Raw genomic sequence first — 117,482 nt, 5'->3', positions numbered from 1 at the left:
ACAAATATGATGCTTACTGTCACAACAAACCACAGGTTTTGCTTAACCACATATGTTTACTGCCTGACACTGTGTAATAAGAACAGTTTCACAAATGTTCTTATATTGTTAGAGGTGCATCAGGCTTTGCAGCATCCAGCAAACACTCACACAAGTATTGGTCTTAATTTTGCTGAGATGTTTTAAGAATATAGAATTGTGTTTTCCCTGATCTTCATTCTTCATGATCTCTCAGCACTCTGGACAACACTGATTCTAGTGCAATCTACACTGTGTCCACAATCTAAAATGGGAGTCTCCCTGATGAGCAGGGCATCAGTTTCATGGAGAGAGAGGCTTAGATAGAGTGAGCCTGTGATAAATCATTCTGGCTGTGCCCTACTTGTGCTGACACAGAGAAGCCGTTATGGCTGGGTTTGGGGCGTATAATGGTACATTTAGGCACATCCATGGTGGCGCATTCTATAAGGACGAGGTTTGATAAGGTGGTAACAATGGTCAAATTTCAAAGCTTCAAGGGAGGGTGGTAGATTTACACACTACTGAGAGGTTATGAATTGTTGTAAGGGGTAAAGAATGCTTTTTTGTTGTTTAGCATCAAATACAGATCATTCAGATAAAAAAAAAAATTAAAACATTTATTTTTGAAAATACATATTGCAGTTGTACATAGATTCGCTTGACTAATTTGATATGCTGAATAAATAAATAGCATAATGCTATTAATTTACAATTTTACATTTTACAATTTTCAAATCAGGCCCTGATGTCGGTTATAATGTGGGGTTGGGGAAAGTCAGGTCAAGGTTATATACGTAGAGCTTTTAACAATGGATGTTGTCACAAAGCAGCTTCACAGAAATCCAAGGCTGAACCCAAAGTGAGTAAGCCAGTGGTGACAGTGGCAAGTTTAAAAAACAAACAAACAAACAAAAAAAATGCCCAAGACTGAGAAGAAGGAACCATGACTCAAAATGGGAACCCATCCTCATCTGATTGACACTGGATAGAACAACAATAACAACAAAACACACAAAGTCATGGTTAAGGATTATAGAGTAATACAACACTAATAAATAGGTGAGTCTAATATTACACAGGCGTTCTCAGATTAAAATGCTTAAAGCCAGAGATTAATGCACAGGTGTCATCAGGACGAACAGAGATCAGACCTAAGTATAATTATTATTATTATTATAACAACAACAATAATAATTAGTAATTATGGTTTTAGTAAGAGTCTGTGCAAGAGTAAGAGTAGTAAGAGTAAGAGTCTGTGCTCAGTCTTAACAGGAATGAGTGGAGAATGCATGTGAGGCTTTTTGGTCAGTTAAGTCAGTTAAGTTGTTCTTAATCCAGTATCAAATCAGACAGTAATGCAACAGAAACAGAGAGCCAGAGACATGCGACTGTAGCACCAGCATCTCTTCTCCTTTTTTGTTATTTTTAAACTGTAAAAGATACAAATGAAAATATAATCTTGCTTAAAATATCAAAAACATGTGTTTTTTGGAAAATCAGGTCATATTTTACCTACGTAGCTATTCACTGTAACAGAAATGTAAAATAAAATAAAATAAAAAATAAATAAATAAAATGTAATCTCTATGCCTATATACTCCCAGATCGATCTGCACCTTTTATCTAATTGGAAAACTAATTACCAAAATCTTGACTAAACAAGTAAATTTTCAGCGAAGACCTGAACAATGGCTGGAAGATTATTCCAAATTTGTTTTCATAATTCTAAATATACTAATAAGACTCCATCTTGTGTTCAACAGGAAATGAGGGGTACAACAATTTAGAGCTTTATATGTCAACAGCAGAATTTTGTATTTACTACAGAATTTGAGTGGCACTCAATGCATTGATGATACTAGACTGATATGGTAAACTTCTCTAGGGTTTTGTATGGACTTTAGGGGCTGATGTGTTTAGCTTGTTAACTGAAGCTTGTTTAGGCTGAGCATAGGCAGCCAGACAAGGCATTATAAAGGTGTTAACTGTACTGGTCAATATAGTGCTGCATGTATGCGGCACAAACAGTTAAATAATAAAAAGTGTAAAGAAAGTAGCCATCTTGCATTTTGCGTTTCGCTTCCTGCTTACGTCAGAATCATTTGTTCATTTTCATTATTTTTTTTTAGTTTTAAAACCAATGGTGTGCTTAGTATTCATGTTTTCTGATTCTATTCAGGTGTTACTTACTTCTGAAAGATTTTTTCATGACTATAGATGTGAGAACTTTATGCTTTGGTGAGAATTGCCACTTTTTATTATGATGTTTGAAAGATACCATGAGACTGATATAATGATATCAAATTTCATTATTATACACTGAATTAAAACCAGTTTCCCATTTGTTTTGGGGAACAAACACATTTAACTAAATAAGCAACATTTGTAATGTACAAATTTGTCAAAACATTATTTTCAGAACAGACAGTACAAATACACAGCACCATCTCTGCCCCTTTCACAAAGGGTCATCAGTCCATAATGTAACAAAAAAAATAAAAATAAATAACAGGTGGTGTAGCTGAATTGAAAGGTGGAAAGTGTACAGACTTTGATACCAGGTTATACAGTGTACTGGGCATAGTTTCTTCCACCAGTACTGATGGTTAAGGCATCTGAAATATTGTTTAGAAGCCCTGTATTCACATTTTATGCAAATGTGAAATGCAGTCACACAAAGGCAAACCTGCTTTACATCACATTCTGCTGTTGGGGGTGAGATAGAGGCTTTAAGCTGCCACTTTCTCTTGTGAGATAGATGCCTCCTCTTGGCTCTCCCCCCTCTTCTGGTTCCAGTTTTTTAGTCCCTCTGGTAGGCTTGTGTCCTCCTCAAAGCTGCCTGTTCCCTCCACAAATTCTTCGTAGGTAGACTTCTCCTCAAACGGCCTGGGACCTAGCAGCTCCAACATGTCAGCTTTGTCCAGTACCTCCTTTTCCAGGAGACGCTGTCCTACCTGCAAACAGAACGGCACAAACCCAGAAGAAACTCAGCCAGAAGAAAAATATGCATTTTCTACTTTTTGAGCATGATTTCTAATTCAACCATATAACATGATTTTTAAAATGTATTCTTACCATGTCAACTAGGTCCCGTTTTTCAGTGAGGAGTTTCAGAGTCCTCTGGTAAGCACAGTCCACCAGCTCTCTGACCTCTTCATCAATCAGCTCTGCTGTGGCCTCGCTGTAGGGTTTCTCTGAAGCCATCTCACCCTGATTTGGTAGATCAAATGACACTTGCCCCACCTTATCGCTCATTCCAAACTGCACTATCTGTAGCACACAGAATAAGAGAAAGACATAAGAAGGGAGAACTCAACCAAGGCCAAAACAGAGAAAGCCTGGGTGCCCATGCTGTCCACACCTGCGCATAAGCTGACTGGGTGACCTTCTTCAGGTCGTCCTGAGCTCCAGTGGTGATTCTTCCAAAGAAGACGTGTTCAGCCACACGGCCACCCAGCATCATACACATCCTGTCAAACAGCTGCTCCCGAGTATACAGGTACTGTTCTTTTGGAAGGTACTGGGCATAGCCTAGTCCCTTCCCACGTGGAATAATGGACACCTGAGACACACAGTACAAAGGCCATTGGTATGTGTAACAAAAGGTAAATGAGTGGTAAAAGTGGTGTTGTAGGTAGCTTTACCAATGAACTACTGCATATTTACAGCTAGTTTAAAACACCACATACTGCTACATTTAAAGTACATTAATGAATCTCATAATATACTTTGAGTAGTGGGTCAGCATGCTCAAGGAACCAGCCAACTACAGCATGTCCAGCCTCATGGTATGACACAGTCTTCTTCTCAGTGGGCTGCAAAACCTGAGATTTCTTTTCCAGGCCTGCAGTAAAGAACACACACACACACACATAATAAATAGAAGAAAGCTGGTGCACACAAGCAATCAGTCTAATATGGTACCTGCAAGGTGTAAGACAGGGTGCTGAGCTTAAGACTCACCTCCAATCACTCTGTCAATAGCCTGCTCAAAGTGTTTGGCATTTACAGCTTCACTGAGATGCCTGGCAGCGATGAGTGCTGCTTCATTACACACATTTGCAATGTCAGCTCCTGAGGGGCAATAACAGAGAAGCACAGTAAGCACCTTAGTCATTATATACTGATTCTATCATTAACACACAAACCAGACCATCCTCAGTAAAGCCAGTATAAATGCACAATGTCTCCATAACTGGCATATGGGCATTTCACTCCATTTGCAGAACACTTTCATCAATCTCAATACGAACAGTTTAAAAATGGTCTTCAGAAGAGCCAGTTGGGAATTTAGAAATGCTTTAATAACAAGCATGGTGAGGAATGGGGTGATGTGTGACTCACTAAGTGATGTAAGATTCTGTCTGACAGCTATTTTAAAATAAAATATTTATGTTCAATAAAAGAAGTGCAGATTCATTCACTTGGATTTGATTTGAAATTTAAAAAGGCAGGATTTAAATACAGTAGCTTTTCTGTTGCGGTCATGCAAAAACCTTGCATCTCCAAAATGAAGAAAAAAAAACCAACATTAAGCTTTCAACATGAAGCCAATTTTAAAAGATTAAGTAATTTTGAAGAATTTCCATTGGTCCGTCGTCATTAAATTTTAACAATGTAAAAAACAACTGTCAGGTTTTTGCGTGACAATATGTGCGCGCACACACACACACACACACACACACACACATACATATGTACGTATATCTAAAATACAAGACATATAGTACATTCTGGCCAAGATTTCTGCATCACCTGTAAATCCAGGGGTAGAAGCAGCCATTTTTCTAGCGATGGCATCTCGGTCCAGACCTGGGTCCAGTTTAATAGGCCTCAAGTGTACCTTAAAGATAGCGGCTCTGCCTTTTATATCAGGATGACCTGTAGAATTTACACATTATCCCTGAGGTTGAATGCCAGAACTTGCCTAATCAACTCAACATTAAGTATGACATAAAAGGAAAGAACACCGGTATTTCATTACAAAAGAAGAGCTTCAAACCTATGTAAATCTGTCGATCAAATCTACCAGGTCGCATCAAAGCAGGGTCCAAGACGTCAGGTCTGTTTGTGCCAGCCAAGACCACGACATTTGACCTGGTGTTAAAACCTATGGGTAACCCAAAAATGCCTGAGAATTACATGACTTGAAGAGGGGAAAAAGGACAATTATAAAAAAGACGACTTAAATCAGGCCTCCATTAGTCAATTCCTGCAGCACTGCACATACCGTCCATCTCCACAAGCAGCTGGTTGAGGGTGTTCTCCTGTTCACTATTTCCCCCAAAGTTCCCTCCACCTCTCTTCCGGCCAACTGCATCAATCTCATCTATGAAAAGGATGCAGGGGGCATGCTTCTTGGCCTTAGCAAACAAGTCCCTCACCTGAAGAACAATTTTTGGGTCAAATGACATAACAGAAGAGACATGCAGAGGACATTTAACATTTTACAATCGCTGACAAAAAGTCTTGTTAAAACAGTCTCCCAGAAATAATCACATGCTGAACTGGAGGTGAGAAATTGCTGTAGTTGTTTCTACACTAATTTGGTTAAAATAAAAAAAGGGTTTATTCTCCTTCCAGTCCTGTAGCCTGAGCACAGAGGGGGAAAAAGGCCCACTTAGAGAATGACAGATTCACAAAACCCTTCTTTAAACTGTACATTCAATTATTTTAAGTGAACCACTGTGTGACACCAATCTTTGAATGTAAATACGTTTTTTTTTTTTTTAGGATCAATACAGTATTGCAAAAATTATATTGCAATATTTTCTTACACCCGTAGAAAACCTCATCACTAAATCCCACTACACAAACATGGGAGCATGCAGTGATTTGTCCCCAGGATTGCTATTGATCTGAAGAAGAGGAAAACAAACAAACAAACAAAACTTGGACTCACTCTTGCTGGTCCAATTCCCACAAACATTTCCTGGAACTCAGACCCACTGACCGAAATAAAGGGAACGTTTGCCTCTCCAGCAGTGGCTTTGGCTAGCAGAGTCTTTCCTGTACCTGGTGGGCCTGACAGCACAGCACCCTACAAACACAGAGCATATCAATTCATAGGAAACACTCTTCAAGAAAATACCATCGGATATCAACAAAACTAGCTGGATCAGGTATCAGATAATTAGGCTGATCCACAGTACCAATCAATTGGTACTGTGATGCCTGACCACTGGTATTCCAGGCTTCATAACTCAGGAACAGAGTAATATAAAGATATGATACACATACCCTAGCAACCAGCTTGACTTACCCTATCTAACCAGCAATGTGTCATCGAACTGTCAAATAGGGTTGGGCAATATGACAATATTTTATTGTATCCTGATAAATGTTTTCATGGTACACAATATGCTATATACTGTGGATATAGTCAGTGCTTAAGGTATGCTGATTAACTTCATTCCCTAACAAACAGTGTAATCAGTCCTATTTAATTGAATGGAGTGCAGCATGTTTTGAGTAAAAATCACAGTACTCAGTATTTGGATAGCAGTTTAAAAAAAAAAAAAAAATCTACTCTACATGTTTTATCTACATGACAAAAGACGTACTCACCTTAGGGATCTTAGCACCAAGGTCCTGGTACTGCTGTGGGTTCTTCAAAAAGTTGACAAACTCCAGGATCTCCAGTTTTGCCTCCTCACATCCCGCTACATCCTTAAACTTCACTTCTATGTTGTCTTCAATCACCTTAGCAGTGGAGCCATTCATGCCGAAAGGCCATCTGCCACCCCCCATACCACGTCCCATTGCCCCGCGTCGTAGTATGTACATCAAAAAACCAAGCAGCAACACAGTAGGAAGAAGGCTATTGAGAAAAATCCTGAAGGAGACATAAACACTGAATAAGACTCAGGCTTATCTATGCACATTGGGATCATGGCTGTTCTTCCTAGTCCTAGACAAATGCCCAACAGGTGGTCAACTAAGACTGAAGAGAATCAATTCAGTGTGCAACCCACAGATGGCAGTAAAGGTTTCCTTAGAGGAATCTTACCAAGAAGGCTCTGATTTGTACAGTACTGGTACTCTCTTTGATGGCTCCAGACCAAGTTCATAGTGGGCAGCCTCCAGATGCCTCTCAAATATTTCAACACTTCCAATGTTAAACCACACATGTTTCTGGCAGGGGATAAAAGATAAGAGAACTTTATTGTAAAAGTATTTTTCTTTGTCCAGACAATACTTTCAAAATTCAAGACTTCCTCATGCATTTCCAGTAAATATTTAAATTAAAAGATGATTCTCCAATCAACTTGCTGTAATCTTTTACGAGCACATTATCTTGAATACTGCTTATGAAGTTACCAATGCAACTTACATTTGGGACATCTGCATTCCGTACTAGGACAACATTGACAAATTGGTTGTTCACAACATCCAAACGGTACACCTAAAGAAAACAAGACAAATAAATGCATTAGATGTATTAAAATTAAAATATATTATCATTAATAATAATATGAATAACAATAACAACAACAACAATAATAATAATAATAATAATAATAATAAATGGTAAATAATAGTCACAGCACTGATTTTAATGGAAAGTAAAGAAGAAAACAATGAAATCATTAAATAGTGATATATCACATCTTAACTGTCACATTAAGCAACTGGTGCTGATGAAAGACAAACTTAAATAAATGACGGGTCATTTTCTTACTAGTTCTCTGCCCAGGTAGTGATAGACAAATTCTTTCCATGTGATCTCTTCACTTCGGTCTTGAAATAAACGGTAGAGCAGGACAGACGCAATGCCTCCCAACGTGATCAACACATAGCGGAAATCTTTATCATCCCACGGCACGTCGCCCTGAGTTGAGGAGAAACCACAAGGGCCTCCTGATGTTACCAAATCAAAAGATATCATGTACAGAAACTGGGTAAACCTAACTGCCACATGGGTCGATACATGAAATGATCCATCTCACTGTCTCATTAGAGTCTTACTCCCAGGAACAAACCTGTCCCAAACGACTTTTCCAATTCCTCTTCCCTCCTTTTTTCCCCCCTTCGCCTCCACTTGGTTGATTTTCAGGTCCACTCGCTTTACTGTCTAAACGAAAAAGAGGTAATCAGTGCAATTCTATGAAATGTGAGAGCACAACTCTGAAGTCTTCAGATTTTAAGTAAGTCAATACTTTACCTTTGGAAGCCTCACTGGAGTAATGGTTGAGTATGGATGGAGACAAAAAGTTATTTACAGATGACAGTGGTTTAAGGTGATTCAGTGAATAAAGGCCCTGGGGGAGACAGAAATCGTTACAGATGAAGACAAGAACAAGAACACATACAGTACTAGTTTCAGAACTATTTGCATTTATTTTTATTCTTATTCAGAGCGACTTACAAAAGTGCTTTGCTATTTACCCAAGAATAACCTCAGCTAGTTTGAATAGACTAGTAATTCAAAGATACCTCTAAGCTTAGACACTACTAAGCACACGTCAATAAGGCGACCACACTACTATTCGCCCAAGTATTCTCAGAAGAGGTGGGTCTTGGAATAACCTGTAGAGCAGGGCAGACGCAATGCCTCCCAATGAGATTCGGTGACTGTTTACCTCAACTGCATGTTTATGCGGTAAAAAAAAAAACTCTTGACTAAGCATAAATCCACTAGTCAGAATGTGCTGTTGATCAGTGAAGTTACTGAGATGCTGGTTAGGAGAACATAGCAGAAGATCTGGTTGGTGATCTCTATGTGAACTCCAGCCACTGGATGGATGAGTTGAGTTCCACCAGCAGCTCTCCTGAGTCACTTAATGAAGGACTGATTAGATCAACTAGAGTTTGATGGTAAGTGTATTTACTGGCTATCCTCCAGGGAGGAACGTCACAACACGTCAAAATACGAGATTAATAATTGTTCATATGTTTTTTTTTTTATATATATATTTTATTTTATTTGAACATATAACTGACAGTGATGTTCAGCCCACTGCTGAACATCCTGATCCCACTACAACTGGTAATCCAGTTGCCTAGTCATCATGACTAAGCCAGGTGGTCCAGTTACATATCCAAAACCAACACAATGCATGTATTAGCTAAATAAACATTAGCTAAGCGTATATTTAGCAGAGCATATGGGCATATTACAGATCAGCACTGCAAAATAAGACACTGATACTGTGAACCTTACCCTGTAGCTTACTCCTCTGAAGCACGGAGAGGAGAGTCTCCTGACAGCAGTGTTGCCTAAGCAGCGCTGTAAACTCCTCACTCCCAGCCGGGCAGGCCAAGCAGCCGCTGAGAGCAGCCCTAACATTAGAGCCATTCTCCTGCCGCCGCTGCCGCCGCCCTCCTCTTCAGCTCAACTAGCTAACCTGAAAGCAGCTTTCCCCAGAGAGTCCTCTAAACATGAGCATACAGCTGTACAACAGACTGCAAGATCACCAACAGCAGAAAAGAAGGTGAAATGGCAGCACGAGTTTCAAGGTGTCCGTGGAAATCGCCTGAAGTCAATTGTGTAACGTGCAGCCTTTAGACCACAAACAGTTTATCGATACATATACAATTATTAAAGATAATTGTATATTATTAAAGATTGTTATTTAATATGACTGATTAATGTGTGTTAATGTAATAATGTAATAATGTGTGACAGAGTGGGCAAAGACGATCCCATATTTATACAACAGGCACAACGGTCCAACTCAGGGTCCTTCACTAACCGAGGCAGTATCTCCGAAAGAAGCTTGGCACACTTCCCCTGCGCACTTGCCCTTCGTTTCTTAATATAACGGCGCTGGACTTTAAAAGTTTACCACGTTATGATTCTGTGTAGTAATAATAAAAAAAAAATACAGGTACGCTGATTTTACAAAAAGGTAAAGTGAACAAATATCGCTTCCTTTTAACGCCGAGTGTTTTGGATAACTGAGGGAGCGTTCAGCTGGGTTTAGGACCCTCCCCGATCGGTCGTTTACCCTCGCGAATCAGTGCTGATCGGTGATTGGCTGATGGTGTTCTGAATCGCAGTACCAACCTGCTGATGAAACTCAACAGAGGATTACAGTGTAGTAAACCGTGCAGGAGGGGAATTATGTCATAACTGAGGATCATCTCTAGACTTGGACCACCGTCCTGGACATTTTAGCCTTGATGACCGAACACACTAAGAAAAAAAAAAAAAAAAAAAAACACCTAGAAGCACATCTAAAGTAGTTGACACTTCATCCCCATAAATCATGAGAAATTTTTCTTTGAAGAAGAGTTTCTGTCTTTTCCTCAGATATCCAGCACAATATGAAACACAATCTTCTGCTTAATAGCACTCATTTTAATGCATATATATTGCTGAATTGGCATTAAAATGATAGATGAGACTGGGGGGGTGGGGGGGTGTTGGATTATATTCTATTAAACTATTATTTCATTATTAATCTGTTTTTGATGTGCATGTGAAGGAGACCTTACCCAACCTGCAGAGCTCTGAGCTGGACAGCTCCATTACATCCTGCTGGCCCTGATTGCGCTTCACTTGCATGGGAGCATGAAATAAACTCACACTCTCACAAAGAGTGTTTATTCCTTTTGTGCAAGTCATTTAACTGCCTCCAGTGTTCCCATGAGAAAATATGAATGAGTGCAATAGGGTAGTTATGTGACCACCACAGATTTGGAACACATCTTTTATTAGACCAAAAAAACAAACAAACAAAAAAAAAAATAAACAGGCAACAGTATTTGCTACTAAACTAATTCTACAGAAATAGAACCCCTAATCCCCAAAACTGCATATATAGGCAGGTTAGTATTTGAACCCTTTTTGTAATTGTGCTTCTGTACACCACTCAGTGGTACACCTTTTGAAATGAAGCAATCGAAATGTGATGGAAGCATCAACTTTTTGCTTTGAGGGGTTAACAAAAATGATCATTAAATGTTTGGCCTTTTTTCTAAATACCGTTTTTACTGGCTCAAACGTAACTGGACAATTACAAGTCTGATAGGAAGTTTACATACACTCATCATTACCATGGCAAGGCAGTGCCACGGCAATACTGGACCTTTGAAATTGTATCTTTAAACTCTTCTTTCTGTGGGGCTGTTTTTATAAATTCTACATACACACGGTCAAAAGGTACCTCCAAAATATCACAACTTGCCAGATCCATTGTCTCTTAACTTTCTGTTAGTGATCATGATTGACTACAGCTGGTAGCTTAAAAATGGTTTGCAGAACAGCACTCAATCAACTGATCAGCACACAAGGGAAGCCTAATGAGCTCAGTGCAGATCTGAAAAGAATGACTGTAGATACACGAGCCAGCAATGTTGACTGGAGCCATTTCTAAACAACTGCAAATTCCAAGCTCATCAGTTCAAACTGTACATTGAAATAAGTTATTTAACCATGTTATCACTTTGGCACAGTCTGAAACAAGACCCAAAGTCACTCTTAGCTAAAGTGAAACTGGTTGGGATGGTCAGGAGGAACTCAAGAACCACAGGCCTGCCATTAACTGAAGGCTGCCGGAACACCAGTGTCACTTTCTACAGTCAAGTGAAATTTATACTGCCATGGACTGAGAGGCTGTCATCCAAGAAAGAAAATCAACACTTTTAAGCTCAACTAAAGTTTGCACATATACAAAGAAAAAGCCTTCTGGAGGAAAACAATATATGGCCAGATGAAAAATTGATTTCTCAATGAGTTTTTTGGCCACTATGACCAGAAGTACACTGCATGGACAAAAGCACTGAGTCACACCTCTTAATAATCAAATTCAGAAGTTTCATTCAGTTTTTGTGCCACAGGTGTATAAAAATCAAGCACCTAGCCATTCACTTTGCCTTCACAATTTTTGTGAAAGACTGGATCATTCTAACAAGCTCCTGAATTCTAGTGTGGTACTGTAATAGGATGCCATCATTGCAACAAGTCAGTTGGTGAAATTCTTTCCTCCTAAATATTCCACAATGAACTTTGAGTAGTATTACTGAAAAGTGGAAGAGTTTAGGAACCACTGCAACGCAGCAGTGAAGTGTCAAACCATGTAAAGTTACATACCGGTTGCAGAGGCACATTAGTTCCAGTGAAGGGAAATCATAAATCCTCAACATATCAAGACGATTTAAATCACTGTATAATTTCAACTTTGTGAAAACATTTTGGGGCATGTTCCAGCATGACTACACCCCACTGTAAGCCAGACCCTCTTGTCCAGCTTCAAGGTCTGACTTCACAAATGGTCTTCAAAATATTGTAGAAAGTCCTCCCAAAAGAGTGAAAGCTGTTGTAGCTGCAAAAGACCACAAAAAACTCCATAAAATAAATAAATAAATAAATAAAATAAATCACAAAAACTGAAGGAAGGTATAACTTGATGTCCCAATACTTTTGTCCATGTAGTGTATGTTTGAAGTAGTAAAGCTGAGGTATTCTTCCCCAAGAACACTATCAGCTATTAAGCATGATTGCTCTGGGGCTGTTATGCTGCCAGTGTAACTGGTACATTCCACAAAGTGTCAAAACAAAGAAGGAAAGTTACCTCAGAATTCTTCAATGTACTTTAAACCATCAACCAAGCAATTGAAACTTGGACAGAGTTGGTTTTCCAACAGGACAATGACCCCAAACACACATTAAAGATGGTTGTGGAAATGTCTTTACTGTCCAGGGAAGGTTTTCTATTTAATTGCATTCAGCAACAAGAGCATTTGTGAGGCTGGGATGATGGATAATCACCAACCCCCACCTCATCCCAAAAGTATTGGATGAGGCACCATCATTCCAGAGAACACAGTTCCACTGCTCCACAGCTCAATGCTGGGGGGATTTATGCCAACACGCCTGGCATTAGGCATGGCGCCAACTGGTTCATGTTGATCTGCTATCTGTCCAATTCTATTGGCAATACTTCTCTACAGGAACTAGATAAGCTGCATCAGCAATGGGTGCAACTTAAAGCAGCTGAATGCATTCATTAGAAGGGGTGTCCACAAACATTTTGTACGTTGTACTCATTCTGCCCCAGAAAAAAAGAAGCCCAATATTGCCATGACATTCATGTCCATGGTAAGCGTATGTAAAACTTCTGACCACAACTGTAACAGTTTCATGGCTGAATTCATGGCCCATTCCCTCAAGGTTTCTTGACAAATTAAATAAACAAAAGGATTGGAGTTGATTTTAAGTGTTTGCAAGAGCTGAGAACACTTAATATGCAGTCCAAACAATGAGTCAACACAAGTGAAGGAGGCCACCACTAGGCTGAAAAATCTAAATCCTATCTGAGAAATAGCAAAACATTAGGAGTGGCCAACTCAACAATTTTGTACATTCTGAAAAGGACCAATGCACTGGCAAGCTCGGCAACACCAAAAAACTTAGATCACAATTCTCTAATTTGTTGAAAGAAAACCTCTTCTCAACAGCTAGTCTACTATTTAAAGACACATTCATCAACGTAAACACAGGATTTACATCAAGATGCAAACCACTGGTAACAGTAAAGACAGGCCACATTAGATGGTGCTAGAAACGAAATAAGCCTGCCCTGTTCTGGAACAATATCCTTTAGACAGATGAAACCATGAGCTTGAATATGGAGAAGCAAAGAAAGTGTATATCCAAATCAAGGTTAATAATATAGAGTTTGGCCAGTTACATCACCTCTAGGATGACTTTAGACAAGATTTTTGAAAGATAGCTTTGAGAATTTGATTACGTTCAACCACAAGAACGATAGTGACGCCAGTTACTCCTGTTGAATAATTCTGGGATCACAAACAGCGCTGCAACTTCAGAGAACCCAGTTCCACCTGTTCATCACAGAAGTGGGGAAAAAAACAGAAACAGAAAGTAAAGCTGCTTAGGAGTTTTTTAAGTGAAAAATCACATTAAGGTTATACTTTACCTGCAGAGCACTCATACCGTTTCATTTTCATGTCTTTCCCCTTCACGAATGACAAATTTGGGAAAACAGTTTTTAATTCAGAAAAATATCTGCCAAAGCATCTAAGTGGTCAGGCACTAAATATCTGCAAACAATGCTGTTTGATGCAAATTTCTTCATGAAAGTGACTAAGGAAAAAAAAAAAAAAAAAACAACCCAGAAATTACCTCTTTCAGTCACTCTCACTCCCACTTTCTGAATTTACATAAGAGCCCTCCTCTCCTGTGTTTGCCAGGAACCAGCAACCTGGCAGAAACAGTACAAATTCATATTCAATGAATTCACATTCAATTCATACAAAACAAAACCCACAGAATAGATTTTATTATGATTGTTTTATAAAAATCTGCAAAAAGCTCTCTTACCACTTGGGGCAGACATATCTTCATCTTCAATGCGGTCAAAGTCATAACTTACAAAAGCATTCTGTTCAGGAAGTGATCAGTAAAAAGTTCATATCATTTAACACAATTTTACAAATATAACTCTGCAGCGCTACAGTAGACCTATGCTGTAAACAACATTAAAATAAGACTCCACTGTAGAGACAGAAATGGGAACATGGAATTAAGTTAAATTAAGTGTAATATGTAGAAGGAAGTACTTGCCTTGCTTTTGAGGAGTGAGGTCCACTGTCCTTTCTCCTTTTTTACCAGTTTTATCACTGGCTCATTGCACTTCATTTCCCATACGCACTGTTCAACTCTGAGTTCGCTGTGCAATTTGAGATCGGCACAGTAACGTCGGTTGTTCACATAAGAACTGGGGAAAGAAAAAATAATACATTTATATATTTTCTAATAAAAATGTGCTCAGGTTGCACTTTGTATACTGACCTGTACAGCAGTCTGTCAGAAAAAAAATCACACTTCTGCATCATGGGGTTGACTAGCTTTACTTTAAGAGTGATGGACACTTCATCTTGAAACCACTTGATCTGCGGGTGAAAACTGAAGGTGCAAAAAATAAGTGGCAGTAACAATCTCTTTACTTATAATATGGGTTCAGAGAGATACACAAAAAACACAATACCTCTGTGGTACAACATCTGCACTTTTCTCAGAGTGCAAGACTTCATTTATGATCTTAATGTCATCGGTAGGTCCTAAAAAATAATTGGTAAATTTAGGAAATCCGCTTCTCACTGAAGCTAATTAACTAAAACACCCAAGATTCACTTTCCGTTTCACTTGCCTTTGTGTGAACTGTTCGATATGGCAGCAGTCCAGACCAGAGGTTGACATCTTAGTTCTGCAGACCTATATCAAAGCAGAGGCTTTGACTGAATTACCCATAAAAAACCCCAGAATATAACAGAAGAAAATCAGACACACAAAAGAAACAGTATTGATCCCAAAAGTACAGTGAAAGGGAGGTATAAACGGTGGGAAAAAAAAGTCACTACTCACCTATCCATCTCCCCATCATCTACTAAAGTTACTTTATTCAATCCAACATTAGGAACTGTGATCTCACTTAGGTTCCTCAGCTTTTTTGAGGGTTCACAGAGCTCAGTAGTGAGCTCATCTACATTGTATAGGCTTGAGATTTCAGCCTTCATCCTACTGGCCAGAGCTTCTTCTGCAGCCTGAACCCTTAGCTCCAGAGACACTGTCTTCCTTTCATACCTGATAAGGTCAATAATAGATTAACAGCAGCAGCTCAGGGGAAAAACACATTTATAGAACTTCAAAACGTCATAAAGCAATTTTCTAATATAGTGCAGAATAGGTGAACCATTTGTTGATCAGATGTAAATGGGCAGACATTAAAGAAAGACTATGGCTAGATAATAACCTTCCATTCGTAAGAGTCACTGCAGAAGAAGTCTCTTCTCCCAGGCAAAGTGTCTTCAGCAGCTCTAGATGCTGTGGGTTTAAGGTTCCCATCCCAGTCAAAAGAATCTCCTCGTGGACATTATACTCGTTTATAAAGGTGTTCAGACCAGACACACGAGTCACGTGGATCTGTACACAATTTAACACAGAAATAAGTACTAAGAAATATAATTTATAAAAAAAAAAAAAGCAAAAAATATATTTCGTTTGGAAAAGTGACCAAAACACTGGGTAAATCCTACCATCGGATCAACCCAAACAGTATTGCCCAGGCACTTCACTAATTTGGCTTGATGTATCTTTCCTTTGATCTTCAAACTGATAGCTCTGGTAACCTACCAGTAACAAACATACTTTCTATTAAAACAAAAACTAAAAAGGTGACTTATTTATTCATATTACAAGACATTAGTGCTTACAAAGTTGTTTAATTCACAATTTCCATTCAACTGAGAAATTCCATTCAGAATTCAATGTAGTCCAGTACTTTTATAACAACCCTCATCCAAGATTATAAGTAGACAAAGAGTTTATGTACTGTGTTACTATGTAATGTCACCTTTGGGTTCCAGTCCATCTCTCCATCGATGGGTTGCACCCTGCACAAAATGATTTCCACAGCCTGACCAGGCAAGCTCTGGAACTCAGAAGGAAGCTGCAGCAATTGATGTGATTTCACTTCCTTTATGTGCCCTTCATCAATGAAGTGAGCCGTGACACTGCTGAACAGTTGACCTCCTTTATCTGGCACCTTTGTCAGAAGTACCCTACCAAACAAAGAGAAACAGCCCTAATCTGTTAGCACAGCCCTGTATGTATGTACAAATAATGATGAAAAACAAATATTGCTTTAACCACTAAACGGTTACAGACCTCTACTTACCTATGATACACATCCTCTTCTTGTACAGCATAAAGACTTCCCTCCACCACATCCTTTGCAAAAACTCTTTCTTTAGCATAGTGTGAGTTCATCTCAGCAGCAAAGTCTTTAAACCTGTCTTGTTTCTGGCTCACAATACGACCATAGTACACACTTGCACTCTTAATGTAAAGAGGCAAAACCTTTATAGGAATAAACAGAAAACAGGTTTAGGAAAAAACACATAAACCACTTCAACACCACATTCCCCTAAAATAGCTTTTGAATTGTAGGATGGCATGATGAGCATGTCTTGAAGCTTCAGGTATTTCTTGAATGTGCAACAAACTAACAAAGATGTGCAAATATCTCTATTAGACTGATACTAAGGTACTCCACAGATGCACTAAACACAGGATTACCAAATGACATTACATAGGCTAACATTACTCTGCCAAAAGAATAAGATGTTACAAAGCAAAGTCCCTATGAAAGCTAGAAAACTTACCAGGATAGTCCCAGAGTCAGGATGGAGGGGACGATCAAGTGTTCTGTTGACTGTATGTCTGTCTGGGCAAATCGTATTCTCTCTGTGCAGGGCAGAGAAGACTGAATTTAAGATTAAATTTAAAAGAGAAGATTTTAAAGACAATATTTTATTAATGCAACCTTAAAGCCAACAACTGAAACTTTTTAAAATTAACTAAAGAAAAAGATTTTTCAAAGCATGTTTACCTTAATACAGACCTTTAGAGAACATGTATTCATCTAAAGCATGTTTAGCAGTCTGCAAGTGACTGGATGGTGTGACATTGACATTGTATTGGCTCTGTACTTCAGGACACAGGATTTGATATACCTAATATCCACTGCAATTAATCATGCAACATACAGAGACATCGCCTGAAATTCTTTCCTAATTTCTGTCAGTCAGGAAAGTGCGTCATGTGTAATGACTAATTCCGGTAGTCTGCACTTTAACACCTCAGATCTCCAAAGAAACACTGACTAAAAAGTACAAAGCCAAAATAAACACTGCCACTGCCCAACTAAACATGGACTGCACTATATGCTGGTTAGTTGCAAACACCTGCAGAAGCCGAAGCTCTTCAGGTGGCTGCAGAGCGCTCTGTTAATCTTCTGCTCCTCCTTGGCTTGCTGGACTCCTTGAGAAAACTGCAGGAGCTCTGGGGGCAATGGAGCACCAGTACGCTTCAGGTAGCGAAGCACTCCAGATACATGGCGAGCATTTTGCTCTGACAGCAGCAAGAGAGACCGCACCACACAAGAGGAGCTCTCAGTGTTTGTATCCTGTGTCAGAATTGAAAACACCCACTTTAATGATGACATACCTGTTCACTAACGTTGGTTCTAAATGAGTTTAAAGTCTGTTTGAATACAACTTGGTCTGTTCAGCTGTTTAGACAGACCTACTTATGAATCCGTACATGCAATTGAATAATTTTATTTAACAACCAAAAACAATGGCGCTTGACATGCTGCTACCTTGTCAGCGAGGTTCTGAAAGTTGTCAGACATGCAGAACAGACGGTTCCCAAACAGTTTAGGTGAGCCTGGGAACCCGTAATGCACCACGCATGTGGCATCCCTGATACCAAGCGCCTTCATGCAATCATTGGTGGTCACTGGGAGAAGAAGATTGAAAAAAATATTTGAACTACTAAGAACACTTTGTCATTAAAATACACAAAAATACAATATCCATACCCAAGATGACCTGTGTGCCAGGACCAATGTCTTTGTTCCACTGCTCAACCACAAAGTCAAACTGGTAGGAAAGGCCTTCGTGAGCTTTCAGGGAGAATGCTGCCGTGTTGCTGACAGCCTGGATGAATACGTTACAGATTAGCTTTAGGGCTTAAAGGGTAAACTAGTCTAAGGCATGGCAGGTTTAGTAATAGCTATGTTCACTTTACCTTGTAGACATGCTCCACTTCTTCTACTGAGTTTGTTATGATGAGGGTTTTCTGGGGAACAGAAGGACTAAAGTCCAGAGAGCTGAGTAACACGGAGGTCTTATTGCAGTCCAGACAAAGCAGGATCGTCTTTAAATTAGAAACAAGAAATTCCAAAAACAAAAAATTCAGTCAATTTTGGTGTGTGAAGTTTGCACTAAAACAATGACAAATGTTTTCAAAATGCAGACATATGTTTCATTAATCTTTCAAGAGTACCTATCAAGAGTGCTAAAGAGTGAGATATTAGGGCTGGGCAATATGGTAAAAATATCGATATGCGAAATTTATCACGATGCAGACTAAATACAGTTTATTTTGAAGATGATCAGTGTTCAGTGTTCTTTGATATGCGTAGAAAAGCATATTGTTATCATGATAACAACATTGATCACGCTACGATAAAATATTGTCATATTGCCCAGCTGTATGAGACACACAGTCGTTTTATAATCTGCTATGACTAAGTCCAGTAGTGTACCCAAGACTTGATAGTTGTATCTACTCTGTTTCATTTCTATGTCAGTTCTCTCAGTCAGGACTACCAAAGGCAGATCAACCCGTGCCTGACCTGAAGAACTCCGCCATACACTGCTGCTTCTTCTGGCACCGTGACAATAACACAGGGGCTAACCATGTATTCCCGAACCATGCCTTCTAACTCTCGACTCCACTGGTTGCTCACAGCGACAATCTGCTGTGGACACTCAGCACTCTTTTCTCCCACCGCCACCTTTTGGAAATGTTGCAAGATGGCTGCCACCTTTACAGTGAAAGAAACATTATATTTTCTTGATTTTAATATCAAACATTTCTCTGTCTATGTAACCCCTTCATTCTGGTCACTTCTTACCTGATCAGGTGCTCTTGAGTAGAGCTCAGAAGCTTCATCCAGAACCAGGTGGCAGAGCCTAAGGAAGAGGAAGCAGTGTACCTCCAGCAGCCGGGCCAGGCTAAAGGGGGTGGTGACCAGCAACTGACCTAATCCAAAACGCACATATTTAATAATCAAAGTACAAATCCAAGCTCATTCAGCAAGTCTTAAACAGCAAAAGTGATTCTGGAGAAACAGCAAGTTTGTATCTTAAATGACCATTTGTCATGTTTACAGCTAAATGTATGCTCACAATTCTTCTGAATCTTGGCATTTCTGGCCTCATCTTTGCCCAGCCCAAGCAACACAGCAGCAGGGTGGAGATTTACAGCTGCCTGGCTCTCCTCCAGCAATTCCAGCACAAACTGCACCTTTTTCCAGCCTGGACAAATGATTACGGCAATGGGCTGAAGACAAAGCAAAGGGAGAGGGGTCAACATTGAAAACAAATAAGAAAATCTAAAAATAAGGATGAGAAGTGACATTAAGGCAGTGAAAACATTTATTTCAAGTACACACCACTTGCACAATGCTACTATTCGCACTTCTGGAAGATGCTAACTGCATTTTTGTGTCTTGTATTTGTACAGAGCAATGACAATAACGTTGAATCTACCTATCTAAATACAGAGTTTGTTTTTTTAATTGATATTCCATTATCTTCCTCACCCCAGATTGTGTAGTGAGGACACTGAAGACTGAGGCCAGCTGCAGCTGAGCCAGCAGAGGAGGAATATAGGAAAGGGGATCGTTTCCACTGTGGCAGACCAGCACTGTGTCACAACCCCGTGCCACAGGGGGCCAGGCATAGCTCTCAGCAAGGCCTGGTCCACTGTACTTCCTTCTCAAAAGGAACTATGCATGAAATGAAAGAAGCACAAAATAAAATCTGCATGACAAATTTCTAAAAATTGAGATGAACCACAAATGAAAAATTGTAAAATTACCTTGCGAAATTGCTCAGTGATTGGAGCATGGCTTAGGTTACTGCAGGGGTGGATGGTGATGGCTGAGTGCACCAATACTCCTCTCCTGTTCGGCTCACAGCATACAATCTAGCACACAGAACAGAACTTTAGCTTATCTTATTCATAGCACAGTATCATGGTAAAAATGTTAAACTAATTGCTCACTACTCACAGTCAAAAGCCATCTAAATATTAAGCACTTACAATGTCTTCAATACATTCAGAGTCTGAATTTAATGGATCTGGATTCAGTAAATGTAGCAATCTGCACATGAGCAAAGACAGAACAAAAACAATTTACTGATTTACAATCAGAGTCCCCAAACAATAGCTAAAGATATTAAGAAGACTAAATGAATGGGAATAGCTGACCCACCTGGCACAGGCCAATTGGTCTTTGGCATTTGATTCTTGAGCAAAAGCTGGCTTTTTTAGTTCTGTAGAGGTGTCACTTGCACTACTGTGAATTATGCATACAAAAACAAATCAGTGAATGCTACAGGAAGGCCCACATGTATCCCAATTTATACAATAGTTTATGAAATTGCTTAAACTTTATTACCTCAGGTCAGAGTCATTCTTTTCACTTGATTCTACAGTGTTTTCCAAATCGAGACTGTTAAAAAAAACAAAACAAAAAAGCGCTAGTAGTTAACTTTTCATAGACAGTCATAGAGAACACGCTGTATGCCATTCCTTGTTCCTACCAGACAGCAGAGTCCTCTTCATTCTGTCCTGATTTAGCCTGAATTATCTGATTCTGCTCATCCTCTCCTTTAGGCTGAAAACACAGTTTTGGTGATTTCTAACAACTCTATGGTCATTTCTTATAGCTGCACTGTGATACAAAAACAGGGTCAAGTCACAAGAGACAAGATGGTTTGCATACGTCAGTAATCACATTTGGATGTGAGCAGGGGTTCAGGAACTTCATGAACCTGTTGGGAGAAAAGCACAAAATTGTAAGTTAATGTAAATAAGTGAGCAACAAATAAAACACAACATAAAAGGATGGTGACATTATCACCTGATCAAGTTCAGCTTTAGAGACAACTGCTCTGCAAGGGAACCTTCTGTATTCTCTCTCTGTTCAAAGGTACTGGAAGACAAGATCATACAAAAAAAGAATGTTGAAAAGACTATGCTTGAATTTATTGGAAAAAAAGAAAGATTGAACATGGCAACAAGTAAATCCATATAATACATATAACAATCAAATGAAAAGGTCTGTACCATGGAAGAACATTTTTCTACTTTTATTTTGCAGTTTGTAAACATCATTAAGTTTTAGAACACACCATTCTCCCCTACTCTTTGTACAGAACAGACACTCTGAAAATGGCTCACTGGAACGCACTGTTCACAAAACAAAAAAGTGAATTTTCCTACTCAGCCTTCTGCAGTTTAAGTAAAGTAAAGTTATAAGGCCTGTTGCAGCCAAAAGTTTGAGAGACAGTATAGGACGGTCATTTATACATGACACGCTTAAATGTAAAGTTAAATAAACAGCCCGTATATTTAAAATGGAAAAATATTTGCCAACTGAATACCATGCAATACAAAAAAAAATTGTTTCTGCTATAAATACATAATTATTAACAGCCATAATCTAATCCAACTAACACAACTAAATATTACAAGGCACAGTTGCAACTGAAATTATTCAACCACCAAATGCAAATTAGATTTATTAGTAGAATTTACAAACTTTCAGCTGTTTACAATAAACCAATCAAACTAGAACAACTAAAATAGTTCAACAACAAGTGCTTACTACAAATTCAACAAGCTGCAACAACCTAAAAAAATCCCACCAAAATTTTCTATCAAGTTTAAGTCTGGTGTCTGGGTTGGCCACTTCAGAATCTTCCAGGACTACTTCTAAAACCAAGCCTGGGTGGAGGCATGCTTAGAAGGTCCAATGATGACCCAACTTCAGCTTCCTCACAGAAGGCATGCTGTTTTTTTCTCCTAGGACTTCCTGATACTTGATTGAATTCATTTGCCCTGCACACGCTATAGGTTACCAGTGCCATAGGAAGCAAAGCAGCCTGAAAGCATCACAGAGCCACCAACATGCTTCAGTGTAAGCAGGGTGTTCTTTTCAGCATGTCTTTTCAGCATTCTTCCTCCTCCAGACATACCACTGATCCACAGACCCAAAAAGTCTTGTTTCAGTTTACTTCACCACTAGCTTAGATGTGTGACGGTGTTTGGCAAGAATGGCAGGATGTTTCCCGTGTTTTAGTATAGTCACTGTGCTCAGCAACACTGCATAGTACTTAACATTATTACTGGATAGAAAGCTCACATATGCAAGTTCATATGCATGGTAGAACAAGTATATGATGTTCTTAAATATCTGATAAAAATGTGTTTGGCTTAAACCTTAAAAAAAAAATACTCACCCAGTACTGTGGTTTTCTTTCTCATGGCTGTCAGAGAATTCATCTTCATAACTTACTCCACAAGTTTCCGTTTGATTTTCCACCTAAAACATCAGCACACCAACAAAGACTTTAAAACCTACAGGATGTGGTAATGCACACTGTGTGGTGCAACACATAGTGTTTGGCAGCTGCATTAAAATACCTACAGCAGATATTGGTCCAGTGGTATGAGGTGGTTTCATCACAGACACTGGAGGTTTGGCTAGAGATGTCAGTCTCAGCTGTCCTGTTTCTGGAAGGGCATGGGACATACAAACAGCAACATACCAGGAATGATTATTGAAATCACAGACTCATTCCATGGCTTGCTGGTGTTCATCATGCAATTAGCGTTTACATGATGACAGGAACTCATTTTTATTACCATGCTTGGTCAAGACATGTGGAAGATGTGACCTCACTGTACAGCACCCATTCATTTCAAGGATCTGCTGAGGGCTGGAGAAAATGTCCCAGGCAAGGCTGACAGGAGAGCGATCCACATTTTGCTCCTCCTTGATGGCTTTCTCACTTGAGAAACAAGCAAACTTCTTTACCACCAAATCATCATTCACACAGATCTGTAAAAAAGAGCAAAACTGTGGGTTTAAACAAGAACTTGAGCATTATTGTCAGCAGTGCAGTGGGGTATTTATACCCATTATCAATGTGTATGGAATCTACACAAAGAAATTGAATAACAAATAATGGCCACCCCATTCTGATTATGTTGTGTGAACATGTGGACATTACATTGGTTATGTGAATGTATGTACTTTAAGTGCCATTCAATTGGCTGATTAAGTCACAGAATTAATAAGTAGGTGCACTAATAACTAATAAAGGGCTCTATATGCATATACATGTGGAATGTGCCCATACTGCAAAATAACACAACACATTACCTTCACATTTCTGATGGTCAAGTACAACTCAATAGCAGTGCACTCAGTATTTGTTTCACAGAGGACTGCCTCAACCAGAGAAGACACTGAAAAAAGAAAATATCAGAAATACAATTCAACAGGAATGTCTGCTTTGTGTAAGATTTTATATATACATACATATACACACACATATACACACACCCCCAAGTTAGGTTCTTACCCTGTAGAAGATTGTGCAGGTATTTCGTAGCAGAGGTGTCCCAGTGAGACGATGGACTAAAAGAGGACACAAATAAATTGATTAAATGATACTAAAACCATTTCAGTTTCAATTATATATCTATGAATCCTTGAGTGAGTAATGTTTATTGCTTTATTCCACATGTATATGCATATAGAGCCCTTTATTAGTCATTAGTGCACCTACTTATTAATTCCGTGTGTCTTATGTGAAGTCTTACACTAGCTCAGCTGTCTCAGCGGAGATGGACACCTTGAGTCTCATAGGGTAGATCCTCGCCAACTTAAACCTTCGCACTTGGAAAGGCAGCTGCAGGAACTTATCAAGAAGAGCCCGAACACTGCAGGAAATATAGCAGACTATAACAAATACCTACGTTTCAACATATAGACAAAAAAGACCTACCTAAAGATCTACCTCAACAGTAAACAGTTTAATACACATATTTTGCCAAACTACTAAAATACTACTGCAACAACTGTAGTTTTGTTAGGCCCAATATGATGTTTTTATCATAGTAATGTGGAATTCCACCCTTTTTCCACACAAGTCACCCTTTTACTAAGATATACAAAGTTTGTTTTTTATTTACATAATTTATTTAACAATCAGTTATTAAGATCACTTTTTGGAATACGGAAAAATTCCCGAAGCCTGGAATATCCACCCACAACGTTGAGTGTCACTGGGAGGCATTGAACGACATGACACACACACACACACAAAAAAAAACACAAGTAAAAGTTTACACAGATCAACTATACATACTCGTCCGTATTGATGAGGACACGCTCTCCGTGGTCCACTAAGAAGCACATGGCCTGACTGCCTACCGTTCCCATAAACAAAGACTCCACTGTGGCCCTGCACCAGCTCTTCAGCACTGGGCAAAACACTACACACAGCTGGTAAAACACATACATACAGCAGAGCACAGTTCTTTCAGTTTCAGTTTTAACAACAGCAAATGTTTATTTCAATCAAACCAACTTTCTATGTACTGCACAATACCTGTCCTTCCTCCAGCATAGCTGGCTTTATCTTCTGCACATCCAGGTTAACATTATGATAGAAAAGATTCATTTTAGTCTGCAGGTTCTCAAATTCAGGAAGGTTCTCGGCTTGCATGCCAGGTCCTTTTACAATTCTTCCCCACAAACATCCTGGATCCTCAACCTCACAAAGAAGAGAAAAACATTACTTCAAATACACACCCTCCGTGAAATAATATTTATTAGTTAAACAAGAAAGTCACAGTCAACAGCACACTGCACAATTTAAAAGAACACAGAGTGCGCTCAGGTCATGTTTGGCTGAATGCTCTCTTTTAGGCTCTCCTGCTGTTTCCCTTGCTTTAACATACCTGTTTTATCTCATACCTAATAATGTAGACACACAGAGCCATCTGTTGATTGTGTATACAAACTTAGACAGATTTTTTTCCATCTAAAAATAACTCTTAAAAACAAAAAACAAAAAACCACTAAAATAAACAATCCCACTCTATATGATTTTTTCCATGTCTGGTGAAGAAACTTGGAACCTGTTCTGAGTTTGCAGATGTGCAAAGTTTATTTACCAGATATTAGAAAGAAAATAAATAAATAAATAAATAAATAAAATCACCTTCCATTAATGAACCCTGTTTGATGCTCTGATATAATATACAGGAGAACAGCCATCATTCGACTGGCCAAAACCTTAGCTAAAATGTTATGCTCCTTACAAAGCACGCTGATGGTGCGATAGGGTAGGACCTTTATCCTTCTTTACAATAAGCAAGATCAGGGAAGGAGGCTGACAGCCCCTTCTCAAGGATTCATTAAATGCCTCCAGTTAGAGGTGGAACACTGATGGTCAAATTTCTTAAATCTGTCTGGTCCTGGGGATTTCAAAGACCCTAACAGCTTCAGAGAGGTCTTCCAAAGTTAAAGGGGCTGTCCAATTCTCTTTCGACAGTATGAGATCACTTTTAGTGAATGAGTGCAGATCAGGTGTTAACCATGCCATCTGTGATATACACTGATGTGTAAGTCATTCAGTTCCCATTCCTTAATCGATGCATTAACAGTCCATCTGCATTTTTCCTTTCATATTCGTGAAAAAAAAAGACAAATACCTTGAGTGTAAAACTAAAGGTTTCTGTTTCTGGAAAGTAAGTTAGATTAATCCCGGATGTCAAGCCGCTTCATTTTCATCCTTTCAGGAGTGGGTATAGTTAGTATAAGAGGCATGAAAAATGATTACACTGCAAATGACAGCTTTCAAAATACCTACCATTATCTACCATTTTGGTCAGATACATTACTAGAGTACAAAATGTATTCTTTATTTAATCAACATTGCTATCCCCCTGGACCTACTATTATAGTTGGAATGAAAACCTGGCGAATCCAGGATTTGCAAAAGTTATGTTCAAGTTTAGAGATGTGTTGAGATGAGAAATGCTACATCAGCATTGAAAAGTAACTCATATATTGTTCATTCAATCTTAACACACATCACGGATGCACAATAGTTTGGCAATTACCCCACCATTTCTTTCTAAATAAAGATACTACAAATAGATCTTTGAGCAATGTATATAAACTGCTCTCGGCTCCTTTAAGAACCGTTTGTAACATATAGGAGTGTAAAGGTTTTGCTTAATGTAAATATATGAAGAGAATTTTCGTACTCACACAACTGGACTACAAATGTAGTTTGTTTATGGCTTCCTTATATAACGATTTGTAGAAAATGTATTTTATAAGAGTTTACAGTGTACGTGTGTGTTTTGAGCAGAGGCACTACCAATGCTGCACATGAGCCCTTAAGAACACACTCCACACACACACACAGTGTCTGTACATTTACACTAATATGCACTGTACCTTAATTACTGATATTTCTAGCATTCCTCCACCGTCCATCGCCAAACCTGAAAAGCAGGACAGAATTTAGCTTCCATGTTTACCCATAAGATCATCCCGTTACAGAACACTATTTGCTAGCTAATCAACATAATCTGGGATTTATTAGTTAGCGCTACTGTTTTAGCTGTTACTCTTTTAACCTCTGCCTGAAGCTCTTGTGCTTCATGTATAAAATAAAACAATCGATGTAAAACCGCACGTTTAGAGAAACCGTTGACGTGTCTACATACGAAGCACGTGCAATGCTGGATACCCCTGCTATTAGCATCACTGCTAGCGGCCTCACTGCAAAAACCGTTGCTAGCTAGCAGCTATATTACAATGTGAAGCAGACTGACTTGCATTAACTACATGGCGAAATCGCTGCACATTTCAAATGTGACGTTAGATATAGCTAGCTAACACAGTGAACCCCAGTCACAGCTAGCTATGTAGGTAGCTATAGCATAAGTAGGTAGCGGTAGCACTAGCTACCCTCTGCTCTCTTAGGCCTTAGTCAGGGTCGATCTACTCTATCCAAAACTAACGAAACAGAGTTTGCGCACTATTCGCCTATATATAAACACCACAACTGAATAAATCTGCCTCTTTTCGCTGTTTATTTAGGAAATGTTTTTGTCTGATGTTCACGTTACTTACACAACCCACGTTTCCATCCAAATTATTATTTTTAACAACAAACCTTTTAGCTAACCAGTGCTAGCTAACGGTTGCGGGTGTAACCTTAGGCTGTGAGAACGGAAGCGATTGTAAATGAATATATTTCGAGAGAAAACTTTTTTTTCTGCACTGTATGGTTTGTTTTGTCGATACCAGAAATGCTTCGAAAATCTAAGCCCTTTTTTAAGGAAAAAAAATCCAACAAAACAGATGAAATGTGGCGGATTACCCCCCCACGTCTTCTTACAGCAAACACAAAGGCTGCGTCCTAAAGCAATAGTGCGCAAAAACAGTCCATCGACAGTGCTTTCGTTGATGGAGCGAGAAACGGGTTTGGGATGCGGTTCGGCAGACAAAACACCCGTCCAGTACAGAGGACAGGTAGTTATGTTGGACTGAGGAGGAGACGAGAGCGTTTTTAAAAGTAACGCGGCCACTTTTCCACTCTTACAGAGAGAGATGTCCAGACCAGGCTGCAGCCGCTGTAAATGTAACCTTCTCAAACAGTTCCCCGAAGAGCAGCGAACCAGCTTAAAGAAAATCTGTTCCTCCTAAGCATCGATTCAACTCAGATTTACACCAAAAAACGTCTAAATGTGTACAAACAACATGATTAGAGTATTACTGGCTCATTATTATTGTTCTCGCTGTTCAAATACTCATAAATACACACACAACCGCAAACAACTAAAATATTAATGCCATATTATTATTATTATTTTATTTCTCATTTTTTTTGGAAAGAGACACTTAAAACTTAAAATGTTTAAATATGTTTAAATATCTTGAAATTATGAAGCAAATAATATAACACCAGCAAACCACTTTAACCGCCACATCTTAAAACAGCTAGCAATGCATCCGGCACATCCTAAAGCAGCCGGCACACCAACCGGCACATCCTAAAGCAGCCGGCACACCAACCGGCACATCCTATAGCAGCCGGCACACCAACCGGCACATCCTAAAGCAGCCGGCACACCAACCGGCACATCCTATAGCAGCCGGCACACCAACCGGCACACCCTAAAGCAGCCGGCACACCAACCGGCACACCCTAAAGCAGCCGGCACACCAACCGGCACACCCTAAAGCAGCCGGCACACCAACCGGCACATCTTATAGCAGCTGACACACCAACAGGCACCTATTAAAGTAGTCATGAGCTGTAAATGTGACTTCAGTCCAGATCTCACTCTCTGAGCATTTATACACTGCTCAAAAAAATAAATAAAATAAAGGGAAAACTAAAATAACACATCCTAGATCAATAAATGAAACATTCCAGTTAAAAACCTTTATTCATTACATTATCCTACATTATCAGATTATCCTACCTGTAGAGTCGTTTACGTTAATGCCATTTTTCTATTAAATCATTGGTGTCAGCAGAAAAAGTAGCGTAAGAACACGTGGTATGAGTTACTGGCCCTCAGTCTGTGAATGCGCGCTGTGGCAGGACAACTCTACAGCTGTCTCTGTAAACATGCGCTATGGAGGGACATTAAGATAAGGTAGGACAACTCGACTACCCACCTCTGATACTTTCAGCAGGACAGATGCCAGTAATTTGGGCTATAAAAGCGATGTAGCGATCCTGATGGAGCAGAAACACTTAGATATGTAGACTACTTCCAGAGCTAGCTCACTCAAAAAAGCTAACTTACTCAGCCCTAAAACCCTAATGAACTGTAAGCGCTAGGGCAGGCGCCGCGAACTGCCTGATTAGAAACTGCGCGATTTAAAACACAAATTAAACATTTAAATTAACCAGATTGTTTTGGAAATGTAGTGAGTAAAAAGTACATTTATTTTTCTAAATATTTTTCTTTTAAAAATTAGCTAGTATGTAGAAGTAGTGAGCTAAGCAAGATATTATTTACCCTTTCTAATGAATGAGCGTGTGCTGCTTGCCTTCACTCTACGTTGCGTAACCCATTCATCAATCCATGCCATAGAAGTCTGTGTACTTCCAAAGCTAAGGTTTACTGTTCCTACACCTCCACTCACCTCCTTTATTTTTACTTGTACATCAGTGCAGAGTCTGATGTCATTAGCTTTTTAAGGACCCAAATGTGCAGTTTTAATTGAAGCCAAGATGAAGAAGAGATGTCTAAGACAAAACCTAAACACCTTTCCAGATTGGATCTAAATAGTAAAAGTCTCTCACTCTTGTCTTCAGAACCTGCCAATTATTTCATTGGTTATGGTAAATTAATAATAAAACATTATGTGCTAGCAAAAACATAAACACCACACTTAGTTTTTATTGGAAATGGCTGACACAATGCCCCAATGTCCTGGCCGCCAGGAGTCCCATCTTTAGTAAATCATGTCGATCAACCATGTCCTGGTTGGTCTCAGAGTTGGTCCTGGAACACCTGCATGTCCAATTTATGTGAATATTCCAAGGACTAAAGATGTAAAGGTGGGGGAAGAGGATGCTCTGTTATGCTGTTGGACGTTCCTGTAAGGTGACGCTGAATGTTATCTATAAAGCAATATTTGAAATTACCATTACTTTAGGAATGGCTAAACTTTTTCATGAACTGGTGTAAATAGAAGCTGTATAGCATAGTGAGTTATTCTGCGGCTCTGAACGCAGCAGGGTTTAATTCTCTACCTGGGTAAGAACACAACATGAACCAATAAAAGTAAATCTGCATTCTCCTCTGTAACTTTGCTGTGGTTAAGAATGGTTACCCTTTCGCATTTAGGATTTCTTATGTTTTGAACCTATGAATAAATGAATCTATTAATTTATTCCTGCCCATAATATTTATATTAAATTAAGTTTTATTTGATGATTGAATAGATTGAATCAGAGTGCAAAGTTGTTTAGAAACTGTATTCAAAAGCAGCACTTTATTTTTGTTTAAGCATAAATAACAGTCTCAATAGTTAGTTCCAAGCGGCAGGACTGCCATTTGGACATCACTTGCTGTAACATGGGTCATTTAATGCTGGAAAATAATGAACACCCCAGTTAGCAGATGAGCTGATCTTCCCACAAGCATGAACATTTCCTTCCTTCCTCAAAGGTCTTTCTCGCTGACCCACAAGTGCATTACTCGAGATCATTTCATTGTTGCTGAAGATCTGTATCCAGCCTATTGTATATGTTTTCACTTGACTAAGTGCCTCTGTAGGTACTGTAGGAGTATCTGCTGAGGAGTAGAGGCAGATGAAACGTCTGATCCAGGTCTGTTATGGTGAAGACAATCTAGGTGAAAAGAAACGATCTTAGAAGACTACCACAATTTAGCATCATATCACAGTATGGACATAAGCAATGCTGTAGCATTTAGTTTTTGTACTCACCTCAACATATGGATAAAAGCTGGTGTGGCCTAAACTTTCCCAGTATTGCCTGGTCTCAAAGCGTAATTTATACATGCCTGCAGTAAAAGCCTCTCTGGTGATTAGGTCTGAACAGCGGCCATCCTCATCTGTGGTCCTGGAAGGGAATTTAGGAAGAATTGTGTTCATTTATCCATTTAGTTATTTGCAACCAATGCCTCTACATACATACATTATATCTCCAAAAGTAAGTCGCGCTATTAGCCTATTAGGCTGTGCAGCAGCAGAGCTATGAACCATTGAGTTATGCAGCTTCATCCAATATTTTTGGGATGAGTTGATGTGAGGTTTGTGATTCATAACTAATTATTCAACATCAGTATCTGACCTCTCTAATGCTCTCGTGGCTAAATGCAATTGAACATTGCGGGTCGACATTGGCTTGCTCACTGGGGGTCTTAGATCCCTCATGTCTTCTTACGTTTTTTCTTTTTTTTTCTGTTTCAGCTACATCTTTTACTAATTACTAATTATGTAAAGCTCCTTTGTGACAACAACAGGTGTAAAAAGCGCTATACAAATACATTTGACCTGACTTGACTTGACATTGGCTGAATGCATGTTTCAAAGTGTTCACAAAAGAGTAAAGGCTCTTACCCTCGATCGCAGAGGAAACACTGAATACACCATGTCTCCAAACGTTATAATGCATACACGTTATCTTCCATGAACAAGCATTTAAACATATAGTGTGCAGAGATACGTTCTCATGGCAGTAGCAATTATACAAGAACAACAACAGACAAACAAAGAATGTACCCTATAGTAATGAGGTTCCAGAGGACCATCTGAGGTTCCAAGCGATGCAGACTGAGAGCCATGCGGGCTCCAGGAACCCCATCTGCAGTGTTTAGCACATGAGTAGTGAGAGGACTTCCATTCTTAGATGTTGCCATCTCGCAATCTGTTTAGAGAGAGTTCATTAAACATAAATGGATGTTTTAGTAGGTAGTCTAGAAAGTATACTTGCATTAATCTCTGCACAGTGCCGAACAACCCTGCCAACTGCACGCTATTTGTGTTTAGGTGTTCTGTCCACACTATAAAAGGTGCCACACAGGGCTCCTTAAGCAATGGCATAAGAGAAACACTTTTGGTTTCCTAAAGAACCATGTTTGAACAATGAACAATGTATGAAGCCTACTTGGAATCACTAGGCGCAAAAGGGAATATCCCCCTGGACAAGGTGTTATTCCATCGAAGGGTACAAAATGGTTCTCCAAAGAGTCACCCGTTAAGAGACTGCTTAGAGAACCCAAAAGGCTCTTTTATGACACTGTGCAAAGAACCCCTTTCAGATCCTTTAAGAGTACATCACCTTTCCCACATGATAAGAGTTAGACTGTTTAACAAACAAGCATATACACCTTCAAGTGGTTTCATATCAGTGCTGTCCATGGTGCTGAACAATTAAACTAAAACAACAATTAAGTATTTTCCTCAGTCTCTCCCATCAGTACCTGACCTATGAGTAGACTTACCTGTTGATGTCAAATGAAAATATAATACCTTTTCTGTGAGGGTCTCTGCTATGCTGTCGACGTTAATGTTGCCGCCTTGTCTGTTCACTGTGAAATGAGGGGGATTCAGACAGGGTTGACCTTTTTGTTGTTGGCGGTGTGATGAGTTAATCAATAACATCAATCCCTAGGCTTAATGTTTAAACAAAAAAGAGAGCTGGTTCCACATTTCACTACAAATCACCACCAAAATAGACATTTCAGAAAAAATGCAGCCTAAAATCACTAGTAACAGTTTAACCTGTTTAGCACAAAACCCCACATGCTGTGCATATTGTACTTTGACCTCATGTGACATGCTTACGCTGTTACTGGGTCAGACGGTCTAAATCTCACACAGCAAAAGTTTACTCAGTGTTAATGTTGACATGGAACGGTTATACTGTCATTTCTATGTGAAGACAAATGTCTTTCTGAACACCGTAGCATTTGGTACTTCATGATACTGACAAACAATATATTACTAATAACAAATTATTTGTGGTGGAATACTAGTATGTAAAAAAAGGTAAAGGTGCATGTATTTGTCACTGTACAGTGAAATGTGTCCTCTGCATTTAACCCATCTGTGGTAGTGAACACACACATACAAACTAGTGAACTAGGGGCAGTGAGTACACACCCACCCAGAGCGGTGGGCAGCCAACTCCTGCGCCCAGGGAGCAGAGAGGGTAAAGGGACTTGCTCAAGGGCCCAACAGTGGCAACTTGCCGAGCCTGGGAATCAAACCCACAACCCTGTTAACAATAGCCTAACCGCTGAGCCACCACTGCCCCATCATAGGCCTAAAAACAATATAAATAACCCAATACATATTTAGGGGAATGTTTCCTGGACATGGATAAATTCTAGGCTTGGACTAAACTGCAGTGTCATTTATGAGTCTGCATTGAATACCCTTTTCAGTCTAGGATTAGACTTAACCTGGTCTGGGAAACCAGCTGTAAGTGTGCTTAAACATATAACCATGTTCTATTCTACTATGTTCATATTAGGTAAACAAGTAAGACCAGTGAGTCTTCTTTTATTTGTCATTTAAATTTGATCAGTACAACAATAAACCAGAATAAAACATAAAGAAAAACAATAATTATGTAAAAATAAAAGCAGCAATGAAAATACTGACAGGTCCTTCTAAAATATATAGGAGTTAAAGTTACAATAAGCAATTTCACAGTAACAAATTGGCAGTTCAGGTACATTGTGATTTGAACACTAAAGGAAGGGGTTGGACACAGTTTTCCTTCATGCAATTTTATCATGAGCTCTGAATGCTACAAAAGATTTGAATGCAAAAACAGATTGGATTTATTTACATTGTTTCTAAGCTATAAAAAAAAAAAACTAAACATTTTACCATTTTGGCTTACAGATAGATGAGTGGGAAACTGGGATATCTGAAAGTGGTTGTTTTTCGGGCTTAATTAAGAATATACAGTAAATGTCAGCTATCCAAAATCCTGAATGTGACTCCTGATTTAATTAGCTGTTTACACTGCCAAACAATGCTGATGATTTAACGCATCTATCTTTGTATAAGTCATGTTTTCAACTGTGTTTTCTGAGGGACCACATGATTTAATTGGCTTATCTTATCACTGGTACTGTGATGATATCATGGCCCGAGCTGAGTCATAAAACTATATGTAGAAACTAAATGAGAATTCTGTTAATATGCAAATCTAATACTGTTTGTGTAGGTCTGTTTACACAGCTGTTCCAGACACTTTCCACATGTTCCACATTTTATGATGATCTCTGATCTATGATTCAAAATAGATCACACTGTTCTGTCTTTAGGTAGCCATGCTCTTGATGGCATTATAGTATATTTGAGGGGATTGTAGAGAAGATTAAAGTGTATCTTTATTGTGCAACTAAAAGCACACCTTAGCTTACCAAGAATAGGTTATACCAGGTTAAATATAAATGGTGCACAAAAAGGAAAGGCCAGAGAGCAATGGTGGGTCACTAGCAGGCTTAATGCTTTGATGCAGTGCTAAAGCTTCAATACTAATGGATTTATACTAACAATGAAAAGCAGTTTACATTTATTGAAGACTTTTCCATGGGGTAAATGGCTAAAGATAATGAACCAGATGCTTCTTCTTTATGTAATTCCAGTCCGATCTCTGTGGGCATCTGTTGATATTTCCTGAAATGAAGATCAAATGAACAGTTATGTGTTTACATGCTAATAAGTTTCTATGGGCTAGATGTTTCTAGGAGTGGACAATCCCTGAACAACTGTACTTTGTTACTGTTATTTATTATTGTGGAACATTTGTATAGCTTAATGAGGATCATTTTATTAAAACATTCAGCTAAATTCATATCACTGTAAAATTACATTACCTTATGTTTTTTTCCACCCACAAATGTGTTGGATTATAGTAATATTCAGATACTGATTACAAATTACAGGTGAATTCTAGCCAGTTCTAGACATTTTTAAAAAAATGCTTTAATACATAATACAGTATGAAAAATATTGAAGCTAAGTGCAGTTCCAAAGGTTTGTAGTTTTCGGCCTTCTGTCTGATAAAACACTGCTTGATAGAGCAGAAGTTTGCTGTACTTTTCAGATCCAGGCTGAATTGCAAGTGGTGCCAATTAGGCCCCAACTGAACTGAACTGAGCTCTGAGTAGGCAAGGGCTGAAAACTTGGACTTGGAACAGTGAATGGCTTACACCTGTTCCCTGTCTGTATATTCTCTTTTCTTTCCTCCATGGGCTGTCCCTGAGTAGCAGCATAGCCAGCAAAAAAAAATAATAATAAAATAACGCTTTAAAGAAAAGCCTGAGGAGAAAAAGTCTTCAAGCATGCATCGTGACAGAATGCAGTGTTTTTCCTCCTTCTTGCTCTGGCATGAATCCTCTCGCTGATATTCCGGACTTAGTACTATGAATTGCTACATCAAACCCCTGGTTTTCGACTGGAATTTCCATATGGCACACACTACTGTAACAAAAAACATGATTGTGAAACTCATATGTTAAAAGAACTGCAGCTTTAGTGATGCGGTAGTGCGCACACCTCACAACTCACCGACTGGGTTTTGAATCTTGTGTCTGATAGCATTTCCCTGCTATTTGCACTGTGTATATTTATGTATGTGATAAATATAGAATCATGGAATGCTTCACCAATTGTTATTTTTAGTTTGTTTGACGGAAGCAGGGCTGACTGACTGACCTTTTGATGCTGATCACAGAAATGACCTTGAAATGTTGCTATCATAGTGTATGCCGCTAGACACATGACCATGCTTGACGAATATCACAATTTTCTGGCAAGTGGTACATCATACAGACATCATACAAATATATTTGTGTTCAGCATGTTAAAATCTACTTGTTTTCCTAGAAACAAAATGTTCCTAAAAATGTTTACCAGTGTAATCTGTTGCTGTGTTACTACACAACTGGTTACTACATAACAGCAATTTTTGTGGCATTTGGGTATAAGAAGTGTGTCCCTTTAAAAAATGCATTAAAATATTAAACAGCTTACCTAAATTTGACTCCTAAACATAATACAACTCTGACTCGTGATTTTTCATCTGTAGAAAAAAAAACAGGCATATTGAAAGTTAGAAAATTCACTGTAAAAACATTGTAGCCAAGACTGGATGGTCAGGTGTAATCTGTGATAGTCTAAAAACATCTTGATCATCCCATTAACCTCAATAAACACGAATGCTGTTACAGCCTCTGCTGCTGTAAAAATCAGCATTAGGAATTCCAAAGGTAAACTTAGTTCAAAGAGCAGAACTTGTTTCAAGGCACAGATTTTTCTTTTTATCTTTGATGTGATGGAAAATCCAATCCTGAGCTTCTTGAAAGAATGTGTGAACATGGAGTAAAACAATAGCATACATTTTGGATGCAGAACACAAGTAATTTTCTGTGGATTGTAATATAAACTAAACCTAAACAGACTGTTCTAGGATAAATGCTCTTAAACTGAAGGCTGGCAGATGAAGGTGTGTTTACCTGTCTCTCATCTCTAGTTTCTTGGGGATCAAGACTCTGCCTCTCTCTGAACACTCTGGTGGATCTGAGGGAACTGCAAGAAGAACCTTCCATACCACTGACAGAGCTGCAGAACAGAGAGTGGGAGAAAACACCCTTTGCTGTAACCACACCCACCCACACACACACACACACACACACACACACACACACACACACACACACACACACACACACACACACACACATCAGTATCACTAAGGATCTATACTGAAGCTTTAATATTAAACAGATTTTTATCTGGATAGTATAGTAATGCAGAATTCTCAGTGTGTTTCCATTTTACATCAGAAAGTCTAATTCATTACAACTAGAATAACCAAGACAATCATTTTGATCATTTTGAAAATGTAAGATATAAAAAAACTGACAAATGACCCCCCTCCATGTTTATGAATCAATGACTTTACCAAAATTTTGGATATATTATTCTGACACTATGAAATCATTATTACAAAAACAAAAACTGGTAAAAATGGTAAAGCCATACCAAGTACATGCCACTTCACCTCAGTAATCGGCCTGCTCTTCATGATCTAAATGAACATGTTAAATCAACGTACAATGCTATGCTAGTACTTTTGGAATCCCTGACAGTAATCAAAATTTTTTTAAAGATTTTGAAAATAATACATTATAATATTGTTTTTACTTTCCTTTATTTTTATGTAATTAAAACCTAGCAAACAGAAAATGTGTAAAGTATTAACCCTCCCATCTGCAACAAAAACATTTGTGCACAGAAAGCATGAAAAGATTAAATTTACAAATATACAGTGGCATGCAAAAGCTTGGGTGCTTCTGTTCAAAATGTCCATCACTTAAATAGTTAAGTGAGTATAAGATGCATTGATCTTCAAAAAGCATTAAGTTACAGCTTTGTTTTCAACATACTGCCGATACTTAGTGTATTATCATTCTGTTCAATTTTAGAGGAGAAAAAAGAAAGGAGCACCATTACCAAAATTTGGTTTACACTTACGATTTGAGCTTTCATATTATTTTTTCCAAAGGCTTTAGGCTGTAACTAGTTTGTAGCAGGCATTGACTCGCACTCTGAACGTATAAAAGACAACTGATTTTTTTTTTTCATGTAGCCATTTTCTCAGTTCATTGTGTAATTAAGCAATGGTATTCAACAGGAATAATGGAGGTTAATGTAAAGTCGGAGGACCATTAATACTTTCCTTCCTTCCTGCATTTTTGCAGACTCTGGAGTGGTGGTGCACTGTTCTACTGTGCAGTGAAACCTACACAAATATGACCTATGAGGAGGAAACCTTTTCTGCATTCTCATTACAAAACTCTTTGTCAGAAAGAAACATCTAAACATGCCTCATGCATTTTGAAAACAAGTCCTTTGAACTGATGAAGTTAAAACTGAACTTTTTGACCATAATAAGCATTAGATTAAATGTTTAGAGAAAAAAGGGGTGCAAAATTTAATGAAAAGAACAACTCTTGTGTAGTGTAAAGCATGGGGTGGATCGATCATGCTCCAGTTTTGTGTTGCAGCGAGTGGCACAGGGAACATTTTAGTGGTAGAGCAAAGAATGTATAAATTTAATATCAGCAACTTCTGGAAGCAGAATCTGGGGACAGACCTTAAAAGATCAGTAATAGAATTTAGTTTGTTTTTTTTTACCAGGGGTGCTGTTTTGCAAGCCACTGTGCATGTCATTTTTTGCAAGGGCTTCTGAAACCGCTAGTAAACACAATTTTGGGTTTACTAGCGGCCTTCATAAAATAAGGTAACATTACATAACATTAGGTACCAAGCTGCAACAGTATCATGTAGAAATGACAATGAGGCGCAGTACCAGCTGAGCGTCTGTTCCGCGTGCCCATGTGCTCCAGACTGTTCAGTAGGTCATCGATCTGATTCTTTATCACCTTCAGCTCTCTCTTAATACACTGCAGCTCCTCCATTCTCACTGCGCACAGAGACAAAAGAGCTATGAGCCTTTTTCCCCCATCTCATTCTAGACCCTAACCAGATTACAATATCTTTAACAAGGGAAACAGCAAAGAAGTAGATCTCTCTTCCACAGCATGATGATACTTCTCACACACCCCTCCAATTCCACCACAGTACAATCCCACTACTTACAAAAGCGCCATTAAAAAGCTGTTCTGACCTCACAGCTACAAAGGCAAAGTCATTTCTTTTTGATCCATCAACTCTAAAAACTATTAAGGCTTGGAATTAAAGCAATATAAACCACTTCTAATGGGCAATGCGCTATTAATTTGCTTTAATTGCATGAGGTGTGATTACTGAGGGGGTAGAGCCTGTGGAGGAGAGAGGTTTTAATGAAGGAAGCATCTGGAGCTTGACAACAGTGAAACATGTATGCAGGCAGAAAAACACATAGGCACACACACGTAGACACACACACACACACACACACAGTACACTAAAATAAGAACATAACCTACAGGGCAGTACACTTATTTGCATTATTAACAATGAAAAATGTAATAGGAGAGGGTAAAATGTAAGAGGAAAGGGTAATTAAGTACTAGAAAGGGTTTTTCATTACATAAAAAAATATGAAATGCATTCACAAATGTCTTCTTTCAAATGTGCATTTCACTAAACTAAAACACAACCAATTGTAAAGACTACTACTACTATATTTAAAGCAACATTATGGAAAATAGCCATTTCATGCTCCTTGGCTCCCCCTACAATAAAGAAGTGTAATTTGCACTTTGATCTGCCACTAAAGACAATTTTTTCTGGACAAGCTGAGAGATTCAGAACCTTCACTGAAAGTGAAAGAAGAATGGAGTAATGTGGTAGAGTAATTTGTAGAGGATTTTACACAAATATGAGATTACGAAGTGTTACGCAAGCGTTATCCCATAAAAGTGATCTTTCCCACTTCTCCAATGCTGAGCCTGGAGTAGCAATGACAGCAACGCTATTCTCCCTATTACAAGTCAGTGGAGCGTCACAATAATTTTAAAGCTGTTATTTTAACATTAAATGCTACATAGTTTTGCTTTAAATATACATTATAATTAAATAATGTGAAAATGATGTACATAATTAATCAAGTCGACTGAATCCACTGTTCTGTTTTGCATGGCTAATTTAGTTTAGGGTCTTACATCGAGCCCCCCTAGAACTGGAGCAGCTGATCCTTGGCTTGCTTTTGGTGAATTGCTTGTTGCACCGAGTGGCTGAATAGGAGGAGGGACATGGTCGTTTTGAAGGGTTGATGCCATTTGAGGTCACGCAGACAGGATCATGGTGATCAAAACTTCTGCGGAGGAAAACACATAAACACATTAGGGTGCTGATCTAATAAGCTTTGCTGTTTTTTCCCCAGATTAGCATTGAAGTTAGCATGCGATTTGAATCAAATTAGCATCTAAAATCTGAATCTTGTTGCCTGTAATAACAATTACAGTTCCGTGTTCGCTATCTCCATCCTCTGGCCTCAGCACCCTATGCATAAATCACAAACTTTACATCAATGCTCTGGACATTAGAGCCAGACAGAACTTCTGCCGGCTACTAGGGTATTGCAAAAGAGCACCCTGCCATTCACAAAGCTTCTCCAGCTGTGCACTGTGTTTAACAATTCTTCAATTATTGCAAATCTGGAAGGCTATGGCACAGTTTAAGCAGATTTTAGGGATTTGATTTGAAAGATAAACGGGTTATCCATGTGTGAGGTTATGTCTGTGTGGCCTGAGAAAGAGAGAGAGAGAGGGCGAGAAAGGGCGAGAAAGAACAACTAAAAACACTTGGAGGAGAACACTAACAGACACCTACGCTGGCTAGCATCATGCTGAGTGATCGGGAGAGAGAGTGAAGCTCATTATGTTATCTTGGACATCTGGCCACAAGTGGTCGTAGGATAATACAATAACAATAACAGCAGGGGATCGGACTGGGGATCTCCCAGTGATGGAGCCTACGCTAAGAAGGTTGCGCCATTCGGCCCAGTGTAATATCGGGTTTAACTGTCCAGCTGTGACACTGTTGTGAGCTGCTGAAGTTGACACTAAATGCTAGCTTTTGCATATTTGGTCTTTGTCTCTCCTTCTTTTCCATGTTCTGCGTTCTGCTGTATAAAAATATAACTGTTCATGAAACCAAATTAGAAATTACAAATTAGCATAGAATCAGTGTGGATTCTGTGCACTGAAAAGAGAGAGGGGGGGCAGAATGAAGGGGTTGAGGGGTAGAACTACCTATTGTAGTCTGTCTACAGTATTTTTACTGTAAAAATATGCAGGACTAACTGGACTGTCATGATTACTAGAGCAAACTGAATTAAAACTTTATTAGAAACCATATATTAAAATGTACTGGTGAAATGAAATGCCTGCTAATTAGTTGCATATAGATGCATATTTTAAATTCCTTTCAAAACCTCATGTCTCCAAAAACTTTGCAGGGTAAGGAAAAAAGGTCTTCCCACATAAGTTAATGTAAAGTCATTTAAAATAAATTCTGGTCTATTTTTAATGAAATGTTGATGCATGTAAAAAAAGTGCCAAAAGTGAAAACCAGCAATAAAGAGGATATGTTTTTGTGTGACAGTATTCTTGCGTTATATTTTACAGCCCTACATCACATCTTGCATTGCTTTTATTAGAAAGGTAAAAAGATGACCTTTTATAGAACGCTTTCTTGTAGCAGCCATATTCAAGATGATTCTCATCTCTAAGGAGAAAAGAGAGGAGAAGACATTGTACTGACTGGATATTTTACACATACATTTAAACAGTGTGGGGAAATCTGTGGATGTTGGAAAGTGAACTATTAGCATGTGTTTTAAACTGGGCTTCTCTCACAGTGCATCCCACCCTGCATACCTGACAAACCTGAGCTATGGAAACATACAGCCTGACTGTTCACATAAAACCTAAAGATCTTTCACCCATTAGTTCAGTTCAATAGGTAAAATATGTGAGTGGATCAATGAGAGTAGAAATGGAGAGAGGGGTATTGACAGAAAACACAATTATGCACTGATCACCAGAGCAAAATGCCAAAAACGGAAGTTAATGTCAAATTCATGCACTTAGGTTTAATGAAAAGTCTTGATTACTGCCCGATGCATACATTGTTCTCAGGCAGCATGATGCAAATCTACAACCATTGCTTTCAAAAAACAGCAGTGCCTACAATGGTCTAGGGAACACTTTTAATTGGTAGTAATCATTTACATCATGAGAAAAACTAAAGGTGCTTCAAATGGTTCTTTGAGGGATGCCATGGAGGAACTACTTTTGGCTCCATAAAGAACCATGTTTGTAATAGAGAGTAAAGAACCTACAAATTGGTAAAGAATCTTTGGTCTTTAGTCCTTTAAAATGTTCTTAACACTCCATTACAAACATTTTTTTCTATTCACTTTTATTTTTAAGAGTGTGTAGATTTCTGAGCTGTGAAATTTACAACATACAAACATGTCAACGCACAAAAAAAAAAAAAAAAACACATTATGTACAAGCTATAGGACTTTAATATTATGCAAGGGTTCTTTGTGAGGTAATTTAAGGAACCAAAATGGTCAACCTTGTTCTAAAGACCCCCTTTGTAACAGCATAGCTGATATAGTACACATGTCATAGATAATGTACATTTACATAATAGGGCGCACACACAATTTGCAATGCAAAAATGTGTGCATCCTGTAATTAGGCAGACTAAAGCTACTTTCCAATTTTCCCTCAATTCAGCAGTTGATCCCTCAGGCATGTTTTAATATCTGCCATTCCAGCACTGTTTATATAGTACAGAATATGATATAAATTGATGCAGTACACCAAAGAACTCTGACACAGAACAAACTGAAACATTTTGAGAGAGGCTAAGATGATTTGCTGAGCCATACGTTAGAAAACTAAAACAACTATACTATATTAGAAAAACTCCAGCATCACCAAAACAGGCACCAATATTTACGCCTCCAAAATGTACATATACCCAGCCCAGAAGTGAAAGCCATGTTAACCCCAGTTTAAAGCTAGCAATGCAATCTGTATTGACATCACCCCCTCTTCTGAGGCTCCCTCACATCTTTGCCAGTGATGACAACTAGGGCCCCGTTTACACCTGGTCACTGGTATCAGGATTATATCTGGATAAGGTCAAGCCTCATAAACCTGCAAGTGTAAACACACCCAAAACGCATTTCAAATAAATCCTATCTGGTCTATCTGTGCATCTTATCTATTGTTGTACTGTTCACAGCCCAGTATCAAGACAAGACAAAACATAGCATAAGTAATGTATAGGAATATGTGTTTGGCTATACTATATTAGAAAAAACTCCAGCATCACCAAAACAAGGCTGTAAAATGGGCCGAATCCAAAACCCCAAAACTGTTACATAACTGTATTGACTCACTAATATTTATGCCCCCAAAATGTACATATACCCAGCCCAGAAGTGAAAGCCTTGTTAGCCCCAGTTAAAGCTGGCAATGCAGTAAAACACAACAACCACTCCACTGAGTCCTATTCTATCGACAATAGTTCTCTAATGGAACTAGACAAGCTGTGTGTGCACATCTGAGTCAGCGATGGGTACAACTTAAAGTAGCTGAATGCATTCATTAGAAGGGGTGTCCACAAACAGTTGGACATATAGTGTATGTGCATTGTTAGCCCATACAGTTTCAATGCAATGCTGCTAAAGAGACAACCCACACTCAGCAATACCATACTGACATATGGAAATTAGACTGTCCACAAACTGAATATGTATTAAATCATACACACACAGACAGACACACACACACAAATGCTCTGAATAGTAAAACTGTTCATTTTTCCTGCAAACAATGAACAGTAAGTGTCATCATCCGTCACTTTCCACTGTGCATACACAAGCAAATAAGACACAGTGCACGACATCCATTCTGTCAAACTCCAGTAACTCCTGTGACAAATTTTCAGAACCCTGAGTTTGAACGGGGAAAAGGCGTCTAAATAGTAGTCTGTAATTGGAAGGACTGTAAAGGTTGCAAGAAGATGACAGATAATAAACTGATCTGTCAGTGTTCTCCTGCGGGGATGTGACAGCTTTATTGAATGTGTTGAACACTTCTTCCACTCGAATGGAAATGTATCACCCAGAATGGTTTAAAGATGGACAGGGAGGGTAATTGTGGAAACAGAAACAATCTCTATACAAACAGACCCATGCCAGTACCCATATACACATTCATTAAATAGAATACTCTGAATAATTCATGGTAGTTCAGGAATTCATTCATGATTAATAAGCTTCTTGGGGGATCATACTAAAGACATTTTAAACAAACAAAAATACTAATGCAAATCAAACGTGCCAGCAGGAGCGCAATACACAGCCTTTAGGACTGCAGTGATATTTATATTGAATATCCTTACATCTTTAGAAGACAGTAATCAGCTTCATAAAGTCAGTGCTGGTCGCACAAAGGACAGTTTGAAACAGAATATAAAAATTTTTATCTGTATTGACAACACCCCCCCTCTTTAGTCTCTTCTGAGGCTCTCTCACATCTTTGGGAACCACTGCCAGTGATAAAAACTGGGGCCCTGTTTACACCTGGTCACTGCTATAAGGATTATATCTGGATAAAATCAAGCCTCATAAACCTGCAAGTGTAAACGCATCTTAGCACATCCTAGCACAAAATGAATCTTAAATGGCCAAGCCAGCATCACACAGAACACTCTCTCCACCCGTTAAGACGCTCTAAACAGTAAGATGCCTTTCAAAACTCAAAATGTCTTTTGCTGATATATCTTAATAAAAACAAATGCTTATCAATGTTATTAACAGTAATTCATAGGTGCACAGGATATATCTTGTTTTAGACCGTGCTTTTCTGGATTAGCTGCTTTCTCTCGCTGAAGCCTGCAGCCTGTCCTGGTCAGGCAGGTCCTGAGGGCCTTTGTTCACTCTCCCTATACCTGTCTGTTCACCTGCTGTCTCTGCTCCCTGTAACCCAATCTAATGATGGCCCATTAGAGAGCAAGGCTGGACAGTACGGATACAGAGACAGACCGGAGGCTGCTGAAGCACTGTTAACTCATGAGGGAAGAACAGAGAGTCAGAGAGGGAGAGAAAGGTATATATATATATATATATATATATATATATATATATATAGAGAGAGAGAGAGAGAGAGAGAGAAATGGCAATAGGGATTTTGGTCCAGATAAGTCCTCACTTTCAAAGCAACATGACACAAAGAGTGATGACAGATGTGAGATGTGAATTTACAGTGATCTAACTAACACAGTGTATCAGCACAGGCTGATGAGATACAGACACTACTGAGAGAATCACTACTGGTGTTACACTTGAAGATAATAGATACATGCCTGGGAACTTTCAAGGATCAGTTTTGGCTTCTCTCTGTGCTGTTTGTGTGTGTGTGTGTGTGTGTGTATGTGTGTATTAGTGTATACCTGTACCCATCATCACTGGACTGTTCCACTGCTGCTCTGTATCTGCAGGACTTCAGATCCCCAGCCATACTACTGTCTGAAAAAACAAATGCACTTTGTTCTGAAGGGTAGACAAGGAAGTGCACTGAAGGCCCAGTTGACACTTTGTAATGCAGACAGGAGGTAATAATCCTTGACCTCCCCCAACTAAGTTTGCTAGAAGGGTAATTGTATTGTATGTCGTCACCTGAATGCTGTAGTCCAGTGACCTCGTAACAGCAAATGTACAATATCAGTGCTAAGATGTCTAACAATAGAAAGTTAGATCCTTATGGGTCCAGATAGAAGAAGACAGAGAGACAGGCTGCTTAAATCTAGCCATGTACCCGACATTTCAGAACATCTCCAAGGTGCTAGCACCAAAGACCAGGGAAAGCCTGGAGAGATGGGAAATAAGCAAAGAAAGGAAGCTACAATTGAAAAAAAGAAAGAAAAGGTTACTTAAACTCACAGTTCAGGCTGATGAGAGAGTGTTGAATTAAGTAATTTGTAAACTGTAGAGAATTCTGTTGAACACCCATCAGAGTCAGAAGAGAAGTGTAGATTTCCTCAAGGCAACATTCACCATCCTGCTGAGAGAGGCAGAGAGAGAGACACAAAGAGAGAGAGTCAGGCTGGACTGGCAGACTGAACCATTGCTGGAATGTTGGCACTATGTGGGGGGTTATAAATGTTGACTTTGGATTGTTCCATTTCATACTAGACTATATTCAGATTAGAGCAAAGAACAGTAACAAGGGGCATTTAGAGAAAATTACTTTAGCCTACAAATAGCCCACACACACTTCCACACAAATTCACACACATACACACACACACAGCTTGTCTAGTCCCTGTAGAGAAATACTGCCAATAGAATAGGACTCTCTGGAGCAGATAAACATGAACCTATTGGCACCATGCCAAATGCCAGGCCTAGACTAGAGGGTATAAAGCCCACACCCCAGCTTTGAGCTGTGGAGCAGTGGAGCTGTGTTCACCGGAATGATGGATTGTGCTACATCTAATACTTTTTGGATGAGTTGGGGAGTTAAGGGGTGGGGGAGTGGGGGGGGGGGGTGTAGTGAGATGGTGATCCTCCAACATCCTGACCTCACTAACTCTCTTGTGGTAGTCCATTGCAAATTTTGAGGTGTGTTTATAATTAACATTCTGATGTAAAAACATGTTGCTGGTATTTAATCTATTCTTTTTTTCTACCACTTTTTTCTCCAAACACACCTCTGCTCTTGTTTTAGAACTGCATCAGGCTTGTTTAGCTATGAAAATCTTTTGTGGTGAGGATACAGGAAATTTCTTTAAAGACTCTTCTATGAATGTCATGTTTATGCAGGTGTCACTCTCACTTCAGAGTCTGCTATATTTTCCTGAAGATCTGTTTTGCCTCATGAAATCCTACAAGCCGGAATGTCTGAACGTTTTCTTGATCTTCCAGTCTTTAACTTAAGCATGCCACTGTATTTCTTAACACTCACCTCATGTTCATCAAAGTGTCCTCTCTGAAACAGAAAAAGAACAAGATTAGCCTAAATAAAGATTTGCTCCATAGTTAAAAGCACACATTGAACATCTTTGGCCCAAAAGGTGGGGGTTTTAAACAGCTGCAAGGGTCAGTGCTGATAATTGCTCCCCAACAACAAGGAATTAAAGAGGGCATCACAGAAAGTGGTAAATAAAAAGAACAAGCTTTCTATTTAATATAATAAAAGAAAAGAAAACATGTGCATGGACTAAAACCATTAGTAAAAATGCAGTCAGGAGCAACAGTCACAGTCCATCACACCAATCATTATGAAAATCAATGGAACAATAACCCAATCAGGACTGGCCTTTCCTATTACAACAGGATCAGGCTGAATGGATTTCTCTAAGTTTGGAAAACTCATTATCTCAACTTGAGTCTCATCTCTGTTGTAACAGATAAGATAAGAGAGGCTCTCCACTGCTCCATCTGCTGGGAAACAGGAGATACTCAGAGAGAGCAACAGTGGAGGAAATGCTTTTAAAAATCTTGACGATGAGGATGCAGAGAAAATATTTCTTGCATGTTTCTACAATGTAACGTCAGGTTAGAGGATGAGGTTTGCATCCTTAAAGTTATTATCTGGGTGCCATTGCAGGGGGTATGTGCTGTTAATATTACAGCACATACCCCCTGCAATGGCACCCAGACTTTTGTATTAATATTTTAATACAAAAGTCAAGAAGGGCAGCAAAAATAGTTTTAGTACATGTCCATGGTTTCTTTTCTCATAGTACAAAAAAGGCAGCGCTTTGGCGCCACCCTGCGGCCATCGAGCACAGTGCACGCACACTTTTTATTGCTTTGGAAGGAAGGACTCATACCTTTGCTAGTTTCCTTGATGTCTTTGCTTTAATAAAACTAATAAGCTATAAACTATCATTACCATGTCGTTTGCGTAGCTGACTTTCTTATAAACATTTACGTCCATGTCCATTACTCGTACATTTGCGTGGCGTGTCCTGTAGTTCTGCTCAGCAATCTAGGATAGAATGGACTGTTTTACCGCCGTGCTTTTACAGGGGCTTGTGCTCCAGTAAATTTGGTCTAATGACGTCCCTGCTGCCAACGTCTTGGTGCCAGATACCACAGAACGCCTTTAGTGGTCTTGAGTCCCTGAATGGCCAGATCTGTTTAGGGCGCCAGAAGGGTGACCTACTCAATATTAGGGACTCTCTCCCCCTCCCTCTCTCTCTCTCTCTCTCTCTAAAATGGACTTGGCTAAACTCAATATGTAATAACTATTCATAATCAGAACTATTATGGAATCTGCCCATTTCATATCGATTATAAAGACAAATCAGTCTGATTTCCAACGCGTCTATTAAAAATAAAAGATGGGCCCTATTGAGTACATTAGCTGTAATCGTAATAACAGGGTGGTGAAACATGGCTGCTGTCAGTGTACCTCCCCGTTTTCTATTTCTGTCGTTCATGAATGTGGTTCTCCCCCAGATTAAAGGCTGAGCGCTTGGAGGATGTGTAGGGAGCTGCTTCTCCTTCTCTGAGGGCTGGGTTTAGGGTTTAGGGTTTGGGGTTTGAGGTTTGGCTTAGATGAAGACAAACACACCGCTCAGGGCAGGACTACCGCGCTCACAACCTCCTCGGCTGAGCTCAGCTGAGTCGACAAAGTGATTCACTAACTTTTCTAATCCTTACCATTTTATTTACATATTTTTTCTACTTGATTTTGGCTTCTTTGTTGTTGTGACTAGACGTTTTTTTTTTTTTGTTAAGATAGTTTAATACAGACCTTCTGTTGAAGCTCGAGACTGGAGAGCTGTGCTGCACTTTCGCCAGCATGTATCGCGCTCTGGTGTTTTGGGGGCTACTGCTCACGTGCCAGGTGCTCAGGTCTCAGAGTCAGGTGAGTGCTGAAGCAGCTGCTTAATGCAGCACATGTTAATGTAATAAATTGTGCAGCAAATATGAATATATCATTTTCCATTTCTGTGTTCCTAGCAGGTGTTAGAAGCCTCCTCTTTGTTCAGTTACTGTGCTGTAGCATCATTTTTGGGGAATCTTTGTTGTGTTGGTTAAACATTTTAATAATTCATTTGGAGGACCTTCAGAAATCATGACCAGCTCATGAGAGTTTTATGACTGCCAGCATTTTTATGTGTAGATTTCAACACTTGCATTGTAAAGCCTAGTTGAACTTTACTTAGTTTAATAAGTGTGTTAAAATCTAGACACAAGGTCCAGAATGGGCTCAGTCCCTGTTAACCTGTTGGACCAGACTGTAAAGCAGGGCTGCTGTTCAGTTCTGTCCTGGACAGTTGATGTAGTGCCTAGTTTGCTGTTTTCCCAGCCTGAACAACTGATGAGTTATGCATATATATATATATATATATATATATATATATATATATATATATATATATATACTCTCAAACAATTAGTTGCTTCTTCTAGGACCATAACTGGTGACCCTTGCTGTAGGGTAAGGTCAAATTATACCTGTGTTATGAAGAATAGAGAAAGTAGCCCTGCCTTTCTCTTTAAAGCATTTCTAGGTTTGCATGAAAATGCCCAAAAAATGCCTAATCCAAAGGTCACGCTTTGGTTGACAAAAGACCTCAGGGGTTGTAGGTGTAAAGGTGGTCGTTGTATAACATGTAAACTCAAGTGCTCTACCTGGCAGGGTTGTCATTGGTCTTACTTGACTTGAAAACAAACACAATGCAGCTGAATGATTTTTGAGTTTTGTAAGTCTGAATATCTTCACTGGACTTTATCTTCATTGGTTAGACAGCTGTACAAAAATGCACATACCTGGACTGGTCTGCGCCTTCATCCTAAGACATTTCTGAAGCTGCTGCGGAGTCCTTTATGTGGTCATCTGTAATGGCATGTGGAAGGCGCTCATTGGCACCCCTTTGAATGCCAAGATAAAAGAGAAATGGGACATGCCACAGCAGTGGTTTCCAACCCTGCTCATGAAAAGTTATCTTAATGCAGATATTGGATCCAATCCTAGTTCACCCAGCATGATCCAACTAATCACTGCCTTCAGAAGTCTTTGAGTGACTGAATGGGCTGTGTTGGATTTGAGTTGGAGGTGAAACCTGCAGGGAGCCAGCTTTCCAGGAGGAGAGTTGGATACTACTGACACTGCAACCTTGTGATTATTGAATGTACATGCAATTAAGGACCACAAGACATGCAATGTACATGCAATTGAGGACCAAAAGACCCCTGAATGTACATGCAATTGAGGACCACAAGATCCCAAATCTGCCAATTGGGCATATGTCTTCTGTTTTAATAGAGGCTTCCTAGTTAGAAAAGAATGGATGATTAGATGATTTAAAACATTATATGCACATAAAGTAAAAAAAAAAAAAAACTGCTATTACTTTTGGCCTAATTAAAGACAGATCTGAAGGACCTGAACCACAGGGTACAGTATCTATTCTAGTTTATGAATGTCACAAATGAGTCATGAACCTTTTAAGTGCCACAGTTGCTTTTAATAATGTGGTCAATAAATAGCCTGAACTGTGTGTTTTTGATGAAACTTAGACATGCCTCTTGTGAATCATAGGGCAAAAACTCAAAGCAGTGAAATGAGCAACCATAGCAGCAATCTGAGTAGTGTTAAATATTTGTGTTCAGGATGCCTACTTATGTACTCTGTTGAATGGGTTGCACTCCACAGGACTGTGTGAACAGACAAGAACTGCAGAGCACTCTCCGTCAGGTCCACAAGCAGCTCTCAGCTCACGAGACTTCATTCCTACAGAACTTACGCAGCCTCCGGAAGAAAATGAGCCTGCTGCAGAGCAGCATGGTCAAACCAAGCAACAATACCAGCGCAGGCAAGAACAGTACGACACAAATCTATACATACCCATACCACAGTGTCAGATGGGGCTATGCTGCCATCCCTGGAGATGGATGGTAAAATAGGTGTTTTATGTATGAACATGTCATTTTTTGTCCTGTTCCTTCACTGTGTGGCCTTCGTTTCTCACTTTGGGTTCCTTTTTGCTCAGGAGCAGCATGCCCACCCCCAGAGCCACTGGCTAATGGCAGGATGCTGGGCAGAGTGTTTCGAGTGGGTCATGAGGTTCACTTCCTCTGCAGCCCTGGTTTTCAGCTGACCGGGGCGGAGACCAGGGTGTGCCAGGATTCCCTCACCTGGAGTGGGGAGCGTGCCGCCTGCAAGGGTGCAAGCCTGTTGATTTACAACTATTACTTATTAGTGTTGTTAACCTTTATCATTCTACATTTCATCCCTGATATAGTACATAACCTGAGAATCCGACATGACAATAGTAAACAGTATATTGTTTTGTTTTCAGAAATACGCTGTAATATAACCTGCTCTTTCCTCCCCTTAGCTGTAGATGTTGGCATAAACAATGATGGTACTTCCTCTGTGCCCACATCTCCCTCATCCTCTTCCTCACCCTTAATGTCGATCTATGTGCGCCCCTCCCGCTGCATTGAGTTCCAGGGTTCCAAGCACTGCACCTGTGAGCAGGGCTACAGCATCTACAGCCAGGACAGAGGCCTGTGCACAGGTATTCTCTCTAAAAAAAAAACTGAACAATTTGAAGGCATATATGATTTCTTTAGCTAGTTCAATCGTTCGAGAACAAGGACAACCTCTTGTATATTGTTCTTTATAGAACCTTTAGAAATGGCTCTTAATAGTACAGAAAAATAACCACTATTGTGTTTTTCAGCCTTTTTCAGTACTATATAGATGAGATAATAGCATTTGGCTGAGGCTCTTATCCATACCAACTTACAGTTAAATGATGTTACACAGGTAGGTGAATGTCTTTGCTGGGGAGTCTTATTGGTGTAGGCTGGTGTGCTTCCCAGGTCAGGGAGTTGAACCCTAGTCTGCCACATTAAAGACCGGGATGTTACCACTACGCTACACCAACCACCTATCTAGAACCCTAAGAGGGTAGCAGCAGCACCAGATCTTGGTGGTTTTCATTTACAGGAGAAATTCTACCAAGCACTTACTTAGAGCTCCATTGCTGAAGTCCCCACTTGTCAATTCCTGGTCCAGATTTGCTCTCTTTGTTCACTGACTCACTGAGAAAAGCTGGGAAAACATGATGTCTTCTTCTGCTGAGGATGCGTTATTGTACTTTTCTTCCTCTATCCGTCTTCAAGACATTATGACCAGTGTATCACCATCATACATCTAACATTCAGAATTAAAAATGATCCCTGATTACATTCACCAACAGATACTGCAGAGACCTACATCACAACATCAGACGAATATGATCTTTCCTGGCTGCAGAGGCTGCTCAGCTACTTGTTTACTTTTTGGTCATTTCCAGACTGAAATATTGGAATTCTGTTTTTGAAGACCTGTCCTCCTATGCCATTTCACTCTTTATATGGCATTTAGACTTATAATGTAGTCTGTCTGGTTCAAATCCTTTCAAAGTCCTCCTCTGCTGAATTCACTTCACTGGCTCCCTGTGAAGCTCAAACTCAGGTTCTCACATTCAGTCTTCTGAGTCTGAGTTTTACAGTACTATAGTGGTTAAGAAGTGCATACCCACATGCCAACTTAGTTCTTTGACATGTCCTGCACTATGAGATCTAAGCATGCTCATAAGGACTCATAGCTTTCCCCTTTAGTGATAGAAAACTTCACTTTTTTTCTGCACTTAATGTTAGTGATCATTGATCAATACATCAAGGTTTGTTGTTTAAGATTTCAATTCTTGCAGTTTCACTGTCCACTTTTTGGCTTTCACTGTTTGCAAATTTTGTAAGCAGTTCTGAATATCTACTGTAGCAGTAATATAAGACCTTGACCTTCAACCAATCATGCAACAGTTGAATCAAAACAACCACTGACGTCAAGTAAAGCATAATGTCGATACAATGGCATCTGTCAAGAGATGGGATATACACCAATAAGCCATAACATTACCCCACCTCCCAGATCTGGCCATTCGAGGCATGGAGTCTACAAGACCTCTGAAGGCATCCCTGTGGCATCTGGCACCAAGACATTAACAGCAGATCCTTTAGGTCCTGTAATTTGTGAGGTGGGGTCTCCATGGATCACATCAATGAGCCTTAGGTGTCTATGGCCAGTTCACCAGTTGTCCTTTCTTGGACCACCTTTTGTTTGTACTGCATACCAGAAAAAAACTGGTGTCATTTGACTAGGTGTTCTGACCTAGTCAAATGACACTTTGACAAGGGCCAAACTGTGATGGCTAGCCGACTGTGTCAGAGCATCTCAAAAACAGTGTTGTATCAAAGGTCTTGAGAGATGCTCCCAGTATGCAGTGGTCAGTACCTACCAAACATGCTCCTAGGAGGGCAACAGGTGACCTGGCAACAGAAACATTGGCACCCAATGCTTACTAATGTACCTGGGAATTAGGGGCTAGCTCGTCAGAAGAGCAACTTTATCTGTGATTGCTGAAAATGTCTTGCATAGTTCATGCCTTGGCGGGTCAGAGCTGTTTTTTTTGGCAGCACGACGGGGGACCTCCACAGTGCTAGGTAGGTTTTCATGTTATGGCTGATGAATGTACCCCAACACATTCCTCAGTGACTGCAGAAATTTGTTGTGAGAGCAAGGTAGAGCTTTACTGTAGTCGTAAAGTCTGGTTTTGGAGAATGTATGTTTAAATATGTAGGTCATGTTGCATGTATGTGTGTTTCAGACATTGATGAATGCGTTCTTTTCCGTCTGACTCAACCTGGCCGTCTTTGTCTGCACACCTGTGTGAACACGGCTGGGAGCTACCGCTGTGAATGTCCCATAGGGTACGCTCTCAGCAGAGACAGCAGAAACTGCCAAGGTCTGTGACCATCTCCACCTGTGTTACTTTTTTTCAAGGGTTCCTAACATGCTTGTGGAGATTTAGCCCCAGCAGTTTGGCTTCTAACTTAAGGGTAGGAAGGGTGCCATTCCAAGAGCATGGCAGACAACTCTGTTGTCTATAGAGGTTTTGCAGTTAAACTGAACACTGAAGTGGATGCATGTTGGTTTATTGTCAGTCTGCAAAGATCAAGCAGAAGTGTACCACATCTAATGCTCTGTTTCTTAGTCATATTAGACATTTAAAATGAGAACAGAGGATGTTTTCTTCACACTTTAACCACAGACATTGACGAGTGCGATGGGGGTGCTCACAACTGTACGAGCGAGCAGGTGTGTGTGAACACATTTGGAGGTTACCGCTGCATGGAGGTCGACTGCCCTCGCTTGCGCAATGCCTCCTACGTCAAAACATCACCCCAGTAAGTTTACACATTAAAAAAAGTGGTGGAAATATCTCCTTGTTCAGTTTGATTACAATTCTTTTAGAAGTTATTCAAAATCATGGGGAATCATGTACTATTTAGTACTCTATCCTGCTGATCTAGCTCAGGCTGGTCAAGCTGGTTGACAAGCATAGGGTTTGCCCCCCCCCCCCCCCTCAGTGGGAGCAGCCTGATCACACTGGTTGACCAGAATGAGTAACATGACCAAGTTGGTTGGCCAGTATAACTAGCATGACAACACCAGTTCGCACAACCACCATGACCAGCATGACCTCGCTTGTCCACCAGTATGTCCAGCTCGACAACCATCTTGGTCAGGTTGGTCACGCTGATAGAGCATATAATCCATCCAACTTAAATGGAAACATAGGCTGTGCTGTGCTTCTTACCTCTCTTCTCCAGGCGTTGTGAGCGTAACCCATGCCTTGAGGGAGACAAAGCCTGTCTCCAGGCCCCGGTCTCCGTGAACTTCCATTTCATGTCAGTGGTGTCGAATATGACAGCCCCACGAGTGCTGTTCCGTGTGTCTGCGGCCCGCGTCCTGGGGGACACGCTGCGCTTTGGCTTGCTGGGAAACCGGGGAACCGCACACTTTGCTGTTCAGCGCTCAGGCAAGCAGACTGGACAACTGCTTCTGGTGGACTCTGTCCAAGGGCCTGCCACACTGGAGGCTGAGGTAGAGATGAGTGAACTGGAGAAGAGAACAGTGCTGGGACGATACGTGACCAAGGTTACACTGTTTGTGTCCCCATATACCTTTTGAAATGAGAAGTGAGGAGGAAATGGACTGGATGATGTTAGTCACAGCAGATTTGATCAGGCTTCATTTAGACAAATGTCAAATTTTACATGCCCTATTAATGGATTCTCTTCCTTTCATTATTTCTTTAAACCTTTTGATTAAATCTTTAATTTGCATCTTTCTAAATGTCTAAATGAAAAGAGTGTGTGTGTGTATATATATATATATATATATATATATATATATATATATAAAGTGAAACCCCTGTAAAACATGTTTTGTAAAAATCAAATTTTACAAATCCTTTACAAGAATATAATAATTTAATAGGAGGCTGCAATGTTTTGAGTACAGTTTCTATTTATTTGCAGAAATTAACATGATGGTATGAATTAAACAGTGCCATTTTTTAAATATTTTGTACGGTAAATCAAGAAAATAAACACAGTGTAAAAACAGTAATTGTGTATTAAAGTGTGCAGAAGTGTGTTCACGATAGAGGCTGTTTACTGCATCGCAATTACTCACATCTCCAAAATGGAACCTGTCTAGGGTGAAACACAAGCGAAATGGAGATACAAGGTTGTTGTGTTACAGCAACGATTTCTTTGAACTTTGCAAAACAAAAATGTCATTTTAAAAAAAGTACCAGCAGGAATGAGCGAGTGTGATATTTTTGGTGAAGTGTTTTACAATGGAACACAAGAGTCATAAAATTTTACAATAAGCGCTTTCACTTGGCTTTCAGCAGGAAAAATATGACTGCTGCCAAACCAAAAGCACTAGTTCAGATTGTGGGCTACAGTGAATCATAATCAACATAGCCTTCACAAGGCACATGCATGGCTCCACAAAGTGAGAGGACAGAGATGTTTGTTGGTATAGAGTTGAAAAAGAGAAGCCCACCCAAAAGAATTTCTGCAAGAATTTTTCACCCTGGTGCCAGAGTGCCATGGCCTGACCTCACAGACCTTTCCTCAATGCTCATCATTTTAGTTCCCAAAACTGTATTGGGTTCAAACACGTAGTAAAACTCGTACAGACACAAAGACCTATTTGCTGAAAGGCATGCAAACAACAAGCAACATTAATGCCACATTGAGTAAAGAGTGCATTGATGAAAATGTTGTTTATATTTACCATAAAGTAATTTAGCAGCGAGGCTTATTGAGAACTTTCAACATATGGTCTTTAACATACTGTGAAAATAACTTACTTGAGTCCAGAATACAAACCAGCAAATTGATTTTATTAACAATTCTCCAATTCCAAGTTTGTACAGAACAAAAACAAACGAAAAAAATAAAAAGACAAGAAAAAAATAAAAAGACAAGAAAAAGCACAGAGTTTATAGTTGTATAATACATGGCTTAATCAGATTTTTAAAGGAAAAATATTTTTAATAAATTTGTACACTGGGGGGAAGAAACATAAAACCAAAACGCATGACTGCCATTTAGCATTTCCATACTTGTATGCCTTCAGTCAACTGGGGGAAAAAAAAAGTCACATACAGCAGATGGTAAACGTAGAATGACCGTGTCTTTACACTGTCTAAATATGAGTGTGTGTGTGTGGAATCAGGACATTTATTTGATTAAGTAATTATGAAGACATTTTCCATTGCTAGATTCATCCACCTAAAAACTCACTGGCCAAATACATAAAGGAATGGTCCACCAAAAACCTGGCCGTTGTTTCTGGGATGGCTGAGAACAGCTGCTGCACGCTTTCTCTCAAAACACTTAAAGTGAATGCAAGCACAGAACTGTATCTAAAGACAATTTAATACTGAAAAAAAAAGTCATGAAAAGCTCAACATTTTCAGTGAACCAGACCTTCCATATTCAACATACGCCGCACAATGTTCCAGAACAAAATATGGGAATTACTAACGGGCCATGAGAGATTACAATACCAACAGTTAGCATGAAGAGTTAAAATTGTAGTCCTTACAGTTTCTCACGTGAATGTAACCCATTATCTGTACAAGAATGTCCATTTTCTGCAAGAAAAAGTAAATAAAATTAATGCCAGAATTTCATCAAAGCTATATACAATATTTGGACAGTAACTTTTTTTTTTCTTCTTCCTTACAGCATAGCAACGTATCTTCCAACATGGTCTGAAAATTACATGGTTTGAAAATTAAAGCGCAGAATGAACTGAACAAACTAAAACCCAAGTCCACTTTTATTTGTACAAAAATATACAAGTCACTGCAAAATAGGCAGGGATGAATGGAGACCATAGTAAGGCTCTTTTTTTATTATTTTCCATCAGCAGTTGGTTAATTGTCTGTCCGTCCAGAGAACATAAAAAGTGTTAAGGGGTAAAGCTGTTGTGAGTTTTGAATATGTACAAATTAGTAATGTGAGTGATCCTTTAAAGCAATGGCCCTTTATACATAAAAAAAAAAAAAGATTTACACAAATACCGTGCAATTTGTTTAATATGCTAGGAGACTTGAACAGTAAACAACAGCAACCTGTAACAGTAACTGTAGGTGAACAATGGCAGGGGAATATAGAAGCATGCAGGGGAAACCAGAATGAAGAGAATGCAAGGTAAAATGTTTCGCTAATGACTTCAGAACTTCAGAAGACTGGAGCCGTGCAGGCGGTTAACATTACGTCAAGACTCATGGAGTGTTGAGCTCCTCATCCTCACGGTCTTTAACTGAACAGAACTGAGGCTAGTAGAATTGTTCCATTCCCCTAACTCTCTATCCTTTAGATAGTAAAGGACCAGAACCAGGAGATACTAAAAACAAGGCATCCAGAAAACATTCTAATCAAAAAAAAAAAAAAAAAAAAAAGCCCCAAACCTTAAAGTAAAAATAAATTAAGGCTACAATTAACCTCGACAAATACTTAAAAGACTCTCTCTCACACACTCACACACACACACACACACACACACACACACACACACACACACACACACAATGTGCATTTGACCCATACATTTCAAAACAAATGTGCTTTGCAGGGAGGCTTTGAGGGTTGAGCATGAGCTTAATACTATTAGCACTGTTTAATTAAAACATGGCACTGTGAAAACTCCAGTCAGCAAGCAGCACATCTGTTCAACATTCAGCAAGCCAAGCTGACAGGAAATCAGAGCACGAGAAGTCACCTTAAGCATATAGTCACAGTCAGTGCAAAGCCTGACATCTCCTTTTATTTATTCATCTTTAACATATTTGCCCTTTACACTGCATGCCAATTTCATTCCGATAGGAAATGGTGCAAAAATAACTGGAATAAAATCTTTACATTAAACAGTATGTTTTTAGCTTCTGTTGTAAAGATTTCATCCTGGAGATGAAAGCTTTTGTCCTGACATTAACTATATAATATATATATTCTACCTAAAAGTAAAAAAAAAAAAAAAGAAAAAAGCCACAGGATCCTTCTGGTGCCTCCACTGAATACTAAATACAGAATTGAAATTAGCCAGCCAGGACTTCTGGAGTGCCCCGGCATCCAGTCCAACACCACACTCCACTCTAAAACGTATCAAGCTTCTCGAAACAGGAGGCGTGACTAGCGCAGATCATCTACTCTTTGTCCATATGGTAATATTCATAACGATCTGGACGATGAAATGCTCGTTCTAGGTTAGCATACTTCGCTACGAGTTCCATTTAGGACTCCTACATCCTGAGTTCTTCTGGCTCAGATATGAACAGCTCTTCATTCTCTGCTCAACTGTCAGTATTTGTGAATACAGGGAGACTGCCAAGCCTTAAACCTGATTTCTTCAACCCCCAACAAAAAAAAAAAGAAAAGAAAAAGAAAGAAGACAAAACAACAGGCACATCCCTGCAGAAAGCCCCAAACTAAATAGAAGGTAAACTCTTTTTGTAAAACTAAAGTAGTCTCATAGACAGGATATTTAGTCTCCATAACACAATGATCTCCACACAAATAAAACAAACATTGTCATTCAGTCTCACTGGAAATACGCACACACGTATGGGCTGCACAAGTAAATGTATATTATGGTTTTGACCTCAGTGATTAGTAAACCACAACAGGCCTCTTTTCCCCTTAGTAGTACACCCACCACATCAAAATCAAACATTTCTAGATATAAATAACTATTAAACAAAGGATGATTTATCTTTCCACTGAGCGCTTTGACTTATCTGATCAATCACAGTTATTAACACAATGTCTGCTGTGTGTTCACACTGAAAGCAACAACCTCTGTTAATGGCAACTAATAACTGAAATGAGGAGATCAGTTAAAAGTAATTGCAATCATTGTGTGTAACCCTACTTTAAAAAAAATGCTGGTCACCATATGCAACTGCTGCAGTGTATGGTGACCTCCCAAAACACCTAAATATTTCTGTAGTTAGCATGAACCTGCTGCCTCTGCCTCATCACTTAAGCAAAGCACAAAAGGAGTGTATGAGCAGGACAAAGCTCAAGCACAGGAGTCAAAACTCCTACCACAACATCCAATATAGCGAAAGCATCAACATTAAATACATGATTTGCATATGGAAGAAAACAAAAAAGAAACGCAGCAGGAGCTTCACAAATATGGAGAAAACAAAGAGGCGACAGTGTGCCAAGACGCTGGCAAAACACACACACACAGGCCCGAGGGTCCATAGTAGGCAGGTCACAGAGAAGCAGATGATGAAGCAGGTGTAACGCAGTCAGAAAATGTTGACAGTGCGAAGAGGATGAAATCAGGTCCCAACACAGCCGCTGCCAGTACCAGGAAAAGAAACCCCCCCAAAAACCCCAAACACACAGCTCAAGTCTAAACCATGCCATCCCCAGGGCTCGGGACAGGTGGGGGACGAGAAAGGGGCACACTCGGCTTTTTCCCCCTTGTGATGAGTGGGGTAGGAGAAGAGGAGGACAGGGGGGGGGGGGGGTCACCCCCTTCTCCTGCCCCTTGCAGCCCTCTTTACCTGTCCTTCAGTTCCTGGGTGACACGCTTGGTTATGCGGCCGCACAGCAGCCCCATTAGGAAGAGCAGCACCACACACATGCCCATCGTTGTCAGGATATAGTTCTTAGCAGGTGAGGAGAGGACCTGACCAGCCAGGTCTGAGAATCCTTCTGCTGGTGCCACCTGGAGGGCAGGAGAAGCAGCACAAATGTCAATGCTCAAGCCAAGACGACACCAAGCAAAGCTTTGTTAAATACATTCTATCAAACAACAAATGAAAGCCATCATGTAGTGTTAGGAGCCTTGCCCAAGAATTCTCACCAAGTCTACTGTGGTGTTCTTGTTCAGGCAGGAAATCAAAGTCCAGTCTGCTGAGTGGAGGGCAGAAGCGATTCCTCACTACTATACACTAACTGATCTAGAGAGGTCATTTAGGGCTGAGCAATCCATTATTCAGAATGTTAACCAACTATGCTTCTTTTAAAGATCCCATAATATGATTTTTTTTTATTTGGCAAATGGCTTAAATATCTAACACATTTTGTTGATTTTCATAGTATTTGTTTTACAATGTACATAGTTGTCTCTCTGTAGAGGATGGGAACATTTTTTTTACTTTTGCATAAGACCACGTATGGGTGCACAAATTTTTACCTTGGCAGCATAGCTCCACATGTCGATGCGATCCTGTAATCTTTTCTTACACTCAGGTTGTAGTCTCACACGCTTATCCTGAAGTGCTTCCATCAGACAGGACATCTCTGAGGAACACACACACAAAGAGCCATGTTCAAATAATCTGAAACATCTTTAGTCATGTGCTAAAATTTAACAGCATTTTATGTACTCACGCCTTCCTCTGCCAGGTGGGATAGCAGCACACTGGTGCTTAATGTCCAGAGCGCATGCTGTATGCAGTACTGGATCCACAAAGATATCAGCCTTACTCTCCTTCAGAATATTGAGAACCTCCTACACACACAAACACACATTAACCTTAATACTTAAAACACAGTGGGTCACAATTTGGCAGCAATTTCAGGGGATAAGGCACCTTTTTGCAGCCCTCGTGTTTAATCTTAAGCAGATTCACTTTCAAACACTCCTCCACCTGGCCCGTCTGCTCTTGTGCAGCTACCTCCTCTGCACACAGTCGAGGTATCTGAGGCACACAAACATGCATAGTTACACAACAATTACATCACATTTAATTACAAGCCATGCATCAAGAAAGCTGGAGGTGATTAACCCTTTAGTCAAGGGTATAACATTGGATACACACACTTTTGACACCTCTGCGTGACCGACTGGTTACATATAAATGTGACATAATACATATATGCAAAGTGTTCTTTCGTTTTTATTTTTTTTTTAAATAATTGGTCAGAAGTTAAAATACAAAACTCCAGCAAGGAGGTAGGGGCTGACCTCATCCACACATTGCATCTGTAGCTGGGGATCCAGTCTGTAGTCCAACGCAGATTCCTGCAGAATTACCCTGATCTGGTCCTCACAGTCTGGAGAAAGCCTCTGCACACAGTTTTAAAGTGGTTACAACCACATACTAAATACTGTAAGCCATAGTGCACTGAATTACAGTGTATAATCGAGCAAATTGCATGGGGACAGACCTGGTCGGCATATTTGAGTTTGAGGCAAGAGATAACTTGGCCCTCCAGCTCATTGTCATCTTTTGCTTTGTTCAGGATGTTCTGGCAGAACTTTGGGATGTCAGCCTTACAGGCCTTCCTCAGCACAGGGTTAAGTCGATAATCTGGACATGGGGGAGAGAACACCATTAAAAAAGCTGCACTATTAAACACAGCCCACATCATAACTGGTTACTAGCTGAGAGATGGTCACTGATCATCATCATCCTGAAGGCCCATCTACCTTCCAGCAGGTTTTACCTCCAAGCTAAATCTAACATCTGATCAAGCCAATCATGGACTGCTGAGGACAATCCTTATCTGGATCAGGTGTAGTGCATAAGGAAAATGTTGGAGGAAAACCCTGCAACAGAAAGGATCTCCAGGAGAAGGGTCTGAGACCACTGAAGCACAGTACCGCTCAACGTGACATATAAAGTAAGAATGTGCAAGACTAAGACTGTATGAGTGTGTGTAAGAGAGCACCTGTGTTCTGGGTGATCTGTCTCTTGGTGATCATTTGTTTGCATTTGGGGTCCATGAGCTCACTATTCTTGTTCTGTTTTAGGCACTGCAGCATGTTCTTGGCATCAGATTCGGAGCAGAAACGCTACAACGCAAAGTGCGGAGCATGTTAGAACATAGCAATCACTACACTACCAACTATGCAACCAAGAATAAAACCAGCTAATGACAGCTAATCCGCAATCTTGGACATGTGCACCTTCCTTACTTACCCTAATCATCTGTTTACAGACTCTCATGAGCTGAAAGTCAAGTTCAGGGTCCATCATCTCGGTCTCCTGCAGTTTAAAGATCTTCTGGTGGCACCTGGGAAACAGGTGATCCTTACTGTCCTTCAGACACTCGATCACCTGCGTGTACACATAGGCAATTCATGTTGTTTTAATGTTTGTATTTCTATGTTCATAGATATTCTCACAACTTTGATAGCATTGAAACCATTTCAGAAGGATACATCACAATCATCCCAAACATCTGTTTACCTGTCAGTACAGAGTATCATCACTACCAGCCATCTTAAAATCACAGTTCATTACAATCTCAGTTTGTATAATTTGTTTCATATTTACATCATAACAATGCAGTAGTACAGTAATACTACTAACTTGTGGACTACGTATTATACCATTCACATACACTTTAGCCTTACCTAAAGCCATGACACACAGACACCTCAAAGGAAGCTCAAATCACCATCCACAGAGCTCATACGGGTTCTTTTTGTAAAGACTGACCTGAGCATTGCCGAACACAATGTTCTGACAGTGGTTCTTAATGTCCTGCCTACAGCTCTCATACAGATCGGGGTCCAAGCGGATATCTTCTGACTGCAGCAGAACAGAGTTTCATGGTTAGATGCCAGACTGCATCACACAGGCATAAAATGCATGATAGCAGTTTTAGGACTATGTGGATTCTGATTTGAAAATTTGCTGACCATCTCCAGTTCCTCAACTCTGAGCTGACGTCGGCACTTCATTGAAACACGCTGGTCTTTCACCTCCTGCAGAGTGTCGTTCCTGACCGTGGTGCTTAGACAGATTACCACATCCACCCTGCACGCACACAAAGAGCATTATATGACCAGGCCAGAAAGATAAGTTCCAGTTTGGGGGTTAAAAAAAATAAAAAAAGCATTAGCATTTTTGCAATGTTTTCATAATAGAATTATGAAACTCACTTCTTTTTAATGTTGGGACATAGTTTGAGAACATCCTCCTTGCAGGCCATCTTGAATTTATAGGAGAAGCGGAAGTCTTTCATTTGGATCTGAAGATGAAAGCACCATGAAAAGAAAAAAAGTCTAATGTTTGTAGTTAAAGCAAAATTTAGGTGACATCTTTAGACTTCAACTACATTTTACAATTGAGCTACTAATTTCAAGACAAATCTGAAGGTTTAAGTGTGTTACCAGTTGGAAGTGAGTGACTCCCACTGCACATTTTTCGTTCATCTCCTTCTGGTGTTTGTTAAGCACAAGACACTCCATTAGCTCGCCAGTGTCTATCTGATTATCTGCCACCTCCTAGGAGTCAAATAGAAGGGAAGGAGAGAGAAAAAAAAAGAGAGACTTTGAAGCAAACAGCTTCTGGGTTTTGTCCAGGACAACTATGTAGATAAGTGTTTTGTGAAGGGTTTGAGAGTAATTAGGAGGTGTCTGATCAGCTTGACTTACGTGGCAGTGTGACTGGATGACTGGTTCACAGGCTCTGATCAACAAGGCTTCAATCTGAATGTCCTGAAAAAATATTCAATTAAATACAATTTAAAATTAATCACAAACCTCAAACCCACAGACATAACAGTATACCATCATCCACTGATGTTAGGCCTCATAAAAACATACAAATGAAAAGAGAGTGTCAAGTGCTGGAGGAAGAGTGAGTTTCTTACCTCAGACTCCAGTTCAGTAAGGTTACCCACAACATCTCTACAGTCTGAGCCCAGATCGTCCAAATGATCCTGCAGACACTCCAACTCCTTCAGATGAACACACCAAAAACATTAGTTTCTGTTTGTTGACTATGTTCTATTATGCTCCATATCAATCAAGGGTAAAGGCAGATAATCAGTCATCTGCAAGATAATATGGTTTGAGTATTTCAGTGTACCCAGACGTCTGTGCTGGTACATAAAAAACTAAAAGAAAATAAATTCATAAAAGATTATTCATAGGTGACTACAAAGACAATGAGTTATGCTAACCTGTCCAGGTTCTGTTTTCTCACTGCACCACTTTCCCAGGTCAATCATACAACGCTTCTGCAAATCTGGGTCCAGCTTCACGTCCAGCGCCCTCTGGTGGAGGATTCGCTGTACCTCCGTCTTACAGTCACGAGACAACTGCAGATACACAACAGCATTTTAGGTCTAAAGCAGATAGAGAAATGCACAACCACCCCCCACCCCCCCACACACAAAAACACACACACACACACACCTCTCTCCTCTCCTCTCGGTCAAACAGGAAAACCACTAAAACACACCCAATTGTACGCTTGACTGAAGGATAATGAGTGGACAGGCTCAATTTACAGATTAGCAGGGCCACCCTACTTCCCACAGCAAAATCATCCAAAATCACATTTTGATTTTAAAGGTTATTTTGTTCAGTCTTTGCAAAATTCAAATAACTACAACTTTGCAAAATCTGAAAATGTGACACCAATTTGATCCTTTCATTTTCTCATTGCATGCACAATTTGGGTTGGGGACATTATTTTTGAGCACCCGCACCACAAATACAGTACTTACGGATTTATCACTTTGAGGTTCAGAGGAATCCTGTGGTTAAATTTGAGGTTAGGCTTAGACATCAACAGAGTTGTAATGTCAATACAGTCTGGTTTACAACCACAGCAAACCTAACTCAAAAGGTTTAATATGGGAAGGTTTTAGGCACCTGTGAATTAAAATGGAAAAGGGGTCTTATCTGGGCAGTAAAACGCATTAAAATAAATATAAATAACTCAATAAGCAGTGGCTTTACATCACTGTGTTCATTATAACCTTTCCAAAGCTCTAGCATTATTATATATAGTATATATATATAATATAAATAGTCATAGTCATGATAGTCATAGTCATGATATTATCATTCAGCATCTGGTTTGGTAAATCAGTGCTTAATGATGTTAAATCAGGTGAGCTGGCGACACAACTGAACACATCTTTGTCTTGGTTGGGGGCATCCAGGAAACATCTGGAACTAAGCTTTGATCTTCAAACTAGCTCACAAGATATATAATTTTCGTACTTTGTGTTGTATTATTTTTTTTTGCATCTGTTTTAATGTGATCTGGTGTTGTACAAGCAAAAAGCTCTTATCGCCGAGATAAATGGTGTTCTGTAATGTGATTAGGTGCCTAAAACCTCAGCGTAGTACTGCAGTTCAAAATACTGTTGCCTTACATATCTCAGATCTGTCTGCCGTGTTAGTTTGAACTTGAGTGTAGGAAAGTCACTCTTACCCGTCGGCCTTGCTCCTCTGTGCGGTAGGCATGACGGTACAGGCAGGAGAAGACAGCTCCAGGGGGCATGAACTCACTGGTCTCATTCCAGCCATGAGTGTGGCAGATACGTGCAGCGTCATTCTGACACTTCCTGTACAGGATAGGGTCCAGCCTGAGAGATGGAGCAGAACAGGTCAGAAAGAGAATTAGAGTTTAATTACAGATGGCGGAGACAGCAAGAAGAGACAAGAGGTGACACTGGGAGGTGGGGAATCCAAGTTTTGTATTGATAATATAGCTTTTGCCCTAATGCAAAGAATAGTGCAATACAGAACAGGAGGGTATCCAATATTGGTTTTCCTATGCATTTTGTTTGTACAGTGAACTACATGTGAAATTGTATGGTACGCTTACTTGGGCTAGTCATTTATAAACATGCCTGAAGTGCTGACAGTAATAAAATCAACCTGTCAAAATCAATCAATCACTATCAAAGCATCCAGTGTTTTGCTGAATGCAGCGTCATGATACTGGCAGGGACACAAAGTCTTCTGTTACTCACTTCCAGTCTCTGGAGATAAAGTACTGCAGCTCCAACAACCTGTGCTCACAGTCTTCCACCATCTTATCAGTGTAGAGATGCTCCATCAAGCAAGACAGGATCCTACAAACATACAATAAGAAATGGGTGCACACCAAAAAAATATTTTTATCAATTTTTAATTAACTTTTTTTAAATCAACATTTATGGCAAGACATTTTCAGAAGAACTGGTTAAACACATAAGCTCAATAAGTAGAGAGTCAGATAAGAGAACAGAATATGTCCAAACAGTGCAGAATGATGCGAGCGCACTCACATGGGATCTCCATTGCGAATGTGTTTGCAGGCGGTCTGGATGACCGACTCACAGGCCTCATTGAGAGCACGATCAATCCGATAGTCTGCCCCAGGGTCAGTCTCCTGGATCAAAGTCTGGAGCTGAGGACGCACAATGGACAACAATTATTTGTTAATGCATTAACGAGCATACGCACATTAAAGCATGAAATGTAAATTAATTTCCAACCTCAATGCATAATTTAGTCCAGGGTTTTAAAATAGACATCAAACATCATCTCCTTGAATTGATTTATGCTTAAACCTAATCTGATCTAATGTTCATCTCCTCAAAACTCAGAACCTGTGCTATTAGGACAGTCCACAAATGATGTTGGACTTCTAGAATTAGCCATAATAAAGCAAAGACATTATGAACGCGCACTCAGCCAAACTAAACTTACAGCTTTCTGGCATAGGTTGTCCATAATGCCCTTATCCCTGGACACTCGCATAAGGCAGTGAAGGGTTCGGCCCTTGTGGTGCAGACCAGAGCAATGCGTGTCAATTTCTCCACGACAGTGAAGCACGATTTCAGGGCTCAGGGAGTAATCTTCCATCAGCATGCGTCTGTAGTCCAACATCTCGCCCTGACACTCACCACTGACTGTGCGACCTGAGAGAGAAAGAGTGTGCAAGTGTAAGAGCATAAGGCTAGAAAATAGAGCTGCACCAATATCAAAAGCTTCCACCAGCCCTGATCCCATCATTAAAGTAGTGCACTTTAAATCAGTTCTATGGGCATCATTAATAAATATAATCAATCAATTAATTAATTATCATCATCATCATCATCATTTATACAAATTTATATTCTTTTAAACTTAATTACTCTGGCACATGTAAGCATGCTCTAATATTCAAAACACATGCAATGTTATGCATTTCTGTACTATGTGGCATACATTCAAAGAAGCCTTTTCCCACCAACCCACTTTTTCTTGATCATCTTTCCAGAGATTTTAAGAGACCTACAATATTATTCGATGCATGAAGGCTGATGTTTTATATGTACCATATAGTAACATTGCAGGGTGTGCAATGTCACTACAAACTAAACCTCATGCTACATGTCATTTATTGTACTTGGATACACAGAGGGCATTATTAATACCATGAAGTGTTAGATCATTAACTTCTGGAGATATCTGGTGAAAATACCAGCATTCCTAATATTGCAATATCAGTTCAATATATCACAGAACAACAAAATGTTGCATTATAATTTTTTTCCCCCCAATATCTTGCGGCCCTAGTTTGAATAATGATGTTGCTGTGCTGTGTTTGGGGGATGAGGGGGGCATGCCTTCAGAGTCCTCTGCATGAACATGGTCCTGGCCCCATATTTTATAGCTTTAACTGTTTGAGGAAAAACAAACCCATACCAGAACAATGCAAAACGCTGCACCCCTACCTCGGTGTACAGCAGACTCTAGACACAGCAACAGGTAGGAAAGCTTGGCTTCACGAGCTCGGGGAAGTGTGGTGTCCACACTGCAGCGGTATTTGCGCAGATCCTGTTTGCAGGCCTTGGCCAGTGAGTAGCTGACTTTATAGTCCTGGGCTATCAGCTTCTGTCTGGTGGAGAGGGCCTCCCTACACTGTGGATCATAACACCAGAATTTCAGAAATGTTTAAGCATACACAAATTGACACATAATATTTGGTCACAATTAGGTATTAATAACCTAAACTAATATTTCTGAAAAATCTAAACTGTATTAAACATTATAGACAGAACTTTTTCTGAAGTGTATTTATTACCTTTCCAGACATAGTGTCTTCAAACTTGTGGTTAAAAAGACATTTGTAGACCCGTCCCTCTCCTGCAGCAGTCTGGAAGAAAGAACAATTCAATTATTGTGCATCCTTCAGCTTAAAGCAGTTGGAGACAAACCATTGTGTACATACGTGTGTGTGTGTGTGTGTGTGTGTGTGTATATGTGTGTGTAAAAAAAAATAAAGTGTAAAACCACCAGCATACATTTTCACAGAAGCGCTCTCTGTCATCCCGGCAAGCGAAGAAGAGATGTCTGTCCAAGTGGAAGTCATCTGAGGAAAGCTCTGCCACACGCATAATGGCCTTCTTACAATCCTCTTTAATAGAATAACGTCCTGCCTGCTCCTCCACCTCACTCACCAGACCTTTCTCCAGACATGCAATCACCTCTCCCTGAGAATGCACATCCTGACACAGAGAGCATGAGGAAAAAGAAAGTTTAAACTTGAAACCACTGGTAGGCATTTAACTGTACTGTTTATCTCCCTGCTTTGATAACATTACGAAATATGTAAAAGGGTGATAGAGTTGTCAGCTGGTTTAGAGGTTAAATTGCACATGCAAATAAGGAAAACTATTTTAAGGTTTCTTCTCTTCACAAGACATCAATCAGATCATAACCCAGTTATAGTGAGTAAGCTCACTATGCTCATAAGAAAAACACAACTCATGATTCATCAGTGTAGAAGGGCATATAAGACCAAGAGACAGACTTCTTAACCTTTTTTTCAGGATCATGTTACTACACTTGGGTGGGCAACATTAGCGACACTAGTACAACCTTAGCTGTATTATTCAGTAATTTGCTAAATAGCAATTAGGACTAGGATTAGTCTGCATCTGGCAAATGTACCTTCTCGCCGGTGTTAACACTTCCACAGTGTAGTGCGTTAATGTCATCTCTGCACTTGTCCATGAAGCCACAGATGAGGCGATAGTCGCTGAAGATAATGCTGGTCATCTTTGTGATGTACTGACTGCACTGGTATTCAGTGATGTTGACACGATGATCCACCAGACATGACACCAAGTAGCCCTTTCCTCGCTCTTCTGCTGCACACTCCTTGATCTGTTGGCATGGGGACATTTCAATACTTGTTTATTTAAAAAAACAAAAACAAACAACAAAAAAGAAAACACAATTCATTTTATATATAAAAGTGTACTGCACTACAAAGTGCCACATTAGAAAGTTGATTTGTAAGAAGTCAGCTCTTGAAACAGAGAATAGAGAAAGACAGAAAATGCATTTCTGTCTCTTACTGTCCTGTAAGGCACAAATAACTCATTATTTAGAGTTGCTCACTTGTTGAGTTGCTCACGGATGTTTTGAAAATGTTCTACAATCTTACACAAGGTCGTAAAAGCTGATTCTCTTCCACAAATTTGACAAAGCATGCTCTTCCACAAATTTGACAGCCATCATGTGTGGTTAACCCACCCTACTCCACAGACAATGATATCAGGGCACTCACCTCACTGATTGTGCCCTTGCACACCTCCACAGCCACAGACTCAAACTTCGGGTCTGTTGTCAGGTTCAGCTTATAGTTCCACAGGAGCTAAAAATAACAGGATTTAATGTATTAAATGAACAGCTCATGCATACCAATAGGACTCAACCCTGCCAGCATGCATTCAAGCATACTAAAAGACGACTAACAAACAAGCCAACGTCTCCCATGGTAGTTGGAGAGATTGAACACACTTCCACTAAGACGATGAAAAAAATCTGACAGTTTCTAATAAATATGTCCCTCACTTCTAAGGTTAATTGAACATGCTTATGAAACACTACGAAATGGACTGACCGGTAAAGATAGCACTGAAAAGCTGATACTTACGTGGTTACAATCAGCTGCAATCTCAGTTTCCTACAGGGGTGAAAAGAAACAAAAACTGGTTAGAGTTAGGGGTCATTCTCACTCACTGTTTTTGCCTGAATTACAGACAGAGGTCCTTAGATCAAAGTAAGAAAAACTACCATCATTTACAGCAGGTCTACTAGGCTGGTATCTTTTTTTACTCAAATGTGTTGGGTAATGCATTTCTATTAAACCCCTGTCCTTCAACAGTATTCCTGTTGTCCATAGTTTTGTATTTGAAAGGGCAAGCAGGGTGGAGGGTTTTCTCCATCTCAACGACTACAGAGTATGAGATCTGGCACAGGATCCAAGCAGGCCACAGTAAAAATAATCTGGGTCTCGCCTAAGTAAAACAATCTGGTCTGGTACAACAACAAAACAGAGAACAAATTAGCTATCTGCCTGGGAAACTGAGAACAGAACACTCAACCCAGATTCCTATTTCACATGTTTATTTTTACTCTCAAGACACCCTCGGTGTACAAGTGTGTACCAGCATACAAATTCTAAAGTCATCAGCCTTGTAATGCTCCTGCGCTTAATGGACGGGAAAGCCTACTACTTTACTCTTGCTCTCATCAAAGCAACCATAGATGCAAGTGTTAGCAGATCAAATGATAAATGAGCAAGGCTGGGAAACATTCATTCAAACTGACAGACAATTGTTCGACTCGATCCAGACATGCTGGTTCCGACTTCTGCACTGCACCATCAGTACAACTCGTTGTGGAGACATGTGCTTTTTTCTCTTTCAGATATCCTATTTCATGTCACTATAAAGTATCCATTACGTTTGTAAATGTCCATTGACCATTTCAGTGGCAATGTAGGTAGATGCATAGCCAATTAACCCATGTGTGTTTTTAGGAGGTGGGAGGAAATCAGAGTATCTGAAGGAAACCCACATACACAGAGAACACAGAGAGAATACACAAAACTCCTCACATATAGCAACCAGTGCAAGGATCACAACCCCAGGCCCTTGAAGGTGTGCAGCTCACACATTATCTGTGTGTGTGAATCACAGTGCCACTCTAAGCAATAGTGTGTTGCACACAACTTCTTGGGGGTATTTTTTTGGTAAATGGGACTAATTTTGCAGAGTGGTGGTGACCCTACTTGATCTGCAGTACAACTGAGCCACCATGTCAAATGTATACACCACTCTGCAGAACAGAACTTCAGCCACCAGAAGGGATAGATCAGAAACATCTAGTTGTTTTGTTTACATTAGCAAAGTTTTTAATGATGAAGGAAATCAGATGCTCAGGAATTCTTAACTGGAGTGTTACAAGATCCAGTGTGTCATTCGCTCTTTGACGTCGGCTTGGTGCGTCTGGGCCCTAAGGTAAGGACTTAAGGAAGATGATGTTTGATCAGAGCACTGAACACCACCGAAACCCCTTCAGCAAATTCTCCATCACAGCCTGAAGATTAGAAGAGCGAGATTAGCGCTGGTCACGGCTCAAAAAGAACTATACACTCCCTCATTTATTCGCTCTCTCATATATACATGGTTACCCCACACCACAAAGGGGGGCTAAGGCTTGGAGAGATGCCAGAGATGCTGAAATTCCTAAGAGCTAAGATTAATTCAGTCTAAAGAATCTAAGAGAAACAGGGTATCTGTGTTACTTCTCAAGAGTAGATTGTTTCCACAGGCCCACTTGGTCAAGTGAACTAGCTCTAAACCTATCCTAAACTCTATCTGCAGCCTCAGAAGGGAACTTTGCTGCTAGAAACATCCCGTCGCCAAGGAAGCAAAGTGTAATTTATACACAAACATATACAGCAATATCCCTGCTCATTATGCGGAATTTCTATTGGTCCATTCAGCATAAAATCGATACACAATGTAAAGACCAACTGCCATACTCAAATCATGTCAAAAAGTGAAGAATTTGAGATACAAAGTTTGCGTGTGACAGTGACGACATAAATATAGAGGTTGGCCTGTACATTTTCTCCCTGATGCTCTGTAAAGCAACGAAATGCACCTGAATGCACAGTATACTGAAGCCGCATTTTTCCTTTCCCCCACAGGATGTAAAAATCCTTATCTTATCTTGGGTGTTGACACTCCAGGGAATCTTGGCAGCTACCTACAATGTGTTAATTACCTTGTTTAAGCTAATTCCGGGTACAACGGTCAATAAGGAACAGCCCTTACAGTCCAACATGATACCACCTTTTTGTTTAACAAATATTCACAGTGACATAGTTCTCAAAGACTACGCACTGCTTGGCAACAATCTGAGCTACTGACCACCTACCCGACCATTCGGAATGCTGTCTGAGCCGTCTGACCTAGCTAATAGGGTTCAAATTAAGAGGAAAAACAAAGACAGAACACACACTCACAAACCCAACAGCCCTCAACTACAGCAAGTGCTCATTTCTAATAGCTCAGGCATGCCGCCTTGGCTAAATACAGCTGTGGGAAATCCTTAGACCCCTGGCACCAGAGTGATCTCAGACAACACCAGGCTCCACTTACAGCGAGGACCCCTTTCCACCATCCGAACACAGAGCACTGAGCAGTCTCTCTTTGAACAGCTGAAAGCAAACTCAAACAGAGCCTTAACACATAGTAAAGGTGCTAAAAGCATGACAAGAACTGCAGGGGCTGGCATCTCTAATTCACATGCAGACTGAAGGGAAGGCCTTGAGGAGTTCTGCCTCGCTGCTAAAAATGGCACCCAAATCCCATAAACACAATGCAACCTGTTTTGACCCTTCTCTCACATTCAAACATTTTAAACTCATTTTAGCCCATACTACAAAAGAGACACATCAGGGAATTTTACACAGTCACCAAGGCCTTCTTGCAATTGACTGCATATTAGTTGTAATGCTTGACATTTAGCAAACCAATAATAATAAAAAAAAAGATAAAAATCAATAGACTACAACATTTAACTGCACACAGGCTTGGCTGGTGGCATGGCAGTCACTACAGATCTACCACATTTTACAACACACGTTAAACAACACTTTGGAACCTATAATCACTGTTATGTGGAAAAAGTAGGCCAGTAGGTCAGGAGGCACATAAAACCTAAAATACTGTCAGCAAGCGCAAGAGGCCCACTGGCAAGTCTCAACATCCCTCCCAAATGGCCTAAACATCAAAGAGAATGCAGGCACATGTCATTTTAGGAGGAGAAGTGTCTTCCAAAATGTTTGACCCTCTTTCCATAATCCTGCCAACATCAAACTGTCTCAGTAACTCCTTCAGTCTGTGCCAAGGCCTCTCATTAAGACAACCCCATCTTTTTATAGATCACTGAGCTCCATTTTCTAAGACACTGAAAACAAGCATAAAATGACCAATCCAGGCAGACAGAGACAGTGGATGACGCCACAAATCTGATTACACTTGAGTACCAGCAATTCATCCCATTTCCAGAAAAAGGATGGTTGATTTCCACAGGGCGGATCAGCGTAAGGATAACACACTGAGGATCCCAGGGGAAGGAATCGAACACAGGAGTCTGGTCTTCCATCAACCCTACATGTACACCAACAGACGTCATTGCCTGACACAATCAAATACCCTGCAACTTATATCTTAATTCTGGGCACTTCCACCACCGAAACAAAGTCACAGTCTGATGTTCAGCAGTGTCAGGCAGTAACAGTAAACCACACAGCAATTCATCACGGCCAATAATGGTGGGGGACGAACAGAGAACGCATAGTGAGTCAACATCCACATAACTTCCACACAAATGGCCCTCCCAGAAGGAAGTCCCAGGAAAAGGAACGCCTAGTCCATAATTAAAGTGCTCAAAGGGGGTGGGGGAGGAACCAGTTCATAGAAAGTTTGAGGTCTGCAAAGTTTTGATTATTTTCAGTAACATAAACCTCTACTGTACGAGCGCTGGGCATGGTCTGAGCTGTCCACTGTTGTCTAATCTGTGCACAAGCACATTCATCAGCAATTATCAGAATTTGTGGCACAACCTAACACAAAGAAAGTGGGTTAGATCTTTCCATTAGACAGTATACCTTCTGTTAATGGTCAACACAATGTTGGCTCCAGGAAACGAGCTCAGGTCACTGTTGACCTGGGACAAACTGCAGCCTATCCTGTCAAGAGTATACAGCCCCATATCAAAGTAGTCAGTTTATTAAAAAGTCTTTAGGCTAAATATCCTGTACTCATGATATAGGACTACAAGGGGGGAACCTGGTGCATACAGTACAGTTAAAACTGGTCTCAGCCTCTGCCATTACACGCCAATCATTCTCAGCACTTTCTGGATTTTAGGTCGGCTAGCTAACGTTACAGTGGCTAATGGTAGCTACTACCATGAGCTGGCTGCACCCCTGTAGCTTGCACAAAGTTTCAGGCACAACAAAAGGCAGTTAAGGACAACCAATGTGGAACAGCTCAACTTCATACAACACTCTGTATTTCTCCAGCTAACGCTAGACAGACAGCGAATGCCCATTAGGTTGAGGCGGAAGTTTCGCGGTCCTAGAAAACTAACACCTTTAGCTAGCTTTAGCACGCTAACACTAGCTAGCTACATCTCCAGAAACATAGTCAAATCGCTCATCTTGAGGGTGGTGATTTAATTTTGGCGGATTATAGCTAGTATTCGTGGATTTTGTGGTCGCCAACGTTAGCCAGTAATGTAGCTTTGCCAACAAAGAGGCTATTTATATTGATCTTGCTAGCTAACTAGCTAGCTAATGTAGCTACAGCCACCATAGCTAGCTGTACACATCATCTAGCTAGCTAAGCCTTGCGTGTTACAGCTCGCTAATGCACTCAGCCGTGACAAAAGAGATAATGATAATAATAATAATAATAATAATAATAATAATAATAATTCACTGCATATCCAAATGTGAGTCCTATTGAACCACACTGCTGAATGCACTCTCCTCCCACACAGCCGCGCACAGCCAGTACAGTAGTTAACATTGGTGCTGGGTTAGCTGCCTAGGCTGAGCTCGTTTCTCCAGGCACACCCAGAATGATACGGTGACCAACTTAGCGTCGCCCTCCTAACCTCTTTTCGGTCCTGCAGACACTCGAGCACGGCCAGGTTGTTATTCCAGGAATGTTTGGGACAAAGCCTCGTCAGGTCCTCCCGACAGGCCTCCTCTTCTGCCAGTTTCCAGCCGGTGGTGCGGCGGGGCTGAGAGGCCGCTGCAAGCTTGCCCTCCTGCAGCGGAGCGCCGGGGTTTTTACCGATGTCGCCATTATCCGGTGCATTTTCATTAACGCTGCCCTGCGTTTTCGCTCCCTGAGTGGACCAGATGCGAGAAGAGAGACACACGAAGAGTAGGAGAAGCTGCACACGTCTACAAGCCGCCATCTTCGGCAAACTACGCTAACGCTAGCTACGGCAGCCGGACGCGAGTAATGTGTGCGTGTGTTGCCGTGCGCAGCGTTAGCGGCACACAGAGGGCCACGTAGAGCGTTTAACTGCGCGCCTGCCTCATGGCCCCCCCACTTACCGTCGTCTTCTCCTTGCACAGATCAAGTCACAAACAATTTGACTTCACCATATGGAATAGTAGAGAGATAAAGCTTACATTTCTATGCATCCTATTAAACAATATTTTTTAATACATTGATTTTCCAAAAGGTCCAATTTCTCACAGAAGGCAAATGGACTTTACTGACTACTGTAAATCTACTGTATATCTACTATATACCTGGGCTTATTTTACCCACAGCGCTGTAACCAACACAGGGGCTGCGGGAACATCACATGCATTATTGTCCATTTAATTATACATAAATGTTAAATATGAAGCGGACCCCATATGCTCGGACGCAAGACACAACCACACAAGAATATCTTAAATGTTTGAGTATTTATTAAACAGCATTACAACCACACAAAACATTTAAAAATCCATTTACATATATACACACACACAGACATTTGCCACTACACACATTTACAGGGAAAACATGAAGGCATTTCACTCCCACGTATTCTTAAACTCTGCTGTATTCACTGATCATGTTGATTTGTGGTTTTAAAAAAAATGCAGGTGGGAGGAGACTGAAACAGAAGAGGTCAATGACCTAAAATACAGTGTAAAAAAAACATAAAAATCTCTCCCATAGCACATATGGGAAATATCCGATACGTAGGGAAAGCAGTCTTCCATAAGAGACAGATTTTCTTTTACCTGTTCATAAGCCCTGTTACCACAGACCATGTCTGAGAAGCTCTGGGTCTGCAAACGTAACTCATACCAACACAACAGAGTCACCACCTTATCCATCAAGGTCACACCTTCACCTTCTCATTATCATGGTCAGAATGATGCTTTGAACACAAGCACTTGATTCAGATTAGAGACAAAGAGCAGAAGTATGATAGAAAGAATTTTACACCTGAAATGCTTTCAGTTCCACATGTGCTGGAGATCTCCATCTTCAAACAAAGTCAGAAGCAACAGCCAAAGAGTCCATTATTAACTTAAATGGCTCCCATTTGTGACCTTCCTCCAAGAATCCAACGTTGCTCATTCCCATTTATAGATCTTTAGCATCTTCTCAGTCAGAGAGGCCAGGTAGTGTTCCTGGTTCATCTCATAATGGCAGATGTCCAATACAGGAAGATCTGCAGGCAACTTCTGAAGCAAGGCACCACTACCAGCATCCCACACCTGGAGAGACAACAAAGCAGTTCAGCGCCTTTTCCTTCCTGAACTTCAATCCCATGTTAAAAAGGTAATGAGAACATTAGCAAATCTACACATCAGAAGTACAAGAACACACCATGGTTGAACTGGATGCCTCATCTCCTGCACAGACCAGTGTGGAGCCCTCACCAGCAGGGCTCTTAAACACAGCATTCTTTGTGAGCAGCTTGCAAGAAGAGCCGGCCGTAAAGGTCTGGACTGGAGAGCAAGAGCAGACCGGTGCCTGGGAAGAATCAGTCTGGGGGCTCCGGTTCAGATCCATGAGAACACAGCGCAGAGATGGGTTTGCACGACCTGGGCCAATGCACATAGCAATCAGCATTGTATCAGTCATGATGTAACCACTGAACCGTTTCCAACTCTTGTCTTTAAATACTGCACACAAAAATTAGGAACTGCTCAGCTAGCCTATATGCTGAATAAACTGTGTCGGGGCAAAAAATTGTACAGGCAAGTAGTTATCCAGGACCACAACTGGAAACATGAGTTTGCTTAGATATATTGCATTTTATATATATTGACTAAGTGAGTTTTACCAGAATTATAAGCAATTCAGATAATTGGTCATTTGAAGCCATCTAGTGGTTTAAAGATGACGCACACGCACACGCACACGCACACGCACACGCACACGCACACGCACACGCACACACGACTGTACTGTTTTTTGGGTCTAAAAAACAAACACATTTTTAAGGAAACCTAAACTACCAGACCTAACTTTAAGTAAAATGCTTACCAGGTCTATAGGTGACAAGACAGTGTCTGCTTTCCGGTTCCACCTGTATATCTGTACAGCCTCCAGACTCTAAAGGCAGAACATGAGGTCTGTAGGTAGTGCCATCCACATGCTCCCAAAAACATCCCCCTTCCAGAGAGCCAGCAATGAGGCCACCACAGGGGAACAGACTGGAGGCAGCACGGGGAAGGTAGGACAGGGACACAACTGGACAACTGCATACACAGAAACCATCAAAAAAAAAGTAAGTAAATAAATAAATAAATAAATAACAGTTGTAATTTGTGCATCTTACAATAGCATTCTCCATAAACACAATATAAAGCTTAACCGCCAAACTCACACCATGTCGAAGTAAAACAATGGCAAAAAGGAGATAAAGGCTAATTATTATGCACCGTCAAGAACACTAACCCAATTCAAGTTGAGTAAATCTACTTCCTCCTTTAGAAGTTTTAGTCTTCTAAAAAGTATTCATGCGAATGAAAAGCACCATTTTTAGGGGTTTAAGGGCTTTAAGTGTTTGGAGGAAAAAAAAAGAAAATTATATATATATATATATATATATATATATATATATATATATATATATATATATATATATATATAATACTGTAATGGAAAGTGGTATTCACCTGAATATGTAAAATACTTTTATTGAAATAAGCGAAGACAGGCAGTACACATATGGCCAAACAGTGCAACGTCCTTCAGCAGACAGTCTAGCCCTGTACAACAGAGAAATAAGTCTTTCACTTACCTGGAGCGGACTGGGGCGAGTTCCTGCACGTGAGTGCTGGTGTCCCGGGTATCATACACCAGCACAGAGCCGTTGCTCAGGCCAGCATAGATATAATTGTTGTTGTCATGGCACCAGCAGCAGCTCCAGACAGGTTTACCAGTGTTATAAGCCTGAACCACAGTGTTTGTCCATAAGCTGTAAAGAAAAACATTGTATCAGCAGAGTACTGTTGTAATTACATAGCACAATACATTACACTGCACAATATGAAGTGTAAGCCTCATTATTATTGCCACCGAACTGCTTTTGCAAATTTAAACATTGTTGGAGTTTCACTGCTGGGCTCCGTTCTAAGAGGTATACATGTGGGTCTCCAGGACCCTGGCAAATATTGGCATGTGGGTTGAAAAAAAAATAATACCTGGTGAGTTTGACAGTGTTATCCAGAGCAGCTGACAGCAGCAGACTATCTTGCTGCCTGTTGAAGGCAAGGCCTCTGATCTGTTTAACGTGGATAGGAACGTACTGACTGGCTTTCAGATTGACAGCACTAATCTTCTTCACCCCGTAACCTGCAAGAGAGAAAGAGCAAGAGCAGGAGACAGAAGCTCAGTGTGTGTACAAATACTTAGGGCATGAAAAAGAACCACAAGCTTCCACAAATGCTCACCTGGGACCAAGGTAGCATGAGGGGAGGGCTGAGAGGCCAACAGACAGCTGAGTGGCTCACAGTAAGACAGCACACGACAGCCTCCAGCCTGAGACACAAGAACAGCTTTCGAGAAGACGTAGTGTCCTCCGCTAGAGGATTCCTGTCTCTGCGACAGTGACAAAGTGGCGGTCTGGGACTGAGAGGAGCTAGAGGCAGTCTGTGCCATCAACTTCCTTAACTCCTGCACAAAATAAAAATAAGAGATATATATATACACATATACATACATACATACATACAGTTCAGGGAAGGCTACTAGATTTTGGTGAGGTCAGGGTGCTGGACCACCCCACCTCATCCCAAAAATACTGGACAGAGCACCATCATTCGAGAGAAAACGGTTCCACAGCCCAATGCTGGGGGGCTTTATACACCAACTCCTGGCATTAGGCACTGGCAATACTCCTCTACGGGGACTAGACAATCCACATGTGTGCACACATCTGTGTCAGAGGGACATTACATTCCTTTTTCCAGGGAATAATTAGGGAACTACAGCATGCATTTTAACACAAAAATTAGAACTAGCATATCACAATCAAAGCATGTTTCCAAAATGTAAGGAAAACTGATTTTATACCTGAACCTCTCGCCGAAGTTTCCCACATTCGTCTGTTACTACTTGCAACTGCAGACGACACTGAGCAGATTCCAGTTCTGCCTTCCTCCTCAAGCTCTGCTCCTGCTCCAGTGATCTAGACACAAACACGCCTCATCACAATCAAATATAGAGGGAAACAAATAAACAGCCATTTGATACTCCATATTACTATACCTTTTTAAACTCTCCTGTTCAGTGTTGTCCAGCGCCCTCAATTTACGAGCATACAGTAAGACTATATCAGTTCGCTTGGCCTTCTTATTGCACTGAAAGGAGAAAACAAATGCAAACTTCAGACTATGCCCAACTTCCCCAAAGCAGTCTTCCCAATAAAACACTACTGCTTCCCCACAGGTCTTTTAGGTCCACGGCAAACTACAATCAATATAGTATTACTAAAACGCAAAAAGAAAAATTCTAATTGTTGAGAAAGAAAGAACTGAACTCTGAGTCTGCATTGATCTCAATGATTGCTGATCTCTTGGTAACTGACCTGTGGGCATTTAGCTCCTTGGCCCTTCAGCCACCGGTCAATACAAGTAAAGCCAAACAGGTGGCCGCAGCGCAGAGTAGCCAGACGATGCTCGCCTGAAGTGGTCCAAGGTTCAAAACATATGGAGCAGGTCTCACCCTCTCCTTCTTCTCCCTCATCACCAGCAGTTGAGTTGGTAGCAGTTGCAGGAGCCGCTGCTGGCACTGAATCAGTCTGCAAGGTAAAATATTAACATAATCAAGGACACTATAAACTAGAGTTCTTGGATCATTTAAAAGGACCAATGTAATTAACAATGCAAACGTAACTAGTTTCTAGAGAAATAAGCAAAGAGGGAAAGGAGGGGGGTGGGGTGGGGGGAATGGGAGACAAAACCAAAAAAAAACAAACAAAAACCCCACCCTGGCTTCAGATTGAATTGGAGGTTCGGTTCGCTCAACATCAGCAGAAACAGAACCTGTGTAAAAGGCAGCAGTATAAGACACCTGAATGACATAAAATAACAAGGCAAGACCAAAATAAAATGCATGTTAATAAAGTCCCTCCAAATTCTCCCCCATTCTTAGTGACTCTATGTCTCAAACATAAAGCACCTACCTGTCGCATTGGCTTCTTGAAGTAGGGGAGCCACCACTGGAGCCTGCTGGCTGGTGTTAAGCACAGGGGCAGGTTCTGTAGAAGGTCCTGAATTTGTGCTCTGTCCGTTCTGTCTCTCCTCTTCAGAATCACTGACCTCCTCCGTGCTGCCTGAGATGGGTTCTGTGTCACTTCCTGCTGAAACCCTGAGCAAGAAGTCTAAAGGGCCTCTGTTCATAAGTGTAGTCTGAGTAGAGTACTGGAATCGCAGACCTGGCCTGTAAATACAAGTCCATAAGCATCCAGGAATACATATTCTGAGCATGATCATTTTCAGCCAGATAAGAATGTTCTATGCTTTTGTATCATTCTTATACACATGATGCTCTAGGTCACATCATTATAGCGAGATCTGAGATAGTTCTGAACCTTTTGGTCTAAAGTAATACTCACATATTACATGCAAGTGCCTTTAAATTAAAGATATGCAAAAATGGAGAAACTGCTACAGAGCGTTAAGAACAGAAAGGGGACAATAATGCTGTTGCATTGAGCTGTACTTGGTTGCATGCCTCTCAATGTTTTTTTGTTTTTTTTTTTAAACTTCGCAGCAACCATCAGCTCACTTGTGTGTTTATCCAGCATACCTAGCTCTCCGTCTTCTCCTGACAACTTGGGTTGCTACAAGCCGTGGCCTGTCAATGGGGGCTGCATTCCCTACCACAGGCCGTCTATCACCATCTTCATCCTCCTCTACTTCTGTGCTGCTCCCAGAGTCAGGAATGATTATGGGCACTTCCACCCCAACAGAACCAAGAGCAGCCCCGGCTGCTCCTAACTGCACATCAACCTCCATATCTTCCATCTAAAAAGGACACAAACAAAGAGGAACATTTTCACATGTACAGAGTTTGAAAAAAGTATTATTTACAGCATGTTAGCCATATGAACATATGAATATGTGTACTGAAATTAGAAACTCAAGAGATTCCACAACTGCTTGTCTGAGAATTGTCTCTTTGCTGCTTTAATCCCTTTCTCTGTTAAAGCTGTTGACTGACAACCATGGTTTGTCACTATTGCATTTCACCCGTGCTTTAGTTGAAATGCAGCAGTTCTTGCAGACATCTGTTGCCTCTTCAAAAACAGTCCAAACTGTGGGTTCAAAATAGTCTTGCAGATTTTCATTGTTTTCACTGGTCCACCTCTTTACTCTCGTAGGAGAACACTTGTTGGTTTGAATTTCTGACTGTATGTCAGGATGATGTGAACAATGGTCGCAATGCCAAAGACGCCACGTGTGTGATGTAGTCTTTAATATCATTGCAGTGATGGTCCAGAATGTTTCTCTCTCATGGTACAAGTGACATTTTTCCTTCGTTATATTGCCACTGTTAAAGACTGCCAGGATAATGGAGAGAGCCCTAGTTCGAGCTAGCCTACATCATAAGACGATCAACATTCTGCAGCATGACCTGCAGAGTCTGGTTGTCTGCATAGTCAATAGACTTGGTTCAGGCTTCAATTTGCAAAGGGGTCCAACAAGGAATCAGTGTTAACCATCAAAAGACACCAGCCATTCAGACACCTTCAGAAACACTTTAGAGACAAAACATCCAGCATGTGGTCATTCTTTTTTGGGGGGGAAACTGATAAATGAGAACAGAGAACAATAGAACACAGCACATGTGTTAGGGTTTTAGGGTGATTTTAGGTTGCATATCATTGCTGTGGTAAGGAATGTGCATTACAGACGTCCCTGACCTCTTCTTCACTTTGAGTTTATCCAGTTAAATGGAAAAATCCTGCTTAGTGATCTGGGCCTGCCCATTATCTCAGTTTTTGAAGAGCATGTTGACATTCTCCTGGTTCGTGGTGAAACGAGAACATGATAAAGGTGAGAGCGACAGAATGGAGAAGGGTGCTGGCCAGGAGTGTGGAGATAAGTGTGTCAAGTTGCAGGACATTGGGAGAGTGTGTGTTGAGATTGTCTTATGCAATACCAAAAACTGAATTTCAATAGCTGTAATCTCTTACTGGGAAGCGAGAGAGAGAGAGAGAGAGAGAGCGAGCCCGACACCCCGAGCGAGAGAGAGAGAGAGAGCGAGCCCGAAATCGAGCGAGAGAGAGCCCGACACCCCGAGAGAGAGAGAGAGAGCGAGCCCGAAATCGAGCGAGAGAGAGAGAGAGAGCGAGCCCGAAATCGAGCGAGAGAGAGCCCGACACCCCGAGAGAGAGAGCGAGCCCGAAATCGAGCGAGAGAGAGCCCGACACCCCGAGAGAGAGAGAGAGCGAGCCCGAAATCGAGCGAGAGAGAGAGAGCGAGCCCGAAATCGAGCGAGAGAGAGAGAGAGAGCGAGCCCGAAATCGAGCGAGAGAGAGAGAGCGAGCCCGAAATCGAGCGAGAGAGAGAGAGCGAGCCCGAAATCGAGCGAGAGAGAGAGAGCGAGCCCGAAATCGAGCGAGAGAGAGCCCGACACCCCGAGAGAGAGAGCGAGCCCGAAATCGAGCGAGAGAGAGAGAGAGAGAGAGAGCCCGAAATCGAGCGAGAGAGAGAGAGAGAGAGCGAGCCCGACACCCCGAGCGAGAGAGAGAGAGAGAGCGAGCCCGACACCCCGAGCGAGAGAGAGAGCGAGCCCGACACCCCGAGCGAGAGAGAGAGAGCGAGAGCGAGGCCGAAATCGAGAGAGAGCGAGAGAGAGAGAGAGAGAGAGGCCGAAATCGAGAGAGAGCGAGAGAGAGAGAGGCCGAAATCGAGAGAGAGCGAGAGAGAGCGAGAGAGAGAGAGCGAGCCCGAAATCGAGAGAGAGCGAGAGAGAGAGAGCGAGCCCGAAATCGAGAGAGAGCGAGAGAGAGAGAGAGCGAGAGCGAGCCCGAAATCGAGAGAGAGCGAGAGAGAGAGAGAGCGAGAGCGAGCCCGAAATCGAGAGAGAGCGAGAGAGAGAGAGAGCGAGCCCGAAATCGAGAGAGAGCGAGAGAGAGAGAGAGAGAGCCCGAAATCGAGAGAGAGAGAGAGCGAGGCCGAAATCGAGAGAGAGCGAGAGAGAGAGAGAGCGAGCCCGAAATCGAGAGAGAGCGAGAGAGAGAGAGAGAGAGCGAGGCCGAAATCGAGAGAGAGAGAGAGCGAGGCCGAAATCGAGAGAGAGCGAGAGAGAGAGAGAGCGAGAGCGAGCCCGAAATCGAGAGAGAGCGAGAGAGAGAGAGAGCGAGAGCGAGCCCGAAATCGAGAGAGAGCGAGAGAGAGAGAGAGCGAGAGCGAGCCCGAAATCGAGAGAGAGCGAGAGAGAGCGAGAGAGAGACCGAAATCGAGAGAGAGCGAGAGAGAGAGAGAGAGAGCGAGGCCGAAATCGAGAGAGAGAGAGAGCGAGGCCGAAATCGAGAGAGAGCGAGAGAGAGAGAGAGCGAGAGCGAGCCCGAAATCGAGAGAGAGCGAGAGAGAGAGAGAGAGAGACCGAAATCGAGAGAGAGCGAGAGAGAGAGAGAGAGAGCGAGAGAGAGAGAGCGAGGCCGAAATCGAGAGAGAGCGAGAGAGAGAGAGCGAGGCCGAAATCGAGAGAGAGCGAGAGAGAGAGAGAGCGAGAGAGAGAGAGAGCGAGCCCGAAATCGAGAGAGAGAGAGAGAGCCCGAAATCGAGAGAGAGAGAGAGAGAGCCCGAAATCGAGAGAGAGAGAGAGAGCCCGAAATCGAGAGAGAGAGAGCCCGAAATCGAGAGAGAGAGAGAGAGCCCGAAATCGAGAGAGAGAGAGAGAGAGAGAGAGAGAGAGAGACCGAAATCGAGAGAGAGAGAGAGAGAGAGAGAGAGACCGAAATCGAGAGAGAGAGAGAGAGAGAGAGAGAGAGAGAGAGACCGAAATCGAGAGAGAGAGAGAGAGAGAGAGAGAGAGAGAGAGACCGAAATCGAGCGAGAGAGAGCGAGCCCGAAATCGAGAGAGAGAGAGAGAGAGCCCGAAATCGAGAGAGAGAGAGAGCCCGAAATCGAGAGAGAGAGAGAGAGAGCCCGAAATCGAGCGAGAGAGAGAGCGAGCCCGAAATCGAGCGAGAGAGAGAGAGCGAGCCCGAAATCGAGACCGACACCCCGAGCGAGAGAGAGAGAGCGAGCCCGAAATCGAGCGAGAGAGAGAGAGAGAGAGAGAGCGAGACCGACACCCCGAGAGAGAGAGAGAGAGAGAGAGCGAGACCGACACCCCGAGAGAGAGAGAGAGAGAGCGAGGCCGAAATCGAGAGAGAGAGAGAGAGCCCGAAATCGAGAGAGAGAGAGAGAGCCCGAAATCGAGAGAGAGAGAGAGAGAGACCGAAATCGAGCGAGAGAGAGAGCGAGCCCGAAATCGAGCGAGAGAGAGAGAGCGAGCCCGAAATCGAGACCGACACCCCGAGCGAGAGAGAGAGAGCGAGCCCGAAATTGAGCGAGAGAGAGAGAGCGAGCCCGAAATCGAGACCGACACCCCGAGAGAGAGAGAGAGAGAGAGCGAGGCCGAAATCGAGAGACCGACACCCCGAGAGAGAGAGAGCGAGACCGACACCCCGAGAGAGAGAGAGCGAGACCGACACCCCGAGAGAGAGAGAGAGAGAGAGAGAGAGAGAGAGAGAGAGAGAGAGAGAGAGAGAGAGAGACCGATCTGCAGCATCATGTCTTTAGATACTAGCATGCCAGGGATGCCCATCGCCAGGTGTGGACGCCTGGTGTCAGTACAGAACAGCGCGGTTTGGTGACTTTCCTGCTCTGAACAACCTTACTTACATGAGCCTGACAGGTGTCAATTTAATGCAGTAGGACAAAATAAAAAAACTCTGACATCTCAGCAAACACTAGTTAATTTCAGTTACAGACGTTTATCTGTGGTTCGGTCATCACGGTTCCCACGCCATTATATAGACGTAAATGTAATGTAATCTTCACAAGCTTTATATTCAGCTGTTATCCTCACACACTTGTGCTTTTACTGCTTGCTGTTGAGACCAACGAGGCAGGTAGCTAGCTAGCTAATCTTCACCAGGCGAAATTATGGAACTAACATTAGCTAGCTAGTGCTAGCTACCGTTAGCTAGCCACCAAATTGTCAACTACAGTCAAAGACAAACACACACTGCTTCACAAGTCTCCCACCTCCTTACAGACTTGAGCATCGGTTTACTGCTCTCGAATGAGATCTGATACATGATGATCCATTCCCAAAACAGAGTAGACTACCGGTTAGCTTGGAAGCTAACACATGAAGCAAACAGCTAACAGTGACCCCAGCGTTGCAAAACATTAGTAGCTCGCTACCTCAAAAGCGATATTCTCCTCTTCTCACACGTTAATCAACCATCATCTAGGGGCTGACCGACACGCGCTTTCAACCGGGTCGAGGTGGGTTCACTGAGAATCTCTCGAGATCAATAACTAAACTTGTAATCAGATTTACACTTCAGATATCAGCTCCCAGCCTCTCCACCATTCCTTCTGAAGTCCGCGCCACACTGTAGGTCCGCCCATTCCCACAGCTTTACTCAACTACCGCCTCGACGAGGCCCACAGTGATCCAATCAGACCTCATTATACCCTGAGATCGGACAGTTCAGAAAAAAAGAGCAACCTCATTTATTTATTTGTTTATTATTTGTTTGTGTGTTCGCGTGCTTGCTTGTTGAAATAACAACAACAACAATAATAATAATAATAAGTATTATTATTATTATTATTATTATTATTATGAATATGTGAAGCAATGTTTACGAAAGCTTCACTGGAAAAGTGAAAATTAAGAATAAAATAAAATAAAATAAAATACGTGGTGCTAAAATCCGACTCCTCGCCAGAACCCATCTGCCCTCCGCGTGCACGCGCAGCAGTACTGGAGCAGCAAATTCAGCATCACCTAAAGCATGAGATGTAGTTTGTTTGACAAATGTCAGCATTCACACCTTTTCAAAAGTAATAATAAAAGCGTGAACAAAATATCCTCACTCATGTCTGAACTACAAATCCAAAAAGTGGGCTTACTTTTGATGGGCTGTACACACATTTCATTATGGAGACAAGGTCTGGCCAGTAGAAAACCATCATACTGGAAAAGAAAGAGACTGGCTAAGGGAAGTAAATATTTGCTTGTGACCATTTTTTAGGGTTTTATTGGTCAATTTAATTCTTCATATTTGACCCCTGTGATCTCCAGTGAAAGAAGAGTAGACCAACATTTAATGAATCAGGCGCGTGTGCAGGGCAAGGGGACTCGGATTCTTGCGGTAAGTTTTAACAGACACTGCATCCATCGTTGTCATGTCTTACCCTGGCCGTTTTGTAAGACAGTTAATCTGAATTGAACAATAACTAACTGATAACTAATAATTAACATGCAGTTAATTGTAATATAATTAACTGCATGATTTTTTATAAACTGCGAATAAACGATCTGAACGGTGTTTTAACTCATGTCCAGTAGAGGACGACAAAGAACTCCTACCGAGGTAGCTACCTGCTACCTACAGGATGTCTGAAACTGGAGGTACCTATAGCTGGCTTGATGTCTTGCTGTCCACGCTGTCTCAGAGGACAATGATGCAGGTCTCCGAATTACGTCCCGCCGTTGGCAAGCTATCGACAGAGATCAGCGATTAGCTGTGTTTTCACTAACGATCAGCACTGTCGCCCAATAAAGTAGGAGGCTAGATGACTGAATGTGGATTCAGACAGCACTGGGGGTCTTCCTGCTTCAGAAGCCTATCGGAGTAGACAGCATTTCTTACATTTCAGAGCCATACTTTTATTTTGAAAAGCGTACAAACAGCTGATGCCACTGCCTTACACTTTAGTTTTAACAGGTGATTTTCCTTTTTTCATTAAAAAAAAAAGAAAGAAAAGAAAGCAGTTTATAAACTGCTCTCTTGTGGCAGTGTATTCAGTTTCCTTGTGTACCACTCACATGAAATTGTAATTACCATATGAGCAACGACAGAAAACAAGCAAAAAAAAATGTAAGAACATCAATATCTTTATTAAAATAAACTGATTCTCATTTACACTTATTTCACATTATATGACAGAACACAGCACAATACAGGTCAGCATTTTAAATCGATAGTTTTTTGCAACCATTTTATTTTTTCCTACTTACTTAGGATCAGTCAATTACTAAAAATGTGATTACAGTTTACTGAATCTCTGTTAAGATTGCAGGTTTTGTAATATGCCTCAAATTATTTACTGGGTGTAGCTAGGTGGTAAGGAAAGTGTTGAACATTTGAATTATTAAACCAATAGTCATGAAAAATTTAACAAAAACAAACAAACAAACAAAAAAAAAAACAGTTTGACCATCTATTGTTCAGTCAACTAGGTCCCAACAGCCTAGTGCACATAGACGGTCAATCATTAAAAGGTCCTGTAAAGGACATGCGAAGAGGGGGAAAAAAAGTATTATAAATAGCAGTTAATTAATCGAACTAGGGGAAATAAGTAAGAAAAAAGGGATTTCATTGCAAAAACGCTAAACAATATTAACTGTTCAAAAAGATGACAAACTTAAAAGTGGACAAAAACCACATAAATAAACAACCTGATAAAAGTCAAGAAAGCAATTATTACTGACCCTTTTGAGACTTATTTTCACAGATTGGAAAGCGCACAACAGTACATAAAATCCCTTAAAAGGATGAAAAATGACCAAGACAGACAAACAAAGATAAAACAGACACACAAATATAAAATGTCACCAGGAACTGGATGCATTTCTACACCTCATGACTCCAGCAGTCTCTTCCGGCTGTACGTTCTACCACATCCCTGGCGTCTCTGTGATTGGCTAAATGGCGAGCCGTCTAAGTTGAACAGGCCCTTGCTACCATACTGCTCGGAGTTTCCATTTGATGCTGTGGGAGAAGAATGTTAATTAATGAAAGGGGGTCGTAATACTTAATACTATTATTAGTAGGTACCTTAAAAATAAAATTTGAATAGAACAGTTCAGAACTATATTTAAAATCAGAGGTCACTGCGTGAACAAGCTCACCATCTGATTGTGCGGTTTCCTTCATAACAGTGGCCTTCCGTCCTTTGTATAATAATGGTGACTGAGTGAGAGCAAGGATTCCACTGACAGACACAGGTTTCTTCATTTTAGAGCTCGGAGGGGTAGCCACTGCGGAGAAACAAGTCAAACAAAAGGTTCCATTAAGGCACTTCTATTAAAATAAAATTAAGTTTAAAGCCACAATCGGACAGTATTACCATTACAACAGCATAAGGCTGAAATCCCTTAAATCCAAAGGTTTCATATTCGTCACTATATATCCAAAACTAGCCCTGGAGCAACAATGACTATTGTTACAATTGTTATTTTGGCATGTCAGAAAAGGCATGTGTGTATAGGGTTTGTGCAGATTTGTAAACAATATTTTGTGCATTAAATTCAACTTCAAGATTTCATATTTCCTGCTTTATTAAATCAATACATTTAAATTCTTGATTCAAAGCACAAAGCAAAACAATGAAAGGATGTGGAAGTACTGTCTTAGTGCTGAATACAAGCATTGGACCACCATTATTGTGGTTAAAAATCGAATTCAACATCTAATCTTGGAGTTGAATATGATCATCAATTGGTTAGCAGACCTAAAACATAACTAAACATTCTCCACAATCCAACCCATTTTTTACATTGCCCAAGTTACTCTTTCCCACTAGCTATTCTGATCTGCCAATCCCCACTGGAAAACAAAGCCATGAGCTCATACCGAATTTGTATTTGGAGGCAGGGGTCCTAGACTCCTTGAGATCTTCTGGCCCCTGTAATGTAAACACACCAAGCTCTGCGTCCTCAAGTACCTCAACCTCTCCTTTATTAGCATTTTCCCTGGTCTCAACTATACCCGTCCGTGCCCTTTTCTTGCGAGGCCAACTATTCAAGTTCTCTGGGGTTGACCATCCTCGGTTTTGAGGGGATGGGGTCCAAGGCATGATTTCTCCATCACCCAGGGGGGAAGGGCTATTATTAGGAAGCCTTGAGGGGGTCATTGATTGACATATGTATGTCTGGACACCTCCTTTCCCAGGTGTACCATGTGTACAAAGGGATGGTGATATGCAGCCAGGTTCCCGGTGTTTGGAACAATGTGTAAGCGGGCTATCAACCCTTGGTGCCTTGGTATTCACGATATGTGAAGCCAGGCCTTTGGCTGCATAATCAGCTGCTTCACCTGAACTGAAAGAATCAGTACGTTTGAACTTAAGCTTGGGCAAACCAGACGCCTGCATTTCCAACTCTACTTGATAAGTAAGTGGATTGGTCTCAGTAGGCCTCTTCCCATGCCCTGGCGTTCCTGATGACCGTGGAGTTGAAAACCTTGTCAGCCCAGGTGGATATCCAAGGCGTGCTGCTGCCTTTCTTTGTTGCCGATCTGGAGTCTGACGGAAGCCGTAGCTACGCTCTTGCATAGCTTCTGAAGGAAGAGAGGGGGTACCTGTGAACTCAAAAATCCCTGAAGATTTAGAGGACTTCCTTGAGAAGGAGATATTCATCTTAATGCCAGTAGTTAGTTCAGTCTTCACCACAGAGGCTTCTGTTATATCAATGCTCTCTTCTTCTGTGGTGGTCGCACTAAACTGCGAGGAGTCAAACTGTTGGGAGTCTGAAGATGATACCTCCTCAATCATTCCTTTAGTGGATTCATTCTGTCCATCATCAGCACCCTTTGTTTTCCAAGGCTGTCCAGCTAGTTTATAACCAGCCTGATCCACTGAACTCTTTGGATGATTGCTAACTGAAGTATTGTCAATTGAGTGTGACCTAAGAAATGGTTTTGATGGATTCTCTTTCATAGGCATATCTTTTCTTGGAGAAGGGCTTTGGGATTTGGCTTCGTCCATAGGCAGGGCAGAAACACTTTTAAGGGGTGTCCTTCCAGAACGAGTGCACATTGTGTGGGCTGATCCAGGGCTTTTCCTGGAAGTTTTTATTTCTGGTGTTGGTGATGAATGGTTAAAGGAAAGTATATCAAGACTCTGCAAGTCACTATTCTCTGGTAAACTCAATGTCCTCCTCATCTTTTCAGACCTCTGCCCCAATTTGGGTTCTTCAAGGTCAACACTTCCAGCGATTTTTGATTCCGTTTCAGGGGATCCCTTGCCTTTTCTTTGGGGCAATTTGTCAGGAGTTTTAAAAATGTCACCACGAAATCTGCAGAACTTGCTTGGTGTAATCAATTTTGGCGAATATCTCTTAGATTCTTGTGGAGACTCTGGGACCTTGAATGTTTTTTCTGACAGACACGTCCGGGGAGATGGAGACCATGTGACACTCTTCTTTGGTGTTCTCATGCCTGGGCTCTTAAGACAGGAAGCAGATGGGGTACCATGTTCCATGAAGTTCTTCACTGGGGTTCTGAGAATGCCCTTCACCGGACTTTTCTTGGGTGTCTCCAATAATAGGTTATTTGCAGCTGGAGATCTAAATGGGCTTCCTCTCAGAATCATCCCATTCTCCCCACCAGTACGTCCTGGGCTCTTAGGGAAGGGAGAGCCTTGAGCCTTGGAGGAAGAGGTTGGTGTCCTGGGAGTTCTGCTTCCTACTGCAGAACGTAACTTATATGGAGATTCGCGTGGAGATTTTCTTGGAGTTCTATTGAAATTCTGAAAAATAAACATAAAAATAAACAAGTTAGTCACTAAAATAAACAAATATAAGACATGGACACAAAAAAAGAAAGCCACATTTTGTGTTTGTTTTTATGTAATTTCAACATTGTTTTCAATCTATGAAATAAAACTGAAACTTTCCGCAAGGAATGATTTTGCTTTTAGTCATATAAATAACCTATATACTTTTTCAATAAATGTTTCACTTTTTGTTTCACAAAAATAAAAATAAATAAAAATACAGTAACAGTGTAACGGCACATGTTCTGCATTTTTGGTAGTGCAGCGTTATACACACTTTCTGACTTAAATAAGTTTATCCTGCTTTTGTTGCATCAACCGTCTCTCCTGTCCTGGGAACACTTACTCAATTAAAGGTAAAGGTAAAGGTAAAGGTGCACGTATTTGTCACTGTACAGTGTACAGCGAAATGTGTCCTCCGCATTTAACCCATCTGGTAGTGAACACACACTCACACACACACATGTGTTAGGGGCAGTGAGTACAGACACACACCCAGAGCGGTGGGCAGCCAACTCCAGCGCCCGGGGAGCAGAGAGGGTAAAGGGCCTTGCTCAAGGGCCCAACAGTGGCAGCTTGCCGAGCCCGGGAATCGAACCCACAACCCTGTTATCAATATCCCGGCGCTCTAACCGCTGAGCCACCACTGCCCACCGCTGAGCCACCACTGCATTAAGCATGCTACCCATAGGTTCATGTGGATCTGCTTCAGAGGCAATACTTTTCTTTAGGGACTAGACAAGCTGTGTGCATATTGCACATCTGTGCCAGCAATGGGTGCAGCTTAAAGTAGATAAACACAATCGTTCAACGATTAAGGCTGAACCTGGCAATACGATACACATCACAATATATTCGTACACCTCTGCAATAAACCAAAGTCTTCCTTTACTAAAAGTATGTCCATGCTAACTAGCCTGAAAACAAAAATGTCCGCTTTAAAAATGCTTTAAAAGAGCTGCAACTGCTTTTTTTTTTTTTTAAATACAAATAATCAGTCAAAACAATGAAATGGATTACTCACAAGCCAGTTAATATATTTCCAAGGATTACTTATGGTTTAAATCACTTCTAGTTTCACCATGCCAATTATTTTTTGTCTACTGTACAATAGTACAGAGAGGTCCCTGCAGTATACACATCACATTACAAATCACATACATAGCCACTTAGCTTTGTAGACATATTACCTCAAAACCAGAATCTGTACACCCAAGGCGAAAGTTTCCTTTTTCTCTAGTTCCCAAGGAGGATGTGGAAGGGTGTACAGGGGACTGAGCAGCTCCAAACAGGAGTCTCATTGGAGACTTAACAACGCCAACATTAATATCACCTAAAAACAGAAACACACACACACCATACATTATACTAGCAGTGCCATGTGTAAAAGACAAGATCTTCATTATTAACAAAATCCTGCATATGGACTAATTCACGTTACAGTATTTTTTACAAGTATTTCTGCTCACCTTTACCCTCAGAAATAGGGAGCTGTGAGGACGACAAGGCTCTGTCCAAATTTCGAGACCGTGGTTGAGAGCTTGAGTAGAAGACACTAGAATGCCTCCTGGCCATATTTTTTATTCTAGGACTTCTCCTTAAATCTGCCAAATGAAAATAAGGATTTAGGAAGGCAAAAATAAACTAATTATTTAATAATTCAATGTACAGTTTGTTCTGCAACTGACCAGTGGCAGGTTTGACAGGAGACTCCTCAATAATGAGCATATCAGTTTGGCCAGACTTCCTGATAGTAAATTAAGAAATACGAGAACAATTTAATAAAGTCATGTCCTCAGTGACATAAGGGGGAAAAAAGTTAAAACAACATCAGAATAAGTTGAATACAAGCTGACCTGCCACTCTTCTGTCTATGCAGTAGACGATTTGATACTTGCTTATGCAGGGGTGTCTCAGATACTTTTTTTGTCAGCAGTGGGTGTCGATCTGAAAGAAAATTGAAAGCAAAACTTCCCATCAAATATTTTATTCTCATAATGTTGTACCACTAATTTATCATTTGATGCAAGCAAGTGTTATTACCCTCATCCATCTGTGATCGTTTCCGTTTCTTCATTCCTTCTACTGCTGATACAGACTGGCTGCGAGGCATTTTGACTTTCTTTGAGGGGGACACAGTCTCTTGATTGAAGAGGTTTCTCCTCACCTTTGTTACCTCTGTAAAAAAAAAAAGAAATTGAATGACAATTTAATGTGAAGATGTGAACCTACATGTTTACAGTAAAAACAACAAAAAGAAGTGAGGTTTTGCATTACTTACCTTGAACTGCTTGTTTTTGAGGTGGCAGGCTCACCACATTCTTTTTTTCTAAAGAAGCACATACTTTTGGTTTTGTCTGCAAAGAAAAAGGAAAGCAACGGTGTAAATGTGAATACATTTGATTTATTTAACTATATTTTTTCACATACCAAACTCTGCTGTCACATTTTTGTTTTAAAAGATTCTTTATATAAATTCAGTAAATGCCTTTGTGGTGATTGTAAAAATGAAGTTCTACTGTGCTGCTCCTGTCATCTTTATGGCTGATGCTTAAATTAAAACTGGATCATTGCAGATTCAAAAAAGCTTTTTACACCAAACTGAGAATGTTTTGTTTAGTTTTTTACTGTAAAATCCAAATAATTGGTGTCACTTTACTAAATCTGTAATGACAGTAATGACTACTAGGTACACTTATAATTGAAATGCTTTCATGATGCACCTGAGCGTTTTTCTTCCTTCACGATAAGAGAAAAAGGAAAGCAATGTGTGCAACATGCACAATCTCTATTGGAGATCTTTTCAGCAAAAAATGAACAACTAATGTATTTATTTACATACATATACATTTATTTTACATTTACCTGTCTGGTGGATTTCCTGGGAATCTCTATTTGCCGGAGGGCCTGTGAGGCCTCTGTCATGCTTTTATGACGGGAAAGCATACTGGTTCTGAAATAAAATACTGAATGTAAGATAAACAAATCAAACAAAAAGACCCATTTTTAGGGTACATATACACATTTCTCACCTCCTCTTTTTTGCAGAGCGATTGCGCAACTCCTCAAGCCGATTTCCAACACTAGAGACCATGCTCTGTGTGGCTGAGAGTGGTGAGCTTACAGAAACACTTTCCTTTGCCATCGAGTCATCACTGAAAAAGTCTGAGGGCAAGACAGCAGCAAGTACCTCTGGCACCTGGGTTCCAAGACAGTTGTAGATATCTGCCAGGATCTTAGGAATATCTTTTAGGTACCTATAACATATCATATGCAATGATATTATTAACAGGGTCAGCTTTGACAGAGACTATTCTGTTAAATATTATTCTCTTATTATTTTCTAAATTATTCTCCATCACAGGAAAATGACATACAATGGCAGAACCTCCTCTTGCATGAACTTGGACAGGTAAACGGGATCATTTGTCAATGATATTATCCGCAGCATACCAGCAACCTATGTGAAATATCCGTCAGTCATCACTGGTGATGCTTTTTGTTTACACTAAATTTATTAGTAGTATATATGTAGAAAGTAAATTCATTAGGGAAAAACTGGAAAGTACTAAATTAGAAAAATAAAACTGCAATAAAAAAAACAACAACAAAAAAAAAACCCTCTTACCTCCTCCACCATCTGTTCTTCTTCATCAGAGTCTTGGTCTGAAGATGGCTGTCTGCACATCTCAAGTCTGAGAACAACTTGAAGCTGACAACTTGACAAAGATGAGAGATTTAGAGTTTCACAATACTACCAAGACAACAATAGTTATTGTTGTTTATCTTAAATTCTTGGTTTACTCGAAGCATCTTCATATGACAACTATTTAGTAAAAATACTGAAAACAAAAAACAGAACAGTACATACTCTCTGATTTTACTCTCAGTGTCTGGAGTACTTCCATAAAGCTGTCGTATAGACTGGGCACTTTTCAAAAGGTTCTTCTTCACTAAATCTAAGAACAAAGTCTGTAAAGAAAATGACAAAATTGTCAATGATGAGTGTCATAAATAAAACAACACCCATATGTGAATGGTGGTCATAATAAAAACAAAAGTGATGTTTTGAGACATTTTAGAGAGACAAGTGAATGATCAAAGCACATTGTCTAAAAGCATGATAGATACATAACACTTTTTTAAACACTGATGCTTAGGCCTCAATGTATATCAATATAGCAAATATCACATACTTTTTAACCACTTCTAAAGTACACGTCCCACTCACCTCTGAATCGGCGTTACTTCTGGTGAACGTTTTCACCACTGAGAAAAGATCCTGGACTTGAGAGTGAAGTGGCAAACTCTTATCCTCCACAGCCTGCTGATATTTCAGTTTCAAATGGGAAAGCAGCTCCTCTTCACTTTTAAAGCCTGTCATTTAATTTTAGAAATGCATTACCTTCTGTAATAATTGTAGCCATCTTTTTAAACTTAAACTTAAACAAATACTTATAAACTTACTTATAGGACCTGTTTTAGTCCTCTCATTAGAGCATCTCCTGCCCTGCTTCTCAGTTCCTCTGGTGGTACTGGAAAGATCCGTTTCTGTTTGACTCTTCTGTGCCTTAGCATTAAAGCGTGCAACATTCAGCATCTGTAGCGATCGGCTCATTGTTTTCATCTTCTGCCTAACTGGTGTACGCTGAGCACCTTCTACAGAGCAAAGAAAGTAATCAGAAAACACAACAGACTCAACAACAATGCTATTTCAACTATGCCTGCATTCAAATATTAGGGGCATGCCCAAGCTCCCAACAGTAAGAATTACATAGGCTCACATTTATTTTCCTATGTTTACAAATGCATTCTCATTGGAAGATAATCAATGTGAACATACTAACTTTTTTTGCCTTTTGAACCAGTGTTGCGACCAGCTTGATTATTTTGATATAATCCAGCTAGACTGTGGGTCAGCTCCATCTGAGCATCTTCCTCTCTCTGCTCCTCCTCCTCGGGAGCAGCATGCAGAAGCCTACGAATATGAAGCAGTCAAGAGCAAATGCTTTAACAAAGTTAACACGGTCACTTAAAAAAAAGGACATAAATAAATAAATAAACAAAAATAAATACCTTATTGATTCCATCAAATGGCAGCTAATCCCAGATTGGTCAGACAGACAAAACCAGTGTTCTGAAAGATCTGTTGCCAGATTAGTCCACTGCTGCAGCTCTTGATTTGCCCATTCAGGAATGTGATACCGATTCATTTGTTCTGCATCAATAAAGTTAAGAGTTGTTGTTTAATTCAATAAATATATTTATTAACATATTCAAATTTTACTATAAAAGTTACTTTATACAAATTCAGTAAATTGGTGACTGTGATGTAATGTTCTACTGTGCTGCTCCTGTCATCTTTATGGCTGATACTGATTATATCTGGACCAATGTAGACTCAATAAAAGCTTTCCACACTTTTTACACCAAACCATGAGACAATAGTAATTGAATAAAATAATAATGTGTTTATTACCACAGGTCATACATTATAAAACAGTGAAGTAAACTACAGTGCAAGTCCACTTAATCAATTGAATCTTTTTACTGTAAAATTCAAATAATTGGTTGCACTTTACTAAAGCTAAGTAATGACAGGCTACTAGGTACACTTATAATCGAAATGCTTTCATGACGCACCTGAGCTGTCTTCTTCGTTCATAATGACACTGAGGACACTGTTGACAATATCAGGAAGGTCAGTCGAGCTGTGTGCAGTTTCTGAAGCAATGATGCTTGTGTCTAGCACTTCCTTAGACCGAGTGGACAGAGGCTGGAGAAGTGTCAGAAGTGCTGTTTGAGGTGTTAGCACTGATAGAACAGCAGAACGGAGGAGACCACCTTCACTGACCTCTGCTAGCTGTACAAACACACAAAAAGCACATTGAGATTCATAAAGACTCATATGAATAAAGATTCATAAAGATTATAATGTAAATATGGGATTCAGTGTTGGTAACAAGGCACTCACAATAAAATAATGCAATTGTAAGCTTCATTCAAGACTTAACCAATCAAAAAACGGATATTTTACCATATCAGAGGCCTGAACAGCAAGCTCTTTCAATAAGCAGTGAAAAGCAGCATGACCCTGCTCTGCCTTATGTGGGCACACCAGGACCCAGCACTCAGACGCTGACTGACGGAGGAAGCTGGTGTCCAAACCTTGCAGTACAGTTCTCAGGGTCACTGCGACAGGAGCACACAGAGGCCTCTGTCTGCATGACACTGGCTCAAAGGACACACTGCACATCTGACTGCCCTCACCTGGCATCAGAAGAAAACAGTTGTTTTGGCATTAAAGAATCATGTGGGTTTCAAAACAACATGACTGACATTCCTAGAAGATTATTACCTGCACCCCAGCAAAGGGTTCCCACCAGGGTTGGAAAGGCCCACTGATATGCCTTTTCAGAAGAAAAAATGTAGTTGGTAGCTGAGCTAGTTGGCAAGGCTTGTACTCGTGCCTCATTGTTCGTAACGTCCAGGTTAGGATGTTCATGCCTCAGGGCCAAAGAAGGGGAGAGCACAGGAACCACTTTTCCAGCCACCTGCTGCAACACCTCCGTTATGGTCTTTAAGCCAGTGTAGTCATCTGACCCATCGGTATGCTGGGTAAAAGGGCAGCACAATACAAGACACCAATGAGGACACATGCATTCGTTTACATGAAGTGGTAATGGTGCTGGGCAACAAAACAGGTACAAACTAACCTTGTAAACATTGAAATCGGCCCAATGAAGGGCAACTTTCCGCTGAATTAAAAGGTCTATGATGCGTTTTGGCAGGACAAGTTCAGGTACATCCCTGTGACTTCTACTGTCGCTGCTGCGCAGGTAGTCCCACAGCTCTCTCTTGGAGTGTGGACACGTGGAGGCCAGAAACAAAACATTTTTGCCAAGACATGAAAGCTCGTCATCTGCCAGGGAAATACTACTGGTGCTCCGACCACCTCTCCTCGGTCGCAGGCTCAGTTTCGTTGGCGATGTTATGTCGGGTCTATCCCACTGGAAGTCCAAAAGGATCTCCTTCAGTGTGTTGTGCATAAGGCTCGCCGGGCTTGGCTGAAGCCTGTGCTGCTCATCAGACGTCTTGTCAGCGGCACCACATTTAGCCAGTTCCTCTTCAAAGTCGCTGAAGGCTTTCTCCTGAAGTTCTCTGAAATCTGTGCCTCTGGTCAGCAGACTCGCACTTTTTACAGTCCTCGTATGGACAAACCTGTAACCCCATCGTACTTTTTCAAATCCGTACTTGCTGCCCAGGGACAGCAGGACTCGTAAAATCCACTGCTTCAAATGATCCCGATACACATCTCTCGACAAGTCGAGCTCCTCTGACCGATAATCCACGTCGATGGCGAAAACCACATTATAAGAGGCCATTACTTTCCAGTTAAGAGATTCATTCGTGTTAATTAATGAAACTCCGTACTCGTTTAATTTGATCGGCTCCCAGGCTGGCTCGACTAAACGCATATGAGAGACATAACCGACTCCTTCAATAACAACAAGCTAGTTTACTAGCCTAACTGCTCGATTAGCAGCGTTAGCTCTGCAACACTAATCGAACGAGAGCTTGCTGCAAAGTAGCGCTATTTAATACGTTAGCTAATTGGCCTGCTAAAACGGATAAACTACCCATAAAAAGTGATATCAAGACTATGAATAAAAGCTATCTTAACGTTAAAACTCAATTTCGAAGACTTGGTAGTTCAAATCGCCATTTTGCCCGTCGTCTGTGCTCAAACTCTTGGCGCTCCTGAGTTGACTTTCCAACCTCGAGCTGTCATTGGCTGAGCCGGAACGCTAACGTCATTCATTTCGCGGCCTGTGATAGGATCACAGCAACGTCGATCAAATAAACACGCTATCGCGTTTTTCTGAAAACGGGGTGTATCCCGTTTTTGGCTCCGTCATTTGCCAATATCAAACAAGAGAAAAATCAAAAGAAAAAACAGAAAAATAGAAAAAAAACATTATATTGAATTTACATACATCTATCGGTTTCGTAAACTAACACCCACCCCATTGCGTCATTTCCACCGTCCCCATTCACAGACTGGCTCTCGGTGCTCTTTATCGAGGATCGTGTCTCAACAGGTCTGTGTGTTGGCAATTATAGCCTCCGATGTAGAGCTCCGTCTTAATCTTCTTCTTTATCATCATCAGTTCAGAAAGGCCACGTGTCACCTAGCATTTTCTGTACCGATATCACAATATGAATGCACCTGTATGAAATTTACGGTATGACAATTCAGAAAATATCACGATCATACCATTTACAGTACTATTATCAAGTATTTTAGTTGAACACGCGATTTACTTTAGTTAAAATTTTATTTGTCAGTTAGCAAAGCTTCTCTAACTTAACAGCATGTAAGTTTAAGCCAATTAAAATCGTGTGTTTTAGACCATAAACCAACTACATGAAAGTCCAGTTTCATTTAAAACATTCAGTTCTGAAAGCCTGCAAATGTCATCAGAGACATAATCGAGACACACGTGAAAGGATATTTGTGCACACATCTTCATCTTCATAGTTTTCAAATAATTGGGCTCTGAGTGAGTTTGTACATGTGTTGTTACTTGGACCCAATTGTGCTTCCCTAATTGGCCCCATCCTTACAGAACACCATGATCTTAGACAGGCCCCAATTTGGCCCTTTATGCAGTGTAGAACCCAAATGGGGCCTATGTTTAACACGTCCTGGTGTTACTGACCCTGCTGAGCATCCATATGTAAGGGCAACATGGAACTCATTTTAGTTAATTAGGTATTATGCCCTTTCTTTCTATTTTGTTTTAGAATAACAAATATGATAGGTATGTATTTAATTATTAGTTGTCATATTTTAACCTCTTCATGGTAAATGCCTTAATCATCAAAAATGTCACAATCACATTAACAGTTCACCACTGTGATTATAATCACTTTCTTTCGTTAGTGTTTAGTGTAGTTTAAGGCTGTTTACTTCATATACAGACATTCCTCAAACATACTAACATAGCGTTAGTGAGCTCCATCTGATTTGGGGGTTGTCTCTTTCAGTGATGAGCACACACATGATCTAAAGGTAAAGGTAAAGGTGCACGTATTTGTCACTGTACACTGTACAGCGAAATGTGTCCTCCGCATTTAACCCATCTGGTAGTGAACACACACTCACATGTGTTAGGGGCAGTGAGTACACACACACGGTGGGCAGCCAACTCCAGCGCAGAGAGGGTAAAGGGCCTTGCTCAAGGGCCCAACAGTGGCAGCTTGCCGAGCCCGGGAATCGAACCCACAACCCTGTTATCGACAGCCCGGAGCTCTAACCGCTGAGCCACCACTGCCCCCTGGTGGAGAATCTTTAGTCTTCTTTTTCTGCAGGTTTCCAATTTGTGAAAATAACTAAGTAATTTCTTTGTAGTGAGTAGTTTGTTGACTATATGGGGACAAATATTTACAAATACTTGTAAATAACTAATGATGAAGCAGTACTTTTAAAGCACTGTTTTTGTTTATGAATATTAAAAGAATATTTAATGAATATTTGAGATGCTCTGAGGTTTGAGTTGTTACTGTTGCTTTCCTAATAATCTGTAATCCCAACGGTTTATCCCAATGATGTTGGATGACTTTATCCTGGATGAAATTACCTTCAATTTAAGTACCTCCACTTTCCAGTTGGGGGGGGGGGGGGGGGGGGGTACTGAGCTTAAACCGTTGAGGTGATTATGATGCTCCTTCAGTAACTGATTGTGATTTTGGTGAAAACTGTATCCATGTTTTCTGACTGTATTAGCACACGGTGGTGCCATAGTACCAGCAGAAAGTGTTTCAGTGGCAAGTTAAAAGCATTTAGGTCTGTTTGGTTCTGCTTTGGCATTCCTCGCTGATATCACACTGGTGCCAAAAGATTCTGAACCTCAAAATTATTCAATAGTCATTTAAGGCTTTTGGTAGACACCTTCATATAGTTACCTATTTAATGTTTCTGAGGTAGGCAAATGTAACATTAAGTCTGTTGTCCTGGATTTTTTAAATCGTTATAGTGCGGTGTGCTTGTCTAGGCAGAGAATTGAAGCCTGTCTGCTGCGTGGGAAATTATTTAGCAGTATTATCTACTACGCTACACCAACACTATGCCATGATGGTGGTCATACCACAATAATATCCACCTCCCTGTTCAAGGAGCCAACACTTGAGGCACACTGACCATGAGAAAAACTTTATAGTCTGAGGACACTGATGTATTTATGGTGTGTTTTCCTGAATCCAGATGTTATCTGGTCAGTCACATCTGGAACAGATGAAGCTGTTGTAGAGATAAATGGATGCCCACTGAAGCCCTGGCTCCACCATGTTTGTAACAGCCTCATATTCATTCAGTCACCAGGACCCATATGTCTGAGTGATGTTCTGAAAAATGCATTGCTCTCTGCCCTAGAGTTTCATTGGTGAGCAGTTGCTTTTGGGAGTTGCAGGAGGAGGCCAAGAAAGAATAGTTTTCTGCTGGAAAGTAAAAGACTCTTTATGTGTTCTTTATGTGGGGTGGTTTGGGCATGAAAGCCAGCAAAGTTAATGGAGGTGAGGGTATGACTGCCTTGTGTGTTTGGCAGGACAGATAACAACCTTGGCAGAGCATGCTTAAAGAAGCATTATGTAGCATTTTTATTTAAAAATCATGTTGTTCATCCACTGAGATGTCTCACAATAACTTTAGATGAGTTCGTTTTTTAGATGATAAATTGAATTGCAATAAATTATATATTTTCGGGACCATGTTATTCTCATGATATAATGATAATATAATAGCATAATGATTTAGTTACACCCTTTTAAAGTGAAATGAACATTTTGGACCTGGAATATGAAAAATGTGTAAATATCATACATACATAGAACATTAATAAAATCACAACAGATTACAGTTTTTGACTCAAAGATCAGATTAGCAAAAATGAAAAAAAAAAAGGAAGACAAACTTTGTTCTCCACTGACATACCAGAGTGATGTCACTTCAGATGTGTGGCCATGTATTACCATTGTCATATAAAAATAGACCACAGATAGTTCACAGCTAGTTCTGTGTTCTGATACTCACTGTGCTAGGCTGAGTGATTTACTCTCAGTGCATACCTTGTGCGATATATATGTAGTACATTTGACAGTAATTTGACTGAATTTGAATCAGATGCAGTAAAAAAAAAAAAACAAAAACCCAAACCAGCACTTATTTTACAACAAATGAAACACATGTGTTGCGAGGTGAAAGTAGTGTCTGCTTATCTTGCATTGGAATTTAAGTTACAGATGTTCGCTTAATGCTTTAATAAAAGATGTGAAAGACTACAGCAGCAGTAAACCAACGGGCAACATCAAGGTCACGCCTATATATTGTACGATAAGTTGATAGTGACATTATAGTGACAGGCCTAGCTCCACTGACTTAAATAGCGAGAATAACATTTCTGTTGACGCTACTCCAAGCATGACAGAAACTGCATTATGTAGTTTTGGTAATGTGGTCAGGAAAACGCTTGCAAGAGCTGCATTATGTGTAGTCATATTCATGTAAAATCATGTGATATTACTCTACTGCCTCAGTCCACATGCGTCTGTCACTGCATGTGCAGTGTGTAGCTATGAACAGCAGGTAAATTACCACCGTTGGATTATGGGAAAACTGCTAACCTAATGTGGAAGCTTACTCAAGGTAGAGACAATTACTAGCTAGTGATACACATTGCTATACATCAGCAAAAGTTATAGCTTGGTAGCAGCTAATGTTAGCTAAATGGAATTTAGTAACTAAACTAAACTCAACAAGGTTCAATAAATTCAGTTTTTGAGAGGCTAATATGGACATATTTGGAAGTTATTTGTTTGATATGAAATAAAATGATAAAGTTGACCACCATCCTAACTGATATACAGCCTAATTAGCCAACGTCATGATGAAAGAACCAGTAGAAATCTGCTAGAATTTCAAAATATCTTATATTATCTTACATTTGGATCTAAAGTGTTTGGACAGTGATGACATACACATATATAGCATACAATAAATGTCCACAATAAGTCGTTTTACTGTTACTGTTTAATGTAATTACAAAAAAATATTTTTCTGTATTTTATTCATGTTCATGTTTAAGCATGTTTAATGTTTAGTACAATTGTAGCGAAAAAGTACTTATTATTAGTAGTAATTTTTTTATAAACATGTGATCATGTTAATGTGCATGATTACATACATAAACAGTATGAGTAACATTAAAATATGCATCTAAATGGACTGCTTCATTTCAATAAGGTTGGCTAAAAGTGTAAAAATATGTGTCATTCTGCTGAAACTGGTTGAGAATAGGGGACATTTTGCATAGATACTTAGTTTGCTATTATAAGGATTCCAATTATATACAATAAGGTTTCTTTAATTTGTATTTGATACTGCTTGTTTTATATACTGTATTATTTTTCTATAAATATTAACTTCAGTTCAGTCATGAAACATGTATTCTAACATTTGATTCATAGTCTGCTTTAGAACTGATTTCTGTATTTCTGATTTTCTTGTATAAGACATATGTCCACAGACATATATTAGAAATATACCCTTACTAAGATGCACATGCAAATCTCATACACTCATCCTGTATCATATGTTTACATCCTTGCACTTGCATTTTGTCCTACTTCCCTGTTGCTCTGTCTTTATGCCTTTCCGCCTCTCTCTGAATCCCCTCCTCCTTGTGTGAAACATCTGTTGGATAAAAAAAAGTACATTTTTAATTGGTTAACCTAGTTTAATGAAAGATTGGTGGACACTGAGAAAAACACTATTTGTATATAAAAACCAAAAATGAAAACATGACTTGAACTGATACTGAACTGACAGTGAGCCAAGACTAAAATGACAGAAATGGATAAAGTGAATCAGCACAAGAACCAGACAGTGTCCTGAAAAGGCTTTTTCCTTCCTAACAGGAACAGTCTGTTTACTGTCAAAATGATTGATCATTACACATTAAACTGGACTGCACGTTTCTTATCATGGCCCCTCCGAATAGGCTATACACATGAATAGGAGTGAAATAATAACTTTAAAAACAAATGGACAGACAAATAAAAAAATTGTTTGATAAAAGCAAAAAAAGCTTAACTTATTATGAGAATTAACAGCAACAGTTAACAAGCAGTGAACTCTCCTTTCTTCCACTAACCCATTTTCACCTCATGTACTTGACCTTCCATCTGTCATTGCTTCTCATAGTTAACTATTCACATAATTGACAGTAAAGAAACTAGAAGATAAAGGTAATGCTTTGTCCATGGAGTTATTGAGTACTTACTTAAAGTAGCTCTGTGATGTATAAATAGTATATATGTGACCATGTTTGGGGCTAATGACTGTAGAACATCTCTTAAAAGTGAAGTCACCACAGGTCTAGTGCCTCTCCTGGCCCCATATGTTTCAATGACAAAACAGCCAATTTTCCATCTTATTTTCCATCTCCAGTGGCTTACTTTAACACGTAGTTTTCCCTGTGTTCATATTGGCACATGTTTTGTTTTTCCTCAGAAATCAGCCCTTAAACCCTTATTCTGTGATATCCTAAGAAGGTGGGGTTACACTTAGGAATGAAGTAATTGACAGCCTTGCCTGGAACAGAACAGCAGGACCTTAATTGTGTTCATCACGTCGGACTCTGGTCTCTAATAACAAACTCTGGTTGCAAATTTGACAAGCATGGATGATTTTTGGCTTAATTTCAATAAAACAGAGAAACAGGGAATCATGGCGTCTATTTTTTTACAGGCATTGGTTGAGGCAAAAAATGCTCAGATGTGAACTGAGGCAGTAGAGTAATATTACAGGATTTTATGCAAATATGACTACACATAATGCAGCTCTCACAAGCGCTTTCCTGACCACTCGCTTCCCTGGGTTTGGCTTTCCCTGAGTCTTTTCTCGAGTCTTGGCACATTATCCAGCTCTGTATTGGTTATTTGGGTTTTTTTTTTTTGAAGGAAGAATTTTGCAGTTTTTAATGTTCACAGTCAGTTCCATGTACCGAACTCTCAGCATTCAACTATGCCAAGGAAAATACCATTTGGCATTTTAGAGCCCCTTTAAAGAAGTCTTAGGGGAAAAAAATCCTCTAAACGTTTTTATTTCCTAAGATGGAAATGTTTTGGTAGCCATTGGAAAAAGCATGGGATATATTTTGAATGAGGGTATCCTTCCCTTCAGTCCACATATGGACAGATTCACATGTGATACCTCAAATTTACTGTATCAATCAGTTTGTTTCATGACATACATATATTGACTACTTCCCGAATGTGCTCCCCTGCCAGCTGCCATCAGTGGTTTGAGGAAATGAGATTTTGGATGAGCAATAACTGGGTTACCGTCTGTTCAGTATGCCACCTCACTACATTCTTCCGAGTGTGTTGTCTATGAGAGAGGATTGCTCTATTACAGATCTGAGGCAAATAGATAAAGAAAGAGGTATGAATAGAGAGAGAGAGAGGGAGGGGGTAAACAACAAAATGCTTGAAGTGGTCTGTCTCTTGGTTCCGGCCCAAAGCCCATGAGGGTTGTGTTCTGTGGCTTATGAGAAACTAGGTCAGGAACACAGAAAGTGAGTGTGTTCTCAGGCAGCAGGAACACAGAAAAAGAGTTTGTTCTCAGACAGCAAATCTGGAAGGACAGGACACACAAGTCATTAACACAGAGCAAAGCTAGAATATCCATCACAGATAGCGCAGATACAGCTGACATTGTGATAAGAACTATCCAGAAGAATCCAGTATACCATATATGTCCATACACATAGCATGCGGCTATCTTATCATCTTGTTTAAGCTCATACTGGTAGCTATGAGCTATTATCAGCCTATTATTAATCAGACCAAAACACTTTATGATTTTTGTGTGTCATATACCCTTATGTGGTAAGCAGACCTCTGAAGTGTGACATGCAGTGCTGAAATAATGTTTATATTCTCTGTACTTTAGAAATCCAAAACAGAAGAGTCTGGACTAAAACTGACGGATGACTGACTGTCGGGTTCTCCTGCTCTACCCTACATTACCAACTACATTGACATTTACATGGATTCTAACTATAGAAGGTATGCACATGATATCTCAGGTTATAGATCGTATCAGTGCACTAGAACACATCAACAGACGTTGTGGTGTTAAATTGTGTTCAATCCATTTATTATTCATTTATGAACTGGTTTTCACAAACGAGGAAGCTTCCCATTCGTGAGTTTTGGTTGTTCAAAGATTTCTTCCTCCAGCTTTGAGGAAGTTTTTCTTTGCCACTTTCACCTTTGGCCTGGGTTTTATGTTTTGTTGCTCTTTTGTCATTTTTTTGTCTTATTTCTAGAATTCTGTAAAAACATCAGTTGTAAAAAGCACTATACAAATGAATTTGATTTGATATTCTGAAGGGGAAAGGGAATAAACCCCTCTCCACCATGACTGTTCAGTTCTTCCTGCCCCTCAGTCTTTTCTGTCACTGTAGATGCCTGTCAAAAACACAAGCCCTTCAGCTTGGGCCATTGGTGTTGTTGACACTTCACTGGGCAACAATTAGCGTAATGTTGCTTTGCGCTTTAAAAAAAAAAAAATATATATATATATATATATATATATAATATAAAAATAAATAAATAATATATATATATATATATATAGAGAGAGAGAGATTTTTTTCTGTTTCCATGTTAACACAGTACCCTGCTTTCTAAACTCTAATGAAGGTAAATGTTACAGTCGATGTTCAGTCTGTCCATCTTTCCAAACAGCTTTTTTTTTCTCAGGCTGCCTGAAATGAAAACGAGATACAGAACAGCGGGTTGGTTATATAACCAAGAGAAATGGTGGCCTTCAAGCTGCCTGCTGGGGACATGTTGTTTTTTTAATTTGAGAGTGTTTTGAATAGGTGCACAGCAGGAACTTGGTAACTGTCTAGAGACACGGGCAGAGAGCATAACAATACCATATATTTGAGTGGTAGTTGACTCTGTTTAGTGCAGAGACATAAACTACACAGTATGTACAGGATCAAAATGTTCTAAACTAGAGCACAGCCAGAACGTGTGGGTCAGAACCTAGGTTTGGCCTGGCCAGCGCACAATGACGTAGCCGACTGCTGTATTAGGGTGAGGAATGGAAGGAACCGTCCACAGGACATTCAGGCTGAAACAGAACATTAGGTTTGTTTTCCTGATCATTTTGAGCGATCTTATTTCATCACCAAGGCAACAGTATAAAAAGTAGGTTGCAGGGATAACATCAGAGCAGAGAGATGAAGGGATGAACTGGAGCAGCTTCATAATATCGTCACATTTCTGCCTTTTACTTACATAAACTGAGATGAATGTGTGTCACTAGTAGTTCATATTTATTGCAATCACAGCATATGCGGCCGTGGCCACCAAAAGCCTGACAGGCTGATTCAAATCAGTGATTTAATGCTGTGTATGCTTCTTAACACTTAACACAAACACAAGACCTCGGGTACTAATAACAAGCGAATACAGACATTTGTCACAGCACTGCGGTCTCTTCGTTTGACTGCATGTTTTTCTGTAATGTAACTGGATCAGAAGGCATGTCAGATTGACACTATTTTTAGCTCACATCCACACCAGCCAAGCAAGGAACAGATCAGTCTCTGGGTGAAGAGTCCAGCGAGGGCCTGTTGAAATCTGTTTTCAAACTAAGAATGAAGCACTGTGTAAACACATGCTTCTCATGTGTTGGGGTGGCTGACCAGTGGTCTCTAGAGCCAAGATATATAGAGCTGTATATACATAGGGGCACAGTCAGGAACCCTGAAGGCAGCACTGAGTGAAATGTAAAAGTATATCGGCCCTGTCAGTCAAAAACCTTGTTTTACAGTTTTGCCATTTTGAACTTTTTGACATGATATGAATCTGGCGGTTCTTCTTTACATTGTTTCAGAATATCATGATGAACTCACCAAAAGAAATGCTCTGAAATGGCCCAGGATAAAACATTTTTTACAGTAGCTTCTATTGAAAGTTAAGGTTTTTTTGTTTCCTGTAAATTTGCCTTTTTAGAGATTTAAGAATTGCTTTTTTTGAGTGACAGTGATGTGATGAGGTGTCAAACTACTTGGAATTGAAGAAGCAGCCAAAAATGGCTTATATTATCAATTGAATAACTATGCATTATTATGATCTATATTGTAAAACAAAAACCTCATATGTCAGAATTAGTACCTTAACAGAAGGATTTATTTTAAATAATAACTTTCAGAGTAATATTATTGTATTTCCAATAATCGTGGACCATTTCTATTGATCCATTTATCACAAAATTTTTACACAATGTAAAAATCATTTTAAAATGAACTGTATGTTTGTTTTTGTAGTAAAATTTGAAGTGACTTCTTGTTTTTCCTGTGCTTTGTTTTCGCAAGCTTTCCCTCTTGGTTCTTTTCGACCATACTCCTCCTCCCTCCGGATTCCTCTTTTGGGTAAACATACCTTTCTTTAGAGTAGGTCAGAATAACAGCCATGCCGAAAGACAAGGACAACTCCACAGATGTGCACAATATTTATGTACATATTTATTAAAGTAAGTAAGAAATGACTTTTTTTTTACAAAGATAATAAAAGTAAAACAAAAATACAAAGGCATCATGTTTTCTTTTTTTCCTTTAAAACTGCAGTAGTGACCTTGCAAGCCCACAGTGTCAACAAAACACATTTCTAATCTCATAGTTATATTAACAATATAATCTGTGAATAAATATTTGTATCTTTTAGCAAGAAAATACTTTGATCCTCTCTGAGTTCATTAGTAAGTGTTAATTTGGCAGACTCAAGTAACGTCATCATTTTGAAACATTGTCTCCTGTGCAGTGTGTGGCGTCTACAGACCAGTCTTAGTTCTTCTGTCAATGATTTGACTGCGTAACCATGATGAAGTGTTAAAGGTGAACTAGCGGAAGTCCAAGCTGGACAATGGAAAAGCTATTCAATAATGTCTAACCAGGCAAACATGAAATGATTGAACTGTGTATCTCTGTCCTTTTGAATGGAATAGGAAATAGAACAGACCTATGATGTAAAGCTTATAATGAATGGCCTCAAGTCTTATTCAGCAAGTGAAGAACAAGATTTTTTTTGGAATATTTAAGTTGTTAGAATGAATAGTTGTTAAAATGCTACAGCTAAGGAGCGTAATCAGTTCAGCCTGCCACTGCTTGGCTTGACTGGAGTTTGGCACAAGGACGTGCATAAGATACCATAACTAAGTTATAGCGGCAAAGTATGCTTCAAGAGAAGGATATGTGCAATATTCACTGGAATCCAGTCCAGTAAAGTCAGCATTACAGCAGAGGAGAGGATTACATACAACATCACAGCTCTCTTTCTATCTCTTTCGCTCTTCTCTCCCCCTCTTGCTCACTGTATCGCTGTCTGTCTCTAGTTCATGGGGCTGAGTCCGAGTCACTTGAGTCCAGGCTGGCCTGCGTGGGTGTGCTGGTCCTGCCAGAGTGTGTGGAGCCTGTGTGGTGCAGTGTCTGTGTGCTCCTCCTCAGGCTCTCCAGCGACTGCAGGAAGGAGCGTCTGGCTCTCTCCTCCTCCAGCGGCGAAGCCCCTTCCTCCTCTACCTCGGCGATCTCTGCGAAGGTTACAGGCTGAGTCTTGAAACGGGCCTCTCGTGGTCGCCGGGGACGACTGCGGCCCTTGGCCGGGCCCTTGGGTACAGGGAGTTGCTGAGGGAACTCCTCCATGGCAGAAGCCAGTACGTGTGCTGGAAGCATGGGGAAACCCACCGTCTCCATTGGACGTGCGGCCATATGTGGAGATGGAAAGCGCTCAGAGTTCGTCTTCTGAGGTGCAGTGGATGTTTCTGCTCCTTCACTCCCCTTATCTCTTCTTAAAGAAGATTCCAGTGCTGACTTTTGGCTTATTCCTCCTCTGTCCAAAAGAGTTGAGGTGTACTCACAGTTAAGAGCACTTCCAGATCTCAGCACGCTTCGAAAAAATGCCTGATTATCCTAAGGCTTTGATGATTTTCAGTCCACCAGGCTTTTCCTCAAGCACTGTATAAGCTAGTGCTGTAGAAGTCTCTGGTCTCTGTGTCTCACTCAGCAGCGCAATGCGTTTTTCAGAGGCAGACTCCTGCTTCCTTGTGCCAGTGGCTCTGTATCTGGGTCGTTTCTGTGAGAGCTACTGACAGAGACAAATCCAGCCCATGCTTTTATAGCTGCTTACTCCCTCAACATCTCCCCACTCCCTGCAGGCCCCTCCCTCAGTCTCTGAGCAGGCCTGGTTCCGGCTAGCCATACCAGTCTTCCCGAATCAGCCCCCTTAAATAAACGCCTGCTACAGGACAGCTGAGGGGGAGGAGGTAGACTTGAGGAGGGGTGAGTGTGGCGTGCATGCAGCATAACATGGAGAACGACCAGCTGTAATTTGCATTCAGATGAAAAGTTTCACATTAAAAAAGCAGCTGTGATCCACACACTGAACACATGCTACAGACATCACCACATACACACTAACATGCAAACATGTGTAAGTCCCATAAACAAGACAATGCAAATCAGAGGATGTTCAATAATTCCATTTTCATTTGAACAGAGCAAAGCAGGGGACTCATTTGGTAATCACTTGAGAATATATACAATTTATGCTTTTACACTTGCCATGAATGTGATATTTTTCAGATTGCCTGAATACATTACATATTCTTTAATGGAAGCAACATCGAATTGCTTAATTTCTTCTTGGTTCTCCTTTGTTTATTAAAAAACCCACACACGCTTAATTATTCCTGGCTCCTGTGAAGAAGTTTGCTGTAAATTTGAGACATTATATGTATATGTATATGTGTTTTGACGATATATGCTTACCAATCTATTTGATTATACTTCTGAGTAAGTGTCATTAACATTTATTTAGCTGATTGTATCTTTACGTGGGTGGTTGGCATGGCAGCACGTATACACAAGATGTGTATACCCCACAGTGTCACAGACCTAATGAGAGTATCTGTCATCATCCCCTCTCTCTTTTTCTTTCTGTGTCCAGACCTACTAGGACTATAATTACCTCTGACAGGACAGCGTCAGCCACAATGCACGTACATCTATGCCGAGTACGGAGCTGTGTCAGTCGCAACGTCACAGCAGGAGATGAGCTGAATGGCGTAAGGCACTATAGCTGGCACACTATGGTGTCACACAGAGGGCAGATGAGCCTTAATAGGGAGAATGAGTTTTAAAAAGCCCTGTAAAGCAAAGGGGATATCACACTATTACACACCCTCTTACCCACCCTCCAAATTATTAGTGCCTCCCATACTCCAAAGGCCAAGGGGTAAGTAGCTGTTTTACTATAAGTGTAACCCATTCTATTTTAGGACAGCAAGGGCAGCTCTCACTTCTCACTCGCTTACCCCATCGAGCAACCACTTGACTAGAACACTATATGTCAAGTGACAACATGTGAGACGTGTCACGGGAAGTTATTCAGACCATGTGTTGTGCGGTGCATATAGTAAATTTGATTAATAGCGTGCACCCTTATCCCACAAAAGACCAACTCGCAGATGGGATACCTTCCAGGTGCAGGGAATGCATTCACACACTGCCGCTCTGCTATTACTTCCAGATTTTACTCAAGGTAACAAGTCAGGCAGTTGCATAATGCCAGGCCTTGAGGTGATATAACCTCACTTATGCCCACATGTATGTAATTGTTTTGTTTCTAATCTTAATTGGGTCAGTTTGAAAATAATTTGAAATATATCAACCTTTTTTTATTTTATTTTATGTATATATACAGTTTTGTAGTTTAAACAGGCTGCTTTTCCTATGTATGTTTATGGGTTTATAGTTTCTAATTCAAATATTTGTACTTTATTTGTACTGTGAATTTTACACAAAGTAACAAAGCACACCCATTCTCCTCTGGTCAAAATTGCTTATAAATGATTGATAAATAATAAAGAAATTGATTGACTTCACTGTACCACCACATTAACCTGTTCTTCTGCTTAAATAATCATTATGTAATAACTAATACAATAATAATAGAGACATGGCAAGAATAATGAAAGTAATGGTGGTTAATGGTGGTGGTAATTATAATAATAATATTAATCAACAATTATTATATTGTTAAGAGCCCTTAAATGTGCTGTGTCTTATAGACAACAGCCAAAAAAGCCCACTCTCTTCAGTACCTGCATGATTGACAGCAGCAGCTGTTAGTATTGCATATGTTTTACATATAGACCTAAAAACGGCTGTGTAATCCTAAAGACAGGAAGGCTTAATGGTTCTGCTGGTTTAATGGTCCTTCTCTTTACACTTTTTATAGGGTCATTATAATGAGACCGTCTACATAGAAGCAGCAACTTGAAATATTGTACAGGTACAACAATCTCTCTTGATTATCATGGAGACATTGATGTGAAGCACCTCACACAGCTTTGCAGTGGAAATAGTGCACGGCTTCAAGTTCTTGGGAGTGAACATCACTGGCAACCTCTCCAGATACCGGAACCCCTTCTAAGTGATAAGACTAAATAGGACCGGTATGTGCTTCTCTGTCTCAGACAGAAAAACACCATGACGGGTGGAGAAGACTGCCCAGCGCATTACTCAGGTCAAGTTGCCATCAAGGATCCTAATACTAACCGGTGCATAAGGAGAGCTTGCAGAATTGTGAGGAATCTCTCTCACCCTTCATATGGAGCGTTTATGCGACTCCTGCCTTGGTCTGGTGCAGACCTTATTTAGTATTAGTTGTATTTAATGCCTGCTTGTCTGCTGCTGTTTTGTGTTAAATGTAGCACAGTGTGCTTGCGGAACTCTACTTTATTCCTCACTCAACACTCCTGTGAAAAGGGAATGATATGAAAGATGACTTTGATAAGCTCTTAGGCCACAGCGTGACACGGGAAACTACATAAACAATGAGAGGCTACAAAAACACAAGGATATTACTTTAGAGGAATCCATGACCTACTGGACCTCTAAACTGGGCTACGCTATAAAACAAAAGTGCCTTTATTTACAAGAAGGCTTGATTTACATTTTCCGGTGTTGGCATAGATGGTCTATAGTGCGTCAGATTTGACTAAGGATGTAGCAGTTGATTGCAGGATTGTTTTTGTTTGGTTTACGTCACATGCTTGCCTCACACAGCCTTCAACATAAACACTCTTGCCGCATGAGTCAGTTTAAGGTAGATGATGACAAGCTGTTATGTTCAAATGGGTTTCAGCGCTCACCCTGAAGCATATATATGGATATGTAGCTTTTGTGTGGCATGTTTTGTTAACAATCTACAATAAATAGGGTAGAGCAATGAAATTATACACAGTTTCGATCTCAAGAACACAGTAGAGAATAGTAGTATTTTTATTGCCAAGATATCATTTGTTTTGCAGTGTGTCACCACAAACATGAAAGAAGAAACATTATGCAAAAAATCACAGAACAGTCTAGCTGAATCTAAGTAAAGGAAGGGACAGACTGTAGTTAATTGCTACAGTACCTTTGAAAATGTCACATGGACGGATATCATGTTCTGTGTCATGGTCAGACAGTGGAAACAAGATACTAATGTCTCAGTAAGTGAACTGTTCAGGTTAGGGATTGATGTACAATAAATGAAAGGATTATTAAAGGGATCACAATAGTGTCTCTGGACAATATATGGTCAAGTCCATAAATATTCAGACATTCCCAAGACTTTTGGCTTTAATTCAAGGAGGTTGAGGAATTAGAACCCTAAAGTAATGGGACGTACTTACTTAAAGTAATAACGTAATTTTATATATATATATATATATATATATATATATATATATATATATATATACATATATAAATGTTAATACCTACACATACATCATACATCATGTAACCACTGACTATATGAAGTCTAGAAGCCAGGTCTTCAGTTACTGCGGTTGTCTTCAGTTGCTGTTTGTGGGTCTTTCTGCTTTCAGTTTTGTCTTCAGTAAGTGAAAAGCAAGTTCCGGTGACTGACTCTTCTATTTTAGAAAGTTATTTTCTATTATTTCTTTTTGCCATAGAAAGCTCTTGATTTGCTTTTACACCAGTGACCCAGTTCTAGTGTAAAAGTTAAATTGCAGTCAAACGACCCAATGCCACAACAGTGCCGCCACCATGTTTGCCAGATAATGTGGGATGTTTCAGTGTTTCAGATCATGACTCCTTTCTCTCCTCCTCTGTACTCAAGTTAATGTTGGTGTCATCTGTCCAAAAAATCTGGTTCCAGAATAATCTGACCATTCTGTTCTTAGAAGTACCATTGGTTGCAGTACAGAAGTAAACCATCGGAATATACTTACATGGAGACGTTTCTTGCTTGACTTTGACAATTATATATTTTTGTCGCTGTTGATAAGCTCGACAGTTCATTCCTTCATTTAAAAAGATACCAAAATGTTGATTTGGCCAATCCTAAAGTTTCAGCTTTTTTGTTTTTTCAGTCTAATGATGGCCTCTTTTACTTGCATCAACATCTCTGTAGACTGCATTGAGAGAAAGAGTTCCCATGAACAGCTACCAAATGTAAATTTAAAAGTGTTAACACTTGAAATCATCTCCAGACATTTTCTCTGTTGATGTCTCTTTTATTTATCATGGTATAATTAGGGAACAGGCTACATCTTGACATAAACTGTTAATCAGTTAATTGTCTATTTTGGATCACTTTACTTGGACGGTCCATTTTAGGTGCCTGGTGCATGCTCACCCGACATTCAACTAACATTAACTTGAATGTCTGTTAAATGCAACTGAATTTGAATTTAAAATTGAATTTGAAATTGAATTTAAATGATTGTCTATTAAAATAAACCCTACACCTAAAACAGTCATGTTAGGGTTAGGTTTATGGTTAAGTGTATGGTTACATTCAACGGACAGTTATTTACATGCAACTTAGAGTTCAGATGCATTTAATAGACCATTTGAATGTTAGCTGAATGTCAGGTGAGCATTTATGAGGCATCTACAACGGACCATCCAAGTGAAATGTTACCGTCCGATTACTTTTGAGCCTGTAAAAGCGGAGGGATTGGTTGTCATTCCTAAACAGATAATGCAATATTTTTGTTAAACCTCTTGATTTAAAGCTGAAACTTGACACGTTAATCACATCGATTTCCCAACAATGTATTGACCTGACTATTGTTTATGGACATGCCATAAATAACACAACATGGGCACCAATATATATGTATCACGACCATGTTCCCATACAGACCCTTCATCCTCAACAACAAATTATGTTGGTGTTATGTTGTACTCTCACATACCAAACACAGATGACGTATATTACCTATACACAGCCAATTACAAAGTAGTACTAGCACTAAAGAAGAACTAGACTGACACAAAGAATGCCTTCGGAAGGGTTTTTTGGGGGGGTTAATGGTTTGATAGCTAAAAGGGGGGAAAAGCACTTAAAGCACTTAAAGCATGTAAAAATCTAATTCTCAGTCCTAACCACACTGCACTGTGTGGAGCACACAGGATGGATTGTGTACGAGTATTGGAGGAGGGTTGTTACAGGGAGGCCTGGGGATGTTGGGTTTATATGTGTGTGTAGTTGGGGGAGGTAGCGGTGGTTTGGGTGGTGCTGGATACACAGACTTACTATATCAGCTTCACGTTTATCATAACCATCACTGCAGGGGCTTGTCATGCCTTGCAAACGATTGAGCAGTTTGTTTTTCACCTGATATATGATAGCACCTCTGAAGACTGAGGCACATTTGAACCACACGTCTGCATTTGGAGGGTAAGAACTTTCAGTTTGGATGGCCGTCACGGACAGCTGAGATTATTGTTCTGCTCTGGTTCCAGCCTGTGCTGTACTAATGGCCAAAGGTGGCACAGTGAGTGGAAACAGGAGCTCTGAAGCTCTGATGTAACTGAAAGCAGAGTCACCAAATTGGACTCAGAGGGGAACTGTTTTCCAGCACTCGAACAGGCACTGACAACAAATATGCTAGTGTAGTTAATGAAGCCTGTCCTGGGCTGTTATGTGGGAAGCTATGAGGAAGATGACCTCCTCAGCTTCCCTGAAGAAGAGGCTTGTACAGGAGAGCCTGGTGAGAATTGGATTTACTACACACAACAAAGAATTTCAACAAATTTTAATGAAACCTTCTCTTGGACAAAATAAAGACTAACACTGGGTAGGATCTCTCTTTGCAATTAATAACAGCTTCAGTTCTTAATAGCTTCCACAAGATGTTGGAAACATTCCTTGCCATCCACCCTTTCTATTTCATGCGGACATGATTGCATCACACACCCAGTGAAAAACACTAAACTCATAGTCATGTTATTGGAACTAGTTTATGATGACTTTTGCTTTGTGGAACGGTTTATCATGCTGAAAATAGCTGTTAGATCATGTTAATTTTGGCCATGGAGGGATGCACATGGTCAGCAACAATACTAAAATAGGCAGTGGCATTTAAGCCATGATTGATCAGTTTTAACAGGCCTGACATGAAAACTTTCCCCACCTCCACCAGCCTGGAATGTTGACATAAGGCTTGTTCGGTCCATGTTTTCGTGCAGTTGGCTCCACATTTTGACCCTGCCATCTGTGTGCGCCTGAACAGAAATCAAAACATCTGAGACCAGGCTAAGTCCTTCCAATCTTCACCTAAAAAGGCTGGTGAGTCTTTTCCGGCTGCAGCCTCAGCTTTCTGTTCTTGGCTGACAGAAGTGGGACCCAGTGTGGTCCTCTGCTGTTGTAGCCCATCCACTCTAAGGTTCTACCTGTTGTGCATTTTGATATGCTTTTCCGCTCACCACATCTGTACAGAGTGGTAAATCTGAGTTGCCATAGCCTTTCTGTCAGTTTGAACCAATCTGAACATTCTCCATCCACTTCACTTCTGCTCACTGGATGTTTTTTCTTTATTACACCATTCTTAGTACAGAGACTGTTGTGCTGAAATTCCCAGAAGCTCAGTAGTCCCAGAAATTCTCACACCCCGGTCAGACCTTTCCCTCCGTTCTGATGGTTGATGTGAACATTATGTGACGCAACTGGCTCATTTCTGCATGATTCTGCACTGCTGTGACACAATTGACTGATTAGATATCTGCATGAAGTGTTCCTAATAAAGTGGACATTTTTTGTAGTTTACATTGTTACATGTAACTAGAAGTGAATAGAACAGTTTAAAACTAAATACAAACTGTATCCAACTCTATTTCAAGTACGATTATTCACACATTTATCACAGTTATTTAATGGACCAGCTATTAAAGCGCATTTAGGAGTGTTGTGGACTGTTTTCCCTACACTGACAATATTGTGACCTATTAACACAGTGAAAATGTGACATGCCCTCTTTACAGAAACTGTGAACTAACTTAAATCACTACACCAGGCTGGTTTGTATCGGGTAGCGAAACAAAATTGTAGTCTTGCTGTGAAGACTTATTAATGTGCTTACTAAAACATGCATTTACAGAGAAAAGTAGGTTCTGAAGTGTTTGGGGAGGCAATTTGTTCTCTTTGTCTCTCCTTCTTTATCACATGCCATGAGTTGCGTCAGAAAAAGGTTAAGCCTAACATAACCATTACAATAAACAGCATGATATACTGCATTCCAGAGCAGAGGCAGCAAGGGCTTGACTTTCCAAACACAGGTCAGTT

The 117,482-nt window shown here is 40.4% G+C and overlaps 9 protein-coding genes across 16 annotated transcripts; 1 reads left to right on the top strand and 8 right to left on the bottom strand.

Moving 5' to 3' along the window:
• Positions 1 to 619: 619 nt before the first annotated feature.
• On the bottom strand, positions 620 to 9,481 carry afg3l1 (AFG3-like AAA ATPase 1). Its single transcript, XM_072671841.1, has 16 exons — positions 9,185 to 9,481; positions 8,186 to 8,282; positions 8,004 to 8,095; positions 7,703 to 7,852; positions 7,355 to 7,426; positions 7,031 to 7,155; positions 6,589 to 6,856; positions 5,924 to 6,061; positions 5,252 to 5,405; positions 5,024 to 5,131; positions 4,777 to 4,902; positions 3,985 to 4,095; positions 3,750 to 3,865; positions 3,383 to 3,583; positions 3,097 to 3,291; positions 620 to 2,975 (listed from the first exon to the last, which is right to left on the bottom strand). The coding sequence occupies exons 1-16, from the start codon at positions 9,317 to 9,319 to the stop codon at positions 2,751 to 2,753; spliced, it is 2,313 nt and encodes a 770-aa protein (XP_072527942.1). The 5' UTR covers positions 9,320 to 9,481; the 3' UTR covers positions 620 to 2,750.
• Positions 9,482 to 14,350: 4,869 nt separating this feature from the next.
• Positions 14,351 to 29,238, bottom strand: tdrd12 (tudor domain containing 12). Of its 6 annotated transcripts, none has more exons than XM_072671836.1 (35): positions 29,133 to 29,238; positions 26,895 to 26,941; positions 25,033 to 25,197; positions 24,790 to 24,926; positions 24,242 to 24,361; positions 24,001 to 24,056; positions 23,799 to 23,884; positions 23,279 to 23,474; positions 23,061 to 23,146; positions 22,873 to 22,955; positions 21,492 to 21,563; positions 21,354 to 21,402; positions 21,172 to 21,245; positions 21,027 to 21,080; positions 20,841 to 20,924; positions 20,669 to 20,729; positions 20,444 to 20,551; positions 20,166 to 20,351; positions 19,750 to 19,903; positions 19,476 to 19,603; positions 19,194 to 19,385; positions 18,584 to 18,712; positions 18,375 to 18,492; positions 18,153 to 18,292; positions 17,737 to 17,957; positions 17,155 to 17,236; positions 16,668 to 16,849; positions 16,344 to 16,551; positions 16,027 to 16,119; positions 15,744 to 15,913; positions 15,356 to 15,574; positions 15,141 to 15,205; positions 14,979 to 15,051; positions 14,783 to 14,896; positions 14,351 to 14,708 (listed from the first exon to the last, which is right to left on the bottom strand). In XM_072671836.1, the coding sequence occupies exons 2-35, from the start codon at positions 26,931 to 26,933 to the stop codon at positions 14,519 to 14,521; spliced, it is 4,134 nt and encodes a 1,377-aa protein (XP_072527937.1). In that variant the 5' UTR covers positions 26,934 to 26,941; positions 29,133 to 29,238; the 3' UTR covers positions 14,351 to 14,518. The 6 variants fall into 6 exon arrangements, 5 of the variants coding, with proteins under 5 accessions (XP_072527937.1, XP_072527941.1, XP_072527940.1 ...); XM_072671840.1 differs by having other exon boundaries at positions 19,257 to 19,385; XM_072671839.1 differs by lacking the exon at positions 29,133 to 29,238 and adding an exon at positions 27,844 to 27,956.
• A 1,491-nt stretch (positions 29,239 to 30,729) lies between these two features.
• On the bottom strand, positions 30,730 to 31,852 carry urahb (urate (5-hydroxyiso-) hydrolase b). Its single transcript, XM_072673747.1, has 3 exons — positions 31,716 to 31,852; positions 30,918 to 31,053; positions 30,730 to 30,819 (listed from the first exon to the last, which is right to left on the bottom strand). Exons 1-3 carry the CDS (start codon positions 31,850 to 31,852, stop codon positions 30,730 to 30,732), a joined length of 363 nt encoding a protein of 120 aa, XP_072529848.1.
• A 1,632-nt stretch (positions 31,853 to 33,484) lies between these two features.
• LOC140549960 (RNA-binding Raly-like protein) lies at positions 33,485 to 45,592 on the bottom strand. The gene is made up of 8 exons (XM_072673746.1): positions 45,436 to 45,592; positions 44,946 to 45,021; positions 41,145 to 41,195; positions 39,629 to 39,783; positions 38,332 to 38,445; positions 36,473 to 36,578; positions 35,991 to 36,039; positions 33,485 to 34,631 (listed from the first exon to the last, which is right to left on the bottom strand). The coding sequence occupies exons 1-7, from the start codon at positions 45,503 to 45,505 to the stop codon at positions 36,036 to 36,038; spliced, it is 576 nt and encodes a 191-aa protein (XP_072529847.1). The 5' UTR covers positions 45,506 to 45,592; the 3' UTR covers positions 33,485 to 34,631; positions 35,991 to 36,035.
• A 2,644-nt stretch (positions 45,593 to 48,236) lies between these two features.
• LOC140549959 (fibulin-7) lies at positions 48,237 to 54,778 on the top strand. The gene is made up of 7 exons (XM_072673744.1): positions 48,237 to 48,373; positions 50,168 to 50,327; positions 50,505 to 50,678; positions 50,853 to 51,035; positions 53,172 to 53,309; positions 53,616 to 53,751; positions 54,178 to 54,778. Exons 1-7 carry the CDS (start codon positions 48,308 to 48,310, stop codon positions 54,536 to 54,538), a joined length of 1,218 nt encoding a protein of 405 aa, XP_072529845.1. The 5' UTR covers positions 48,237 to 48,307; the 3' UTR covers positions 54,539 to 54,778.
• A 967-nt stretch (positions 54,779 to 55,745) lies between these two features.
• glg1a (golgi glycoprotein 1a) lies at positions 55,746 to 74,967 on the bottom strand. Of its 3 annotated transcripts, XM_072671831.1 has the most exons (28): positions 74,609 to 74,967; positions 69,564 to 69,593; positions 69,195 to 69,281; positions 68,573 to 68,788; positions 67,924 to 68,127; positions 67,704 to 67,775; positions 67,354 to 67,540; positions 66,344 to 66,555; positions 65,920 to 66,041; positions 65,623 to 65,724; positions 65,079 to 65,232; positions 64,363 to 64,392; positions 63,814 to 63,951; positions 63,502 to 63,588; positions 63,284 to 63,346; positions 63,020 to 63,133; positions 62,789 to 62,877; positions 62,546 to 62,663; positions 62,343 to 62,435; positions 61,821 to 61,958; positions 61,570 to 61,693; positions 61,066 to 61,208; positions 60,863 to 60,964; positions 60,489 to 60,596; positions 60,286 to 60,406; positions 60,089 to 60,195; positions 59,454 to 59,617; positions 55,746 to 56,522 (listed from the first exon to the last, which is right to left on the bottom strand). In XM_072671831.1, exons 1-28 carry the CDS (start codon positions 74,915 to 74,917, stop codon positions 56,498 to 56,500), a joined length of 3,459 nt encoding a protein of 1,152 aa, XP_072527932.1. In that variant the 5' UTR covers positions 74,918 to 74,967; the 3' UTR covers positions 55,746 to 56,497. The 3 variants fall into 3 exon arrangements, with proteins under 3 accessions (XP_072527932.1, XP_072527934.1, XP_072527935.1); XM_072671833.1 differs by lacking the exon at positions 64,363 to 64,392; XM_072671834.1 differs by lacking the exon at positions 64,363 to 64,392 and having other exon boundaries at positions 55,746 to 59,617.
• A 440-nt stretch (positions 74,968 to 75,407) lies between these two features.
• rfwd3 (ring finger and WD repeat domain 3) lies at positions 75,408 to 85,579 on the bottom strand. The gene is made up of 13 exons (XM_072673743.1): positions 85,395 to 85,579; positions 80,776 to 80,993; positions 80,150 to 80,406; positions 79,954 to 80,009; positions 79,553 to 79,765; positions 79,234 to 79,325; positions 79,039 to 79,153; positions 78,417 to 78,639; positions 78,168 to 78,318; positions 77,765 to 77,941; positions 77,005 to 77,219; positions 76,342 to 76,559; positions 75,408 to 76,229 (listed from the first exon to the last, which is right to left on the bottom strand). The coding sequence occupies exons 2-13, from the start codon at positions 80,991 to 80,993 to the stop codon at positions 76,086 to 76,088; spliced, it is 2,079 nt and encodes a 692-aa protein (XP_072529844.1). The 5' UTR covers positions 85,395 to 85,579; the 3' UTR covers positions 75,408 to 76,085.
• Positions 85,580 to 87,087: 1,508 nt separating this feature from the next.
• Positions 87,088 to 98,318, bottom strand: ticrr (TopBP1-interacting, checkpoint, and replication regulator). Its single transcript, XM_072673742.1, has 22 exons — positions 97,478 to 98,318; positions 97,120 to 97,375; positions 96,799 to 97,031; positions 96,405 to 96,624; positions 95,838 to 95,979; positions 95,609 to 95,739; positions 95,229 to 95,420; positions 94,993 to 95,138; positions 94,633 to 94,733; positions 94,390 to 94,480; positions 94,139 to 94,221; positions 93,794 to 94,018; positions 93,627 to 93,714; positions 93,043 to 93,118; positions 92,805 to 92,939; positions 92,618 to 92,708; positions 92,450 to 92,508; positions 92,231 to 92,365; positions 91,952 to 92,094; positions 88,841 to 90,734; positions 88,117 to 88,245; positions 87,088 to 87,976 (listed from the first exon to the last, which is right to left on the bottom strand). The coding sequence occupies exons 1-22, from the start codon at positions 98,237 to 98,239 to the stop codon at positions 87,846 to 87,848; spliced, it is 5,463 nt and encodes a 1,820-aa protein (XP_072529843.1). The 5' UTR covers positions 98,240 to 98,318; the 3' UTR covers positions 87,088 to 87,845.
• A 10,027-nt stretch (positions 98,319 to 108,345) lies between these two features.
• c2h11orf96 (chromosome 2 C11orf96 homolog) lies at positions 108,346 to 109,990 on the bottom strand. The gene has a single exon (XM_072673741.1). It carries the CDS (start codon positions 109,604 to 109,606, stop codon positions 109,235 to 109,237), a length of 372 nt encoding a protein of 123 aa, XP_072529842.1. The 5' UTR covers positions 109,607 to 109,990; the 3' UTR covers positions 108,346 to 109,234.
• Between the last annotated feature and the right edge of the window lie 7,492 nt (positions 109,991 to 117,482).

This window comes from Salminus brasiliensis, chromosome 2, assembly GCF_030463535.1.
Source record: "Salminus brasiliensis chromosome 2, fSalBra1.hap2, whole genome shotgun sequence".
Lineage (NCBI taxonomy): Eukaryota > Metazoa > Chordata > Actinopteri > Characiformes > Bryconidae > Salminus > Salminus brasiliensis.
Note: the sequence above shows the minus strand (reverse complement) of the source record. Positions and strands in the feature narration are given on the sequence as shown.

Bases quoted from the DNA above. Each gene is read 5' to 3' on its own strand.
- afg3l1 (XM_072671841.1), bottom strand. From the start codon at position 9,319: ATGGCTCTAATGTTAGGGCTGCTCTCAGCGGCTGCTTGGCCTGCCCGG. The intron at 6,857-7,030 runs GTAAGATTCCTC...TGTCTCCTTCAG, and splicing joins TACAAATCAGAGCCTTCTTG to GATTTTTCTCAATAGCCTTC. The intron at 5,406-5,923 runs GTGAGTCCAAGT...ATTGTTCTTCAG, and splicing joins TGGGAATTGGACCAGCAAGA to GTGAGGGACTTGTTTGCTAA.
- tdrd12 (XM_072671836.1), bottom strand. From the start codon at position 26,933: ATGGACGGTGGAGGAATGCTAGAAATATCAGTAATTAAG. The intron at 21,081-21,171 runs GTAGGAACAAGG...TTTTTTTAACAG, and splicing joins GAAGAGGACTCTGCTGTCTG to TCTCGATTTGGAAAACACTG. The intron at 20,552-20,668 runs GTAAGTGCTTAA...TCTGTGTGCTAG, and splicing joins CTGAATGTATTGAAGACATT to ATTGTATGCTGTGAGCCGAA.
- urahb (XM_072673747.1), bottom strand. From the start codon at position 31,852: ATGGCAACATCTAAGAATGGAAGTCCTCTCACTACTCATGTGCTAAAC. The intron at 31,054-31,715 runs GTACATTCTTTG...ATTCCCTTCCAG, and splicing joins TGGAACCTCATTACTATAGG to GACCACAGATGAGGATGGCC. The intron at 30,820-30,917 runs GTGAGTACAAAA...CTTTTCACCTAG, and splicing joins GCTTTTATCCATATGTTGAG to ATTGTCTTCACCATAACAGA.
- LOC140549960 (XM_072673746.1), bottom strand. From the start codon at position 45,505: ATGGGTGTTCAACAGAATTCTCTACAGTTTACAAATTACTTAATTCAA. The intron at 41,196-44,945 runs GTATACACTAAT...TTTTCTCCTTAG, and splicing joins TCCAGTGATGATGGGTACAG to AGATGAGAATCATCTTGAAT. The intron at 38,446-39,628 runs GTAAGACCCTAA...CTCTGTGCGCAG, and splicing joins CAGTTCTAGGGGGGCTCGAT to TGAGAATGGAGGAGCTGCAG.
- LOC140549959 (XM_072673744.1), top strand. From the start codon at position 48,308: ATGTATCGCGCTCTGGTGTTTTGGGGGCTACTGCTCACGTGCCAGGTG. The intron at 50,328-50,504 runs GCAAGAACAGTA...CTTTTTGCTCAG, and splicing joins AAGCAACAATACCAGCGCAG to GAGCAGCATGCCCACCCCCA. The intron at 53,310-53,615 runs GTCTGTGACCAT...CTTTAACCACAG, and splicing joins AGACAGCAGAAACTGCCAAG to ACATTGACGAGTGCGATGGG.
- glg1a (XM_072671831.1), bottom strand. From the start codon at position 74,917: ATGGCGGCTTGTAGACGTGTGCAGCTTCTCCTACTCTTCGTGTGTCTC. The intron at 63,134-63,283 runs GTAAGTCAAGCT...TTTGACTCCTAG, and splicing joins TCATCCAGTCACACTGCCAC to GAGGTGGCAGATAATCAGAT. The intron at 59,618-60,088 runs GTAAAAATTTGT...CCTGCCCTCCAG, and splicing joins TGTGGAGCTATGCTGCCAAG to GTGGCACCAGCAGAAGGATT.
- rfwd3 (XM_072673743.1), bottom strand. From the start codon at position 80,993: ATGGAAGATATGGAGGTTGATGTGCAGTTAGGAGCAGCCGGGGCTGCT. The intron at 79,766-79,953 runs GTGGGGTTTTTG...TTTACCTTGCAG, and splicing joins CAATTCAATCTGAAGCCAGG to ACTGATTCAGTGCCAGCAGC. The intron at 79,326-79,552 runs GTCAGTTACCAA...TTCTCCTTTCAG, and splicing joins AAGGAGCTAAATGCCCACAG to TGCAATAAGAAGGCCAAGCG.
- ticrr (XM_072673742.1), bottom strand. From the start codon at position 98,239: ATGCGTTTAGTCGAGCCAGCCTGGGAGCCGATCAAATTAAACGAGTAC. The intron at 97,376-97,477 runs GTTAGTTTGTAC...CCTTTTACCCAG, and splicing joins CCGATTTCAATGTTTACAAG to CATACCGATGGGTCAGATGA. The intron at 95,139-95,228 runs GTAAGTTTATAA...ATTAAATGACAG, and splicing joins GACTAAAACAGGTCCTATAA to GCTTTAAAAGTGAAGAGGAG.
- c2h11orf96 (XM_072673741.1), bottom strand. From the start codon at position 109,606: ATGGCCGCACGTCCAATGGAGACGGTGGGTTTCCCCATGCTTCCAGCA.